The 144,179-nt window shown below is 38.3% G+C and overlaps 1 protein-coding gene across 1 annotated transcript; it reads right to left on the reverse strand.

Annotated features, from left to right (window-relative positions):
* Window positions 1-23,009: 23,009 nt before the first annotated feature.
* On the reverse strand, window positions 23,010-109,200 carry LOC149228205 (NEDD8-conjugating enzyme Ubc12-like). The gene is made up of 6 exons (XM_089378098.1): window positions 109,027-109,200; window positions 68,054-68,167; window positions 39,517-39,625; window positions 39,289-39,367; window positions 39,018-39,134; window positions 23,010-23,457 (listed from the first exon to the last, which is right to left on the reverse strand). The coding sequence occupies exons 2-6, from the start codon at window positions 68,160-68,162 to the stop codon at window positions 23,320-23,322; spliced, it is 552 nt and encodes a 183-aa protein (XP_089234224.1). The 5' UTR covers window positions 68,163-68,167; window positions 109,027-109,200; the 3' UTR covers window positions 23,010-23,319.
* Between the last annotated feature and the right edge of the window lie 34,979 nt (window positions 109,201-144,179).

The following is a 144,179-nucleotide window of genomic DNA, read 5'->3' on the forward strand; positions in this document are numbered from 1 at the left end:
GATTTGAGGACAATCTATGGTGGCTTTGGATCCTTTTTCCTTTTATTTCCCCCATGTAGCTTCCTATCTATGCTCCTGTAGCAGTTAAGGCCCTCTTATAGTAGTCCAAACCCTCCTTTATCACCTCATGTAGCACTTGCAAACACGATCTGTGAAAGCTCGGTGGCACCCTAGGAAGTCTCTGGTAACATCTATCTTGTCCTTCTTTAATTGTTTTCTATAAATGAGTGATTATGCGAATGGATTTGAGCCTTTTACATTTTATTCCTTTTGCGGTAAAGGCTCAGAACACTATGGTGACTTGGCATTTGCACGAGTTTCCTTTTTTGAACCATTGTCCCCACTCCTCATAATAATCATCCCACTCCTCGTAATCATCACCCTGCTTAACTTTACTTTTTCACTTGCACAGTGGTTGAATAAACTATAGTTAACTGACCGAAGGTGGCCAATTTTATTGGCCACCTCCAACCCATTAAAAATTCCATTCTTAATCATTAAACACATTTTTCATTATATGCATGGGGAAGAGGTGAGGGGTGTCATAGTTGAGCCTACCTGATATCGAATTGTTGGAGAAGTCTGCATGTTGCTACTGGACTTAATGTCATGATGAATTTTAAGGTGTTAGTTTCCGTTGCTTACTTCTACACAGGATTTCATAACTTGTTTCTTCTTTTTTTTACTGATAAAATCCCCTTTTTTGTGTGCATACCTCTTTCCCCTACTCATTTTGTTGTTGTTTTGATGGATGGAGAACCTGTCGTCTAATCTCTAGGGATGGTGTGTGCCTTCTCAACTTCAGTAATGTCTTCATGATGCCTCAAGGTGGTTGGATCTTCTATTCTGGGGTTGAGAAGAGAATGGTTCAAAATTTAGTTGTCACTGTGTAATTTGCTATAGGAGGGATCCCCTTCGTATAGAAGTTACTTCATCCCTCCTCAATACCTCATATAGCATTCAATAAATTATAAAAAACATAGGAGGTATAGGTACAATATAAGAATCATCATAGGGTGGTGTATGCGATGAAAAAGTTGAAGACAGTTTTTTTTTTGTTTCTTTTTCATGTATGGCAGACTGGAATTTTTAGGATGAATTCTGGCCAGATGGAGTGGATGAGTGATGGAGGAATTTTGGTGGACCTCTCCCAAAATTTCCTAATGAAAACATGACCTTTTGGCCCTTTTCTCCATCGTATCTGCCTCCTATAGGAATTCAGGTTTCTCTTATAGAAAAACAGGGCCTCCTGTAGCAACTCAGGACAGTCTTGTAGCACTTCAATAAGGAGGAAAAACATGGTCCAATTTCTATCTAAATTATGGAGAAAGGTAGGGAAGTGAATGAAGAGGGGGAAATGCAAATGGATAGCTGGAAGGAATATAAAAATGAATCTGTGGAACCTGCTTTATAGTCATTTCTCTTTTAGATGTATAGAGTCATGCAAAAGGGAGATGTTAGCTAGATTGGTGTGACGACTCCTTCCTTGTATTGTTTTTATTTCTTTTTATCTTTTTCTTTTTAATTTTTCTTTTTAATACATGCAGACTGCCTCTGCGTAGGTTTTTGACTTGCATGCCTGCCCTAGGCGCCTTAGAGGAGGTGTTCACCTGCGGATCTTTTATTTTCTTTTGTTTCTTTTTCCTCGTGGGCTACCTCAAAGAGGTTTTCAACCCTATAGATTGCCTTAGATGCCTCATAGAGGTTTTCATGTAAGCCCTTTATTTTTTCTCTTTTTTTTCTTTTTCTTTTTTCTTTTTCTTTTTAAGACATGCAGACTGCCTCTACATAGGTTTTCAACTTGCATGCCTGCCCTAGGCGCCTTAGAGGAGGTCTTCATTTGGGGATCTTTTATTTTCTTTTGTTTGTTTTTGCTCGTGGGTTTCCTCAGAGAGGTTTTCAACCCTAGAGTTGGCCTTAGATGCCTCATAAAGGTTTTCATATAGGCCCTTTATTTTTTCTCTTTTTTTTAGAAGCTATGTCCATTGAGGGTTGTGAGCCTCCCAATCACATTCAATTATGAAGATCTCAAAACCTATTATGTAAATATTATTTAGCACAAGATTCCCTTGAAAGAGGGAATTAAACCCTACAAACAGAAGCTTAGACAAATAAATCCTCTGCTTCTACCATCAATTGAAAAGGAGGTCAAGAAGTTGCTTGATGCCAAAATAATAGTTCCACTCAGGTATTCTGATTGGGTGGCTAATTTAGTGCCTGTGAGAAAGAAAAATGGAGAAATAAGGTTATGTGTGGATTTCAGAAATCTCAACAGGGCTTCTTTGAAAGATAACTATCCATTGCCTAAAATGGATCATGTGCTGCAAAAGGTAACGAGATCTTTTAGAATGTCAATGCTAGATGGATTTTTTGGTTATAACCTATAAGGAGGATCAAAAGAAAACAACGTTCACAACTCCCTGGGGAACCTTTATGTATTCCAGAATGCCTTTCGGATTGATGAACACATGTGCTACATTTCAAAGGGCTATGGACATTGCTTTTGTCGAAGATAAGTTTGTAATAATATATTTGGAGATATTACTGTTTTCTCAAATTCTGATGAAGAAAATTTGGACCATTTGAAAAAGACTTTTGATAAATGTAGAAGATTTGGACTTTCCTTAAATCCCAAGAAATCCATTTTTGCTCTAGAAGAAGGAAAACTATTGGGGCACATTGTTTCCAGAGATGGAGTGAAGATAGATCCGGCCAGAGTACAAGTTGTGCAAAAAATACCATTGCCTAGGAGTAAAAAGGATATTCAAAAGTTTCTGGGAAAGATAAACTTCCTGAGAAGATTTGTATCCAACTATGCAGAAATTGTAAAAGAAATTACTAATATGCTAAAGAAGGAGAATGAAGTGAATTGGACCAAAGAAGCTAGAGAATCATTTTCCAAGATTAAAGAGGCATTACAGGCAGCTCCAGTCTTAATCAGCCCTGATTACCAAAAGCCTTTCCAAGTTTTTTCATTCGCATCATCAAGTTCAATAGTTGTTGTCTTACTGTAGAAGAATGATGAAGAGAAAGAGCAGCCAATTGCATTCTTCAGTAAGATTCTTAGGGATTCTGAGCTGAAATATAATATTCTTGAGAAACAGGTGTATGCTTTGGTAAAAGCCCTGAAATCTTTTAGAAATTATGCGCTGCAATCACAAATCATTACTTATGTGCCAAATGCTACAGGGAAAGATGTATTACTACAAGGAGATGTAGAAGGCAGAAGAGGAAAATGCATAGCAAAGATCCAAGAATATGATTTGGACATAAAACCCACAAAGTTGGTGAAAGGACAAGGATTGGAAAAAAATGTTGACAGAATCAAACTTCCAGGCATTGGGAATCAACTTGCTGGCACCTGTGGATGAAAAAGCAAGTGAAGAAAGTGAAGGAAAGCAAGATCCAGATATGAAGATCAGGTATAAATTTTTGTGTTTAGAATGGTATAAGCATATAATTCATTATTTGTGCTTTTTTTCCTGCCCCCAATCCTTAGATAGAACAAAGTATAGGGCACTAAAGATCAAGTCACAACCATATGTGATTGTGGAAGGCAGATTGTACTGGAAGGATCCTGCTGGAATTTTATTGCTATGTTTAACAGAGGATAATTTACAAAAACAATCAAAGATTATCATGAGGGGTTATGTGGAGGACATTACAGTTGGAAAGTAACTGCACATAAGATCCTTCAGGCAGTATTTTATTGGCCTACTTTATTTGGTGATACATATAAGTTTGTTACAAGTTGTCAGAAGTGTCAGCTTTTTGCTGAGAAAAAGTGATTAGCCCCTTTACCTTTGATTTCAGTTATAGAGGACCCATTTAGACAATGGGGATTGGACTTTGTTAGAGAAATAAATCCACATTCAAGTAGACAACACAAGTGGGTTCTCACAGCAACCGATTATTTCACCAAATGGGTAGAACCTATGCCTACTAAGAAAGCAAATGATCAGATAGTAATGAAGTTCTTGGAGGAGAATATTTTCAACAGGTTTGGATGCCCCATCAATATTATAACAAACAATGCTCAAGTCTTCAATTCAAGTAAGTTTATTGCTTTTTGTCACAATTATAATGTTACTTTGTCCCATTCAATCTTACCATCCGCAGCGAAATGGATTAGCTGAATCTACTAACAAAACTTTGATGAAGATCCTTAAGAAAACCATTGCAGAAAATCAAAGAGATTGGGATTCTAAGTTAAAGTTTGCTCTGTGGGCTGCTAGAGTAACTATAAGAAGATCTACAGGGAAATCGCCTTTTGAGTTAGTATATGGAACTCGGGCTCTGTTTCTAAGTCAACTTGTGAAGCCGATGATTGCAATGATTCAGGACGTGAAAGAAGAACCAAATGCTTTGATAAGAAGATTGAATAAAGTGATGGAGCTAAACGAGAACAAGGACAAGGTAAGAGACAACTTGATTATGTATCAATCCAAGATGAAAAATATTTTTGACAGAAAAGCCAAGGAAATTGATTTTAAAGTCGCAAAATTAGTATTGAGATGGGATACCAGAAGAGAAGATAAGGGCAAACATGGGAAGTCTGATCCTCTCTAGTATGGCCCTTTTAGAATTGTTGAAGTAAGATCCAATAATACCTTCATTCTTGAGAATCTTAATGGTGAAACTCTACAGCTGACTGTCAATGGGAAATACTTAAAGCATTACTTCTATTCTGAAGAATAAGCATCATTTCATTGTAAATACCGAAGTGAAAAAAGTGTAAAAATGCCATAGAATTTAAATTTGTGTGAAGCAATATATGACTCCATGCCTGAAGTGAAGGCACTAATCTGCGGTTCTTAGTGCTTCTGTGGCAAAAGCACTATCCCCAGGTGGAGCCAGATGTTGTAACATGCATTTTTGTTGCTTGTAGTATTCATTTTTCATTCAAGAACTTGAAAATATTTCAAAAAATAGATAAAAGCAAGAGGAAGAAGTGATAATGGTATATTGGAAATCGCTAAAGGAACAAGTAAGAATAAAAGAATCAGCCCTGGTATAGCCAAGGATCAAACCAAATCATAATATAAATGGTTATATATGTGTGTGTGTGTGTGTGTGTGTTAGTGATGTGATTAAATCGCAATCGCAAATCACGGTGGGAAGTTATAACATAGCACCTCAACCTTGGCCGATTGCGATTCGCGATAGTCGGACCCGAAACACATATATATTATGTTTTAAAACCCCGGAACCACAAAATACTGAAGGAATGGCGCAAAGTCAAAGTGAGTGGACAGATGAAGAATGAACGCACAGGAACCGTTGGATCTTGGAGATCAATAGATGAGGTCGAAGGAAATGAACGATCCAGATTAAATCATGTAGATTGGAATCAAGGAATGAACGGTGGAGATTAACCAAAAGAGCTAGTGGAAAAGAAATCTGAAGGTGCATCGCTGCCGTCGATGGTTGAATATCTACGGTCATCAGGGGCGAACAAGTTCGAGTGTTAACCAAGACGAAGGGCAGATTTAAATTTATAAGCGGGATTTCGAGCGGATGAAAAGTGGTAAACTGTATTTAGAGGAAAGCGCCTGATTCCATTCAATGGTTGACACGTAGCACTAGAGGAGAGAGAAAAACCACTCATTTCGGGTGGGTAACTCTCGTGCAAGTAGCCCACCCGAAATTGATATCAGTCGTCGGATCCTGGGGTTGAAATCTACGGTGGAGAATGGCTAGACCCAAAAATATATGCATTATGTTTTAAATTCTCAGTGCGTCCATTATATCGCATATCGTTAAGTTTTGTATTGATATAACATTTGAAAGGGCCGATTGCGATTTGCGATGCGAAGTCAATGGAGCGTTGAACGGGCGGATCTGACGGATTTATGAAGCAAGATTAATTCTTTTTGAGTTCCGTATTAATCAAAGGTTCGCGTTGATTTCACTATGTAAAGAGGAAAATCAGTGCTAGAGCCAAATCTAAAGAGGAAGGCAATTAGGTATGTTTTCTTTGTATTTTGGCAAATCAAAACACCCGATACATATGTAAGCCCAGGTTTACACAAGTCAAACACATTTCATTACAGCTAAAACTAATTAAACGTCATTAAGGCATATTCAGAGGAACTCGGCAGAGGATTAACAGAGCAAGCCAGCAGTTATCGTCCTCTTCTAAATTCAGTTATTTTCTTGTTATTTCATGTTCTTTGAGGTGTCTTTTACCCTCTATAAAATTCTCTAATAGCTTTTAATTTAGATAGTTATGGAAACAGTTTAGTAGTTTGACAGTTTCAGAGATCAACAACTGTTTCACAAATGTATAAAAAGAGGAAGATTTACAAAGAAGGGGTTCGAATTTTGGAGAACTCGGAGACTAGGCCACTGTATTCCTGATATAACTGTGGATTAATGAAAGAATCAGAAGTTTCCATGAACTGTTGGGTATAATTTTGTAACTTCTCTGTCATGTGTCATCTTATGTTTTCTTCTTTCAAGTATAGTAATGAAGTTGTAGGTCTTTATTTGCTTATGTAGATAAAGTTAAAATTCCTTAAAAGAGCACTCCTATACTTGAAGTTTTCACCTTCCTTTCTAAGTTATAGATAATAGTTTATGTGTAAGGTAGCATATTATCTTTAACTTCTCCAAGGGTCGCAGATAATAGTTTCTGTGTTCAGTAGCATATTGTCTATGATTCAGTTCTCATTTTCATAATTCTTCTAAGTGACGGATAGTAAGTTATGTGTTAAGCAGCATATTATCTTTAACTTCTCCTTCAAACTTTATTCATTCATCATTTATACCTAGAAACAAATGGCATTCTGAGATTTTCTGGTCACATATTTATTAAGAGTTAAAGACCAAGTTTTCCAGGTCCTTCATTTGAGAATACAACAAAAATTAAAGTGACAATTAAGTGAAAACAAACAATAATTGTCAATGTCTTAAGCACAATTTCTCTATAGCCAGGAAATTGGTTTCTTAAGGTACAACATGTGCCATGTTTCGTAATTATCTGGATGGCTTCTCTATCTATTTTGTCTCTGGAGGTTTCGACCTTGTATTTCTCCCATACTAGAGCAAGTTTAGGCTCTAGGGTTTTTATTGCAGTATTTTTGTGTTGACCCCTAGGGTCATTGATGTAACATTGTTTAGTTTCCTTGTTGGGGGAACTGTTTATTTTTGTGCCTTGTGCTTGAATTTCTCTGGCAGTGAGGCATATTTTCCAAATGCATTTGGCATATACAAAATGTAATTTTATTCTTTATTTTGGGTGAATTAAATTACGTCTTTTTCTCCAAAAAAAACTACTTCAATTGTTTTAAAGTATGTTTATGTATCCTCCCTTAATAATCCTAAACATTTGATCATGTGAGGTAATAGGATGAAGTAAGGGAGAGTGTTGGGGTTCACTTATAGGTAAAAGGCATCAATGTTGTGTGTTATATTTATTGAATGAATATGTTTTTCCCTTTTCTTCATGGAAAATAAGTAACCTTGAAACTCTTGAGCAATTCTCCTCAATCCAAGGATGGTAACCAATATAAAGTGGTCAATGCCTAAATCCCAAGCACCTTGGGGCCAAAGAGAGTCAAACCCATCCCTTGCATCATGGGAGATATCTCATGTCTAGCTCAAGATCTCGTGAGCTAACCCTTGGGGCTACAAATATGTTCCTACTATGAGTTTATTTGGTTTCTATTTTATCAATTATTATTCTTGAATCTGAATAAAAGAAACTTAAGTGGTGGCCACTGTAGTCACTACATGTAGCATCTTGCAATAATGATTATCCATAGTTCTTGTATAGGAGTTATTTACAACATACTTGTCTTGCAATAGTTTTATTTATAGAATGCAATGCCAAAAAATTGTACAATTCAAAAATAAGAATGGTGTTGACATAATATACTCCCTAAGAGTTTGAGTATAATATACCAATTCTTAGGAACTAGATTATGTTAGTAATTTTTTGTCTTATTGTTTGGTTATTGATAACTAAAAGTATAAGTATGTTACAAAGAGACACATAGTTTCTCTCCTTAAAATGATCCCATATCTAATGATTATGGATGATTGCCCTTACAAGATATTACTCATAGTGATCCACTATGACAATGACCCCTTCCACTAGCCTAACAATAGGTGCTCCAATTTTATATATTAATCGGGTAAATTTCCTATTGTTGAAATATTTGAAACTCATCTATATGGTTTTGTTATTTTTTAACTTTAATTAGTCAAACATTATTATAACAATATTAAAAAGGCTTAATCACTTATTAATTGACTTCGTTGAAATTTAACTTACTAAACTTTAAACTTAAAAATATTAAAAATTCGAAGATTGAATCCTCAAACCTCACTACAACAAGATTAATAATGTTTGATCCATTCAAAACTTACAATAATAATAACTATTGTACTTGAAAAACTTCATCCCCTAACATCTAGAACTAATTTCATGGGTATCACTTTGAGTTCTTGTGTTAGCAAGCATAGAAATGTGAGACTTTCCTTGTCTTTATCTATAATCTTCTAGCCATAGTAAAGTCACCACGATATAGCTATGTTTATCTAGTCCATGTGAATCTTTGTTGATCCATTTTATAAACCTTTGTTTTTATAATATTTCAAAAGTATTTATAGAGGATTTGGTCTTCCCAAACACACATGTCGGGAGATATTAAAATGAAAGTCACTATTTACTACCCCTTCCACAAGGAAATGAGGACTCCAAATTTCATACATAAATAAGCTCCAGGTCATTGAAAGCTTTCAATCTCAATCTTGAATCTTTTCATTTTTTTCTCAATTGTTCATTGATTAAATATCATTAGAGAAATATTATAAAATTTTGATCACCTAAAATTTGACTTTGTCAAACCTTACCCGATCAAACATTATACATTGGACATTACAAGATAAGAAATATTTAATCACTTAAAAACTAACATTATCAAACCTTAACTATTCAATACCTTCCTATATCAAGATTAATGAATTTTGATCATTTAAAAATTACCAAGATGAATGGTTCTTGAATTCAAAGTTCTCATCTATTGAATACTAAAACTAACATAGTTTGTGTTAATTAGACTTGTGCTAACAAGGGGAACCGCAATGTAGCTTTATAGAGAACATTGTAACTTTAGTTCTACTCTTTCGAGAACATTTGCAAAATAAAGAGAAATGGTTCTAGAGGCATTCGATTTAGGAATTGACATGAAAATGCAAATTACTCATCCTCACCACTATCAATTCTAAGTTACTCATCCTTTATAGTTAAAAATTTGTCTTATCCTCTTATCCTCACCAAAGCAGCTTGTATGTCATATCTCGTCCATGTCTAAAACAATTAGGGTTATTCTTGAAACATTCATGGTTGACAAACCCTAATGATTTCAAATCTTAGAGACAAAATGGTTTATTAGTCAATGTCATATATATGTGCTTCATTATTGAACCATTTTTTTCTAGCTCCCACAGTTCCTACCAATGCTAAAGCTACAAGCACTTGTCAACAACTCCATATTCTTAATGTAAAATCATTTCCATTGGACAACAATTATAATATTTATTAATGCCACATTTGATTTATTATCATTATTAATCAACAATTGATATATCATATTCTTTTAAAGGACACAAAAGATGTGCAACCCATATAACATTGAACACAATTGTTTTATTCTCTCTTTACCATTGATTTAGAATTATATTAGCAAGAAACTTCCAAATGTTTGGAGATTTATACAACTCTTTTTACACTTTGTCAATTTGGTTTAACTTAGGTGGTTGGGAGAAATGTTGGTATCCTCGCCGTAAACTCATGCATGTGATATGTTGAGCTCATAACGAATATTTATTTCCATGGCTTCAAGCCTTGTTGTCTGAGAAATCTTTAAAGAACTGAAACATGCATATTCCTCATCTAGAATGTAAATATATTCCTTGTGAAAAAATAAAAATGAAAATCTCTTTACACTTTGAAAGCAATGATCTGAAATAATTGTGATATAATAATAATGATACAAATGTCTAATGTTTTATCTATTTTATACTAAATTTTTTGTACTAATACGACTAAAATAATGCATTTATGATGATGATGATGATGATGATGGTTAACGTCCACTGAAACCAAATTGGTCTATCGGACCTATAATTTTCTTAGTTTTTAATTATCTGGCTCCTCGTCTTTCTTGGCGAGATTGGTGTTGTGGCTTTCTTTTTTTTCTCTACGATCTTCCAACTTCCTTTATCTTGCATCTCCTTCATCTCTTTTGGTTCTTGTGACATTGGTGTCTTAGCTTCACGATCTATTGTGTTCATCCTTTTGAAGATAGTCAGAGAAGAAGTTTGGTCTAGGAGATCTGCTTTGTTGTTAAATGAAGATTTATTTTGTGCAGTATTCGAATCCTCATAACTGTTGATTTGTTTGGCGGGGCTTTCTCCCTGCTTATCTTGAGAGTTGTTTCTTAGTTTTCTCTAGAGTATTCTTCTTTGATGACAGTGTAGTGTTCTTTTTGTGCTCCTTCCCACCATGTAGATCTGTGGTGGTTTGTTCTAGCAGAATTTTTTTGGGAGGCTTTTGGGCAATTTTTGGCTAGATGGCCTGTCTCAAAGCAAGATCGACATCTGAAGAGGACACTTTCATAATCGAGTTTCTGGTTCCACACATAGTCTTTACTTGTTAGGTTTATTTCAGCTGGGAATCCGGCGCTGAAGTCCATTTCCACACAGATGCATGCATAGGTGGTTCTGGCATATTCCTCTGTTTCAGGGCACCAACAGTAAAATTTCCCAATTGCATTTCCAATGGCTTTTAGCGAGGAGGGATTCTAGAGATGCAATGGCAGGCTTGGAAATCTCACCCAAACTGGTGTTGAGGTTATGATTGTTGTAGAGGGATCGAATGATGGGTTCCATGGCTTCATGAATAGGCCTGCTTTTTCCCAAAACCAAGGGCCGGAATCTAGAATACATTGTCTGCTTTCAGCGTTTTCAAAATCTATTATAAAGAAACCCCTAGCACAGGGGTAGATATTAATTTCATCAGAAATGACAGGCTTCCATACCTCTGAGATCCAATTGTGGAGAGCTATCAGCCGCGGCCAAAAACCATTGAACCGGCAGATTAGGGCACTTTTGGAAAACTTCAAAGCCTCATCGAGTGAGGCCTAGACCACCTGGACAGTGGGAGCTAGGGCTTCACTAATGATATGCGCAGGAGCTTGCCCTCCTGAAGCAGATGAGCCAGCAGCTATTTTCGCGAAGCTGGGAGCCATATTTTACTTGCCCGTAGAACCCAGCCGCAGAGAAATAAGGCAGAAGATAAGATTAGATCTAGATCTAGCCGCAGAAGATTAGATCTAGAACCCAAAATGTGCAAACAAACTTATTCACTCAAAATTTTCAGATGCCAATGACTAACCAGATCTCACCTAAACAGCGAGTGTGGATCAAAATTATTAAAGCTGCGAGTGTGCATGAGAAGACCCTGCAGTAAGATGCGATTTGTTGTTTCTCGTCCCGATCACTGTCTTCATTTTCACCGGAGATCTCCTCGAGCGACCTTCCCTTCGCCTTCGGCACTAGAAATGTGAAGAAAAAGCCCAACGCGCAGCGAGGAGCAGCAGAGTCTTATCAGATAATTCGCGTAAATCGATCTTAGCCTCCGTAATAATATCAATCGCGAGGAGCAGCAAATCCTCATCCGATCATTAGCGTAAATAGATTTTAGCCTCCGTAATAATATCAATCGCGAAGAGCAGCAGATGCAGCGAGGAGCAGCAGAGCCTTATCAGATAATTAGCGTAAATCGATCTTAACCTCCATAATAATGGATTCTCCCAAAGCTTTTATGTCAGATAATTAGCATAATAATCGATCAGATAATTAGCGTAATAATCAATCGCGAGGAGCAGCAGATCCTTATTAGATCCTCGAGCAACCTTCCCTTCGTCTCCGGCACTAGAAATGTGAAGAAAAAGCCCAAGGCGCAACGAGGAGCAGCAGAGTGACTCATAATATAATAATAAATTTAACAATATAAATTTATAATGTTAATCATGTCCATCATAATATCTACATGGGTGACTCATAATATAATAATAATTTACAATATTTATATTTTATAAATGTAAATATGTTAACAAAATAATTTAAAAATAAATAAAGAAAGCACTCTATATCCTAACTAAGAAAATATTAAAAGACATCTTAATTAAAATTAAAACATTATATAATTTGCAAAACCAATAATTTTTAAAAACATGTCGCATAACTGTGACAACCTTAGCCATAAACAACTTGGGAAAAATATTGGTCAATAATTTTTAAAGACATTATATAATTTGCAAAACCAATAATTTTTAAAAACATGTTGCATAACTGTGACAACCTTAGCCATAAACAACTTGGAAAAAATATTGGTGAATTCATAAACCGTTAAAAAATATACCATTAAAAAAAAAACCATATTCATACCATTATTAGTGGCAATCATGAAAAAATAAAAATAATAATATTTAATATTTACATAGCATAGCAATTGCATTTTTAATTTTATATTTATATAATCTTAATTCTCTTCCATATATAATTATTAATTTTTAAAATTGTTTAAATATTCTATTTTTGGAACATATTTTGTTTATATAATTTTAATTTCTTTCTATATATAATTATCTATTTTCAAAATTGTTTAAATATTCTATTTTTAAGATATATTTTTGTTCAAATGTTTGTTCATTTTGAGTGTGATTTGATTTATTTTGATCATATGTGAGTTCAAAGAGTAAAAGAAATAGATTACTACTCCACTTTATTCTTTGTTCTTTACTTTTGATTTTTTATATATTTGAATGTTTTCTTTTTATTATTTGAAATGTATATACATATTTTTATTATAAAATATTTTCATTTTGTTTTAAAAAGTGTATCGTTATACCAGCTTTAAAACCTAAAGAATTCAACAGTCATCAAAATGAAGATAAGTACTCAATAAATTTCTTCACAATATATATTTTATTTTTAAAAAAATTAGAAACACTTCCTATTTTCAAAATTAATATTTTTTTGACAAGGAAGACCATTATTTAAAAAGAATGGTGAAGGGATTCCACAGAGATCCGAACTGAGAGAGCTGAAGATGAACCCTAACAATGTCGCCGCCTCCTCGCTTTCGGCCGTCGTCTGGCCTCGGGACGGCTCTGTCGACGCAGGGGATGAGTGTTTCTTCCACGGGTTTCTGGTTAACTTCACCTCTAATACGCCTGCCTTCGGAGATGTGTGTTTCATCCACAAATTTCTGGTTTCCTGCACCTCTGATACGCTTGCTTTCCATCATATTCTGAAAGCCCCCCTCATTTGTTTAGCCCTCGGCCCTGTAGCTGACAGATCTTGGACCTGTGCAGCCGCTTCTCGCGCCAGCCGACCCCATCAGAATGAAGGTGTAGCGGCTAAGGAAGAACGCGCAGAGTACTCTCTTATCCATCCTCAGGCAGCGGCCCCTGGAAGAATTACTCCGCTCTGGAAGGAAGCCCATTCATATCAGCGCTCTCTCTGTTCCCCCAGAATAGGCATTACCCTGTTATAGATCTGCAAAAATTTTTAAGCTTCCTGGATCTGCCTGGACGGATCACCCGGAAGCTCTCTTGGGCGGAACGCATTGACAGATTCATTAATCTTTGGACCCTCTCCTCTTCTACTCTCATTCCCCTGTGGCAAGTTCAGGAGGAGAAGGCCCTTCAAAGCTCCAGCCTGCTCTCATCTGAGATCTGCAAGGGAAAGCAAAACCTTGATCTTTCTGCCGAGTTCCAGATCCAGATCAGGCTTATCTCCGCAAAACTCTGCTACATTGGGTAAGCTCGTCGAATCTTGTGCAGGACCTCAAGCATGCTCTGGATCTCAAGTTGGGGATACCCTCTGCAGCTCAACGACTTCTCCATGAAGGTAAACAACTTGAGGATCCTCTCCTCTTGTCTTTTTACAATATTAAGAGAAATGCATCCATTACTCTTGCCCTTCGCTTGAGAGGGGGAGCTGTTGGACAGTCATCCTCAGCTAAGACGTTTCATACAAAGATGTTGTCCATGCTCATATGCCTAAGAAAATAGTTCCACCAGCTCAGGCTCCCAAGCCTTTTCTGGTGGACAAACTGGAGGAAACCCCCTCCATTGAAATCATGCATCCATCGTTGGATGAGCAAACCCAAACGTTTGCAAAACAAGCCATTATTTGCAAGTTCAATGGGCTATGGCCGCGCACAGCAGACCTCTACCAATGGATTCACTCTAATTGGACCAACAATTGCAAGGTGTTGTTATGCTCAAAGGGCTTCTTCATTGTAGTGTTTGTTCTAGATGAGGACTACCAGAAAGCCATAACAGCAGGCCCATGGTTCTAGGGTTCAGCAGGTTTATTCCTAACCCCTTGGTTCCCAGATTTCGATCCCTCTACAGCAGTCATCACCAAGCTACCCATTTGGGTCAGACTTCCAAATCTTCCAGCGCACCTATGGCATTTTGCAGTATTCCAAGGGATAGGAAATTCCCTAGGCCACCTTCTAGACACAGACGTCTCCAGAGGGGAAAAAGGAATATATACCTTTGCCAGAATCTGGGCAGAAATCGACATGAGCAAAGGTCTCCCTGACCAGATCAATCTCAAAATCGGAGACTTCCATTGGACTCAGACCCTGGACTATGAGAACACAGCCTTTCGTTGCCATAACTGCCATCACACAGGGCACCTTAAGGGCTCTTGTCCCACGATGCCTGCCCAAAAGAAGAAAGTCAATCCTAAGCAGAAATCCAAAAGCTAGAAGCCTCATGATCCTCCCCCCATGGATGAATTTGATTTCAGCTCGGATGAAGAGGAAGAGGGTGAGGAAGGAATGGAAGCAAAGCAGGCACAGGATCCGCCCTTGACCGATCCTGAGGATTCGTCAGTCCCTCCAACCTCACAGAAAAGGAATCATGAATCCTCCACCTCGGATTCAGACAAGGAGCCCTCCCCGTCAGCTCAGCTCAGTGTGCAAATCATGCCGGTTCAGCAAAGTCCTCTTGACTGGGTCAAAGTTGGTAAAAAGAAAGGAAAAAAGTGTCGTATAACTGATTCTACACATGTTGGGTAGAATCCTCTGTTCTGCTCTGGCTCATCTGTTCTTCTTGTTTCTTCGTGCTCAGCACAACTCTCTTCTCTTTTCCTTTTCAGGGGCCGAGGTGGATAGCCTTTCCTTTCCGGCAGCCTGTGTTCTTGCCTCTCTTGGCTGTATCTTCTTATTGTACCATATTTCCTCTTAATAGAATTAATTTTTACTGAGAAAAAAAAAATTAATATTTTTTATCCTTTAATACGGACTAATATTTTAGTACACTTTCACAACATACTAACTACACTGATAAATATCAAAATTATATATATATATAATTAATTAATTTAATCTAAACTTTATATTAACCAATTTAAACACTACATTCTCTCACACTTCGGACATGTAATTTTTATTTTCTTACCAATACCTCATAAAATAAGGAATTATATTTTCTATTCGGTTGTATTTAACTGATTTCCTTGTATATATTATTATTCTAAATATATATTATATTTAAACTAATAATTAATAATCAATTAAAACTTATTAAAACTTATTTTGGATAGAGATTCGTGTTCATATAATAAAGAATAACAAGTATATACCATGTTCTCTATTATTACATCAAATTCAATCAAGCACATATTTGTTTTCTAATTTGTCTTAAAAAAATATATCTTAAATTTTAATTTGAATTAAAAATATATATTATTATTTTATTATTTTGTAAATTTTAATTTTATATATATATATATATATATTGTTTGTTTGGATAGCTCAATTGGTAATAGTCATGAAAATAAAGTCTCACCAAACTATGTTTTGGATTCAAATCTTGTGTTATCCCTCTTGGGTTCAAATCTTGTGTTATCCCTTGATTTGGGTAAGAAATTGGACATGATGAAGATATAGTCCTACCAAGCTTACAAAATAAAATATCACTATTTTATTATTTTGTGAAAGAATTTGTTTTTATAAATATTTTAAAAATAATAAATGTTAAGTTAAGATTTATTTAAAAATATATATATGAGATATTTTTGTTAAACCATTTTATTTATTTATTTATTATTTTGGTAATTAATAACTTTGACTATATATTTATATATGATTATATTTACTTTATGTATATATATTTTATTTGAAAAAAAAAAAAAAACAAAATTACAATATTTTTTTATCTTTCTATATTGATTAATATTTTACCAAAGATATTTACAGCATATTAACTATATTTATAAATATAAATTGATTATTTATATTTATCATTTTTTTTACTTAGAAGGAAAATACAAAATTTTGGAGTATTCCCCATTTCATGGATAGTAAATCACGTAAATCATGGGCCCTAGTTCCAGATCCTCACCCCGAAGGAATCGAAGAAAGAACTGGTCATCAACAACAAATAGTAATAATATCAATAAACCAACTAGTAATAATATCAAAAAAACTTCACATCTAACTCTAAATTACTTATATTTATCATATTATATACATAATCCTATTTAAAATTTATTAATTTAAATTTAACCTAAATTTTACATTAATTATATTTAAGACAAATTTAAACACTACATTATATTACACTTCTATATATGATGTGTCTTTTATAGTTAATCTCATTTACCTGAATTTTTTAAATACATTAGTATTCCCAATATATGTTATATATAAACCAATAATTAATAGTAAAGTAAAACTAAGTAAACTCATTTTGGATAGAGATTTGTGTGTATAATAAAGAGTGACTATATATATATATATATATATTCTCCACTATAACATAAAAATAGCTAATAAAATGTCATTAATAAGTTAAATTATTTAAATAAAAACTTTAAAATCTAATACATGTAAATTAAACAAAATTGACTTTGAAGCATGTTGCAAGGTCAAAAAAATTGAGCCATAATGACCTAAGTCTTTCTTAAGCATTGTTTTGTAATTTGTAGGTTGTTTGTAGCTTCAATCTTTAAAAGTAAATTTGTCTTTAGGATAGCAATGCTTTAAATTGGGTACTCTTTTTTACCAATGAAAATTGTTTTCAAAAAATGTATAACTGTTGATTTAGGCTACCCTATCCCAAGCATTATGTAACTTCCCTTCTACCTATAAAACCATTGTACATGAAAATCTACTATGTTCAACATTTGATTTAGTTGTGCATTTAAGCTCAACTAGGGGTGGTTGGGTTGTGATTGTAGTCGACCCCCATTCTATGAAGTCTAACCATTGATTTACATGGAGGCTTGTTGCTAGGCTTTCTACTCGTGGATTTTATCATGTTTGGAGTTTGTGTAGGTCTCATGATGTAACAACTATGGTTGCTTTGTTCCTCTTTATCCATCATGATCATCAATTGCATGAATTTTTTTACAAAAATATAGATCAAGTGAATTCTCCCACTATTTATCTAAGGTTTCCTTTATTATGGATATGAAGCAACATCAATCCCAATGATCTCGCTTATTCCAAAGGTTTTGGAACATGTTTGTTTCTAATAAGGTGATGGTTTGACCTACCAGCTCAATGGGTTATGATTTGGGCTCTCAGACCTACACCAACGAAGATTCTAAGCTATGAATTCCCTCTTAAAATAATCAACATATATCCAAAGTACTTCATCATGGAATTGAGTATCATGGAACATAGATTGCAACTTTCAATTTAAACCTTGATTTCGAGGTGTGCAAGTTTACATGACACCCAAATTTCCCATTGCAATATTTGCCATGGAAGTCCTTTCTTTAATGCCTAGTAAGCTAGCATTCCCAATTTGGGGTTACAATTTTAGGGACCTAAGTCATTGGAAGGTGTTAGATATATTTTAGGAAAAAGGTGTTTGGTTTGAAGAGATTGCTTGAAGGTATTTAGCCAACTTTACAAGGTTGGGCATTCAAATGGACCTCGTCAAAAGGCTCCTTGACTAAATTAGGTTTAAGATGGTTGACATAGGGAAGCAAAATTAGAGCACGAACAAGTAGCTTTTAGATGTAAGCCATGTTTTCTCTACAAGGACATAGGTACAATCTTGTCCAAATTGTAATGTTGAACCATCATTGAAATCTCAGAGATCTCATGAGGGTTGAAACATAACTCATATTCCATGTAACCCTACTCGTTCATAGAGTGCAACGGAATTCCACCATTTGATTGAGGTCACAAATCCAATCAAGGAGAATGGGAAAGAAATGTCAATAAACAATGGTTTAAATAGAGAACCTCTCAAGGAAAAGATACTTCAAGAAGAAGTAAAATGCCAAGCAATAAAAGCTCAATTGAAGAAAAGCATGAAGATCGAAATCATAACTTCCAAAGAATATTATACAAGGAAAATTGCCAAATCCAAGCAAAAGTGAGCCACCCCTTCTGAGATGTTGAACTCAATGTCCATAGAGGAACCATCTTTGTTGGGTGAATCAAAGTAGATTTAAGTATGCATTAGGTTTAGGTTCCACCTAAATTAATATTGCACAAGGCAACCTCCATGAAAGGATTATAAGTGTGCACCACAAAAGAGATATTTGAAACTCTAAATCAATATTACAAAGAGGCAATTATACCTTTCTATTGTTAATCCCCCAGGAATTTTCCTAGAGTCTTCACTATTAGCATATCCATTTTAAGAAATCAAATTTATCACATCCCAAGTATTCTTGATATCCAAAGGATTTTCCAAGGATCTCCGCAATTAACAAAGATAATTTTGACACATTAATTTTATTCATGTCCAAGGGAAAAACAAGAAGTATTATAATCATCGAACTAACTCAAGGATGACTTAGATTAAACAAACTTCGGATCACATGAAAATCTTGTAATAGGATTTTGATAATTAAAGAGCATAGATTACCAAATCGGAATGAGATAAAGATTGGGTGAACAACCAAGTTACATTACATCACATGGAAAATGTCTCTTCATTGATTCTCATCATGCAAGTAGCTTAGTTGAATTCCCTTTACATTTAAGAATATTTCATAGAATAGCTCGACTTTCCATAGCTCTACAAGTGGTTTCGAGAAAGATGGAACCTTGAGAAAACATTAGAGAATAAATAAACTTATATTGATTTAGGAACTGTGAATGGGTTATGTTGAAGCAATGCAAGATCTTCAAGAAGAGATTTGGATCATACAATGCCAAGGGAAAATGAAGAGACTCGATAGTGTAGTGTTGCAACTTGCTTGAACAAATTGGAGCCTGCAAATAGTCACATTGAAACAAATAATTCCAAGTGCACTCACTAGGAGCCAAAATGAATTAGGTCGAATATAGGAATAACTAAATAGATAGACATTACATTCGGTTGTAAATTTCTAGATGTTAATACAACTTGCATTTACAACTAGGACAGAGAAGATACTTCAAAGCAAAAAAAAAAAGAAATAAGAGCTAAATTTTGATATCGAGCAAATTTTCCATGTTTCTCTCAAAAATAAAAGTTAACTTTGTTTTTTTGTTTTTTTAAACAATTCACCCAACTTAAGTAGAACCAACCTAAATCCATCTTAACTCTGAATGAAATCTCTTGAGATGCAAACCCTTTTTAGAGTGAAAAGAGATTTGATCCCTTTTGGCGCTTGGTAAATCTAGAGTTAAGGTGGATCTAGTCTTGTTTAATTCCCCCCTTTAAATAGGCTATATTGCATATAAATATCGTGAGTCTACCATGGGTCATTTTTATTATTATATTATTTTTATGGGGTTATTTATATTTTGTTATTTTCACTTATATTTTTATTTTATTTTTTACTGAGTTAAAATGCTTACATTACATTACATTAATCTTTTTATTTAATTTAATTTTTATTTTTATTTAAAGGACATTACATTACATGAAATTATGTTACAAAATCTCTACCATACTGGGTTGGAGAGCACATCGACACAATAAAGTTATTTTACTCCAATAAAATTGCCAAATTTTTCTATAAACAAATATGAAATCTTTAGAAATTTGAGTATTTTACAATAATGTTGTGAAACCTTTTATAGTTATCATTTTTTAAATTTATAAAATTCACCAAAGTTTCTAAACATAACAAGTATGGATTATTCAAATACACACTGCTTTAAAGGAAGATGGAGAGTAAAACTCTAACAAGAATTAAAAGAATGAATCACAACCAATAGTAAAAAGAGAAGTGTCATACCATGTTAATCATAAATACAACTGCAGCTCAAAATCACTCTATCAATGCAAGCACTAATATTTCAATTCCTTAAAAGAATAAATCGCACAAGGAATTTTGTCTCTATATTCATTGTTATATGAAACACATTGGTGCTCAAAATCTGATAATAGAAATATTATTCAAATATAAGTACATTAGATGTGATCATATGAACAAGACTAATAGGGAACATTGCTTGTAAACTATGGCAATTCCAATAGTTGCAAACCACATGGCTAAGGCCCAAAATCACTCAATCAATGCAAGCACTAATATTTCAATTCTTAAAAGAACAAATAGCATAAGGAATTTTGTCTCTATATTCATTGTTATATGAAACACATTGGTGCTCAAAATCTGATAATAGAAATATTATTCAAATATAAGTACATTAGACGTGATCATATGAACAAGTCTAATAGGGAACATAGATTGTAAACTATGGCAATTCCAATAGTTGCAAACCGCATGGCTAAGGTTATGTAATGCAACTGTATATTTCCCCCAAAAATATAGAAATTAAATTAAATTAAATAGCATAGGAGTTCACCTATGGAAAGCACAAAATCATATTAAATCAATATGATATAATCTACACTTTCTTCTCTTCTAAATGGTCGCTTGTGACAATATTCCAAATTTTTCACATTTATTCAACCACAACACACATGACTACTTTCCCATCATATTATTCCTTTTAAAATTGACAGAAATCATTAGAAAATTCTCTTCATACCAACTATCCTCATTTGAATCGTAAGTAGTGAAATTGCCCAAAACTCTATTCCTTTTAAATTTGACAGAAATCATTAGAAAATTCTCTTTATACCAACTATCCTCATTTGAATCGTAAGTAGTGAAATTGCCCAAAATTCTATTTGAGTTGGTCATGCACCTTTATGACGATACTAGAAAGCTCAGTTTCAAAAGTTTCACTTTCATTCAACCACAACATGCATGACTACTTGCAGCAATCATATTCTTCTTTATAAAATTGACACAAGCCATTGGAAAATTTTCTCATTACCAACTACCCAAATTTGGATACTACGTAGCTAAATTAATTTGCAACTCACTTAATTCATGTTGGTTATAATTCATAGTTACATTAATGAAGTGCTTGGTTTCTCAAACTTCCTTACAAAATCAACATATTTATCACTATAAAATCTCCTAGATCATTTGAACATTCTACTAAAGTTCAAAGTTCACAATTTGGCCCCTAATGTGCTACAAAGCACTTTACAGCAGGGTCATTGATTAGTGAAAATTGTCATGGTCATTAAGCCGATCTAAGAGATCACCCCTGCCATGTAGAACAACATCCCACTTAAGTGGATGCTTGATACTTACGTTGATCTTTACCAAACTCTAAACCTAAAATTCCCCCACCTAGATGTTAGTACATGTCCAAAGATTAAACCACTCCGGAAAGAACTGTGGATTCAAACCTAAAATTCTCCCACATAGATGTTGGTACCTGTCCAAAGATTAACCCCCCCTGGAAAGAACTGTGCATTCAAGCAAAAATTATCTTTGAAATTGGTTAGGAGTCAAAACCTATCAAGTCCTTTAATAACAAGACTCCAATCTCTTAAAGGCTTCCTTTGGGACCTGCGTAACAGGTTGAGTATGAAAAACCAAATCTTACACCTCATTGAGAAGGCTGTCCCAAAAACACCTCCTTTCTCCATCAGGGTTTTCAATATCACAAGGAAATCACTTATAATACAACAAAATAAAATGAACTAGATGCAGCTCACCCCGTTACAAAAACAATTCTCTACGAAAAGGAATGGTCCCATAAATATAATAAAACTACAACTGGCTTGGGAATCATTAACTATATATAGAAATGATCATTACCTGGATCAAACCAAATTTACTTTGAAAGTATTCTGGAGAATGATTGATTCCCATGACTGCCCTGCCTCGATCCCCTCAAGATTTCCTACTTCAAAATAATTCTGACAAAGTTAAAAATTATATATATTTTTAACATCACTCACGCAGACAGTTAAAAATTATATATATTTAATATCTCTCATATTAGGCGTTACATTTGAAATGTTTATTGGAATCTAAACTAAATCATCTCCAGATATTATGTATTTTTTCTTTGTCTTCCATTGGAATTTAAATAAGTGCCCTCAGAATAGCTTCGAACATTTCTGTAACTTGGAAATGAAACAAGTAATAAACAAAGGTCTGGACAAAACAAAATTGATGTCTAGTCTTATATTATCAGAGTCCAATAGACAACTAACACCATCATTTCATCGCAATTTAACGGCAGAAAGAAAAATGGACTGAAATGAGAGCACATTCCTGCGACTAAGATAATTATTGTGGCAATTTTAAGGCATCTTTTAATTACTTAAGCTGTCAAACAGGCATTCTACTGACACCAGACGGAATATATTCGTTAAGAGAAAGTTCATTAAAAGGCCTAATTCATGAGTACCACGAACGACAACCTCGTAGTTATACATCAATGAGACCAACAAACATTTGATCCATTTCCACCACTAGATTGTTGTTAGCTGAATAACTATACCCTGCAAGATTTGCATCTTCTGCATTGCATATTTCGAAAGATCACTTTCATTAATTCCAAGAAACAAATCAATTGCGATTCCAAACGAACATTCAACATTCGATCATGTCAAGCGCTAAATGCCTTGGCAGTGTAAAATCTAGACTCTGCAAGAGACCCTTCTGACTCAGTACACATATTAAGACTCATCAAGGGTCCAATTCCATGAAAAGAAATTTAAAACAAATTACATATTCACAAGAACAGCACGAGATTTCTCAGATAGTCATACCACCAACTTGCCCTATCAGCCCAAATTTTAAACTCCAGAATACTAAATTACATAGACAGAAACTTCTCCTGCCAAACCACAATCTTGTCAATGAAAGTAGTTTTCAAGAACAATGAAATTTGCAAATATCTGTTCAATCCAAGTTGTGAAATTAAGAACTGCTCCCAAAAAAGCTTATGATGCAAACCGGGCTGGCATCCTTTTAGAATTACATTATAAAGCTTTATTCAAATATCAAGGAGCGTCAAATACATCTTGAGAAATAGCTAGATCCCACATAACCCCCTGCCATGGCCCTTCTTACATTTGTTTCAAATGCCCTAGGGTTATCTCTCAAGACTGCAGCAGCATCATGGTTCAGAGGATCCTCATGGTTTGGATGCTGCAAACAAAGTCACCAACATGTCAGCAAGCACTGAAGGAAAGAAACACAATTAGAAAATATGGCTAGAAAGTTTGAAACAATCCTCACACCATAATATGAGCATATATTAGTCCAGTTTTGCTTCTCCAGAAAAAAACTAATGCATAAAATTCACAAACGAGATGAGGGCTCCCTCTTAAACTGAACTATTCTTGATAATACATGTTAACTTGCCCATTCTCGTACAATACATGTTAAACAATATCCGTCACTGTCAACTAACCATTATATAAATATTGACACAAAAGACTAGTCATGCTGCATTCAGACTTTCTGGTTCATGTACAAAGCACCCACACACATACGCATGCACTATCTGATATCATCACATTAAAAAGCCATTAAATGTATGCTCCTAAGTTCTCAAGGAACCCTACTTTCATCCACGACTAGAAATTAAGTTCCATGAATACAATAATTGATGTACAAATACTTCTGGTGTTAAATGTAAAGTCACCACTTTTTATGTAGGCATTTGATCATTTAACCTCGGGATTCTACACACGTCACCTATACTCCGTCCCTCCTGCAGGGGAGGTGTGCCCATCCCAGACCTGCTCCTGAAATGTGCTCCAGACAGGAAAGAGTACAAAATGCTTTCAGGGGTGCGCTTCCAAAACAGGCCAATCCTAGGAACATTTTGAAGAGTGCATTACCTACCCTAAATGAAATGTTTCCGAGAGGATCTGAAAATTTATTTAGCATTAAATACTTATAGTGGATGTTGATATTTACCTTGTAACTTATATTTTTACCATTCTAACAACAAAACCTCTATGCATGACTCCACTCTGAAATCTTGCAATGTTATCCTCTTTCCCTCATAACAGATTGACAAAAACTCTCTCATATTTAGAATGAACAACCCCAGTGTTTCCATCCAATTAGAACCTAGAATTGTGTCAATCGTAGAACAATTGACAAAACTTGCATCATTGAATTCGGAACACATTTATAATCATTCATTGATAGATGTAAGTCATGAATTTTAAATTCGCTAAGTTGACATCAATATAATATAATTTTCTCAGTGGGAAATTATTAATGATAATATCATCTCCTTGAACATTATCCTCTTTCCCTCATAAGAAATTGACAAAAAATTCTCTCTCATATTTAGAATGAACAACCCCATTGTTTCCATCCAATATGAACCTAGAGCTATGTCAATATTAGAACAATTGACAGAACTTTCAACATCGAATTGGGAACACATTTATAATCGTTCATTGATAGATATAAGTCGTGAATTTTAAATTCGCGAAGTTGACATCAATATAATATGATTTCTCTTTTTGTTGGTAAATATTAACGATAATATTATTTCCTTGAACAGTTCCTTGGAGTTTTAATGATCTAAAGTTCCAAACTAAAATACCTATATTAAAGAACCTACCTTCCTCTTTTTATTAAAATCGATTTTTGCAAAATATTCCGCACAACTTTAAATTGATACCACCCTTTAAGACTTAAATAATGTCTTCACACTAGATTTACTTCTTCACTTAGACTTTTCACTGTTTCTCTTGATTAAAATTAAGGGATTAATTTTATAACCCTTTAATTGAACCTTGGGAAAGAACATGTCTAATGAATTATACTTCTTATGAGCGTATCTTAAGAATGTAAATGCTTTCACACTTTATATTCTTTAATACTTTTTCCTTTTTCCTTTTCGGATTATTCACTTTTATTTGAATACTTTTAAAACTTATCCTCCACATAAAAAAAATTATATTTCTGTTCTTGTTCCTCCATGCAAAGAGAAAACTTATTCTCCATGTAAAGATATAAGACTTATCCTCCAGGCAAAAAGAGATTTATATTTTATGCAAAAATAAACACATTTATCATAAATGTGGATACTTCTTCACGAGAAATTTAAAACCACTTGGAAATTTTCCTTTTTAATTACCTCCTTTCTTCTCGTGTACATATGAATTTACTTTACTTATGCCAAATTTGACATCTTTGTTGATTTTGTAACTCGAGCAGGTACTTTTGCGAATGTACTAAGTGTCTAGGCGTGCGGAAGTCGCCTAATAGACCCTTAAACCTCAGCAATTATTTTAATTATTAGAGTAATTTCTTTTTGTAAAATAAAGTCATTTAATCTAATAAAATGTAAAGGTTATTTGCATTAGTGAATTAGATGAATCTCAACCATCAATCTCAATTGTCAATCATCTTGGAGATTAGGGTTGTAAATTCAATCATAACTCAAACTTACAAAAGGAAAACTGGGCTAAGGGAGAACACACAGCTAGTGAACACAAAACATTAAGAGAAGGACATCTTAGTGGTTGAGTGGAGAAGGATTTCCAGTCAAGTGTGTTTGGTTCAAAGAAGGTGCATGGGGCAACAAGGAAGATCCAGATCAACCAAGCAGATTGAAAAACACATCTAGGGTTTGATTAACTGAATTAGATTCAGATTATTGTTGTTTGCATTTTCCTCAGTGGGCCATTATCCCAGGATAGGAGCCCTTGTAAGTTCTGAAGTTATTTGAATGAAGCACTGATTTGAAGGGCAGAAATCCTGTGTGCATATGATTTTGAAATTGTGATTTGATTGCTTCTGTTGATTGTTTTGTTTATGTTAAAACTATAGCCATGCTATTATTCAGTAGATATGCATAATCTGCTATGAAGTAATTAATCAAGTGCTAGGGTTAGAAATTAACAATATTTGGTTGACTCGATAATTTTATTTACATGCACTTTATACTTGGAAAATTCCCTTTTACTTTCACATGCACATTTTAAATCATAGTTACATTGGTACCACTCCCAGGCATTGGAGAGCATGTACCCCACACTCTCGCGCTCCTAGAAGCTTGGGAGCTGGTCGGAAACGCTCCATAACTGCCAGGAACTTCAACGGGTACTTTGGAGCTTTTCAAGAGCTTCACTGCAAAAAAATTTGATGTTTCGGTTACCTATTTTGAGCAGGGAAGGTACTGCTTGTTTATTTTCTAAGTGATACCTGTCAGGTCAGGGGGTTGGACTGCATGAGCTCTGTAAATCGATAGAGACGTGGAGATGTAGCAAAGGTTTCAACAAAATATAGATAGTTGCCAATTATTCCTTAGCAGCTTTTGTTGCAAATCTTGAAGTTCAACAATTGCAAATGAAATTCAAATAAGTCTACTCTCTTGAAGCCCATCTTAAAGCTTTAATGATAAGATTCAACGAATTACATTGATGGTCAGAAAGAGAAAGAGAAAGAGTAACGTGTTAGTCAGTTTCATTTTATAAATTTCTAAACTTGAATTGCGAAGTTGAATATAATATAGGCATGAAATCACATAATAATTGAGTAACAACCACCTTTTTTCGTTTTGGGAGTTCTGCATGTTTCTTTGCAGGGAAGGAATTTGATTGGCAAATTGTTGATGGGTTAATATTTTGATTTATTTTGCAGTGTTTCAAAGTTCAATCTGTGAAAATTCCTAGATCTAACAATCTCAGGAATCCTACTGCAACCAACTGAATCTACTTCACCTGGATTGTAAATTACGTTACAAACTTATTTCGGATTTCTTCTTGAAATATTGAAGCAAATTACTGAAGCAGCCTACACCAAATTAAATATGATTCTGAAAAACAGAAACTGAGCAAGGAAAATAGAAACACATAGGACACCGTTATTTTTGGACAAAAGTCCTCGGAAAAACCCAAATTTGAGTACAATATTAGGATGTTCAACTAGCAATCCAATATAGAGAGAATACTGAACAAAAGACAAACTCGAATTTAATGCCGAACAAAATTGGTTAAGTTCGTTTTTGGTTCAAAGAAAATCGTTTTGGTTCGAATTTTTTTGTTGTTTTAAAAAAATTTCCAAATCAATTACGGGCAAGATCATTACCTCACAAAAAAATCCACTGATCAAAGAGTTCCTTAGTGCATTCGTAAAAATGACCAGGTAAAAAGCGGCATTTTCCGTTAATGTTCAGAAATACATACTGTGATGTGTTTATGACGGCGTTGGCTCGATCAAAACCGGTAGTCTGATTCAAACAATTACCATTTTAACAAAAATTAACTGCTCACGATGCACAGTCTAACACGAGGAGAAAATCTTCAGAGTAACAGTCAAAGCGGAGAGACAGAGACGAACAGCGTTGCAAACACCGCCCTTGGATTTACAAAATTCGCCCAAATTCTCTCACGCTTCTCACACTCCCCTACTAGCACAAAGAGATTGGTGGACATTGAACGTATGTACAAGAACGAGAATATGCTGCTCTTTTAAGCGTATATATGTATGGCAGTACGATTGGTAGCAGGTAGGTTGCTCCAATCAAATCGGAGTTGGGAAGCGATGGAACGGTGGATACTACGATTTTGTTTTTGTCCCCGATATCCAAGTGGCGTTTTCATTTGGACAAGTGTAGAATATTCTTTTCACCTGAACACAATATACTTGAAGCTAATAAGCACTGTTTTATTAAAATTTTAAAATATTACGAAGGTTTGTTGAGTTGAGTAATTATTAATTGTTGTTGCTGAATTTAGGCTAATTCATTATTGTCATTTAATGAAAATTAAGCTACTCGAAAGGGAGAGACCTTCACTTTTATCATTTGCTTTTGGATCCGGGGTATAATCTGTTTCTTTGTATTTATGAAAATGAGTTTTTAACGAAGCAAAAGTTGTTTTAAGTTATATTTTAGGATCAATATTGTTATTTTAAGATATTTTACGATCAATATTTTTTAAAAATGTGTTTTTTCGTGTGAAGTCATAAGTTCAAGTCTAAAAAATGGTATAATTGAATGATATTTTAATGTTCATGAGACTAAAATTAGTTTATAAGACTAAAAAAGTGGTTATTTAAAATATAAAGTAAAAATCAGTAACATCTAATTCAACTCCCAAGACATAATCACATCGTGTCATATCACCATAAACATCAACCTTCCCACCACACTTTTGTATACTTTAACAATTAAATCATCAAATGGAGGTGGGTTTCAAGTGCCACAAACAAGATAATCACATACACTAATTTGATATTTGATTTGGCCATAATCTTAATATTTAATTATTATTATTATTATTAATTATATAATAAAAAGTTAAATTGTTAGAGGAAGATGAATTTCTTGATATATATATATACATTTTTTTTTCGAATTTCTATATGTCGAACTTTATCGACATAATTTTAGTTGTCGAACTTTATTCAAATTTCAAGGTCGCCGAACTCGAACTCGAACATGAACCTGGTGACTTAGATCTCAGCCTGTCACTGCGAGAATCAGTGACTAATCCTGCTGAACTGGAGGCTCTGCATCACCCTCTGCGCAAAACTATGTCACTCCCGACAGTCTCTACGTCACCCCTGCTAGGTATTACGCTGCCCCTCTTCCGGCCCTCTGTTGGTTGAGAAAATCGTGGGCCAACGTCAGCCTTCCTCTGGACGTCTTTCTGTCCTCCCTCTACCTCGTACTATCCGGAAGTTCCTCCTTCTGGATTCTCACTGCCCCTTTCTTGAGAACTTCTCACTTCAGAAAATCAATTTTCTTGATCTCTCTTGGTGTGTTTTCCAAATGACCCTCAAGCCCCTTCTTATATCTTGTTGTTGGACAACTAACGGCCTAGACTAACTCCTAATCAAAGGGTCAGATCGTTTTGACTTGATCTTCGTCTTTATCAAGAAGATTCACCCACAATTAGATTAATATCCATTAATATTTTAATTTTCCTAAGTTTAGACTTAGGAACCCCATTAAAAATATTAATTATTTTAATATAATCGTCTCTGGGTGGAATTTCCAAAAACGGTTTCTGAGTTCTTTGGAATGCATGTGCCTAAGCCTCCTTGCAAAATTTGAGGCTTAGAGCACATTCGATGCTACCCCAAATCAACACTCCCTCTTAGCGAGGAATGTGCTCTAGCAATATACTGTTGTTGCATATTGCTCTAACTCTAAAGCATCGTCCTCTACGCTGCTGATGTCTGACACGCTGTCCACCAACTACTACGTTGTTGCTTCTACTGTATTGTTGCCTATGACACTGCCATTGCCAATGCTACATATGTACGACAACTCCCTCTCAAATGTTGCATCTGCTACGCCGCTAACACTGCATTCGTACTGCAACTCAGTTGTTGAGAGAAGCAATTGAAAACACCCAAAACTAAATAAGTATCATGTGGATACACTTCGATGTTAAAAGCCTAAAGGTTGCTCGTCCCACGATGTCTTCTGAAGCCACTGCGCTGTTGAAGTTCTGCATTGTGCCTCCACGCACTGTTGCCTCTCTACTCTACGCTTCTCAAGTTCTGGCGCTACTAACCATTGCATCTATCACTCCAACACTCCATGGCACCAACTGAAAACTCCTCCATCGCGCTACTACTGATCATGGGCTCCCATAGCAAGGGGATGATCCAAGAGGTGGGCTCCTCAAGGATCCTGCCCATCTGTAGCTCTATCGAACTACAGTTCTAAATCAGCCCACCTCCCCTTGGAGGTATCTTGGCTGTCATAGCGAACTCCTCTTGTTCAATCTTAAAGTTTGTAACCTTAGGATCGTGCTTCTCATCCTTGTCCTTTTTCTTCAAAGGACATTGGGATGCATAGCGGCCCATCTCGCCACATCTGAAACACTTCACCTTGGAGACATCCTTCTTTCGTCTCTATTGCCCATGTTATCCCTTCGATGCAAGGGTTGCATTATCCTCCTCCTCCTTGGGCTTCGACCCACTGTTGTTGTTGCTTCCATCAAGTTTTACCTTGACCAAGTCTCTCCTCAACTCCTCTTGCTTTAGAGCTGCCCACATCTCATCCCAATTTGGCAATGCTGCTCTGCCCAGGATACTCTGAACAAAGACTTGCCACTCGTCTGAGACAGATTTGAGGGCTAGTCTCACTAACTCTTAATCCTGAGGTGCATGCCCCGCAACCGACAACTCATCACGAGTCTCTTTCAGCTTCGTGAGGAATGGATCTGCACGTTCTCCATTCTGCGTCTGAGTAGATCTCAGCTTTTGTTCCAAGTACATCTTCCGTTGCTCGGAAGATCCCTAATACAATGTAGCCAAAGCATCCCACATCTCCTTAGCAGTTGCTCTGCTAGCAATGTGGCACACCATGTGATCCTTGACCCCATCCAGGATCATCCTCTTGGCCTTTGCCATCTCAGTCTTTTACTTCTTTAGCAGATCCGCATCCGCAGCTTCAACTACCACACTATTTGCAGAACCTTTTTTTTCTTCTTTTTCTCTTCATTTTTTTTTCTTTTTAAATGGGATATGGCACATTTACTGAGAATGATTCTTTGCCCAATATTTCCTTGAAAGATGGACCCTTGGTCTAGTATTGCAATTAGCAAAATAACTTCTAACAAGTCAACAGAACAACCACTCTTATACCAATTGAAGTGAACCTAGTAGATCACTTCATGAGAACATCATGAATACATAAAGTAATCCATATTAAATAAGAAATTATTTATTAATAGAATATATATCCAAGTCATGATTCACTGAGTACAATAGTCGTGTATAAATACACGCAGCCGATGACAGACCATGTCTTTAAAAAGGGACACAACCTATCATTACTACACATTAAAGATTACATAATAATGGTTTTACAACTATTATTGATCACATAATAATCACAATATTACAACCCTAGTTGTAAGATACCCTAAATATATTATAGTATAAATCAGAAGGTTGTTACACAACTCAGCTAGGATATGAATCTGTCTCAGATCCTCAAAGCCCTGTTTCGTGGTGGAAGTGAATCTAGAAGTTGATGGCTTAATCACAATATTACAACCCTAGTTGTAAGATACCCTAAATATATTATAGTATAAATCAGGGGGTTGTTACACAACTCAACTAGGATACGAATGTTATGCTCTTAACCTGCAAGACGATACAAGAATACCAAATATGCGCAGAAATATACCCAGAGCATAGAACAGTGAGAAATAACAGCAGGTATTTTATTATTCAAAAAGTAATGTTCACTTGCCTCTTCAAGGGGGCAACCTCCAATAGAGCAGAGCTCAATTACAAAATAAGACATGATGCTCCTCGCAGGGAGTCTCTATCCTTTACATATGACTCATACATGCAATACCATGGAGCAATACCATGGTTCTTATTAATACCATCTATCTAATACCATGGCCCATCTGCAACTAACTGTGGTCCCGTCATTAAATGCGGGTTAACCACTTACAATTATTAATATGGGCTTTATTGATTCTTTACTTAACTATAACCATGACTCAATCCTACTACATAAATAAGGGGGTTAGGGTGGTACCCTAACATGCCCTCCCCCTTAAGAATAGCCTTGTCCCCAAGGCTGAAGCTGCGGAAACTGCTGAAGAATAGTGGCTGGTTCCCAGGTTGCATCTTCTGGAGAGGTGTCTTTCCACTTGACGAGGACTTCCTTGATCATGCGGCCACGCAGGTGCCGTTCTCGTGTGTCAAGGACCTGTTCAGGTTGGAGCCAGATTGACCCTTCTTCATCCAATTCAGGTACACTGGTTTGAATTCTGCAATTGTTCCCAATCACTTTCTTGAGGCATGAGACATGGAAAATTGGATGGATTTTTGCAGTGGGTGGCAAAGCTAGCTTGTAGGCCACTTCTCTAATGCGCTTAAGTACTCAATACGGTCTGTAGAATTTTGGAGATAGTTTCTGACAACCCTTGTCTTTGAGTGATGTTTGCTTATATGGTTGCAGCCTCAAAAATACCTGATCCCCTTCTTCAAATTGGCGTTCTGAGTGAGAATGATCTACCTGTTGCTTCATGCGGTTTTGAGCTTGATGAAGATTCTCTCTAAGATGGGTGAGCATGGTTGTGCAGTTCTGTAGGAGTTGATCCACTACTTGTACATTTGAGCACCCCTTGATATAAGAAGTAGGGAAAAGAGGGAGTTGACCATAAACTGCTTCATAGGGAGTCACTTTGGTGGTGGCATGATAGTTGGTGTTATACCACCATTCAACTAGAGTTAACCGCTGTACCCAAAGATGTTGCTTTTCTGAAGTGAAACACCTAAGATAGGTTTCCAGACATTTGTTGACTGCTTCAGTTTGACCATCCGTTTGTGGATGATAGGAAGTACTGAGTTTTAGTTGGGTACCTTGTAGCCTGAAGAGTTCCTGCCAAAAATTACTGGTGAATATCAGGTCACGGTCAGACACAACAGAAGTGGGCATGCCATGCAATTTGAAGATCTGATCCATGAAATATTGAGCGACCAAAGTCAGTGTAAAAGGGTGGGGTAGGGCGCAAAAATGAGCATACTTAGAAAGTCGATCCACAACCACCATGATGACTAACTTGTTTCCTGACTTTGGAAGACCTGTAATGAAATCCATAAAAACCTCCGTCCATATTGATGTCGAGATGGGCAATGGTTGTAGTGTGTCTGGTGCTTTAACTGTCTCCCTTTTGTGGCGCTGACAAACATTGCATTCCACTACAAAAGTAAGAATGTCCTTTTTCATGCCTGTCCAAAAAAAATGATCTTCTAGTGCGAGCATACGTCTTCTGAAAGCCTAAATGTCCTACAGTGGGGGATGAGTGCAACTCCGCCAAAATGCGGCTTTTGAGGGTGGATGTTGGTGATATTACAACTCTGTCTTTGTAGCAAAGAATCTCATCTTGCCACGAGTAGCCCTTGGTGGAATTTGGATCTGCCTGCAATTGAGTAATGAGTTTGGAGAGCCAGGGATGTGAAAACCATTCCCTGCGAGCCTCTTCAATCCATTCTGGAATGGGAAGGGAAATTGCGAGCAGGGTACTTTCTTCCTCAAATTGGCGAGATAATGCATCTGCTACAATATTTTCACGCCCTTTCTTGTAAATGATCTCATAATCATATCCCAGCATTTTGACGAGCCATTTATTTTGTTGTGGTGAGGATAGGCATTGCTCCAAAAAATATTTATGATTGTGATGGTCTGTGCAGATTTGGAAACGTCGCCCCAATAAGTAAGGTCGCCAGGTATCTACTACATGTAAGATGGCCATCGTTTCCTTCTCATAGGTAGATTGTCCCAAATTCTTCCCACTTAGTTGTTGGCTTGTGAAGGCCAAGGGTCGACCTTCCTGCATTAAGACCGCCCCAATACCCGTACCCGAAGCATCACATTCAATGACAAAAGATTTGGTGAAGTCGGGTAGTGCTAAGACTGGAGTGGAACACATGGCATTTTTGAGAGCTGTAAAGGCCTGTTGTGCTTCATCATTCCAGAGGAATGAATTTTTCTTGAGGAGTTGAGTGAGGGGTTTCGCAATGCGACCATAATTGCGGACAAATTTGCGATAGTAGCCCGTGAGACCCAAAAATCCTCTCAGGCTCTTCAAGGTCTTAGGTTGAGGCCAATCCTGCATTGCCTGGATCTTTTTGGGGTCCACCCTGACACCTTCACGCCCCACAATGTGGCCCAAATACTCAACTTCTTCCATGCCAAAAGAACACTTGGACATCTTAACAAATAATTTATGCTTGCAGAGCAGTTGCAAGAGCAGATCTACATGTTGAAGATGTGCAGCCCAAGTGCAACTGTAGATGAGCATGTCATCGAAGAAAACAAGGACAAATTTTCTGAGATATGGTTTGAGGAGGTGGTTCATAAGGCTCTAGAAAGTAGATGGGGCATCACAAAGACCGAATGGCATGACCAAGAACTCATAATGGCCTTCATGAGTTCTGAAAGCAGTGTTTGGAATGTCGACTTCTTTCATGCGAATTTGGTGGTAGCCTGAGCGAAGATCCAGCTTAGTGAAGAATTGAGCCCCATTTAGTTCATCCAACAAATCATCAACAACCGGGATAGGAAATTTATCTTTGACTGTCAACTTATTAAGGGCCCTGAAGTCTGGACACATACGCCATTCCCCATCTTTCTTGAGCACCATGACCACCGGTGATGAATAAGGACTAATGCTGGGACGAATGACTCCTGCTTCCAAAAATTCCTTGATTATTTTTTCTATTTCATTCTTTTGGGCAAACGGATATCTATATGGGCGCACCTTCGGTGGTTGGGCCCCTGGGACCAAAGTGATGCTATGATCATGTTCCCCTCACGAGGGTGGAAGCTCATGAAGGCCAAGATGGTTACTTAAAATCTGTTGCATCTCAGGATGAATCGGAAGAGAATTGGGTTCGACAGCCTGGATGGCATTAAATTGAGCTATAACTCCATGATGGCCCCTTTTTAACAATTTTTCCATCCTATGTGAGCTGATGATAGAGGGAGCTCTTGCCTAGAGTCCGCGGAGGGTATGTGTGGAGTTGTTCTGCTTAAAGCTCATATATAACTCCTGGAAATCCATTGTGATTGGCCCAAGTGTGCGAAGCCATTCAGCACCGAGGACAATGTCGCATCCTCCCATGTGTATGGCAAACATGTGGGTCTTCAACTGATAATCCCCCATTTGAAGTTTGACATTTTCACAGCGACCTTCACATTTCATTGTTCCCCCATCCGCAATTTGGACTTGGAAGTTAGAAACTGCTCGTACAAAACAATGCACTGCTTCCGCAACTCTTTGATGGATAAAATTATGTGTACTTCCACTATCAATCAAGACTACTACTGGGCGGTGCTTAATAAAACCTCTGATTTTGAGAGTTTGAGGTGAAGAAATCCCTGCCAAAGCATGCAGCGAAATAATTGGTTCGTCAGGGACATTGCCCTTCTGGTTGTCCTCTTCGTCCTCCTCAGGTTCCTCAAGTGGTGGGGCTTCCTCCGATGAGCTGTAATCAGTAGCATCAATTTGAAAGAATTTGGGCTCCTTGCATTTATGACCTGGGGAGCATTTTTCATCACAGTAGTAACATAATCCCTGCTTTCTTCTTTCAGCCATTTCTGCAGGTGACACCTTTTGAACCTTAAGTGTTTGAGTAGTGCTATGAGCCTGTGGGGGGCGACCCTTGGCGGTGAAATTTGGGCGATTGGACTGGGTCACTAACGCACGTTCAACTTTACGAGCTACCTTGCAAGCCTCCGACCATGTGGGAGGGTGGTGCAGTCAGACGTGAGCTTGTATGGCCTCTTTAAGACCACTGATAAAACATTCCGTGTAGAACGCATCTTGGAGACCCATAGTGCGGAAAGCTAAGGCTTCAAACGTTGTAATATATTCATCCATTGTGCCAGGCTGTCGGAGCTTAGTGAGACGACCCAAAAAAACATAGTCATGGTCAAAACACTCTATAAGAGCTTTTTTGAAGGTGTCCCAAGTCAAGGGCCTTCCATTGCAATGTTGATGCCATTGCCACCATTGCCATCTTTCATTGTTCAAGTACATGCTCCCCACCATAAGCTGAGTCTCATTATCTAAGATGTAATTCAGATTGAAATACTGCTCCATTTGTGCTACCCATGCTGCCGGGTGAGAACCATCAAATTTATGCATATCCAGCGTCGGTGGTCGCAGACGAGATTGTTGGTGGGTGCCCCAGAGGTGAAGAGAGTGGCTAGACTCACCCTCACTGTGTTCATTGCCAATATACGCCTCCTTGCGAGCTTCCGCCTTGCCCTTAGAGAGTGCATTAGTTATTGTCGTCAACTGATCTTGGAGGTCTTTCAAGGATTGTTCAAGTTTGTTGATCTTCTCATTGGCCATATAGCTTGAGCTCTAGTTTCTACCATGCACCGATCCGATGTACTAGAAATTTGGGACCGCCCGAATTTTTTTGGCACTAACAATTGAATGATACCACCTTTCTCAGCTCGTCGTCCTGATTCTTATGGGCTAGATCACCTATAAGCGCCCCGGGGGGTCTCAGACTGACTTTCTTTTTTCTCTGAACTCCTTGCTTAGGAATACTGCAGTAGCCGAATCCCCAAAATGTCAATGCTGCCAAAAGTCATCCGAAAATCACGCCCCAGTATAGGAACCCACACAACTACTCAGATCTGGATGGCGGCTCTGGTGGATCTGAGAGATCTGAATGGCTCATCGGATAGATCTGAGTGGTGGAACAGATTGCTGCTGCGGATCTAATGGATCTAATAGATCTGAATGGTTGTTCTGTTAAATCTGAGTTGCGAGACTGATTTCTGCTGTTGCTGCAAACCCCACTTGCGAGATCTGATCTGGCAAAGATTATGCGTGATCTAGAGATAGAAAAGGGAACTATGGTCTCGAGGAGTGTCAGGTGCTACAAATCGCAATATACATAAGGGTCTGACAGTAGTACTCGGCCCAATTTTTCAGGGCACTAACCAAGGAGGATCAACCATACCCTTAGCCGTACAACCCGACTACCATATCGTACGGGTGAGTAATCTCTCCGAGTGTTGTTCTCAGTGTACTGTAGCAGCAAGACGGCCGACGTTTTATCTATGGCGAGGTTTCAAGGGAGCTAGGGGGCTTCCGATATACCAGAGGGTACTTGGAAGACAGTCCGTGCGCGGTTCTGTCTAATGCGCTACTACTCGAAGGGGTACCCACAAGGGTTACAAGGGAGTCCAACAAGCGTGACCACCTCTTGTATTTCCTGTGTGCATGCCTCCCTAAATCCGCAGGTTTATGCGCTCAACGACAGATCCCGTGATTTAAAGACGCCGGAACACATCTCTAGCCAAAAAAAAAATTGCTAAAAAATGGAGATCCCACCAGCCCTAGAAAGCGCTCTGATACCACTTGTTATGCTCTTACCCTGCAAGACGATACAAGGATACCAAATATGAGCATAAATATACCCAAAACATAGAACAGTGAGAAATAACAGCAGGTATTTTATTATTCCGAAAGTAATGCTCACTTGCCTCTTCGAGGGGGCAACCTCCAATAGAACAGAGCTCGATTACAAAATAAGACACGATGCTCCTCGCAGGGAGTCTCTATCCTTTATATATGACTCATACATGCAATACCATGGAGCAATACCATGGTTCTTATTAATACCATCTATCTAATACCATGGCCCATTTGCAACTAACTTTGGTCCCGTCATTAAATGCGGGTTAACCACTTACAATTATTAATATGGGCTTTATTGACTCTTTACTTAACTATAACTATGACTCGATCCTACTACATAAATAAGGGGCTTAGGGTGGGACCCTAACAACGAATCTGTCTCAGATCCTCAAAGCCCTGTTTGGTGGTGGAAGTGAATCTGGAAGTTGATGGCTTCCAAGAAGACCAAAATTTTTATGTGGTCATATTTACAAGGTTTTCACTTTCGAAAACATCCAAAAGTTGGGTAGACAGGGTTATGTGGGGTTGAGGAAAACATTTCCTCATTTGCTGATTCACTATTCTTATGCTCAGCAGGTCTGGAAGGAGGCTGAAGATCTCACTGGTGTTGAAAATGTTTGGAATGGTAAACCTATAGATGAATGCTTGAAAAAATGGTTTGAAAAAAATGAATTAAAAGAGTTAAGAGTACTTCCATATATCATTTGCTGGGGGTTCTGGCTAGCAAGTAATTCCAGCATTCTTGAAGCTAAATATAATCCTCCTTTTCACATCATTCCAGCGTTGGAGCTTTAGTGTCAGGCTGTAAGTCTGCAGAGGCCCTACACACGTTAGGCAGGCAGGAGCATTGGAGATTGAGACGACTTTTCCTTGGAGCTCGGAACTTGACAAAATATTTCTGATTTTAGTAGTGCTGGAGGTTTGCTGTTTTATTTCAGCCCCTCACTTCATAAGTTTCAAAGCAGGTTTAGATCCAGGACCTACCAAATTTGCAGAATTTCAAGCTCTAAAACTTTTATTGAAATGTGCAAAAAATTGGAATCTTAAGTCTGCAGGTTTTTAGGCTTTGGTTATAAACCGGATGAAGGGGGCAAGTCATCTGCACAATGTAAATCTCAGGTTGATGGGCAGTTTACTGTTGGATATAGCAGGCTCTTTTGAGCAAATCTCTTTTACTCATGTCTTTGGAAAATTGAACCAGATGCTAATAAGCTGTCCACGGAAGGGAAGCACTTGACTGCATGCCGCATTCCGTACGAAGAATTTATTACTGATGTATCTGTCTTTTCCTTATCAACTTTATGAGTTGGTTTGAATCATATCTTCTTTTCCCTATCAACTTTATGAGTTGGTTTGAATCAGATCTTTCTTCTAGTAATTTTATTGTTTTCTTCTATATGTATAAGCTCTGTATGCTTGCTTGGGAAGAATATGGTATTTTAGGATGGGTATGATCTCTTATTTTTGATACAGTGATGTATAATTTTGGTTTTAGACCATAGTTTTGTTCTGACTGCTACAGGCCTTCGGCAGAACAAAATCTGCAAACTGTCCTTTTTTGGCACCTTAAGCATATAATTTTCGTTCAATATTGAATAAGTATTACAATATTCTTTTGAAAATTAAATATCCAGGTGTATCAAAGGAAGGGAGTAGGATCTATCAACATAAGTTTCTATACTTTGAGCCTTGCAACTCCCAAGACAACTGAATTAAGAATATTAACAATGGAGAGAACCACTCCCTAATGACTTCACTATGTCAGCATTTGTCATTTAATTATCCAAAATCTAAATGTCATAAAATTACCGTGAAAAGATGATTCAGCCCATAGATGATGGTGTTGATGTTCAGAACAGGTTTCCAGTCCTCCCGCAGAATATTGAGGCAAACATTTCCCTCCAAATCAATATTTGGATGATAAACCTGCATCCAAGTTGTACTCCACTTGTAACACAATCAAAAGAAAAATGAATGCCACAAATCGACTCTAATGATTATGAAATCCATCATACAATTTAGAAATATTGGTCTGAGATGAAGAAATTACCAAACCATTCCATAAAATTCAAGGGCATACCTTCGTTTTGCATTTCACCTTTGGTGCCTCATGAGGGTAAATAGGAGATACACTGAATGTGAACGTGAAGGACCCCCCTCTGTTTTATATTCAGGGGCAAAAGACAGGAATAAGTGAATCAACCTAAAGACAATGAAAAGCAACCTCTTTTGCAGATATATATATAGTCACCAGCAAATACAGCTTGAACCTTGAAAGTCTCTGAAATAAATTTAGTTTTATACTTACACATAATAACCTTCATCAGGCCGAATAGTGACTTCAAAGTTCATAAGATCGTCTTTGCCATTTGGAAAAGATATGATTGTAGTCTTGGGCAGGTTCAACTCGCTGATATCTGTTAAATTTTTAATTTCATAGACTGATTATTGTGGTCTATGTCCATTACCCATTGACTCTAAAATCTCGAGATATCATATGCATAGGAACATTTGACACAAAACCTTCCCTTGCTTCAGACAATCCTTATCAACAAACATAAAGAATTATAGTAACCTCACAGCAGTAGCATTCATTGAGGACTCCAGAAACAAAATATTTCTGCAATGTACAATTGATTCTAAAAAAACTCTTCCATCAAAACATGCACACTAAAAAGTGACAATACAAGCTTCCATTTCATGCATCATAACACTCACTATTCCCTGCCGAATAAAGAGATTACTGCCATTCTTCAAGCAATTATAAGTTTGAGAAGTATGGATACAAATTTACTGATAAAATATACTGAATGATCAAATAAGGAGGAGCTTCTAGTTAGGAATAAAGCTGACTGTATTGTGAGGCAAAAACAAAAGTCGAAGCCTGATTCTAAATAATTTTTGCCAACAGCCTTGAAGTTTGAACCAATAGGCATACAATCTACTGTGGGTATTATATAGATCTTAAAATGCTTGCAACACAGAAGGAACTAGCGTTGTAGGTGATAAAAGCTACTGCTGTTTACACAAAAGACCTGACAGAAAGACCAGAGGCACAAGTCTACAACGATAACATATTACTTTAGGTGGATTCCCTGGCATTGTTGGGGATTTGAATGTGAACAACTTTACCTATGATTTATTAGGTATCAGTTAGAAAGGAAGTAGTGGTTGTGTCTGTATATCCTCACGTTGTTTTGGAACTTTTCCTAGATAACTAAAATCCAAGATGTGCTTATAGATTTCATCCCCTTCAAGTATAAGTTCGAACTGCTCGTTCCTCATCTTCACAGAGAAACACAACAGCTACACACTGAGAACGTGAACCTGAAAAATAAGCTAACTGATATTCTGCACCAGTAAGAGAAATTTAAAGAGGAAACTGCAGCAAATCAGCACTCTATACAGAAACAGTTTAAAGAGAATTGTTCCTTGGTTCAAGTGCGGAGGGGAAGAAGGCACCATGGTTTTTAGAGCTTGAGATGCAGGAAAAATTCAAGAAAGAGAGGGTTAGACACTCTAAAGAGTTTACCATCAAGAGCCGTGGCCTCCCTCCTCCTCCCAATCTTCTACAAGCTGGCGTTCTCCCATCTGGTGTGCCAGATTGCTTGGGCTGTGCTAGCTCCCTTAAGTGTATCTCCAGATCCTTCCTGCCAAAACGGTCTATTAATCTTTGTGTGAAGTCAATGTAAGAAGTAATGTTGGAATGTTCCAGGGTGACCAATTGGTGGTACCACCATTCATGGGCTTCTCCTTCAAAATGCAGGGTGGCGAATTTGATAGCCTTAGCTTCCAACATTGGGTTAAGTTGGAAGTATGTGTCTAACTACCCAAGACCTTGTTGAGTACTTGGATGACAGACCTAAAGAGTGGATGGACAGTTTCCCAACCTTGTGTAGTAGGTCATAGTTCTGTTGCGTGCCCTAGTTATGATCCCTGGGCCTATTTCTGTACTTAATGTTATTGAACTCTGTAAAGGTCATGGCTGCTCGAACATCCTCTCCTAGTGACGCATACTCCCAGAAATATTAAAAAAAATATCTGTTCTTTTCTATGGGTCCTTGGTTTACTACTCCCTAACCATCTAGAAACTAGGATAGTAGAGGTCTAGAGTTCCTTCTACTAGTTTCCCCTTGTTAAGTTTAGGTATGTTCTATGCTTAGAGCAATCTATTTCAATTTTCACAGTTAAATCAATATCTCTGCTCTGTTGAACCATGAAGAAAAAGAATTGATCGAGAATGTCTCATACCATTCTCTACTGACCCGAAGTCAATTTCATGAGGAGAGTGCGCCATACCACTCTTACTGACCCAAAGTCAATTCCATTGATCCTAGATCAATATCACAAGAGAGTGTCTGAAACCACTCATACTGATCCAAGATCAATTTCATTGAACCAAGATCAATTTCAATGATCCCAGTCAATGGAGGTCATCCTAGTATAGGGAGTACGGTAGATACAACAATGCGTCCATCGATAGATCATAGTACTACTATGGTCCCTAACCCCCCGAAGTCAATTTCATATGAGGAGAGTGTGTCATACCACTCTTACTGACCCGAAGTCAATTCCATTGATCCCAAATCAATATCACAAGAGAGTGTCTCAAACCACTCATACTGATCCAATATCAATTTCATTGAACCAAGATCAGTTTCAATGATCTTAGATCAATGGAGGTCATCCTAGCATAGGGAGTACGGTAGATACAACGATGCGTCCATCGATAGATCATAGTACTACTATGGTCCCTAACCCCATTTCCCTGTGCATTGATCATATGAGAGGTACTTCCCATGAGTCCCAGACTGCATGGGTAGGACGCCTCGACAGGAGAACTAATCATCCTGTCCACAGGAGAACGAGTCATCCTGTCCCACAGTGACCATGGGAGAACTAATCATCCAAATCCACAATTGCCACGGGAGAACTAATCATCTCGGCCCACAGGAGAACTAATCATCTTGTTCCATAGTCACCACGAGGTATCACAGGGAAAGGTTGAACCTATCACCGTGTACATAGCGCACCACTAGGGGAGGGTGAGTCGTATGTCACTCCAGTAAGTACCCCAAGCCCCTCAGAGCTCCCAGAGCTTAATGCATGCAACATGTAGGACCCTTATACGAAGGTCTCTCAACAACTCCAAGTCGTTCACGAAAGTCATAGATTTGACCTTTCCCGGGGGCTTTGACAAAATGTCTGCAACCTGTACATCAGTCTCAATGCGATGGAGCCTCCTCGCTCATCCACTTACCATATCCCAAATAAGGTAGTATCTAATGTCTATCTGTTGGAGCAATCATCAAATACGGGGTTCCTCAACAATCGAATCCCCCTGGTTGTCACAGAGGATCAAGGTGGTATTCATCATGTGTACAAACAGCTCACTGAAGAGCTTCCACAACCAAGCAGCTTCATACGAGATCATACTCGTGGCTATGTATTCAGTATCGGCGATGCTTCTAGAAACCGACTTCTGCTTCCTACTCATCCATGGTATCGAAGCAGAACCCAAAAGAACCAACACTGAGAAGTGCTCTAGTGATCCTCGACACTACTAGCCCAATCAACATTCGAATAATCATGCAGCTTCATATTTCCGGCGATGTACCTCAATTTATGAGAGATTGTGCCCCAAAGATATCTCAAAAGATTCTTGGCACCAATCCAGTGAGGCTCAACCAAATATGAGCTCACCATGCTAGCTGCAAAACATATATCCGGATGAAAGTTCACCAAGAACATTAATGCAAATGAGTTTATGAAACTCAGAGGCATTTCCCAAATCTGGTCCGGCATCACCATCATATAACTTCTGAAAGTTAAGATCCTCGAGGTAGTCTTGGGCTTGTAGTTTACCATTCCATATCCGGAATCCAACTCCCTCTTACTTCTGCAAGTGAGAGGGTCTGCACCTGTCAGAAATAGGTCATTCTCAAAAGGTGTCAGTATGAGAGGTTTATCATCCACAACCTTCAAACAATGGTTTGGATCGGCTTCACTCTTAGTGAATCTCAGCTTCATCTGGCAGCTATCAATCCTCTCATGTCAAACCCGGGGTGATTTGCTTCAAGCCATAGAGAGCTTTCTTTCACCTGCACACATGAGATTCCCGATCATGAATCTCAAACCTCCTCAAGTTGTTCCAAACCTGTGGACCTGCTATATGAAAGGAATGGTTCCTTGTAAGATTTTCCTTCGGTACATCTCAGACATGTACCTTCATGCTCCGTTTGAATTCAAGCATCTCTGTCATCATCTGACTCACAGACCTTCGGTGCTATGAGTCAATTGACATGGTCCCCAATATGGACTTTCTACAATTTGATACAAATTGCCAACCTTGAACCCATGAGTAAAAGCATCTTTGAAAATTTCATTTTCAAACACGTACCTTTCCATCGATCAATGCCACCCTGCAACCTTTGACTTCCATTGCCGAAATGGACACCATGTTCTTCTTGCGATCAGGCACATAAAAGAGATTCTGTAAATGAATCGAGTTACCCTCATTCAATTGAGAGGTAACACCCTTTCTGGGATAGGTGGCATCGGCTCCAAGTATGATTCCACGAATGTTTCCATCTCTACCAAATTAGAGAGAAAGCACCCTTCTATTTGATGGAGTGCCTTGAAGCACTACAATCAATCAGCCAGATTCTCAAAGAATCTGAAGGAGAGGACCAATACAAGATAACACTTCTTTATCTTATCAGAAACAACATTTGATTCTTCATACCTGGGGTTCCTTGCTTTCTCTGAAGAGTCGGGCGTTTCCTTGATGACATGCACTGTCATTCCTCTGATCAATGAAGATGTCCCTGGAATGATCGTTATCATCATCAAGTGGTGTGTCCCTGCCATTCAGACACTCCTTCACATAATGGCCGAACTTATTTCAACCAAGGCATCTGCCTTTTCTTCCTCCCTTAGATCCAGACTTCCCATAGAAGTGATCTTCAGGTAGGCCATTAGAAACGTCCATTGCGCCATTCTAATAATATTCTCTGCTTAGACTTCACCTTTGGTGAATTAGAAGAGGGATGAGGAATCCATTGATCCTTTTGTCCTTTCCCAATTGCCTTCGGTGATTGCTCTTTCACTCTTGCTTGGGCTTTGTCTTCACCTCAACTCTGATTCCATGTTAAGTTTAGGTATGTTCTATGCTTAAAGCAATTTATTTCAATTTTCACAGTTAGCTCAATATCTTTCCCAGATTAGCAACCACATCAGCATTAAAGTAAACTGCAGATAGAACATAAACATAAATCGCAGAAGACAAGCCAAGACAAGAGGACACAATATGTGGCGCTAGCAAAGGAAAAACCCCAATGTGCAGAAACCCTTGATCACTTGTTCTTATATGTTCTTCAATAGTTCAGCAGAAAGAGAGAGAGATGGTACATTTACAACAGAATTCAACACTTTGACTTGACAAGATAAGAACATAGATCTTCTCTAAGAAGATGTCTCATGAGGTAACTGATATGGACTCATGTGATTCCATCACCCTATCATATTGCTGCACCATGTCCAAAAATCACAGAGCTGCACCATGTTGCATCACTGCTGAGCTGTACCTCATCATGTTGTATCCATCTTGCTGCTCTTCATCATCATGTTGTTGCACCATATCATCATGCTGCACCTCCTTGTGCTGCATCTTCAAACTGTACCTTACTGTGCCCATCATGTTGCATCCCCTTGCGCTGCATCTTGACACACTTTACGCTGCACCTTGATACACTTGTGCTGCACACCCTGATACACATATGCTGCACCTTCATACACTTGTGTTGCACACCCTGATACACATATGCTGCACCATAACTTCTGTCACGCTGCCACACAGTCTTAGTAGCTAGATAGACTATGACCCCATAGTCCTAGGAAACACACAATGCTGATCTGTGTGTTATAGGAGCTAGGTATGGGTAGCAGTTCCTTTATCTAGATTGCTGATAAGAACCTTTTGTGACAGCACATAGGATCTCCTCATCTGAAGAGACCTCTTTCTTTAATTTGATTGGTTTTAAGACAGCAGACAAGATGTGCACCTAAAACACAACAATGTCTCTTTCTTACAGCAGATAGGAGGTGTAGAAGACTGTGTTTGCTGTTGTTCCTTACTGTGACTGGTTAGGGCGCCCATGTGCTACAACAACCCTCAAGCAGTCACCTAAAACATCCCTCAAAAACTGTGCCCTTGTCAAGGGAGGGTCTCCTGCATTTGTGTCACTGTTCTGGGTACTTTTCAGCCCAAGAAGCCTCCACGCTATCCCTATTTTAGTTAGGCAAGGCCTGCAGCCTACCACAGAGATTGTTGTCACCTATTAGCCAACCAAACAGTATCACCCTTACCTTAAAGCTGCCCACAAACAGTCTGCAATTATCCTTACCTAGCTCGGCTTTTTTGTAGCATGCAACAACCCTCCACAGTCACCAAGAGGTTCTAACAGCCCTAAACCACCCACGCTGTCGCTACCTTCTTTGCTGGTTAAGGCAGTGAGTTTACTGCCTCTTTTCCAGCATCTAAGGGTTGTCTCAAACAATGTATAGATTAGGGCATCTAGGGTATGATAAGACTGTGTTTAGGGTCAGCTGTTAGGCCTCCTTCACCACGCTAGATATCCCTTTGAACTGCGGCCAAACCTTCACAAGACCTGCAGCTAGGGCATCCTTCTTTTACAGCGAATAGGGTCTCCTTCTAGACCTGCATTTAGGGCTTCCTCCTCTTAGACTTCTCTTCCACTAAAACCCAAAACAAGTGGAGAGAAATCAAGAGTGAAGTGTGTGTACAAATAACAATCAAGTCACCTCTTTTTATACTAAAATGTTGAGTACATGTACGGTTTATTTGGTTGCTGGCCGACCTTGACGAATTGTCTTATAACACAAATAAATTCATAACTCCATGAATACTTATCGGAATCGAATAATCTTTAGATCAATCCTACACCTCTCAATGAGAGGGACCCAAGAAAAATATCAGCTGCCATAAATAAGATGACCCACATGGAGTTTGGCCCTAGTTGCCAATTTTAACACCCCTATATTGTGCACAGATGTTAAAGGGACCAGGATTATGGTTGTTGCTTCCTTCTGCCAAACTCCTGCTACCTCCATTAGATCCATTAGTAGCATTGTTACCTGCACTATTCAGATTTTCCACAATCTGGGTAAAAAATTGGCCATTTGTTGCTGCCCTTGTGCCATCTGTTGGGCTATTTGCTGATGCCCTCTTGCTAGCTCCCACAAGATATCAAAGTGGTTAATTGCTCATGGTTGGTTAACCTGTCGACTATCATGCAAATGCAATCCTTTCCATTGATACACTCTCCTACTTTTGCTTTGGAATTGGCAAGGGTTGTAGCAATCCTGCAGGAGAAGTATGCTTGGGCTTATTTTGCTAACAAGTCATGGACTCTCTCATGTGCCTCAACACATCAACCTTGAGGCCTTTCTATGAAAACATTTCTCTAATCTGCCTGTAAGTTTTGAGGAACCCTTGGTGCCCTGTTCGCTGCTAGTGATGTGTCATGTGTGCCTTTCAAGATCTTCTCCTTTAGTGTAGATTCAGTGACCAAATATAACCCATCTTTAAAGAAAATGACCTCATCTACTATTTTGTACCTGCCATCCTGGATGAGACCATCCGTTAAGTCACAAGCAAACTTGTTTTTGGAATATTCTATCAGATGTGGGCTTTCCAATCTCATGTGATCTTCATGAGGGAACACGCAGTCAATTTCCTAGAAAGTGCATTAGCCACAATGTTCTTCTTGCCCTTCACATACTCAATATCAAAATCATAGGTCTAAATCTTACTTACCCATTTTTGTTGTCTTTCATTCAAGTCCTTTTGCTCCAAGAAGCATCATATGCTATTGTGATTTGTTTTGACCACAATCCTGCCCCCTACCAAGTACTGTCTGAATTTCGTCAAAGTGTCGTAGATGGAATAGAGTTTCTCTAAGTGCTCGTCTTTCGAAGGCTATCGAGTGTTTATTCTGCAGCAGTACAGCTCCTATCTCCTCACATGAAGTATCAGCAACAAACCAAGCATGAGCTCATCACCACTTTCCGCTTGTTAAATGCCCTCTTAGACTCCTTTGTCCACATGAATGCCCTTTTCTTCGTCGAGTTTGTCAATGGTGCGCCTAATTGAGAGAATCCCTTAACAAACCACCTGTAATAGTTGCAAATCGCAAAGAATCTTCGCAACTAAATGATAAGTTTCCTAGGTGTGGGCCAATCTAGTATGGTCTATATCTTCAAACGATGTACCTGTACCCGTTGCATACTAATCACATGGCTCAAATAAAGGATCTCGATCATCCCAAACTCACACGTTGATGCTTGGCATAAAGTGATTGGTCCATAATACCCAAAATCTCATCCAAATGTCCCAAGTGCTCCTCCCACGTTTTGTTATATATGAGGAGGTCATCAAAGAATACCAATAAGAACTTCCTTAATTGTTTGTTGAAGATGTGGTTCATCATCAATGAGAGGTGTTTGGTGCATTGATCAACACAAATGGCATGACCGAGAATTCAAAATTTCCATAGTGACACTTGAAGGTTGTCTTATGCACATCCAGCTCTTGGACTCAGCTTTGGTGATAACCTAATCAAAGAACAATCTTTGAGAAATACACTACTCCATGCAACTCATCCAACAGCTCATCGACCCTTGGGGATAGGGTACTTGTTTTTTAAGGTCTTCTTGTTCAAGGCTCGGTAGTCAATGCACACCCTCCAAGTACCATCCTTTTTCTTCACGAAAACTACTGACGAGGCGAATGGACTTGAACTAGGTCTAATGTGGCCCATGGATAGAAGTTCTTTGATGCCCTTTTCTATCTCATCCTTGAATTTCTCCAAATGCCTCTAAGGTGTGGTGATCACTGGTTTGGCCCCCTCCTCTAACTCTATGGTGTGCCCAAAACCCCTATCAGGAGGTCTCCGTAGGGGAATCTCTCCAAAAACTTGGTCTTTCTTATTCAACAATAACGGAATATCTTCCTGAGACTATTGGTTTCTATCTGACGTCTTCTGGCTCATAAGTAAACATTTTGTTGCACAAGCTATATCTCCATACCTAAATATAGCCTCCATTCTCTTGGTTGATACAATTCAAGGACTGCCATTGGACATACCTCTCAACACTACCTTACTGCCATTTGAGGCCCTGAATTCCATCTCCATTACCTGGTAGTTCATTGAGAACTTTCCCAACGAGTATAACCATTGTACCCCAATACAACATTGGTGTTTGCAAGATCTACTACATAGAAGTCATCGATGAATGTGTAATTTCCCAATGTCACATTTGAACATGGAATCCTCTGTGTGCATGTCATGTTGTACCCATCAACCACAACAACGCTAAATCCTTCAAACTCTTATGTGGGAATACCTATTTTTGCCACCAAAATTGCATCGATGAAGTTGTGAGTTGCCCCACCATCAACCAAATTTGTGATTTGTTGTCCCTATATGACCCCCCTGATTCTAAAGGTCTAATATCGAGGGACTACAGAAACAGTGGCAATAGTACCATCCTCAATCCCCATACAAGGTCTTTCATCCCTTTTCGCTTCCTCATGGGACTGCCCTCCCTCTGAAATGCTAGGCTCACTACCGATGTTGGGCATTGTATCCTCCTCATCATCAATGTCTAACATCACCTCAATATAGTGAACCTTTCCCTTGCCCAACATTTGTAACCTGGTTCTCGTGGTTCCTGGCAAATGAAGCAAAGTTTCTTCCTTCTCAACTCACTCTAAGTCTCTTCGTCCAACACGTCCTTCCCAGCCCACTCTCTCTGAAATGGCTTTTTATCTTTATTCTTTTATGTGATGAGCAATTTGGATAGAAATTTAGCTTTAGGCATTGCATCTTCCATGTCTTATGTCCTAGTGATGGCATCTTGTAAGATTGTGGGTTTGAAGGCCTTGACCCAACCACGCAATCGTTCAGCTAAACCTTCCATGAAGAGCATCTGGTGTGTCGGTTTGCTTGAGTTGTGCTAGCTCTCTGAAGCGTATCTCCAAACCCTTCCTGTCAAAACAATCTATTAATCTTTGTGTGAAGTCGGCATAAGTATTGTTGGGATGTCCCAGGGTGACCAATCCGCAGTGGTTTCTAGACTCACAACTATAGCTATCACGCCAGCAGACCTTGCTTCTATCCTATGCTACTATTTTGACTTTGATTTATCCCTTAGCACCTCGTTGTCAACCAGTGGCAGCCTCAGATTCCTAAGTGGAACCCTCCTACCTTGAATCTGACCAAATAACCAGTCTCTAGGACAACCTTCGTTGCCCTAGAAAACCAGTGTACAACCTCAAGAAGGCTTTGTTGCCCATAAAAGTAATTCTCTGCCATAAATAGATAAGTCCCAGCCCTTTTGCTGCCTCAAAAAATTATGCTTAGCCAAAATTTGATCCTATAACAAGAGAGATATGAGCATTGGTTAGGTTAGAATCTTTCACCACCGAAACCAATCAAAGAAAAGGGATCTTAAAACCCTCCAAGATCCCCAACTCAAAATCAAAAAGAATAACAATCCATGATGATCATAATGAATCTCCTCTCTCCTTTTTATACTCTTTGGGCTTTTTCCCTACTAATCTCAATTTTGAGTGTCTAACGAGTTTCCCTCCACTTGCCCCAAATTTGATCGTTATTGCAAGTTTCCCTCCATTTTCCCCAAATTAACTATTTTATCTACACCAAATTAACTATTATTATCTAATGTTACCTAAGTAACATTAAATAACAATTTCCCCCTCTTCAAATGACTATAGCCTTCGGGGTTAAATAGGCTACTACATCCTCCCTTGGGCAATTAATTCGAAGAGGACATTACATTCTTACAAGAAAAAACAAGATTTGAGAAGTTTATTATTTGATTATTTATTAAGGAAGCTTATTATCCAATTGGCACCTAGAGTAGATGAAGCCCAAGACATTGCTCTCATTGTTCAAGCAATAAAAAGAGAACCTAAGAAGTGTACGAAGGAAGAGTCATGTTCTTCTACCCATTACAAGAAGTATTGGAGTTGTGACATGTTTTGTGTTGTTTTTCCTCGACACTAACATCTAGGATAGAATCTTAAATCACAGACGCTACCAATCCAAGTATTACAACAAGACTACTTTGCACAACGGAACAATATACAGCAGTAAATCAACACATGCACAAATATGGACAAATTTTTACAACCCAACTTCGTTATATTAACAAATTGATAATACAACAGTCTAGGGCTCCCGTACCAGGGAAAATGGCCTGATACATCCACTGATAGAAAGATATACAACTAGGATTTGGTGACGGTCACTTTGACAACAAATCTACCCTGAACAAGATACACTAACCATTTGGTTGATGTTGCACACTCTCTCAGCTTCTCTCAGTCGTTCCTTGAACACACTTGCTCGGTCTTTTGGCTCCCGATCTGCAGCAACTCCAATCTGCCTCTATTAATGAACCAACTCCATTAGGCCATTGAATTCAGTTAATGGACCAGCTCCATTAGGCCACTGAATTTAGCTTCACATGCTCTCTAGCTGATTGTTCGTCCTTCAACGCATCAACACATCAAGACTCTTATCGATTTATTCACAACTTTGTTTGTGAACAACTCTCAATTGCCCATTGTTTCTCCTCAACTCTTTTGGGACTTTCTTCCCACTAGTGCCTTGTTGTGTTGCTTGATGAAGACACATTGAAGGTCGAAGGGCTTCCCACTATCACTGTCGAATGTCCTTCTCCAACAATGAACTTAGGGCATGGAGGACTACCCAACTTCTGCTATAGATGTCCTTCTCCACAAGGCAAGTCTAGGGTTACAAACTGCTCCAGCGTAATCAAACCTTTGAGCTCTTCTTCTGCCACTTTTAACAATCCCTTAGTCCTTTAAGAGGCTTGTTCCTCAAGGCTTGAATCAAGCCTCTACAATCCACCACAAGTTGTTCTTTAGTCAACTTTGCCACTTCTAGCAGGCCTAAAGTCCTTCTTAGGTTACTACACTTAGGGCCAACTTGGTCCACTCTCACGCTACCCTCCAACAGTGCACAAGAGCCCAACCCAAAACCAACCAAACTTGTCCAACCTGGACACTACATCCACTAACAACAAAAGTAACTTAACACATCAACACATACCTTTTTCTTCTGCTCATGGACTAGTGCACTGTTGTAGCTACTGCTCCCTAGTTAGGGCTTCTAACATCCCTTGTTAAGCCCTCACAGAACACCCCAAATAGCCCTCAACAGTTGTGACTTCCCTTCATTAATTAATTACTCCCATATGCTAGTGCCTAGGGTTGTTTCTAGCCCTCTGTTCAAACCTTCAGCATCCCTTCACACTGAAGCATGAGGCTCGGCATTCCTCCCAACTCCTGTACAGTATTGTGGTTGCCTCTAACAAGGTTTGTCCACACCCAAACACTACAAAAACCAATCCAGAATCCTCCTTGAAGTTGCGGCCTATCTGCTCCAGCACTCAGCCTACCAAAACAATCATAGAAAGATGCCCAACAGCTCATCCCCTCCTTCGTTTGGTCTCCTAAGCTCTGCGACCAACTTCAAATTATGTATTCTATGCTTTGTTGCATTTTGGTTGTGATCTTTAGCCTCCAAGGAATCCTTTATTTATAGGCTTCCTTAGGGTATTGTCTAGCCCTTTCAAGAGGTGCCTTTACAACTAGGGTCGACTTGAACTTTAGCCCAACTTGCCCTCATGAAACCAATAAAAATTATTTTCTCCATTTCTGCAAGGCCTTTTCTAATGCTTCAAATTGCTCCTTGATCCTTTAAGGATGCCTTTTGATCTCCATGTGCCAAGTCATCAATCCTCATCACGATTTCACACCCACAAGCTTGGCAGCAAAGCCCACAGGCTTGGGTTCTTAGCCCACAAGTCACTTTTGTGTGCCAATTCCTCCAAAACCCACAAGCCTAGTGTTTGGAGTACCTCCCAAGCTACAAATCTCAACAAATAGGCTACTACATCCTCCCTTGGGCAATTAATTTGAAGAGGACATTACATTCTTACAAGAAGAAACAAGGTTTGAGAAGTTTATTATATGATTACTTATTAAGGAAACCTATTATCCAATTGGCACCTGGAGTAGATGAAACCCAAGACATTGCTCTCATTGGGAAAGTAATAAGAGGAGGACCTAAGAAGCATAAGAAGGAAGAGTCGTGTTCTTCTACCCATTACAAGAAGAAATGGAGTTGTGACATGTTTTAAGTGTTCCAAAAGGGGTCACTATGTTTTTCAATGTCCTCAAAAGAAACAGGAAAAACACAAGTAGAAGCAAAAGAACATGAAAAGGAGTGCAGAAGCTTCGATCGGAGTGGATGAGTTATCATCTAAGCTTGAAATCGTCTTCTTTATGGTTTCATGCCTTTCCACCCATATCACTTCCAATGTTGGGAAGGATGTGGATAGTGCGGCATCCTGACACAAGACCTTCAGCAAAAAGGCCTTCAGCAAGTTTAAGGAGCAAGATGTAGGCAATTTTGGGTGATGATGCAACCTCTCAAGTCAGTGGAATGGGTTCCACCTTTTTTCTAAACGCCTCCAAGTGATGTTCTTGAACTGCATGTTGTTCTATTTGCATCTTGTTTGATAAAGAAACTTCTTTTTGTTTCGGCTTATCCAAATATTAAGTGTATAGTTGAGTTTTAATAATCAATAATGCACTAGTAGAGATTGTAGCTAAGAATGTGGTCCAATTTTGGCCACTGGGGGGCAAGAAGTAGGCCTTTGCAAGATTCTTGCTAATAAAACAAAGCATGACCCTCTAGTGCATGGCAATGACAAGTTGTGTGTGTTGTAGCACAAGCACTTTAGTCACTTTACACTGTGGAGCACTTCCTCTCTTGCAGAATATGGCGTAAGGATTGATAGCTTCCAAGGTTGAAAACACTGTAGTGTGCAAGTGATGTGCAATCGACGACATGTGTGTATAATGTTTCCTTGGTTGATGATTCCTCTTGCAAAACCTAGAGTTATTTAAGTTTAAAGAGTGCAAAGCCTTGATTAAAAATCAAATATGGGAGAAGATCAAAGTACTTGGATCTTATAATAGAGGAGAGTACACCTCCAAGGACTTTGATGTTTTTTGGAGGAATTCAAGGATCAAGAAACCATTGGCAAAAACTTACAAAATGCAATACAATGATAGTACAAAAAGGAAGAATAGATCCATCATTGAGATTGCTCAGTCCATGACCCAAAACATTGATTTGACCATGTGTCTTTGGGAAAATGTGTATAACATAGCAGTGTAAATCTTAAAATTTAAACAATTGTCCTCGTAATATTTTCAAGGGCAAAATAATGGAGAAAGCATTTACTAGTTAGAAACATGAAGTATAACTTTTCATGTTTTTGGTTGTTCATTTCACATTCATGTTCAAAATGAAAAAAAGATATTAATTTGACCATGTGTCTTTGGGCAAAGGCATGCAACTTAGTGGTCTATATCTTGAACCATTGTCCTCGAAAGATCTTGAAGGAGATAACGCTGCAGAAGGCATTTATAGGTGAGAAACATGAAGTATCGCTTTTTCATGTTTTTGGTCGTTCACTTTACATTCATGTTCAAATTGAGAAAAGACTAATCTTGAACCCTCAAGCATCAAGGGTGTTTCTGTTGGACACAATAAGACATCAAAAGTTTATCGGATCTACATTTCAACACAAATGAAGACTATGGTAAAGCAAGGATATGAAATTTGACAAAGATGGACAATCCTCAAAGTCTCGCAAACCTCCCACAAAGATTATGAGGAAGGCAAAAACATTGTTGTCCCAAAGTTTGATATGAAATTGAGGGAGAAATCAGATTCATATCAACAAGGCGCCAATCAATAAAGAGTCCTCACTACCCTTCAACCAAGAAGCTTAAATGGCTTATAGGATGCACAAGAGAACATGGGCTCTGTAGGTGAACACCCACCTATAAAATTTCCTACTTATTGTTGAATTTTGTAGCTATGTTCGGTCTTCATATAAATACATTTTTATCATTGATGTACTTGTAACATTAAATGTTTATGTAAAGCATGTTCTTCATGCTCAAAAGAAAATTATATTATTCATGTATTTGTCAAAAGAAAAATACAAGGCATGTTCTTCATGACCTTGTCAAAAGAAAAATTTTAATTTTGAATTTTGTTTTTGGCTCCACAAGATGTCCAAGTCGGCCCGGCCCTTAATGACTCCCATTCAGCTTATTGTATCAACTATATATGTGAAGCATTCGACCTCTTCTCTAGCACCATTCAATCTCATCGGCCCTCAATGACACCCATTCAGCCTATTGGATCACTATATATGTGAACATTCGACCTCTTCTCTAGCATCAAGACATAATTTCTTCTAGCCATACAAAGAAGATTAAGAAGCAGGTCGGACATTAAAGGAGCAGGACAAATCTCTGTGAAGAGGCCGTAAATTCCTATGGTATATTCTTTGTGAAAGGGACGAGACTTTTGGGATACATTCTCTGTGAAACGACCACATATTTTATGTGGCATCTCTGTGTGGTCAAGCCCGAACTCCTGTGGAAGATAGGTCGAATTTCAGACCTCTGTTGCAGACCCTTGTTTGAATTGACAAGGGGGCTTTGACTTTTGGACTCTTGTTGGACAGTCTTGCAAGTCAATTTGTTTATTGACTTGACTTTGATGTCTCTCTTGTTGAATTGATTCTCTAAGGAAAAAATTGTTGGGATTTTACTCCAAGTGGGTTTTCCCAGGGTAAACTTTGTGTTGATTTTGTGCTCTCACTGTTCCTTCTATTTTTTATGGTTGAATTTCTGAAGTGTAATTGCTTGATGAAGAAATTGTGAATGCTAAAAGAACACATAATTCATCAGAAGCTAAGTCACAGGACACGTCCCCTAGGGTCCCGTGTCCCGTATTTTACGTATTGGACACGAAAACGGCCCTAATACGTGTCCAATACGATTTTTAACGTGTCATAAAAATCAAATACGTATTCGACGTTTTCCATTCGTGTCATAAATTTTGAATACGCGTATTTTGTACATAGAATACGTTGCCCTAACGTATTTCGATGTTTTGAATACGTATTGAAAAAAAAACATGGTTTATAGCCCCTTCTTAAATCAAGAGAAAATCTATTTAAAGGCTTAAGGTTAGCTCTTCTAGGTATGCACTCAAAATGATTATTTTTTTGTGATCAACATCTAAAATCTCTTTCGGCCCTATGGAAGATTGTCCTATCAGTCGAAGTGACTTGATTTGGTTATCATCTATTTTTGCTAGGATCAAATCTCTCTCGTTGGAGGAGTCTTACTTCAGAGTTTTGTTTGGTGTTTGGGATTCGTTTGGGCAATGGTTTGTTGCAGGAGGAGACCAAATACTATTCATTAAACTCTTCTATGATCTCAGTCCTTATCAAGACATGCTACACGTACAATCTATATGTCTTGTTACGCAATTCTTGGCACTTAATTGAACATACCCGTGGCAATCTTTGCCTAAGGTTTCCTCAGGGGGGTTTGGTCCAATCTCATGAACAACAGTGACCTCCTCAATTCAAATACATGTTTGTATGGCTATTGAAAGGAGGTGAAGACTAAAGGTTTTTGACCGGTCTTTTATTGCTTCAGCACTATTAAAATCTAAGCAGACACTTATCATTTCAGGCATCAAGTTAAGGTCTAGTGCAGCTTATTTTGTAGCATATATCTGAAAGTAATTGTGACATATAGCCATGCGATCACAAGCCTTGAAGCAATTTTTTGCAACCTCATTCTGAACCATTAATTTCTTTCAGACTTGCAATTAGGATCAATTTGGCAACTCCTCTTGGGAATACCGAGCTATGATATTCCTACTTATTTGGTATCTAGTATCTACTCTTTTGTATTTTCCATTGGCATTCTCTCAGGAGTCAGTATCTACTATAGTCTATGATCTATCTATGTACATTGTAAACACTGAACAGTGATACATTTTGATTTTGATGACTTAATGGAAAATCTACATTTTATGGTTTTAATATCTAAGTTCTAAATTTATAATTAGTAGTAAGTACTTACTACTTAGTTTCTTATGTGCTTGTAAGTTGTAAATTTTGATTCTATTTATTTTTTTAAAGTGAACTATGAACTTTGAGAAGTAATTATATTTTAATTTGATTAGATAAGCTGCAACCTGCAATTTAATATGGATAAAAAACTATATTTCGATATATATATATATATATATATATATATATATATATATATATAAATATATATAAATACGTGTCCCCCGTGTCCTGTTTCCAGGTCGCTGCGTTTCGTATTGAATACCTCGTATTTACGTGTCCTCCGTGTCTCGTGTCCTCGTGTCATGTGACTTAGATCAGAAGTAATTATCAGTGTTCAGAAATTTGTGCTAGTCTATATTGCACTTCAATTTTCAACATGGTATTAGAGTTATGGTGGACGAACAGCCTTGAAAAAGAAGTCATCTCTAGAGCTTGATCTGTTATCCTAGTCTGCAAGAATCTAGTCCAAGCCAAAAGAATCTAATTATCTAATAAAGGGTTGAAACCCTAGTTTAAGGTCAAAGTTTCATCTTGTTTATTGCTTAAGGAAAATTGTGATGCATTCTTGCATTTGTGAGAAGGCCAAACTCCTTAAACTTATGTTGAAAAGTTTCAGACCTCAGTCTGAACCGGTATCTGAGCCTCAAATCTGTTACAGAAGTCGAGATATCTCAGTGCCTTAAGAATCTGAATTCCTCAAGAGGGAAAATATGGTTACAAGGGGTCCGAGAATCTTTAGAGCTTATGTCAAAGGGTCGAAAAAAGATTCAGAGCTTACCTCAATATCCTCAGAGGTCCGAAATTTTCTCAAAAGAAAAATGTGGTGTTCTGAATTGAATCATTATATTGTTTGTCATCCATCTCATGCATTTGGAGTGGAAAAAGTGGAGGAATCAACGGGACCGATTTTACCGGCAGGACCCAGCTTGGAGAAATAGGGTCTGAAGCCTTCCAGGAGCGTTTTGAGGCTTCAAATGATGTTTTTTGGTGTTAAAACTTTGTCGCTTTAGTGCAACACCTTTTCATGTTATTCTACACACAGAGACCTTTCCAACGACGCAAGAAACGATCAATCGGAGTCCATATGCAAAAGTAATGCCACTCAAAAGTTGACCACCTTGTTTTCACACCTATAGTTCAGGAGGATTTCACGTCAGCCCCCATTATTCATGGAAAAGAGGCTAGCCACGTGATTATGATGTAAAAGACTCTGGAAGAGTCTATATTGTAACTCTAGTTAAGAGTTGATGTAGTCAAAATGAACCACTAATAGGCTATCGGGTTGTGTTATAACCGAGCCACTAGGAGGAAGAGGCATTCCATTATTTCGAGAGCATTTTGTTCCATAGCTGAGCAAAGATAACGAAGAGAGATAGGAGGTAGAGCACACGGAGAGGATTTGTGCACAGTAGCAGCCCATGGACCACAGGCATTACTTCTTTGTACCCGCAGCCATATTTCCAGACAGAGAAAGAAACCAAAGTGGCCTCACCTTCCAGCTGGGTTTTCTCCCGAAAGAGTTTTTCGAAAAGCATATCTTGTGTCTTGTGTGTGTGTGCTTATTTTTTCGTTCTCTTTTTTCTACATAATTTCCATTCTCATGCATGAACTAATTACAGTTAAATCCACAGATCTTAAAGTTTAATAAACTGTAATAGTGTAGAATTTTTAGAGTTTTAATATAATATTATTAGATCTGTTGTGACGAACTATCCAGTGGAATATCCACGGAAGTTTACAAATCATTTGGATGTAGATGTCAAGAGATAGTCTTCAGAAAACTGATCAAATCTAACAACTGAAGATTTTCTCTTCAAGACTGTGATGAAATTGTGAGGAGGCCGAAAAGCCCTTGTTAATCAAGTTTCCTCAGAACTTAAATCAGATCTGAAAAGCCTAAAAAAATGATCAAGAAAATTCTGAAGGCTAAGTTAATTACTGATTAAAAGATTTCAAATTCGCATGCTGAGTTATTGATGTCATATGCCTCTCTTTGGAAACTTACGACTGAGCTGCTGTCACCTCAAAGAAGGAAGCCAAAAGGAAGTTTGAAAAAAGGTCCTTGCATGAAGATCTTTGAACTCTAGAAAGCACTATACATAAAAGAAGGGTTTGGACTGATATTTCTGGTTGTAGTGTCTTCATAGATCTATTACACTTACTAGATCTGATTGTCTAAGAAGAAGGGCTAATGCTTTTATTGACAAGGTTGAAGTATTGTGGAGTAAGCATAAATTGCCTCCATGCAAGCATACCACAAACAATTAGTTAGTTGTGGGAACACAAGTCTACGATTCAATGCTTGGAACACAATGAATGTATCTATTCTCTTGCCAACATATAAGGAACAAGCATATTTCTGTGGTAATACCAAATCTAAGTAGAAGTACACTTTAGTTTGTTTTCACAGAAGTAAGATTAGTGAAGACACTAAACATTTAATCTCAGAAATGAGCCTCTCTCAAAAACCTTATAATAGCAGTTGTTAAGACTGAAGTATTTCTGCAAGTCATATTATTTGGCTCCTAGCTTGAAAAGGTTTCCATGCATAGCATTCTACGATGTGAGATGTTTGAGAACTAAGTTTGAAGATTGATACCTCCTAGACTCTTTGGAACGTGAAGTATGCATCATGCCATCATCACTGCATCTTTTGTTTGAAGTATTCTTAGATGATCTCTTGTCATCATTAAAGAAGCTCTGAAGACAAAGTATGGATTTAAAGACATGCATTCCTTATGAATGACGATACACTAGTATGCCTTGTTACTCCTTAATCAAAGGACTGTGTCAATATCCTGAAATCATATACATTATATAAAATTATTAAGGACAGTTATGCATAACATCTACTAATGAGTGGTATGGTGTATTCAAGTATGATATGGTCTGAATTCAGTGACCTGTGTATAAAGTGCTGAAGGTGCAAAGTCTAGTATGTCTTGTAGTGCCCTATTGTAAGATGTGAAGCCATCAGACTGTTGATCAAAGCAACAACACTCAGTACTGAATGTTGAAGATGTTGCAAAGGCAGAATGTTGAAGCTACAAAGAATGCAAAGCATCAACAACACTTGTTGCCATGGACCTTGTGTTATTACACATACTGATCATAAGATTATAAGATCGAGTTCCTCTTCAAGGTTGAAGGCTGAAGTCCTCTTAAGAGAAATGAGTCATTTGCAGATCTGGAAGTGTTCCAATCATGAAGGATAAGCTCTTGTGTTGAATAAGTCAAATCTGATGTGTAGCTGATCTGTGAAAATTCATTTATCATTTGGATCTGTCATTTCATAGGAAGATCATTGATCTTGACACATTTTCTTGTTTAATAACAATGATAAATATCATCTCATGCATTCAAGGGTTTTGGCCATTTGAGTATCTAGGGTATGTAAACACTAACAGGCAAAATAGGCTTGGACAAGAAAGGTCTATGGTTTATGGATACTCATGCAACCCTAGAATTGAACCAAGATCAACATTTCCGCAGAAAGAAGAATCCCTAGTTCATGCAAGGAAGGGATCACATCACACTGATGATAAGGATGAGGTTGATTTGCAAGATGAATGCAAGAAGACTAAAGATCAAGAGGGAGCTGACATTTCCTTATAATCCTCAAAAGATAATTACTTGATATCTCTTCCTTTATTATTATTGTTGTTGGTGTTTTTACTATTAGTCTCTTGTCTTTGTTGTAATTGTTCTTCCATGGCCTTTAGTGAAGATTGCAGGTATATAGTAAAAATTGCCAAGGCTGTCAAGCAGATGGAAGAAGTGGAAGAATGAAGCAAAGCAAGAGGACTTTCCCAGAATCATGGTTTGTAATGAGATCAAGCTCAGAGGGAGTAGACAAGATCAGCAAGTTTGAAATATACCTTGATTGTGTCGAAAGGAAGTCAAATGGATCTACAAGATCTAGCATGCAGCATAGAAGCAAGTTTTAAGAAGGTTCTCCCAAAAAGAGAGAGAGGATCATGACAAGACGTTTTCTCCAGTTGTGAGGTACACTTCTATTATCATTGTTTTGAAAAATGCACCAGATTGGTGCAGAGATTGCTTTCCTCAATAAAGTAATTAAGGAGGAAGAAGTGTACATAAAGCTACCTCAGGGCTTTGAGGTACATGAGAAGAAGTCTCATGATTAAAGAAGGCTATCACAAGAAGACACGTTGGGCCTGGCTAATCTTATTTGATATGTCTCTAATAGAACATGAAGGACTCGTGTCAGAGGGAGCAGTTGTGGCAAAAAGATTTGCTTCTGTAACAGAGGAAGCAGTTCTAGAGCCCTGTTTTAGTTTCAGAGTGAATTGACCTTTGAATGGACTGTCATTGTCAGAACAGTTAGCTAATATACTGAAAGACAACAGTGGCAAAGGGAGCAGCCTGAATTACGCAGGATTTGTTTCAGTGTGAAAGGGAACACACTGTAAAGGTGACAGGAGACAGAGAGTGTTGAAGACAGAAAAAATTCACCGAGATATTGCTTTAGTTTGGCCTCCGTTATAATTTCTTGGATGAGCATGAAAGAGTTATCCATCACACTCAGTATTGCAAAGGCAAGTTGTGAAGCAGTATGGCTTCAAAGGCTCTTGCAGGAATGTCTTGATTAGGTGCAAGTTATAACCATGATGACAGGTGGAAGCACACTGGGATCAAGTACCACGTGGTGCAGAAGGGAGCAGTGAAGCTCCAGTATATCTCCACTGATGAGCAGATAGGTAATATTCTTACAGGGCAAAGCTTGTGTACTTCAAGGACAAGCTTGGTCTCGTGGAGAATGCCTCTCTCATCGAGAGGGAGTGTTGATGAGATGACATCATGGACTGATGTTCTCCCTGTGTCATTATGACCTCGGTTGGAGAATGGTCCAACATTCTCCCTATGTCATTATGACCTTGGTTGGAGAATGGTTTGACAGATTAGATAGCAACATAGACAGAAATTCTCCCTGTGTACCTTGGTTGGAGAGTGATCCGACGGACAGACATTCTCCTTGTGTCATTATGACCTTGGTTGGAGAATGGTCTGATGGACAAACATTCTTCCTGTCTCTATGACCTTGGTAGGAGAATGGTTTGGCAGAGGACAGTATTCTTCTATAAGAAGAATAGTCCTAGAGGTCACTCAGATGAGCAGGAGCCTCCCAGCATCATGCTCGAATCTCTTCCTAGAGTGAGCTCATTTGGCATCAGGCCTAGGATGAGGTCTTTCGAGATTCACCTAGAATATGTATGGGCCTAGTCATTTGATGGTGAACCAAGACTATGTATACTAGTTGATGCATGTATATCAGGAGTACCATGACTACAAGTCTGAGGTATCGACCACTTGATTAATGTTGGTGACATTAATATTGATGATGATGCTTATCTTAATCTTTCCTTAGAGAATCTATCAACTTGAGGACATCTTGATAGTCATTATTCAGATAGTCATTATGAATAACTCACTAGCTAAGAGGGAGTGCTGAATTGTGTAGCTATGGTCAGTCTTCATATTAATATATTTTTATCATTGATGTAATTGTAACATTAAATATTTATGTGAAGCATGTTCTTCATGCTCAAAAGAAAACTACATTATTCATGTATTTGTCAAAAGAAAAATGCAAGGCATGTTCTTCATGACCTTGTCAAAAGAAAATTTTAAGTTTTGAATTCTGTTTTTGGCTCCACAAGATGTCCATGTTGGCCCAGCCCTAAATGGCACCCATTCGACCTATTGGATCATTATATATGTGATGCATTCGACCTCTTCTCTAGCACCATTCAATCTCATCATCAAGACATAGCTTCGTCTAACCATATGAAGAAGATTAAGGAGCAGAATGAAGAGATTAAGGAGCAAATCGAAGACATTAAAGGAGCAAGTCGAATTTCTGTGAAGAGGCCATAAATCATGTGGTATACTCTCCTGGAGTGGGAAATGTAACTCCTCATATGCACGTGAGTATCCAAGGCTTTTGGCCAAAGTCCTTTATGGCTCCTTAGGCAAATGTATCAATTTCATATGGTCAAATTCCTTTATGACATAGCCAAGTCCTTCTGGCTTCTCAAGAGAGAATTTGCCCTTTGGACCATTCACCTTTGTGGTCAAAGTAATTCTCGCAACCAAGTCCTTCTGGCTTCTCAAGAGAGAATTTGCCCTTAGACCATTCACCTTTGTGGTCAAAGTCCTTATGACCTAGCCAAGTCCTTCTGGCTTCTCAAGAGAAGACTTGTCCAATCCTATAATTTCCCTAGGTCACTCACATCTGGTCAAAATCCTTTATGACACAACCAAGTCCTTTTGGCTTCTCAAGTGAGTGTAACCTATAAATGCCCCTGTAATTGCCTTGGGCCATTCACTTTTCTAGTCAAAATCCTTTATGACCTAGCCAAGTCCTTCTGGCTTCAAAGGTGAATGTATCCATCTCCTCTAGTCAGAGTCCTTTATGACCCAACCAAAGTCCTTTATGGCTTCAGGAGATGATTTGTCCAATCCTACAAAGCCCTCATCATTCCCTTCCAATGGGGGAGACATTCATCATCATAATTTGCCCATCTGTGGATATGTACTAGAGCTCTACTACTCTCTACACCATGAAGTGACTCGGCCATGTCCTTCGAGTTGCTTCCTCTATCATGTAAGCAAGTCCTGCTTTTATAGCTCCCTCTATCACCTAAGCAAGTCCTTTTGCTATTACTACTCCCTAGGAACTGGAAGCTCTTTCAGTCATCTAGCACAATCCTAGATGTACTAACAATTTGTACAATCCTCCCTTTAGAACATTAATCACTCTTAATGAATCTACGGTCGAGCTCACAAATCTAACCATTGGTGACAGGAGCAAAAATCTTCTTGTAGTCCATTCCCTCTTTCTAGGTGAACCCTCTTGTCACAAACTTCTTGATGTTGCAAACAGCTGCATGAATCATTGCATTGGTAGTCACCACAATGTACCCATTTCTACCTCCATTCAAGAGGCCATGGAAGAAAAATCATAACCAAGCAAAATACAAGGACAAGAGGTTGACCAACAAAAATCAAAAATAATAATATTGATCAAGGGAGAAAAACATGAAGTACTTATCTCTTGATTAAGAAGGGAACTGCTGAGGGTTGTAGGGAATTGTCAACTCCCTCTTGATCCCTGCCTCCTTGCAAAAAATAATGAAGTCCATCTACAATCTCGTCAAGCTTGGATTCCTTATCTCTTTCTAAGGTGAATGCCAGTCCTTGACTTCAACATCTATTGCTAATGCATGATGCTTTCCTTTCTTACATGATCATTTTCCCATGGAAGGTGTTCCACATATTAAACCTTGACTTTCTATAGATAAATTGCAGGAAGAGGTTTTTAATGTTGTTGTAATCTTCCAACTTGTTATTCATATCATCCCACATAACCTGGAATCATATCTGGATGTACCCTTTGTTGTAGAATCTGCCAACAAAGAAATACAACCAACACCTTTTCTCCCTTTGACAACTTTGAATGAAGCAGCATCCATTTGTCAAAACCAATAACTGTACGCCTCTTTGGTAATGACAATGCTGACAACTTCCCTGTTGCAGAGGTTGGAGTAGGTGTAATACAAGTAGCCACTCCATTGCTACTTTCGGGCATCACTAGAGGTAATTTGGAAAAACTAGACGATTTTGTTGGTGAAAATTGAGGTGCTAAAGACCCCTCATTGAGAATTCCAGACTCGCGATGTTCACAACACATATCACAATGAAGAGTATCATCAAGCGACAGTGCATTTTATGCAAAATCACATAGTGTGAACTGCGAAATCTCCACAAGGGCTCCAGCGATTATCATCTTCATAATCTTCCAATGAACCCTTATGCCCATACAAAGCCAGAAATTCATCTAGAGTCCTGCCATGGACTTGCTCTCTTTCAAATGATAAAGATTTACCCAAATTCAACAATGCCTTGCAGCTTATCTCCCTTTGAGGAGTCAACCAACACATTGTCCTTTTTGGTTGTTCCACCAAAATTATGGGTATGCTCAATCCTACCATAAATATTAAGGCACACTAGAAGGACAGGATCAACATTCTCTTATTGTGCCATCATTTTCATTGCCTACGTCATCAGCTTCATTGTCAATTTCACAAAATTGATCATCATTCATGCTACTTTCATAGCATAACTCTATGTGATGTTTGCCAACTCTTCCAAATAATGGGACTTGTTATATCACTCTTTTGAATTAATTTTGCTATTGCACAATACCAAACAAACAAAACAAGTACAGACTCCAGCTCACACGGATATGACCGCCATCCATATGTCTCAGGGTGACATAAATTTGATGGTTCCACCTTTTCTACGTTCTATGTGACTAATAATTTCACTTTGTCAATGGATCCACCACCATGTCCAAGGTGTATACTATTACTGTCAATGGTTCCACAATGTAATCCTTCGTCAATTTTTCCACAGCGTCCACCGTGTATATCTCTTCATGATTTATCACAACAGTCCAGTGTACATGGGTATTCTATTGATGTATCTGTGGCATTCATTGACGTGGACAAACTACCTAGTTTGATGAGCACGATACCAATACAAAGCCAATGCAAGCATCCCACTTTCACTTCAGTTCATTTTTCATGCCAATCAAATGTGTTAGCTGCTTTGACCACGTATCACAGTAAGTCAATCCATCAATCACCGAATGATTATCATAATTACGTGTCTACGTGGCTTAGGTCACGGCTTAGCAATAGCGAGAGATTGATGTGAGAATCTTCAGTGCATAGTTTGTCCATATGCGTAACATGATGGGCTACTGGAGTTTCCTCCAATAACACCAACAAGTGCAATCCATCTCTAGACCATAATTACATCAACAAAGAGGCTTTAGATGGCCTCTAGAATCCAAAAAAAATCATACTACAACAAATACCTAGATATCATCATAATCATTGCATATATTGGGATCCTCGATATCAATATCACCCTCTAAGCATTAAAATAATATAGAAAAAGCTTTACATGTCATGACAGAGGAGTTCAACAATAGGTGCCACCAACATCGAGGTACATAGAGGGCTTGGTGCTTTTCATTAAATGTTAATTCCTTACCCTCATACATGGCAAACTCCAATGGAAACATTGTGATCCCCCCAATCTTGAAATCTTGAAAACTGCTTAACTTTGCTAGATTTTGGGAAGGATCTAAAATTATACTTTCTCTATATGAAACCCAATGAGGTTGGAACCACTCTCAAACATCTTGAAACAATTAATGGTAATGTTAAAAATTTACTAGGGTCATGACAGAGGAATTCAACAATAGGTGCCACCAACATCGAGGTACATAGAGGGCTTGGTGCTTTTCACTAAATGTTAATTCCATTCCCTCATACATGATAGACTCCAATGGAAACATTGTGATCCCCCCAATCCTGAAATCTTGAAAACTGCTTAACATTGCTAGATTTTGGGAAGGATCTAAAATTCTACTTTCTCTATATGAAACCCAATGAGGTTAGAACCACTCTCAAACATCTTGAAACAATTAATGGTCATGTTAAAAATTTAAGGAGGAAAATGAAAGATAAAGGAGAATGTCACTTTTACCTCAAGAATTTAACATTATCATTAATTAAATAGAATTTGTAGGGACTTATGGTTGAATTAGGCCACCCACTCATAAATTAAAATTATAGCTGAAAAAATTGGGTCCCAAGGTTCCTTAGTCACATTGTACGAAATCAGCCTTTTCCAGTCTGTGGCACCCGTTTGGATCGGTTTTTGCTAGAAAACGATCAGACTGGATGATTCAGTCCAGTTTGGTCCGGTTCTTATAACACTGCTTTTACTTATCTATAATATTTATATGTAATATTATGGGTTAATTTATAATTAAATAAGATATTTTACTATATTTTAGATTTTACGTAAGATATAGTATATGTGATAACACATTATATATAATATAATCTCATGGTTTAGGTTCTTCATTTTTATATTATATTAATTTTGTTTGTTTAAATAATTTTTAATATATATTATTGTCACTCCCAAGTCCCAACTTGCTGCTTTCTGGAAAGTTGGGCTAAACTTCTACCAACATCTTATACTCATATCCCAGTTCCCAATGCTCCCACTGGAATCTCATGCAACATAGGTTCGCACATGTGGGCATGTGTTCACTTGACATTGGCGCATGCAGGGTGCACTGCTAGAGTTAATTACTTTGAGAAGCGTGCTAGACACTAGTTATCATGAAACCACTTACCCTTAGTACATGTAAGGCACTCTAGTTGGGGAAGATTCCCTGGAAGGGTGGACTCTCTTATGTGAGGATATGATTTTGTCATGTGGAGCACTCCATTCTAGAGGCTACCTCTATAACTTCCCCTCTTCTCTTACTCTGAGGTAAGGAAGGGAAAATTACCTTATACAGTACTAGTTAGCAAGGAAGAGGTGATGCTAGTGATAGTGCTTTGCTTTATAAGCTTGTGAGACACTAGTTGGTTTTGCATTGTAAGTTGGGGAAAAACTGATATAGGTTTTTGTAATCTTTTTTTCTGTTATAAGAGAAAGATCTGTGATTGCTGGTACAGATTTAGTACATTGATCTGATTATTCCAGATCTTATTTATCTTCTCTTTCCTGTTGGGATGGTGGTGCATTGATCTCATTTCAGTCCCCATTGACATACTCTTGTGGTCAACCACTGGACATTACTAAAATTATCTTATCTTATAGATTTATTATCTATCCCCAGTTGCGCTGATTACAAATTTAGCATACTCATTTTATTCTTTAGATCTATCATCAGTTCATTGTTAGAATGATCTAACTTCTTGATATGCGGTGTCTACACTACTGAATTTTCTGTACAGCATTTTGGTTTATGCAGACCTGAAACTTTAATAGATCTGATTTCTTCATAGATCTATTGTCTATTTTCTGTTGCGCTGAGTGCAGATTTTCCATACTCATTTGAATTTTTAGATCCATCAGCTGTTCACTGTTGGAATGATCTAAACTCTTGATATGTGGTGTTTACACTCTTGAATTTTCTGTACAGCATTTTGGTTTATGCAGATCTGGAATATCTATAGGTGTTTCAAAAGTTTTCAGATTAAGCCGTAGTGTTTAAGTTCCACGAGTGCAGATACACTGCCATGAGATGAAATTTTAGCAATAGCTACATGGTCAATAGTGAAAACTTAAAAGCCTACAATTTACTTGCTACTCTACTCCCCACCACCAACTCATTGTTTACATAATGTGTGCATATAGTTTTACTCTTAGCAGACTCGCCATGAAGGCTTTATAGCTTTATAGTTGTCACTCCCCCAACTATCAAAATTTGATACATGCTCAATTGCTTGAATGAATAGTAAAGTTCTAGACGGAGTACTTAAACAAACCACTAGCACTGTCGGTACAGAATCTTCAAAAAGTCATGAAATAACATGAGCAAATGAACAGAGAAAAAAATAGTGGACAAAATGAAACTAAGTCTAAGGTTCACAAATGACGTTAACATTCAATAGTGTGGGTGGTGGCTTCTCAAGCCACCCCCCAGGGATCCCCATGTGCTAGAAATCACCCCTCATGGATGGGTTCACCAGTGTAAGCAGGCTGTATTGAGGTTCTTCGGCCCTTGTTGGCTGTTTGCCCCACATAGGTTGGGGCAAGCAACTCTTCCATTCTAGCATGTCAAAGCAACATTATCAATAAATTAAAATAAATAAAAACAGAAAAGATGTTTTAAGAACACTGCCAACCTTTGTGCAACCGCAGTTCACCAGCACTTTGCTTCTTTACCGGAGCTCGTCCGTTGGCACTTGCAGCAGCCTCCCTCTGCTTCTCCTTTACTTTAAATAGTTTAATCATTATACCTGCAGAAATTTTTCAATCAAACAAACAACCATTACACCAAACCTAATAAGATTTCACGTACGATAAGTTTACATATTGATACATCAAAATGTCTAAGAAAGAGGAGAAAACTACTGAAACACCTTATGAAAACAACCTTGGAGTAATAGTATTGAGTGTTGACTCGGCAAACAACCCTGGAGATCTTATTGAAATGAAAAAGATAATCATGTTTATCAATTTAGTATTGCAAGGAAGCTATTACATGAGACAAATGATTTCAAAAGAACCTAACACTTACAAATAGACCTCTCAAGTTCATGAACTGGTGGAAATGTGCTGCTTGCACAGCTGCAACATTGATCAAGCATAGCTTTGGCTCCAGAATCTACTTTATTAGCAGAAAGCAAAGCATAAACTATAACGTAGGTAAAGTTGGGCATGGCTAATGCTCTCAATAGAGTGAACACATTTTATGGTGCATGTTCTTATGGCCTTTATGTTAGGAGAAAAGATTATGTAGGTTTCGGTTTGCATTGAGAAATCTTGGTCTGCAGTCCTGATTCCTAACAATGGCAGGCCCTCAGATTTCTTCAGGTTTCCAAGGAAGTAAAGCAAGATTGCCCAGTTTCCCCTAATGTTTATATTTGATAGGAATTGAAAGTTTCAGCTAGGTAGGATGAGAGTCCTACATAACAGTCAAGACAGATTTTTAAAGCATACTCAATCTGCAGATGATACCCTTTTACGAGGGACCTCTAATTATGGCTAGAATAATTAACAAAATTTTGCACATTTACATGTAACTTTCAGGAGATCAGGTGAGCAACAAGTCTTTAATTTGTCCGTAACTGTAACTAAAGAATGCATTAAAGAATGTGTGATATTTTTAACTTCCCAAGAGGAGTTTGATCTCATAAATATCTTAGCTTGCCAATGTCCCTCGAAGGAACCCAAGCTTTATCCTGAAAAACAATTGTAGACAAACTCAACAAAAAAGTATCTGCTTAGGCAACTATGTTTTAAACTAGGCCGGTCTGACTCAGACTTGGCCTGGTTGACCAAGCCATACCCTTTCCCAGACCGACTAGGTCAATTGTCCAGTTCGGTGGCCGGTCCATGACCGAACTGGCCGAGTTGTTCACCGACTCAGCCATTTCGGTAATGGACTGGCTGAGCCCGAATTAAACCGATCGGCCTCAGCGGCGGGAAAAAAATACAGGCTGGGCGGACTTGAAATCAATTTTTTTTGTTTAAACTATTTCCCAACCCCTCTACCCCTCTCCCACGCCTATAAAGATGATCCAACCCCCTCATATTTCCTCACAGCTATCTCATTGCATTTGTTTGAGCATTGTGAAGAGTTTGTGACCCGTTGGAGTTGGTTTTTGGAACAGCATTGAGGAGGTCTGACTCTGATTCAGAGTCTGAGCCAGATGATGTTGCCTTGTCCCGCAGTAGTGATCACTAGATAGTATTGTGTATTAGTGACTTGTAGTCCTGCAGTTGTATCGTTTTGTCGTAGAGGCCATTTAGAGCCTTCTTTTTTATGTGTTTTTGTTCTGATCTCTATATATTACATGTATTGGACAGTGCACTGGGTGCCATTTTGATATAATAGATCTATTCATAAGCATACTTTCATCATATGTTGTCTTCTCTCTATCATTCTAATGCTTTGAGTTTGGAAACATGAACGAAAATTTTGAAATATATGTTTTTCCATAAATAAATAAAAATGTACTTTTTAGAAAGACCGAGTCGATACTGAGTCGGAGTTGACCCTTTGGCCGGTTCCGAGTCCGGGTCCGAGTTTTGAAAATATGTTAGGCAATAAAGTGGCTAAACCCTACAAATATACTCATCCTAGTTAAGTCTGCCACGACTTCTATTTGCATTTTTTACTCTGATGGACTTTTAGCTCCATGCACTGTTATAACAATAAATGGTGTTCGGAAAATTCTCAGGCACTTTATTTGGAAAAGGGACACGACTGAAGTGAAAAGGTTTCCACAGTGAAATGGATATTGTTTGTCTCCCTAAAAAGGTTGACTTAGCATTAAGAAACTGCAGGTATTTTCAAAAGCCTTAGCAGCCAAATTAGTCTGGAGTCATAGGACCAGGGACACAGGAACAGGACCCCTGGGGTAATGCATCTGCACACAACTCAAGTCATATCTGCACCCTAACTCTATTTTATGCAGATGTAAACATGCCCACTTACGTAAACATATTGAAGGGAGTATCAGTGAAACAGAAACACACCCAAAGAAGTATAGAAAATAAAGAAAAATAAGAAAAAATGCAAAAAAGTAGGAAAACAAAGGGAAGGGTCAGAGCCATGATATTGCACAGCATCCACTTAGTGCATGGGAAACCATGTAACTCCTTTTGTATTTTCTTGTAACATGTAACAATCATATATCTAGATCAAAACCCTAGGACCTTAAAAACCTAAAACATTAAGGTTATAAACTAAAGGCATTTGTATGTAGGTGTAATATCCCCAATTTTGATTTTCCGCATTAGAGACAATTTTTGGAAAAGGTGGTAATTCCAGCATTGGGAATTAGGAGGAAAAAGGAGAATTGCAGCTCTAGTGGAATGTGGGGCCCATAAGAGAGAATTTTGGCCCAAGAAGAAAACTCGCACTCTTGGAGGGGAGAGAAAAAAAGAGGTGGTGTGAATTAAGGGAGAGAAAGAGTGGGAACCACCAAGGGAGAGAAAGAGTGGGAACCACCAAGGGAGAGAAGGAGGCCAGCAATTATAAGTAAGGAGAAGAAGCATTCATTTTCATCTTTTGTCAACTTACTTCTGAACACAAGTTCTCTTGAGTTGTTTAGCCAAGACAACCAGTGCTGTTTAGCACAAGGAATTCCCAAGCAGGAATTCCACCTCTACCTTCGGTGAACTTCGAGTGTCACCCTAGGAGAGTAAGAGGGAGTTTGTTCCAGGTGTTTGAGGAGCTAATTTGCAAATCATTCACCAGCCTAGGCTTGTTTTTCCTAAGGTGCAAAACAGGAATTCGTGGGCTGGGAGGAGCTAGCAGGAAGTGGAGATTGGGCTGGAGATTTTGCAGGAATTTATCCATTGGAAGGGCAAGTCTCCTCTTGGTATTTTGTATGGCTGAGAGTGTTGTATTTTGGAGGGCCGAATTGTCTAAAATTTGGGACTGCGCAGGGGTCACTGGACATCCACTCTGCAGCCATAGAGAGCAGGGAAATTTCGTGGGAGTTGGGCAAGGAAAGATAAGGAGATTGGAGGAGTGGTTGCAGGGGTTGAAGGAAGTCTCAGAGGAATTAATTTAGCTTCCTACAGCAGGATTCTTTCTGCATGGCGTTTTCCAGCCTCTTGGAGCCACACACACTTTTTGGGTGTCACCAAGGCATGTTGGATTCAGCTCAAACCCTTTCTGGTTTTTTGTGGGTTTGGTGAGAGGAGCCCGAGATTAATTTCGCAGAATTTTTTGGGCAATATTTCTAGCCGAAATCAAGGCTCCAGTCAGCAGCCAGTAGTAGAAATCACTGGAGGAGGCTGCAGTTCACTTCTGGACCATTTCCACCACTTAGTTCCATGAGATATTTTTGGGTTTTGTTGGAGCTGGTGTGGAGAGCCTACATTTAACTTGCAAAATTCTTAGAGTAGATTTGAGGGTCGAAATCTTAGTGCACCTACAGCAGCAATGGCAGTAATTTTCCAGGTCAGCACAGAGGTTTTTGGTGAAATCATGCCAGCACTTGGACATCACAATTCCAACCTGGGGTTAGCCTAGCTTGTAGCAAGCCCAGGTTCCTCTTTCCATAATCATTTGTACTCCATTTTGCTCAGAAATAAATAAAATGGCTCAGAGTTTTGGTGCACTTCCTCTTGTCTTTGATTTCCTGTGTATGTGTTGAATTTCCTAGTTGTTATAGTGCTTGATTTTTTTAGGTTGTTGATTTATGCTTATAGGCAAGTAATTGATTTTTTGTGTAACCTCCCAAACCTGCAACTTCAAGTGGTAAAGCCCTAAAACACAAAGGGCAATTTTAAGGGAACTAAGAGAGGCTCTCCACTGTCACCACAGTGGCTCCCTCTCTCACTTTAGGTTGTGGTTCTGCTCCAGTGCAAGGGAGGTTTTCCTAGAAAAATGTATAATATACTTTAGGATTGAGATGACAGTGGAATTATCGCAATAATATCGCCAAAACCAACCTCAGAAATAATATTAGTAATTATCATGATAAGTTGCCCTCTTGAAACTATCGCAATAATTTCAATTTATCGTGATAATTTAGATAATTATCACGATAACTTCGAACTTATTGCGATAACTTCGAAATTATCACCTTTCTTTTTCAAAGTGGTTCCAACCTCATTGGATTTCATATGGAGAAAGTAGAATTTTTTATCCCACACAAAATCCAGAAGAATTAACAGTTTTTAGGATTTCATGATTGGCAAGGTTCGACATTTTTACTGGATTTCGTGATGTACAAGGGTATGGAACTAACATTTAATCAAGTTCAACAAGCCCTCTATGTACATCAATGTTGGTGGCATTGACTGTTGAGCTCCTCCTTCATGAACCTAGTAAAATGTACACTTCAATCAAGCAAAATATTGATTAGAATGTTAAGCTTTTTCTATCTTATTTTAATGCTTAGAGGGTGATCTTGATGAGCAGCATCCCAATATAGGCAGCAATTTTGATGTTACGTAGCTATCTGTTGTAGCAGGATTTTCTTTGGATTTCGGAGGCCATTTATGGATCTATTTTGATTCGAAGACGTAGTGCACTTAGTGATATTTTGGTTATATGCACCCTTGATATATACATGAGAAGTTTTGCACATTTGTGTATAATAATTTGGATTCATACAAACGCACATGAATTATATGTTCTTTTCAAAATTTGAATATTTTATGTATTTTTTGGTCAAACAATCTTTTGGTTCAGTTCTGATAACATTGCTAAGGATGTTGTGACCATTTTCCATCAAGCAAACAAAGGGGAATCCATTGTTTTCATTGCCTTGATTCATCTCATGAGATACATTTATTTTTGTTTTGATATGATTTTGTATCATTCTAGCTAAGGATGTTGTGACCATTTTCCATCAAGCAAACAAAGGGGAATCCATTGTTTTCATTGCCTTGATTCATCTCATGAGATAAATTTATTTTTGTTTTGATATGATTTTGTATCATTCTATTAGATCTTATGGCTCGGGACAAATATCATATTTCAATATTGATATTTGATGTATCACTTAACATCTTATATATATTATATATTGATTTTATTTTCATATTTATGTAGCAATGTGTTTGTTTGATGTTGATATTGTGTTAGAAGTTTAAAAAATGAATGAAAAAAAAAATAAAAGTATATATATATAGTATTTTTTAAAGTTTCCCAGCAATTTCCGATATTTTCCCCATATTGCCAATGATTTAAATTTTGGACCCCCGGTTATAAATTGTTGATAGCGATAAATGTAACTTTGATATGGAGTCAAAGAATACAAGCAAAGAGGGTCTAAATTTATGTCCAAGACGTAGACAAGCCATATATTGATGTGCCATGACTAGTCAAAAATGGATTTTAGGTCATACGAAAATGAGGGAGAGCCCTAATAGTAGATATGCCATCACAACCAATGTGTTTAAAGCCAATAAATAATGTGAAACTCAAATAGTGAAAGAAAATCCATAACATGAGACTATAAGGAAAAGGGTCCCAATAAGACAGGCTTTCAAAAGAATGAACAGCCAAGCAATGTTCACATCTTCGATAACAGTCTCATAGGATTCAGTGAGAAATTAACACGTGCAAACATCCAATCTGCTACTACAGCAGACAGCTTGCCTAATATTCCAGATTACATCAAATGGCAAAGGAAGGTCAGGAGCATCACATTTAGCCCCTTTTCATATGCAAAGACTTGTCTTCAACAGAGATTATTTCCAGCAGCAAGATACAATAACTAATTGAGCATAATACCCAAATCATCCAAGAATGAAGAGGTGATTTATGAAAACCTCATATATGCTTGCTTGCCACTAGACTTCCTCCTACAATGATATCCAACTAGTGTCTAAGGGGTTTTTTTCCTATCAAGCTGACCATACCAACTAGTGGAGAGAGTAAATCCTTATATGAATTTGAGCTCAATCTCCCATAAAATAGAGGAATATTAAGTAGATTCTACATCCACAAATCTCTCTAAAATAAAACCATAAAATATTTCCAGATCCATACTTTTCTACAAAAAGAAAACGATAGAATATTGCATCAAAGGGCTCTCCAAGACAAAAAAAAATCCAACACAGACCAACAATGATGAAGGAGATGCCACATGTCTCTCTCTCAAGCAAAAAGCCTCATTGAATGAAGCAATTTTGACAAGGCACATAAACACTTCAAGTCACATGTCCTTTTCTCCTTTGGCACACCCTTCAAAGATGGCCTCAAAACACATAAAGCTCAATGTTCCACCAAGGTTCCGGGACGAGGGGGCGAGGGAGCGCAGGGGCGCGGGAGCGGCCTATGCAAAAGCTCCCTACCATTTTTTAGGAAACGTGGGGGAGCATCAGGGTCTTAAAAATTTATAAATATAAAATATAATTTATTAATTGAGTCCACTATGACAATTTGGTTTGAATTGAAAAGCTGCAAAGCATGATCATTGATATGAATTCCTGGAGCAAGAAAGCAATGAATTTGAAAATTTACACAATCCTTCTTAGAAGAAAACTTAAACAAAGAGAGAACTGTCCTTCTTACTTCTTAGAAGAAAACTTAAACATAGAGAGAACTCAGAACTATAGTGGATATATATAATGATTTTGAGAAACTGGACTTCTAAGTTCTTGACATATTAGTTAGGCAGGCAGTAGATTTTCAACTGATAATATTAATATATGAATAGCCTATTTGGCAATGCTTCCATAGAACTAGCCCATAGGTCTGATATACCTTCACAATTCTGTTTTAGATACTGCTAACCTAGAGAAAAAGTCTAAAAGAAATCATTTTTGGAACTTGGACTAAACGGAACCTGGATGCTTTTTCCACAGGTAAATACCATAAGCCTAATATAGTAATAGGCTGACTGTCTATTGTTTATTCAGTTCCCAGGTAACCATTGCGACAGCCATAACCTTGTGCCATAGATTTTTCCATCGGCAATCTCATGCAAAAAATGATAGACACGTAAGTGGAAGTTGCTTTCTTCTTTTCATTCTGTTAGACTGCTTAGTTAGTTTCCATTTTACAGATCCTGCTGGTTTCTTTCTTTGAGCGAATGTATATTTTGAACCCTTTAAGTTCTCATGGGATCAAAATTAGATGTTAGGGCAGAATTTTGAGAAATCATATAGGAAAGTAGTTGGGTGGCTGGTGGAATATTAACATTCTGTATTTTAATCAGGTCTTATTATATCAACAATATTATATTTCAGTCAGGTCTGATCAACACAACGCATGGTAGTCAAGGAGGCAGTCTTTTAAGTTTTTACAAGTCAGATTTTTCACCCATACTTGTGGTTAATTGGTTCCTGGAAACAAAATAGTCAGATCCACTTATCAGAACATGTGACAGTAGGCTCTTTTCCTAAACCTACTATCACCATGAACGGGGAGAGCCCATATTGAACCAATTCAAGGTCTTGGTTTTCCTAGCTTGCACTTTCAACAAATTGTATTAATTCACTGACTTTTTTTAGGTAATTTACCTTTTGTATACAATTCCTAATACAATCAATAATGATACAGGCACTGTTTATTAAAATCCGAACAGTGAAATCCAACGCTGTGAGTGGAGCACTCAGCGAACTTGCAACGGCTGTGAGTGTGTTGTTCATGGTTCAGGGTGCTGTTTTTATGACATGAAACAACGATTTTCCAAAACCCTAAACGTTAATTAACTCTTAATTAAAGATTAAGTTCAGCGTTTAGTTAATTAAAATGGTTTTTAATGCATTAAAGGTGTGCCACGTCCCCCCTCGTCCCCCCACGTCCCCTCTCGCCCCCCCTCGTCCCCCCACGCTCCCCCACGTCCCCCTTTCGGAAACACCCCCTCAGGGAAGGGAAACGTTTCCCTGGCACGTCCCCCTGAGTTTCCTCCATTTTGGGAGCGTGGGGAAACGTCCCCTACCTGTCCCCAAGTCCCTGGAGCGTGGGGGAGCGAGGAAACTAGACCCGTAGGGGGGGGGGGCGAGTCCCCTTGGAACACTGATAAAGCTTAGCCCTGTGTGCAGGGCGCTTTCCACCATTTGCATTCATTAATATTACTCTTCCCCAATAACCAAAACACTCCAGCAACAAGGGTGTGGCATTCCTCAAAAAATTGGTCAAAATGAAACAAGGGTCTGAAGGTGGCATATCTACAACCACCGTAACTCCCTAAATATTTGTCAAGATTTTTATATATAATAATATGACCACAATTTTGAAATCCCGTAGCTATTTTGCATCTATTAGCATTGATCTAAAAACAACCCTCACACTCCATCACAAGATATATGCTCATGAGCTAGGATGACCCTATTGAATGGTGTTGTCATTGATACCAATGTTAGTCTTTGAATGCTCTTAATATACATCTATGGGTTGCATTGATTGGAAGCTCCAACAGACAAGATGTCCTGAAAGGATGAGAAGCTCCTACGGTGTGGTCATGATGCCCCGCTTTTGATGAAGGATTTGGATGAGAAGATCAATGAAATTGCAAGCGAGACCATCATCAGTTGACAGTTCTTGTCATGTTGTTTCCATCGATAGGTGGCACGCCAAGTGGTTCCTTTCGGGTGAGGAGATATGCTAAATTTAAAGTGTGCCTTCACTCAGGCAAGTTAAATGATTAATATGTGAGGTTGGTTATTGAAAACCCCATTGGGTGTAGACAAACTTCATATTGATATGTGATTGGTTATTTTTAAATAAAATTAAAAGTTAAAACCTTGCTCGAGGCCATGATCCACACATGTTTATATGATTGCATGGTTACAAAATGGTTATTTCTCCAAATTTCTAGATTGTACCACGTCGACTCCATACCCTTCGATGTTGAGCTTTGTAGCTCGGAAGGTACTTCTAGTCTTGTGCCTTGACTAGAAGGACCTTGATTTGCCTCGTTAGGAGCTTGCATTCGACATGCAAAGTGTGCACGAGAATTGCACACATGTTGATGTGTTGTGCATGTAAGACAAGCTAATTTTATGACTTGTAGTTCAGTTAAAGTAGAAAAAAGCTAATGATAGGATAGTTAACTGAAGTAATGTCACTTATCTTCAATTAACTTGACGAGTTAATTTTGGCCGTCAATCTTAGCCTAGGAAAGTTATAAATTGAGCCTAATGTGAGGTGCTAAGGCATATAGCATTAGCACAAAATTGAGAGGATTCTCAGTGAGCATGTGTTGGGTTCAAGAAAATGCAGTGAAGCTAGTGATCAATATTGTATTTTCTCAGTTGGGCCATTATCCCTTGTAGGGGAGCCCAAGTAAGTTTGGCGATTAATTTATTCATTTATGTGTGTGTAATTCAAATTGAGTAATTTTTGCTTCCGCTATATTTTTTATGAGTTAGGAATCTGGTCATGCATTTGTTCCGCTTATTAATTGTTCGGAATCGAATACTAGGTGTTGGGTTCTGAAAGACGAACATGGTACCAGAGCCAAAACTGTGAATTAATCTTGGAATTACAGGTTAGTGTTTGTATCAGATCGTTGAAGCTAATTCGCAAAGATCATAAGAACAAAATTTTGTTTTGAAAGGGCGGCAAGGGTTTTTAAAAAGGGCCGAGTGGAATTTTTTTTACAGGCAACCTTTTTTCATGAAAAGAAAAAAAAAGGTGCATAGAAAAAAAGGGATTTTAAAAATAATAATAATAATAATAAATCAATTTGGTGGTCGACCAATTATGCCAACCAACAGTAGGTGCAGCCGCCGCTAGGCAACCAGCAGCCAGCCTCCGAGGCAGCAGGTCGGCCAACATAGCCACAACCACAATACACTGTGTAGAGGAAACCCGTCGGGCCGAGAAAACAAACAAAAAAAAATCAATTGCCCGCGAGCAGGGAGACAAGGACCGATGGCAGCAAAGTTTGGTCGCACACGCTAGAACAAAGAACGGAAGTCAGGCCGACATCTTACAATGAGACGAACAACATGATAGCAGTGAACTGGCATTCGTGAAGGAAAGCGATCAAAACAACCACCAGTAAACAAAGTGCAAATAAAAAGAGCAGACCACAACAAATTAAAGGGATCCAACGACAGATCGAGGAAAACAGACCAACAACAGGCGGAGACAGCAAATCGACACGTGCAAAGAGCGTCAAGCAAGAGAAAGCAAGTCGAGTAGGGCCGACTGTTGTGATAACATAGTCACCACAACTCACAGCACGCAAGGGGGTCAAGAGTAGCTGTAGGTGGCACAGATTGTTAAAGACGCAAAAGAGACCAAGGGTTGAGCATAAGGGAGACGCGACAGTGATAAATTGTAGACTACTGTCAAAGTTGAATCAATATATATATATATATATATATATATATATATATATATATATATATATATATATATATATTTCGTTGCTAGACTATTGAAGTGTCAAGGAAGCATCAGCAATTCCCAAGTAGGGATCAAGAAGGCTCTGAGCAGCCTCAATGTTAGCAGGCAGTAGTTCCGAACAACGAGCAGCAGGCTTGGCAGCATGCAAACTTCAAAATGTGAGAAAATCCATTGTTGGTCAGTTTGATAAGAGATGGCTACTAGACTACATTACAAGGATAGGTTGGACGGGGCAAGAAATTTTTGCCTGTGGAAGCAACACCTTGTTCTGCTATTTGAGGAGTAGTTGTGGGACATCATGGAGAAGGGTTTCCCAATTCCTATAGATCCTACTCAGTTGGTTGTGTTTAATAAGATAAACGTTAAGGCCAAGAGAATAATCCTAGACTCCATCAGAGACCATGTTATACCTCATGTGACAGGGAATAAGTATGACTATGAGATGTGGGCATCATTAACCAAGATGTCCCAAAGTATAAACCAAAACAGGAATATGGTATTGAAGGAGAAATTGAGAAATGCCAAGATGTCTGAAACTGACACAGTTGCGTCATACCTAACCAGGATCACTCTGATTAGAGATGATTTCGCAAGAGTGTGGGAAACTATTGATAGTGGAGAGTTGGTCAGATCAACCTTGAGTGGATTTCCTCCGAAGTGGGATACCTTTGTTGATGGGATATGTCACACGGGAAAATTTGCCCAATCGGGATAGATTGTGGAATGACTTCGTACAAGAGTAGACAAGGAGATGTTCCAAAACTACAAGCCAATATGATGGAAAGGATGATGAGGAGAATTTTTCTCTTGTTAGAAAGGGCAAAGGTAAAGTAAAGGGAAGTGGGGGATCTGTTTCCATGAAGGACATGAGCAAAGTGAAGTGATTTGCATGTCACAAGACTAGTCACTATGCGAGCCAGTGTCCACACAAGAAGAAGAAGAAGAAGAAGAAGAAAGAGGATTAGGTGGTTGAATCAGCATCAACTAAGATTGATGACTTTATGGAGAAATTCGAGAAGGAATTTTCTCTAGTTGCTTGTGTTTCTGACAGTAGTATTGTTGTGTATGAGGACAGTGGGTTATGGCTAGTGGACAATAGAGCATCCAGTCACATGACAGGGATGAGGTCAGTGTTCCGCAGTATTTCAGAGACAAACTCAGACTGCATTGCGAGTTGTGGAGCTAGCACCACACATGCAATGAAGGGGGTTGGATCTGTCAGATTCCAACTAGAGTCAGGAGTATTTCTGGAGGTGACAAGGATGTTGTTTGTTCTAGGTTTGATGTTACACGTGCTCTCAGTGTTAGCCTTGCAGGATGCTAGATATAGAGTTTTGTTCAGGATGGACAGGTGCTTCTATATTCAGAGGGAGTGACCTTGGATGCAATTGTAGTGCTTGGCATCAGACAGGGGCAGTCATACAAGTTGTTGGGACAACTTGTGGGTATATCCAAGGGGATCTTGGATACACAATCAGTGTCAATTGCTAAGAGGGAGCAAGTGGGGAGGAAGAGTGATTCTTCAAGTATTGCCAGGAGCCTCAACTAGTATGATATGACATACATGGATGCTCAAGAGAAGAATCCTCAGAGCATGGTTGGGTGTGACAAGTTCTCAGCTCAGATTTCAGGGCAGGTCAAAAGACAGGCTTCAGAATCAGAGGGAGGAACTACAAATAATGAGATCGGCTTGGAGACAAATTCAGGTGGAGGAGGTTCTTCCAAAAGTACCTCCCTCACTAAGAAGGAGTGTTGAGCTTTGTAGCTCAAAAGGTACTTCTAGTCTTGTGGCTTGACTAGAAGGACCTTGATTTGCCTTGTTAGGAGCTTACATTCAACATGCAAAGTGTGCAAGAGAATTGCACGCATGTTGATGTGTTGCAACTTGCGAGTGTAAGGTAAGCTAAATTTATGACGTGTACTTGAGTTAAAGTAGAGAAAGCTAGAGATGGGATAGTAAACTAAAGTAATATCACTTGTCTTCAGTTAACTTGACGAGCTAATTTTGGTCGTCAATCTCAGCCTAGGAAAGTTATAAATTGAGCCTAATGTCAGGTGCTAAGGCATATAACATTAGCACAAGATTGAGAGAGAATTCTCCATGAGCATGTGCTAGTTCCGAGAGAATGTAGTGAGGTTGGTGATTAGTATTGTATTTTCTTGGTTGGGCCATTATCCCCAGTACAGGAGCCCAAGTAAGTTTTGTGATTAATTTATTAATGGGAACTGTTGATTAGGCAAAAATTTGTTTATGTGTGAGATTCAGATCGAGTAATTTTTGCTTCCGCTATATTTTTTGAGTTAGAAATCTCGTTGTGTATTTGTTTCACTTATCGATTGCTAAGAACTGCAGGTGTTGGGTTCTGAAAGACTAACACGGATCATCCATAAATCAATCAATCAACCTGTGTGTGTGAAAAAAATATGTGATGAAAAGCGATGTTGAAGCTCTAAAATATAAGGTTGATCTGGCATGAGCATGAGGTTTATGATCAATTTTTTTGTGTTTCTTATGTTCTGGCCCAGGGTATTTTTCGATCACGAAAGGAGCGGTGATGATTGGATTAACATAATTGTCACAATTGATTTTATTCTGGCACAGATGTCTTCGTGTTTCTAGTGTGATTGACCTCATGGTGGTACAAGTGTACAACTTATGTGATGGTATTAAAGTGAAGTCACCTATGCCTGTAGCTCAATGCCTGCAATGTCGAAGTCTGAAGTCTCAATCCACATTTATTGTATTCGCCTCTTTTGGAAATTGCACTAACTAATCCGAGCTAAGTCTCTGAGTTCGTACCAAAAGTATGTTTGACAAAAACTAGTTATGTTGACCCTAACATGCTGGCACTTGTGACTTGGCAAATGTCTGAAGTTTAACGGGCGGGTATGTTTTTGATAATTCATACAGTAGCGGAAACTAAGCATGGTGCAATGAATAAATGTTCCACCACATTGTTACAGCTTCGAATTTCATTACCAACGAACCTTTTGTGTGAAAGTTAATTATTAAAGAGATAAGCACCAACAAGACTTTGTAGTGTGAATTGTATGGAAAGTACACAAGTCGTCATCCAAATCGCAATGAGTTGATCTAGAAAAGTACCAACAGGGATGCATTACATTGGACATTGAATCCATGTGGTTAGCAATGTAGACTGTCTTATTGGAAACTTCACTACCCTAAAAGTTGAGCCACGTAAACATTATGAGAACTATTCAATGTATGACTTGGATAGTTAACTCCTGACAGCCACAATCTCAAACATTGACAGAGTTGTATGCCACCAAAGTCCAAATCACCAATATTGCAATCAATCTTTCGAACAAGAGCTTAGCGCTTCGCTCCGCCTTTTTCTTCCCACTCTCGCATGCAAGATTTAACTTATTTATTGTTAAATTACTATCGTCCAATGGAACATTAGGGCAACTGGTGCAATTGGCAAAGAGTGTGTTTGTTGGACAAAGTTGCTTGTTTTTTTTCCAGAGGTCTTATGATAAGTATGGTGGATGTTTTTGCTGAACAGGCTGAGTATGGATGACCAAAGTATACTTGTAATGTGTTGATTGAGCTTGACAGTTCGATTTGTTTAGACAAAGCTTATTCCTCAGACTTTTGATCAATATTATTGTCATTGTTGTAACCAGGATCATGTATCATTGAGTGTAGTGATTGCTTGATTTTGTTCATGATATATGTTGAGTACAAGTCTTGCATATGCTAATATTGCAGAGGACTGAGGGAGTGTTAGTAGACTATAAGTTTATGTGTATGTTGCCATTAGTCTCTTATATGGTTGAGAAGTTGTCAGTGAGAATTTGTATGCTATTGTCATTGCCACGTATTTGTATTACTACTAATGCCATTTGAAGTACAAAGTGGGTTGTATAGCAAAGAATTGAGATAAGTGTTGCTTGGTTGTCCTCATATGTATGAGCCTTATTTGAGTTGGTATGTTGCAAAAAGATAAGCGTTGCCAGTATACTGAATTGCAATTGAGAACAAAGAGTGTTGAATTGTATTGTTGCCATTGCCATTGTCACATGCTTTTGCTAGGGTTTGACAATGTCATTATTAAGCAGTTGTTTGGTGAGCAAAGATTGTATTATCTGATATTGGTATTTGTATGATTGTTTATGAGCCTAGATTTGACATTGTTAGTTGTATCCAGTTGTTAAGGAGATGTCAATTATGTATAATGCTTGAGCAGAGCTGTTGAGACAAGGTTTTGGCGAAGTTATTTATGTAGGGTTTTCCAATGAGAGTATGTTGCTACTGCTAAGATGCTAAGCTAGGGTTTGATCCTCTGATCAAGGAAAGTTGGTATTGATGTTAATGATTTTGTGTGTATTGTAGATTGATAGAATTGGCAAATTGTTGTTGATATTCCTATGTTTATATCTAGCACAGGTGGATCCAATTTGAAAATGAAATGAAATTGTGGTCCGTTGTGGTGGTTTGTTGAGTAGGGTGCCATGGTGGTGCAAGGCAAAGATTGAAGTCCCCTTTAGGTTGGATCTTAAGTACACTTCATGGTGGCAGGGTGGTGCAAAGCAGAGACGGAACTCCCCTTCAAGTTGGAACCTGAGAACACTTCAAGGTGGCAGGGTGGTGCTTAGGCAAGTTAGAACTTGCAGGGTGTTGGAGCATCCTTTCAGTTGGAGCTAATAAAACCAGGGCGTCAAAGCGTCCTTCCAGTTGGAGCTGGTAAACCAGGGTGTTGCAGAATACTTTCAGTTGGAGCTGATAAATCAAGGGGTTGGAGCCTCCTTCCTGTTGTTGTTGGAGAATCTTGGAAGTTGGAGCTTCCTATTGATGTAATTTTTGAAAGACCTATATTAAAAGCGTTCGGTGGATTTTTTCCCAAAAAGGTGTTTCCACCTAAAAATCTCGTGTATTGTATTTGATGTTGTGCATTGTTGAATGGTGTTGTTGATGTATCTGATGTTAATATTATTTAATACTCTGAAGATTAAAAATTAACTAATTGAAGTGAAATATTGATTCACCCCCTATCGGTATTTCTCACAGACCCTCCAATAAAGCTATCAAACTCCTTCAAAATTGAATCTTGTAGATAAGTATGCAAGCAACGGTCCATTAGTTATTATAACAACTCCTCAAAAGAGGGCAATGTCAGCGTGTATGCTAATAAAAAGTGGGACACTTCTCAAATCATGCAAACCAATCCCACTATATAGATACAAGTGTAAAGAGGGTAATGGTTGTTAAAACAATCCCTTAGAACAAGCATGCTCTCAAAGAATGTGCATGAAAGCTCAATCTATGCATTATGACCATTTCAAACTCCTCATCAATTGTGCCAAGAGCATAGATCCATGTGCAAAGCCACTGGAATTCCTCAAACAATGCATCATGGATATGAGTGCATGGGACCCTTTTGGTTGTTATAACAACCTCCAAGGGTGGGATGACCTCAAAAAATGTGCTAACAACCAATCCTCATTAATCCAAAAGGCCAAAAAAGTGGACCAACTTAGGAGAATGTGCATCCAAGGGTAGCGTGACTTCCGAAAATAAGCATAAAATAGTTAGAACCTGTGTGGAGCGCACAAACTCTTTAATTAACAGAAACATGAATAGATATATTTATTAATTATTGAATGATGGCTACAAGTGTGGGAGGCCCCTGGCTTAAATACTGCCTTGGATGCCTCTTGATGGCATGCCCTTTGCCTAATTAACTAATAATTACAGACTTAATTTTTACATAACATTGCCCCCCTCTTGAAAAGATGCTTTTTCCTCAAAGCATACGTAACGATGGGTTGTGTTGATGAAATGCTTCTGTCTCCCAAGAAGCTTCTTCTTCTGGTAAGTCCTTCCACTTCATCAGGTATTCTTTGATTACTCGCGATCGCAACTTTTTTCCCTGATGGAGATAATACCTTCTGGTTCTAGAATGACCCTTCCTTGTCATCTAAAGTCGGAAGTGTTGATTGTGTTGATTGATGTTCGCCAAGTACCTTTTTAAGGCAGGATACATCGAAAATGTTGTGTATCAGGAAGGCTTACACTGTATGCTACTTGGCTAATCTTTTTGTTGATCTGGTACGGTCCATAAAACCTTGGTGCTAATTTGTTTTTTCCATTTTTTTTTTAAGGACAACTGCTTGTAAGGCTGAAGTTTAACAAATACCCATTCTCCAACTTCAAATTATCTCTCTGTTATGTTTCGGTCAGTTTGCTGCTTCATACGATTTCTTGCATTATTTAGATTTTCTTTTAGGGTTTGGAAGACTTTTTGGGTTTCTTCTAATTAGTCTTTAACAGCTGAAAGTTTAGTCTCAATGATAGCAAGAGGTCCTTCCATTTTGGAAGTTCGTAACCGTACAAAGCTTGAAATGGAGTCATTTTTGCTGACGTGTGGTAAGTAGAATTGTACCACCATTCAGCGAGATGTAACCACTGAGCCCACTTATTTTGTTTGTCTGTGGCATAACAACGTAGGTAGATTTCTAAACATTTATTGACAACCTCTGTTTGGCCATTTGTAGCCCACTTATTTTGTTTGCTTGTGGCATAACAACGTAGGTAGATTTCTAAACATTTATTGACAACCTCTATTTGGCCATTTGTTTGAGGATTATAGGTTGAACTCATGTTGAGGTAGGTTCCTATATGTTTGAAAAATTCCTTCCAAAAATTACCCTTGAATTTGGCATCTCTATCGCTCACAATGACCTTGGGAAATCCATGTAATTTGTAAACATTTTTTCAAAATATCTTAGCGATTTGTTTTGTTGAGTCTGATTGTCTCATTCCAATAAAGTGAGCATACTTGGTGACTCTGACTACTACAAGAATTTTATCCTTACCTTCGGACACAAGTAAACCTTCGATAAAGTCCATTGATATTTCTTCCCATTTCTGATTCAAGATATTTAAAGGATGAAGTAGCCCAGGTGTCATAATATTTTCATTTTATTCCTATGGCATTTGTCGCATTCTATTACATATTTTTTAATATCATTATTCATTCCCCTCCAAAAGAATTACTAACGTGCATTAAAGTAGGTTTTAAAGAATCCTACATGTCCGACCAACAGTGAATCATGCGACTCTTTGAGAATCTTGGCTTTAAATTTGGAGTTTGAATTCAGATAAATTCTTCCCTTGTACCATAGAATATCGTTTTTCCATTCAAATTTTGAATTTTGAGGAAGGTTACAAGTGTGGGAGGCCCCTGGCTTAAATACTATCTTGGGTGCCTCTTGGTGAATGGGAGATCATGCCCTTTGCCTAATTAACTAATAATTACAAACTTAATTTTTACATAACAATGTGCCACAATGTGAAACCAAGCGCTCAAACCATCACATCATCTCCAAAACCATCAGTGACGAGGAAAGTGTTCTAGGAATACGCGCAAAAGCGATACGCCCCTCAAGAGATGAACTTCCCCATCTGAGATCGAAAGGAGCATTCCACTAGAAAACATCTCATCCATCCAAGTAACCATAATCAATCTCAAAGTGCACAAAGGCCAACACCAATGCCAACATGATAAAACAAACCAATGCACCAAGTCCATGAGCAACCAAATCACACAAGGAACCATAATACTAAGGGAGAACCCTTTGTTTATGGGTTTCCTTCTCCATGCAATGTACTAGGGGCAATGTTTTAAAAACCGGCCAGTCTGAACCGGTAACCAGTCAAACCAGCCGATTAGCTAGCCCACCAGGTAAAACCGGCAAAAAAACCTAGTTTGACCCTCCATTTCGCCAAAAAAAGTGGACAAATCGGTCTTAACCGACCAGTTTAAGACGGAACTGGCCAGTTCTGTCCTAAACTGATCAGTTAGGACCGGTTTGTCCACTTTTTTGGCGAAATGGAGGGTCAAACTGGATTTTTCTGCCTATTTTACCCGATGGGCCGGACGGTTTATTGCCTGGGCAACTATACACCCCACATAATGCATTTTTGTGAGTTTTGAAGTTGTTGAGGGAAATTTGGGGTTGTTTTGCTCCACAAATAGTCCCTCCGAGAAAAACATGCCTACCCTCTCATTTTCCTGACACATCTCAACCCTAACAATGTTGGCAATTATTGGTAATGTTAAATTCTTAAAGTAAAAGTGACATTTCCTTTAATTTTCATTTTCATCCTTTTACTTAAATTTTTAACGTTATCATGAAATGAATCAGGATGTTTGAGAGTGGTTTCGACCTCATTGGATTTCATATGGAGAAACTAGAACTTTAGATTTCACTCAAAATTCAATAGACTTAACGATTTTCAGCATTTCATGGTTTGGGGGTTTCCAATGTTTCCATTTGATTCTATCATGCGTGAGGGTATGAGACTGGCATTTGATCAAGAGCATGAAGCCCTTTAAGAACCTTGACCGTGGTGGAATTGATTGTTGAACTTTGTTGATGTTGGTGGTATTGATTGTTGAACTCCTCTACCATGGCCTTAACAAGAATGCACCCTTCAGTCAAAGGAAAACAATTGGTTAGACATGCTAATCTTTTTCATTGGTTCGACATGTTAAACCTTTTCAATTTCTATCATGTTATAAGGTTGAGCAATCCTCGTCTTGATGATGTTTATGTATTTCTAGTAGTGTTGAATCAATGATGAGTTTCATGGGTGACCACGTTGATCAGTGGTTTGTAGTTTTGATGTCTTTTTTTGCTATTACTACTAAAGTTGTAGAGGAGTTTTAGGAGTCCTCAAACTCGGAGCCATATTGTTTATGTGGCTCATGTTGATGATCTCTTGTCTAGTAGTGGTGATGAGTTTGATCATGATGAGGAGTGATCATGTGATCACTAATATGTAGACTTGTAGTAGTTCAGTGACCCCATAGCTTAGAGTGTTGTTTTCAGACTCTAGAGGCCATTTAGAGCCTCATTGATTATGTATTTTGCTGCAGATATGTATTGCACTCGATGCCATTTTGATATATTCACCTTTACATGGTATATGGATGAGAAAACCTTGCATATTTTGTTTCTATTGCCTTGGAATCATGGTTTTAAATCTTAAAAATGGATTTTTCATTAAAAAATAGTTATTTAATGTATTTTTTTTAAACCAATTCATTTAGCCCTGACCAGTCCTTGTTCGAAACCCGGTTCATTAGGTGGACCGGTCTAGTCACTAGTTCCGGTTTTTAAAACATTGACTAGGGGTCAATCAAATGTATAATCATGTACGCAAGACCCTCATCAAGGCTAGCACTCCATCAAGATTAAACATTCAAGTCTCCAACACATGAAATGATGATACCACCAATGTGATAATCCATAAACCACTATGCATCAAAGCACCAACCAAAACCAAAATCCTTGTGACCTATTTGAGCAAGGTCTTGAAACTAGGACAATCCTCATACAATATGAAGAGTAACAACTGGCTCCAAATGGGAACATCCATTCTACATAAGATTGTATGAAAACCTTCGACCTTCGGCACACTTGCTATATCTTGTTACAAGAAGGAAAGAAAAAATGTGGTGGGATAAGTCAAGATTGTCACCTCGTAGCCTCACATCACACAACTCACAACGCCTTTGTTCAAAAAATTCCAAGAATTGGCTTTACAAATAAAAGCATAAGCCAAAATGCAAAAGGGACATCTAATGAAACCTAATTCTTATGAAACAAGTTAATTCATTGTAGCTTACTCTGACATATAAAGATGCATATTCCATGTAAAGTCAAATAGCCAATGCAGCCATTGAATGAGCTCAAACAAACAAGTAAACATCAAAAATCAAGAACATGTGTTGGAATCTCCATCACCATTTGGCTAGAAATGGAAAAGGGCTCCTACAAATGACAAAGAACATCAAAATCATGCCAAGGTTGGCATATAGAGCTGATGTAATAGTCGTCTTTGAAATAAACATAGGGCAGCCTTACATCAAACCATGAAACATCATCCTCATTACCCTCAAGAAATAACGGTTTAGGATGCTCCAACACAAATATGCAACAACCTTCTTTGATGCCCTCTAACAAACATGTAGATGAAGTATAGATCAAAAACTCAGATCTGGAAAAAATGTTCAGTTTATAATTTAGTGCTTGCTTCCCTCGTTTTAATTGCTGGACTATTCATTGGAAAACGTGGCTGGAAATCCATCACATAATTATTTTGCATATACCTTCAATACGCTTCGTTGTATAAGAGAGACAAAATCTACGATTTTGGCCCTACAAACCTCAATATCAGTAGCATAGATAGGATCTTTATAAAGATAATAGCAGTCTATATCCCATCTATGCACATCAATCTAAATAGATTTCAATATTTTCATGCTCTTGATTGTCCTCTTCTTTCTCACATGAGGAGATGAGCACATCTGAAAAATATTCATCTTCAAAGGGCTTCATTACAAGATCTGCCCTCTCCAAATCATCAATGGATACTTCATTGAATTCAGAAATTTAATAGGGAAAATGGCTTACCAAGTCCTTGTTTTCAAGAAAAGATGAAATAGATGATTTGGTGCCTTCATTACCAATATCTTCCTCATGTGGGGCTGCAATAGAATCTTCAATGACCTTATCATATTTATATTCATATGGATCTGAATTATCATGCCAAAGTGGTTCACGGGATGAAGAACAAGACGGGTCATCTTGATTTAATTTGTTCCCAAGCTCCTCATGCTCTAGCACACAATATCTTCCTTTGATGTACTCAAACAAGGAGATCAACCTCTCTTTTCCAGCCAAAATTTCAGCCAAGAGAGCATCTAAGGGGGTTCTCTCACGATCAAGCAATTAGGAGTTGGATCATTCTTTCTTTATCTTGGCAAGCTTCCACTAGGTCTTCAATAGTCTCTTCTTCTTCATACCTAGGATCCCATCGCTTGCGAAATGCTTCAATGAGACCTACAAATGATGATATTTTCTCTTTCCACAAATCTCTAAACTAATCCAATACATCAACATCAAGAGAAGCTACAAAAAACCTCAATATGCCATCCTGATGGACAACTTCAAGATATGACATAAGTTTCATGAAAGATGTGACATGTAATGTGGTTGAATTGATGTGTCCATGAAAACTTATACCATGCTCATCCAAATCCACATGATCAAACTCATTCTGATATCTTGATACAATAGAGGAATACCAATATTCATCTAAGGCTAGTTGCATATTTCTTTACTTTAATCCAACATAAGCCTCACACCATATTTCAAAATTGTGGAGTCGCCAAGTGAAGTTTTAAACATGCTTTCAAGTATGCTAGATGTTCTCACCTATATAAGAAGTGAAATCTCCAATCTTCAAGGAAGAGGAGACTTCCAGAAAATTTAACACAGTGATTTACCCTAGAAACACCAACGGGGAAAACCAGCAAACAAGTGATTATTTTATTTCAGCCCATTGAGAAAATAAATTTGGTAATTATTACAACAATTTATGAACTTGTATGTTAGGATATTTCGACACATAGGAAATAGTTAAGTATAACTTCTAGTGTAGAGTTAGGTAATGTGTGTTTCTTTACTATGTACTTTTGTACCTTACAATCCGACGGTCACGATATGTAGTGATCCAATGGTTCATTTTCTCCTCGGTATTACCAACACTTGATCCGTGGCTTAACAACTGATTGGTCCATGATCTCTATTTAAAGAGCATGGAAGGTCATTTGTAGTGTAACCGTTAATGAGAGAAGCTTATGTAAATTTTCATTCTTTTATTAATAAATTGTCTGAAGTGGTCGTGTTGGCTCAGGCCGTGGATTGTTTCCCTCTTTGAAGGTTTTAACCACATCAACAATACTAGTGTATTGATCTGTGATCTGTTTGTGAGCGGTGTCCTTTGGTGTTCTGTCTGAGGAACTTACCCTGTAAATTCCTACATGGTATCAGAGCAATTTGAGGGCCGCATCCGTTGGTGATCCAATTCTGAAGCCAGTAGAACTACATCTGACTGTCGTTTCCTAGATCTATTGTTTCTGACTGCTTTTGGGCCGAGAGGATTACTCTATTGTGTTATGAGCATTTGTTCCAGTGAGGAACCCCTTTCGTTTCACGCGAAAAGGTTTCTGGTAGCCCTAGCTACGTCATTTTTAAGATCTGGAGGTATACAGTGTTTATTTGCAGTTTCTAGTTATTTTCTCTCTTTATATTTCGGTTTATTTAGCTCTTTATTTTTTTTATTACCAGATCTATAACTTTCATTTCTGTGTATGCTCTTTGCCCCGCAACTCTGTGCGATCTGGGCAAATCAGAAACATAAAGGAAGGATTTTTCTCATGCATATGCTCTTTTCCGCCACGCCTTAGTGTGATCTCGGAAAATCATAAACATTGAGGAAAATATTTAGTTTCCGACTAAAGTTAACTTCAAGCTGTAAGGTTTGTTTTTTTTGTATGTCCGTGTTGGGTTTTGTGTTTTTTGTTTTGTAGGGAAAAAAGAGCTTTCTCAAGTAAGCACGCAGCCCAAAGCTTCAATGACTAACAAAAAAAAACCCCTTCCTCTTTTCCAAAAATTACTAACCTTTTAATCTAGCTCACTTGGTCCAAAGCTACTTTATGAGAATAGAGGTCTTGAGTTCAAGTCCTTCTTGGTCCAAAGCTACTTTATTAGATTAAGTTTGGAAAGGGGGTGGATTTTTTTTAATATAACATTATCATTCATTTCCGCACATTCCCGCACTTCGTCGGCATCTTCAACAACTTTTCTTCAAAAAGCCATAACTTCTTCATCCAGAAGCTGTTTTCAAAACCATTTTTTTTAATCAGCCTATTTTTTCGAGATCTTTCCATTGGAACACTTATTTTCAGCATATACAGCTTCAGTTTCTATTAAAATGGAAAGTCCATGCCAAGTTATTCTTGACAGCACCAACTACTTCCAATGGTGGTCCTACATTGTGGATTTACTTGAAAGTAAAGGTCTTTACCGAATAGCCTCAGGCCAAGAAACCAAACCGAAAGATCAAGATAAGGCAGCCAAATGGGAAAATAGGCAAGATCAAGCACGTGGGTTGATAGGGATGTCTATTTATCTAGACCTTAGATTCCATATCGCAAAACTTGATACTCCTGATGAAGCAATGAAACAGATCACTAAAGTTTTCAGAATTAAAAATGAACTTAGAGCCCATCAACTCGAAAATGAGTTGCTTACATTGGACCCCAATAATTTTTCTTCCATTGAAGATTTTCTGTCCAAGTTCAAGACCCTTAGACTTCTCTTGGAAGGTGTTAAGGTTAAAAAATAAGATGGTAACCTTATCTATTCCATTCTTACTAAGTTGGGACCAGCCTACTCTATGTTTGTTTCCACCTTCCATTCTACAAGAGAAGCCTTCATTTCTCAAGGACAAGACTACAAGTCCCCTTCCTTTGATTCCTTTTGTGATTCTTTAATAAGAGAACAAGAAAAACTCTTACACCTTGGTCTTCTTAATCTTGGAAACTCTTCTAAGAAAGCCTTAGCCGCCCAACAGCAACCAAATTCAAAGAATCCTAAGAAGCTGTATCCTAAAAGGAATGGTCCTAAACCAAACAAGGGTCCTAAGCAATTTCAGCCTCAAAATGACAAATCATTTCAACAAAATGATAAGGCAAATAAAAACAAAGGGAAGAAGACTGATCGACATTGCCACTTTTGTAATCAAGATGGCCACTTAGAATCCAAATGCTTTAAGAAGATGGAAGCCTTGGAAGCAGCAATGAAGAAGCATAACATCCATTTGGAGCACTCTTCAACTTCAACTTCATCTTCAGGAATAGCACTTTCTGCATGTGGTTGTCAAACATCTCGGTCTGGATATGCACTAAATGTATCTTCTTCTTCAAATTCTGATGAGTGGCTCATTGATTTTGGAGCTTCTTATCACATGGCCAAAAACAAAGCCATGTTTTCATCTTTAAATGATTGTAAAACCAAAAATATATATGTTGGTGATGATAGATCTCTTAGTGTTGTAGGGACTGGAACTGTTCATATAGACAATGGTCAATTTAATGATGTATTATGTGTTCCAACCTTATCCTGCAACCTTCTATCTGTATATCAGATAACTCATTCAAGTGAGGGTAAAATCGTTGAATTTGCACCTCACGATGTTGTAATTAAGGACCTAAGAGATCCTAGACAGATTTTAGCTACTGGCATTGTTGATGATTCTACAAGGTTGTATAAGTTTAACAACTTTGGGTCATCAAATATTCCCTCTGTATTTGTTGCTCATAATCATAAAGTGAGCAAACTTTGGCATGAGCGATTTGGTCACTTAAACTATCGCTCCCTTCAGAATCTATGTAAATAAAATATGGTGGCAAGTCTTCCAATGGTATCTTGCAGAGATGGTGTTTGTTGCGGATGTGTACTCAAAAAACATCATCGGGATAGTTTTGAAAAACATGCCTCTTGGAAGACCTCAGCCCCTTTACAGCTTGTGCATAGTGATTTATGTGGTCCACTTCCAGTTGTTTCATTCTCTGGCTACAAGTATTTCTTAACTTTCATTGATGATTTCTCCAGATGCACTTGGATATACTTCTTAAAACTCAAGAGTGAAGTATTTAACATGTTCTTGGCCTTTAAGGCCTTTGTTGAAAAACAATCTGGACATCAAATTCTTAAGCTAAGCTCTGATAATGGCGGAGAATATGTTAACAACAAATTCATCAACTTTTGCACTGAGAATGGAATTCAAATGCAACATACAGTTCCATATACTCCACAACAAAATGGTGTAGCTGAAAGGAAGAATCGCACCTTAAAGGAAATGGCTAATTGTATGCTTCAATCTAAAGGAATTAGTCTTAATTTTTGGGCAGAAGCAATTAACTGTGCAAATTACATAATAAATCGCACTCCTACTAAGGTTTTAAAGAATATCACTCCAAAAGAAGCATGGAGCTCAATTAAACCAGATGCAAGTCACTTTCGTGTTTTTGGAAGTGAAGCATAGGCCCATATTCCAGATGAGAAACATAAAGCTTTAGAACCTAAGAGTGAAAAATGTATTTTTGTTGGATATTCTGAAAATGTCAAAGGATATAGACTTATTCCACTTAAGTCCAAAAATGTTATCATTAGAAGAGATGTAAAGTTTGCTGAAAATATATCGACCTACGAGCCTAGTTCGACGGATGTGCCACCTCTCTCTATCTCTTCTACTTTTGAAAATATTTCTTCTTCAGATGATGAAAGCGAGGATGACAATCCTCCCCCACCTTCTCAGGATCCTTCTTCAACTCCTCAACTTCCAAAATGGGTCCATGCTACTCGGGATGCAGCAGGTGCTCTTGCCAGTGATCCTACAGATCAGCGACGTACACGTTCCCAGTTCGATAGAGCCTCTTCTTTACTGACCCAAACTTCAGCAAATTATGATCCTGACACCTCTGCAGAAGCTTCAGGCCATCCAAATTGGGACGCAACTATGAATGAAGAATATCGTTCATTATTGGCAAATGATACATGGGATCTTGTTCCTCTACCAAAGGGACGAAAACTTGTTAGATGCAAATGGGTTTACAGAACCAAGTATGGACCAGATGGAAAAGTTGATAAACATAAAGCTCGTCTTGTTGCTAAGGGTTTTTCACAAGTTGAAGGCATTGACTATACTGAAACCTTCTCCCCTGTTGCCAAAATGAACTCTATCCACCTTGTTCTTTCCCTTGCTGCCTCTTTCAAATGGGAAGTCCATCAGATGGATGTTAAATCTGCCTTCTTGCATGGGGACTTGCATGAAGAAATCTATATGGAACAACCTACTGGTTTTATACAAACAAACTCCAGCCTTGTATGTCGGCTTAAGAAATCCCTTTATGGTCTCAAGCAAACTCCTCGAGCTTGGTATGCCAAAATGAATTGCTTTCTTTTAGAATCTGGCTTTTCTAGGTGTCATTCTGACAATAATATCTACTGTCTACACCAAGAAAGTGGGCAAGTCCCTTATCATTCTTGTTCTTTATGTTGATGATCTTATCCTCACTGGTAGTGATCCCAACCTTATCAACCATGTGAAGTCCAACGTTAAAAAAAGTTTGAAATGACATACTTAAGACAATTGCATTATTTTCTTGGTCTTCAAGTCTTGCAATCCAAGGAAGGTATTTCCCTTTCCCAATCCAAGTATGCATGTGATCTTCTACGCCATTTTCACATGGAAGATTGTAAGCCAGCCCCTTCTCCCTTTTAGTCTGGAGCCAAACTTTCAGTCACTTGTACTTCCCCTGAAGTTGATGCTACCTTATACCCTCAACTTGTAGGAAAACTTTTGTATCTAACCCATACTCGTCCTGACCTTTCCTTGTTATTGGCCTTATTGCTCGGTTTATGCAAAACCCCCATGAAAGTCATTGGAAAGAAACTAAAAGAATACTTCATTATGTTCGAGGTACAGTCCAATTTGGGATTCATTACAGTGCAGAAGCATCTCCTCTATTGGTTGGTTTCACTGATTCTGATTAGGCTGGTGACCCTGATGATCGAAAGTCTACTGCAGGTTACGTGCTCACTCTTGGTTCAGGACCTATTACATGGGCTTGCAAGAAACAAAGTGCCATTTCTCTTTCTTCAGCAGAAGCAGAGTATCGTGGTGTCGTAGAAGCTAGTAAGGAAGCCCTGTGGCTTCGTCAAATCCTGTCAGAGTTTGGCTTTTAGCAGCAGCATCCGACTACACTTTGGTGTGATAATCAAAGTGCCATTCAACTATGCAAAGATCCAGTCCAACATCAGCGCAGCAAACACATTGAACTTCACATGCACTTCATCGGAAAGCTCATTCACGACCATGTTCTTGAAGTGCAATATTGTTCAACAGATGATCAAGTTGCAGACATCTTTACAAAGGCTCTCACAAAGGCAAAGTTTACTAAACTTCGATTTATGGTTAGAGTTCAGGAAGTTGTCACTAAGGGGGGATAGGCTCTAGTGCCTCCTTCCTTCTCCTATTGTGTCATATTTGTACATCCTTCAATGCTATCCCAAGTTGTTCTTAAGGGGGGATGTTAGGATATTCCAACACATAGGAAATAGTTAAATATAACTTGGTCTAGTGTAGAGTTAGGTAGAGTGGGTTTCTTTACTATGTACTTTTGTAACTTACAATCCAACGGTCACGATATGTAGTGATCTGACGGTTCATTCTCTCCTCAGTATTACCGACACTTTATCCGTGGCTTAACACCCGATTGGTCCATGATCTCTATTTAAAGAGCATGGAGGGTCATTTGTAGTGTAACCATTCATGAGAGAAGCTTATGTAAATTTTCATTCTTTTATTAATAAATTCCCTGAAGTGGTCGTGTTGGCTCAAGTCGTGGACTGTTTCCCTCTTTGAGGGTTTTAACCACATCAACAATACTGGTGTATTGATCTGTGATATGTTTGTGAACGGTGTCCTTTGGTGTTCTGTCTGAGGAACTTACCCTGTAAATTCCTACACTGTACTTAGCCCAAAAATCTTAAAAACACAAGAATCTACCTCAAACCATGTGCCAAAACAACTTTGCACAGCAAAGGCTTGTATGGCTTATTCGTATAGTTGTACAAAATTCGCATTGTATGATACAACAAGTTCTTGTTGCCTTGTTGCCTGAAAACTACTTCTCTGCTACCTAGAACTTCGTGCCCAAAGTTTATGTATGGGATGCCTTGAAATCTATGCCCAAAGTTTGTGTACAGGTTGCCTTGAAATGTGTGCCCAAAATCTGCGTGTGGGCTACCTTGAATGTGTGCCCTAGCTCACCCTCCTTGCTACCCCTGTAATTTTCTCCTAATGCAATATTTTTCCCTCTTCCTCTTCAACGCAAACCCTCACTTGTTCATGCAATGTGTCCCTTCCTCTCCTTAGATTTGCTTTTAGAACTTTCCAATGACCAAAACCTTATCTCCAAAGTGATTGACCGCTAAGATCTAATCTTGAACACTTGAAATCAACGGTTGTGACTTAATCTCTCATTGACACAACTTAAGTAACCTTTTAATCATTATAAAGTAAAAGTCACATTAACTTTATAAAATAAAGTTAATATCTAGAAAGTACCTTTTCGAACACTTCCACATGCTAGACACAAAGCCAATGTCGAAGTACTTGTCTGAGCTACAACTTTCACCACTACCTCTTAGCAAGGAAGGTACTTCAAGAAGAAACTCCTCCACCTAGATCTATCTCCAATCCCACCAAGTCATCCGTTGTTGTAGCTACTCTCTCTAAACTGGATGATTTCTTAGCTCATACCAACTGGTTCTGACAGTTCTGGAAGAGGCCTCCTACCCATCTTCCAAATTAGAAAATTGAGTCCTCAATCTCAACCCAATCTTTAGATCCTCCTACTCATTCTTTGTCACTAACATCAATCCTTCATCCATGATCCCCTTGGATCTACCTATAGGCTAGCCCTACAAGCTATACAACTTATCCTTCTTGACACCAAGCCTTATTGTTGTGCCTTGGGTAGCTTGCTCTGAACATATGAATACTTGTACTTTCTGGAACACATCATATCCTTCGTCCTCTAGAGTTGCGACTAAGAGCAAGTTCATCTTCAACTCTGGGACATATATCACCTCTGCTAACCCCAGAGATCCTTCTGATTCTAGTTGGAATAACGTTGTTCCAACCTTTTTCACTGCATGTATGGTACCCATAGCAACTTTCACGTGCATGTTTGAATTTGTCTCTGAAACACTAAGGAACGCTTCCTCATTCTTGTCATATAGCAAGATGCTCCACTATCCACAAACCATGCATCACTATCCACAAATGAGGCACTTCTAGCACTAGTGTCAATAAGACAAACAACCACCAATGAGAACTACTCCTCGAATTTTGTTACAAACTCATCAATCTTTGTTGATGTTGCAACCAATGCTTTACCTTTGTCTTTCTTTTTGTTTGGACACTGGTTCACATAATGCCCTGGTTGGTGACACGCAAAGGTGAAAGGGCAACGTTCTCCTCATCCCCTTCACCTTTTACTTGGCTGCCATGTAGAGCCTCCTCACAAGTCTCCTCCTGGGCGAGGTCATCCCACTGCTTTATGAACCCATTCAAAGCTATCCTTACCAGTTATGAGTTTGACACTGCCTCCCGCACTGCAACAAGCTCATCTCGTACTTGAGATATCTGGGTGAGAGAAGAAGAAACCATCTCAATTTTGGACATCTTGGTGCTCTTGAGTTTCTCTCTCGGCACCATTTTCCAGTTCTAGTTGTCACTTTGGTACAGTTTGGTCAATGCCTCCCACATTTCTCTAGTGATTTTCTTCCCAGAGACATGAGGAACAATGTGATCCTTCACTTTGTCCAGGATAATCCTCCTGGCTTTCACGTCCTCCTTCTAATGGACAGCCAAAAGTGTCGCAACAGTAGGAGTTTGAGTTTGATCTACAAACTCCCATATCTCATTCTCCTCTAACAACAACACAATTCTCTCCTTGAGTCCTTCCAGATACTATAGTTAGATGACCCATCTAAACGATCTTTAAGCTTGAGACTGGTAGCCATCTCTGGCCAACTAATCAAACCCTGCCAAAAACAACTTTTCTTTGAGGAAGGAAAAAACCATTCTCACAATAGTCCACACCTGTAAACCCTTGTGTCAAAAAACTTGGTTTCCCTTTCAGAGATGAAGCTCTGATACCATGTTATTTTTTTCCCAAACCCATATATACTATTCCAATAAAAATTTATACCCAGATTTTAAACTCGGAAACTAAAATATTTTCCAGATGTGATTTTATGAACAGCAATACACTGAGTTCACTAACTTTAAAATGCAACAGAAATAGAAACTATTTACAAAAACACTTTATACAACGATTTACCCTGGAAACCCCAGTGTGGAAAACCAGCAAACAAGTGATTCTTTTATTTCAGCTCATTGAGAAAATAAATCTGGAAATTATTACAGCAATTTATGGGCCTGTACTTGGCCCAAAAATCTAAGAAATTCATCCACAGAAATATGCCTTGAGCTGTGTGCCAAAATAGCTCTACATAACACAATTTTCGAGCCATATACAGCCTATTCGTATAACTGTATCGATTGTACAGAATCTGTGCGATACAATACAGCAAATTGTTGTTGTCCCGCTGCCTAAGAACTACTTCTCTGCTGCCTGGAACTTCATGCCAAAAAATTGTGTATGGGCTACCTTGGAATGCATGCCCTAGCTGGCCCTCCTTGTTGCCCCTGTAATTTTCTTTTGCTGCAATCTTTTACCATCTTCCTCTTCAACTCAAACCCTCACTTGTTCATGCAATGTGTGTCTCTTCCTCTCCTTAGATTTGCTTTTATAACTTTCCAATGACTAAAACCCTATCTCCAAAGTGATTGACAGTCAAGATCTAATCTTCATCACTTGAAATCAATGGTTATGACTTAATCTCTCATTGACATAACTTAAGTCACCTTTTAATCATTATAAAGTAAAAGTCACTTTAACTTTATAAAATAAAGTTAATATCTAGAGAGTACCTTTGGAGAATTCCACGTGCTAGACACAAAGCCAACGTAGAAGTACTTGTCTGAGCTACAACTTTCAACAATGCCATGGTAGAGGAGTATAACTCTAGCCTAAATAATGATGTCAATATCTAGAGAGTACCTTTGGAAACTTCCACATGCTAGACACAAAGCCAACATAGAACTTAGAAGTACATGTCTGAGCTACAACTTTCAACAATGCCATGGTAGAGTATAACTCTACCCTAAATAATGATTTCTATGAGATAGTATTGAGAGTCGAGACCCATAGGAAAGCCAATGATTAATTCCAAGTGGTTATACAAGGTGAAGCATGTAGAGGAAGCAATGTTGAGAAGTATAAGACAAGGTTTGTCGAAAGAGAATACTCCCAAAAAGAGAGTGGAATATGCGAATACTTTTGTTCCGATTGCTAGGTATACTTCCATCAAAACCATTATGTCTATAGCATCAATATTTGGTTGACCTTTACATAAGATGGATGTTAGGACAGCCTTCCTTAATGCTTTGATTAAATAAAAAGCTTGCATTAATTGATCTAGAGGTTTTGAGGTGAATAGGCAGGATACCTATGCGTGCAAGTTGAAGAAGGCTTTTTATTGGTTGAAGTAGGCACCATACACTTAGTACTCATGCTTAAGAGTAACTATGAGTTTGGGCTTCACTAAGGTTAATGGGCTACACTTGTATTGTCTATTTGATGAATTTGATCTACTTATCTTGATGTTGTTTATGTATAACCCAATCCCAACAAGTACAAAAAATCACATAGCATGTACAACAAAAACTTGGCAAATGAAGTTGACATGAAGGACATCGGCTTGATATATTATTTTCTAGGTTTAGAGGTTTGGCAAGGTTGAAAGGAAGTTTTCCTTGGATAGATATGCAATAGAGATTCTTAAGAGGTTTCAAATGATGGATTGAAAACCTCTAGTCACCCCCATGGTTTCAAATCTAAAGTTATATATTGACATCATATGACCTAGATTCAAATTTGGTAAATCATTCTATATATAAGTTGATTAATTTTCTTATGTATCTAGTGAATATTAGGTTTGATATATGTTTTGCAGTGAACAAGTTGAGCTAATTCAGTGTCGAGCGCTAACAGATCATTGGAATGTTGCAAGACACGTGCCAAGATACTTAAAGAGCACAATTCACTATGGTGTGAGTTATGATAGAGATAGTGGTTTTTTGTTGCATGGTTTCACTAATTCTAATTAGGCAAGTGATGCAACTGATAAAAGGAGCACCTCATGGTGTTGTTGCAATTTGGGTTTTAGAAGTAATATCCCGGTTCAGCAAAGAAATAGTGTTCAATTGTACTCAATGCAATAGAAGCACAATACATGCATGAAACACTACTAGTTGTGAGGTTATCTAGCTTTGCAAAAATGTTAGCAAATTTGACCAATCTGATGTTGGATCCAACAATTGTTTATTTTGATAATTAGAGTGCATCAATCTCTCTAGGAATCCATTATTTCATGATCATTCCAAGCACATTGAGATCCAACACCATTGCATTATAAAAGGAGTTCAAAGGAGTAATTTTCCTAGAATATGTTTATCCATATTCACAAGTTTCTAGTATTTTGATGAAGCCCTTGGCTAAGTGGAAGTTTGAAATACCAAAGGACAAATGGGGCTCGATGGAGAACACCTTCCTTGCAAAAGCAAGCATGATATATTTCACCTAGGTTGGTCAAAAATGGGTTATCTAAAGTGATGGCACGTTCTAGCAAAAGGCGCAACAAATTAGAAAGATTGCATAACAATAAAGGAAGAGTGAAGGTGCACAACAATGATCTATTGCAGCATGGGTGCTTTCAACTTAAGTCACTTTCAAAAGTAACTACCATCCAAAATTAGCATTTCCAAATTAAATGGTTTTGCTTTTCTATTTCAATTTAGTCAACAATATTAGAAGTTGTAAGATTTAAATAAGGAAGGCATCGATGTCAAGAATAGGGTGAAGGCACATTAGATGTCAGCTACATACATTGCATGTCAGTTATCACACGCATTGCATGTAGGTTGGGTGCTCCCACCTAGTAACCTAAGATAGGTTAAGTTGCATTGAAAACCATAGGCCTTCTCCACAGAAGAAGGTAGGCTTCCCATTTTGTTAAAATTGGCAACTAAGGCCAAACTCCACCATGGATAACTCATGATGTAGATGATATTTTCAGTGTTCCACGGGGATGCGTCCCCGAGGGTCGGGTGCGTGCACCCCATGCACCCATGACTGGGGGGTTGTTTGGGGAAACATTTCCCCACGTCCCCCTTTTGGGGAGACGTGGGGAGACATAGGGGGGATGTTTCCCAATTGTGGGGGAGGCGACTCCCTAAAAGGAGGATGCCTAGCCGTCCCCCCTCAAAATGAAGACACTTGGGCATCCCCCCTCAAAATGGGCTATGTGTCCCCCCTTAAATTTGCTTGTAAACAATGATTTATGACAAGGGAAACCTAGTATTTGACCATATTGTCCTACTAATGCTATGCATTTCATGGTAATGTTAAATTCTTAAACTTAAATTTTTAACATTACCATGAAATGACTCAGGATGTTTGAGAGTGGTTCCAACCTCATTGGATTTCATATGGAGAAAGTACAATTTTAGATCTCACTCAAAATCCAGCAGACTTGACAGTTTTTCAAGAATTCAGGATTCGATGGATTGCAATGTTTCCATTGCATTTTGTCATATACAAGGGTATGGAATTAATATTTAATCAAGAGAAACAAGCCCTCTGTGTACTTTAGAGTGACTTTTGGACTCATCACTCCATTATTTTTGAGTTATTTATATCAATTTACTATTCTAGTCTTCAGATTTCAGTATCTATTATAGTCTATTTTGCTTAGTACTAATTAGATTCTAGAATGATGAATGATGAATTTTAATTTAAATCAATTTAGAATCTAGAATGATGAATGATGAATTTACTTTTTAAATCAATGTAGATTATAGAATGGTGAATAATGAATGATGAATATGGATCAAAGTATTTCATTATTGAATCTCTTGTTCTATGGATGAATCATGTATGTATTAGTAAGGATGATGAGTATGGATCAATGTATTTCATTATTTAATTCAATTATGTATGTATCATTGTATTTATGCTTTCACTATTGAATATGAATTTGAAATATATATATATATATACACTGACATCCCCCCGTCCCCCATAAATTTCTCTAAAATTTGAGGGTACTCCCAAACATCCCCATTATGTGTCTCCCCGCACCCACGTCTCCCCGTCCCAGAGTCTTGGTGGAACATTGGATATTTTTATTGGATTCCTCTTTCCAAGAGGTGCAAGATTGATCTAAAGATCATCTCATTTAGACAAGTAGAAATGTATTTATGAATTTATTTCTTCTATGGACAAAATGTCAAGGTCGGCCAGAAGTCTAATGTAGGCTCATGAAGCCCAACAAACGTGTCTCTTCACCCTCAACATTGTGTGTAAATAGAAGAGGCATTTTCCTCATTTGGTCACACCTCAACACACCTTTCTCTCTCTTCTTCTCATTGGTTCATACAACAAATAGGAGAATCTTCTTCTCTAGGCGTTGACTTGGGTTGACTGAAATTGCAGGCTGAAAAATTTAGAATTTGTTTTGGGCAAATTACAGGGACGTTGACCAACGTTGATCGAGGGTCAAACTCACTCCTTTGACTGTGTCTTTTAGGCAAGAAATCCGTTTTCATTAGGCCGCATCTCCTAGCATAAAAATTGATGAATTTGCAGTTGTTTGACCAACATTGACCGCAGGGCCGTTCACTGTTGCGTTGACTAGATTTGACCAAGAACTTTAGGATTGTTTGGGTTGATTCAAACTGTCTTTGGAGGTCGAGTTGACTGGGTTTGACCGAGCTTATTTGGAGGAAACTTTATGTTGGTTTGACCAACGTTGACTTTATGGTTAGGGCATCCTATTGACTACAGTTTGACTGGATTGTTTTACAGTGATTGGGCAAGTAAATTTTGCATATTGTACTCTCTCTCTCTGCTGAACTTTTGAAGAATAATAAGAATATTTGATCAAAGGGTTTTCCCCACATTAGGGTTTTTCCCTGGCATCCGCCAAATATTGTGTCCTCTTGTCTTGGCTTGTATTCTACTTATTGTTTATGTTCTATCTGCATTTACTATCTATGTTAATGTGATTGCTAATCTGGAATTTGATATTGGCCTTATAAGAAAAATTGAAGTAAATTGCTCTAAAGCATAGCATAGAACATACCATTGTTATCTAAAATTAACACATTTGTTATTAATTTCAGTTTTTACAGTGAGTGTGTGCATTCTTTTTGTTTCCTTGGTTATCACAAAAAAATGAGTCAAGTTTTTGAGTATTTTTTGAGAGTTGTAATTCTTATTAATGTTTTATTAGTGCATTTCAATTACCTTATTTGTTTTCAAATCTAGTATATGTAAGTAGTTTTGTGAGTTACTTAGAGTTTTCGACTTTCTAGGGTTAATGGTTCATGATGAAATTTTAACACCCTTGTCCTTGCAAAAATACACCATCATTAAAACATCCATTGCCAATAATTGTAACATCGTTGATAGCTTGGATTTCATGCCTTGTGGGCCCTCTTTGTCTTGTAGTTGTTATCCATGTTATGTCTACAATATTATCTCATTGCAAAGGCATATCACTATGTTGGGATTTGTTCCACAATAATACTCCCTCTTCTCCAACTTCTAAAGGCATATTGAGGCCAAACTAACAAGCTTTTATGTTCAATGTGTAGGTCATGGAGGGTCTACAAGAAGCAAATAAAGAATCATGAGCAACTTCTGCCAGTAAGAAGCAAACAAAGGAGTGTGATAATCTTATAAACAGCACTAAAGTAAGGATATAAACATTAATAGGTTTTACCAACAACTCAAAAACAAGACGTTCACCACCTAAGGAGTAATTAATGCCCCAATTTCCATCTGCTATGTTAAAAGGATCCAATCCAAATCATGCCCCCAAGAACATAAACACTGAGTTCCTTTGACAAACTAAAAAACCTAAATATGAAATGTTTATCAAGCAATGATCTAGCAACAAGTTTGAGCACTTGTTAGGAAGATGGCCCTTGTTCACATCCACATGGGCAAGCTTTAATTAAAACTGCATTTGAGACTAGGGGAAAGTCCCAACAAACATTGATGGCACACAAGTGTGAAGAAAAATTAAGTGACTAATCGCGGTCTAAGACTAAGCCTAAATGTTCATTTTTTTTTTTAAAAACCAAAAAAAAGACCAAAACATTAGCAAATTTTTAACATGAAATTAACATAAGAGGGTTTGACTTAAGGATTTGTACTAACAAAGGTGTATGTAATGTCATATTGTGGGACAACAACATAACCACACATTACAAATTCCTCCACCAACTATAGATTGCAGTGTGTCAAATTTTCAAACAATTGAATGGTTTTTGCCACTTCTTCATATGAGAAGCAACAAGAACAAGAATTTGATGTAATGTGAAAAAGAATTATTGAGACTAGAAACTATCAAATTTCAACTACATGCAGCTGCAAAATACCATGGTGGAACTGAAGCAATTAAAAAAAAATCAAAAAAATAGGTTAGCTCCAGTGGTTAAGTGCTTTGAGCTTCATGCAAGAGGTTTCAAGGCCAATTTCATAGTCTACCAACCTTTGTTACATGCCTCACTCAATCCCCCTATCAAGTCAAGTGTTATAATCAACGTCAACGAATTTATGTTGGGTAACATCCATAAATGCATTGAAGGGACTAGGGGTTTCAACATTAAATTTTCCATTGGGGCAAGAGGACCCTCATCCATTCTCAATGCAACTCATGGCAAGATACTGAAAGTCCAAACCACTTAGAATCTGGGAATGGAAACCCCAAAGTGAGTGAGTTGAAATTCACCACCAATTAAATTTGAAGGTTAACTATTTGAAACCCACAACCCACTAAACAAACCTCGCTTGTCCAATGAATCCTTTCTAAGTGAGAGGAGAAGAGAGAAAACAAGAATGCCTGAGTCTACCTAGCCTACCTAATTGTAGCTTTTATTCACAAACAAGGCATTTCTTGTCTTCAATTGCAAGATCATGTACATCATCGTCCACAAATGCCTTCTTCTTAGACCCCTCACCTTTAGTTTTCCAAAAATCATATAGATTAGAATAGCTCCATTTAAAACATGTATTAATGAGGATAGTGATTATCAAATAGGGGGTCATAGTTGCACCTACAGCATGACCATTATTGAATTTGCATTAAGATGACCTTGTCATATGTTTGTCTATTCGCATTGTCTTGGGTCAAAGCTCAACATGCCCACGTGAAACTCTGTAATATGGAACTTTGATTGTTGACCCACATTCACTTTGTAAACATCACATAGCATTCAACAATATTTATAGTCTTCCATATATATATTTAAATTGGTAGCAAGTGTCCCAACCCAATCCACCATACTAATTTATCAACAGACACTAGAATAGTATTGTAGCATGATCACAACAAACTCGTACTATACACACAAATCAAGTGACCTACGAGCCACTATGCATTTATAGCTTTGTGCCAATCCCAAACACACGCTCTGGTCTTGAACTCATGACCTCTTAAAGTCTTTCCACAAACTAGAGGAAGTCAATTTACTTACTGCACTACAAACCTAAGCTCACCTTCCATGTATGTGTGTGCACATGCACAGACTTGAGCCTATCTTCCATGTGCGCACGTCCACACACACACGTGTATGTATACTTGTGTATATATATATATATGAGAATATGTTCAATTTATAAATTTGAAAGTTTACACCCTATCTTCTTTAGCTTAACAAGTTAACGTGAATTTATTTGTTGATGATCTAGCAAGGTCCTCCAAATCCACCATTATCTTTGACATCAATGTTGATGTTTCTTTTAACCTTCTAATTTTGCACCCACTTTTAAAAATGTGTAGTTTATTCACACCTTAATTTTCATGTGATTCTTTCATTTTCTCAATTTTTGCCATGATGATGAGTGGATGGTTCACTCAAAAAGAATAGCCATAAAAGTCTACATGCAATTAAAACTAGAAGCACTAATAATGATTATGATTGCTTGGAAAAGACTCCATTCTAAAAGATGTGTTGCCTTTTTATCTTGTTGTTTTTAAGATTATGTTTTCATGTTGACTCCTCTTTTTCAGTTGTTTAGCTTTTTTTAGCTTATGCTTTACCTTTTAATGTTTAGCTTATAAGAGTTGATCTAGCACTCCTACAATTTGTCAGCGCTAATTTTACTTTTTGAGTCTCAATATTATGTCATCTTATCTAAAGGCCACACGAAATGTTTTGTGACATAATTCTTCCAAATTAAGAGAAATTTTTGGGGGAGCCCATTATCCAACAATTTCTTTCAATTTTTTATTGTTTGGTATTTGTATCACTACATGTTCCTTCACGCTACAAGTGTGCAAAGCTTATAGCTCCTTCGAGTAGTCTCTAGCGAGGACTCATACCCTTCTAACAATGGAAAGTAGAAAATATTATGAATATGCATACTAATTATTATGATAATGCATAATTAGGTCAACTAGAAAAAACCAACGATGCTCCATAGAACGAAAGGCTCTTAGCATCTAGAAATTTTGCCAAAATATTTCTTCCCAATACCAAAAATCTAGTATTTGCACTATTTCTGCAATATTTACCCTTTGTGCGTAGAAGCTTCGAAGACATTCAAAAAGATGCACAATGAATATTTTTCCATGGCTCATCAACTCATCAAACATTCTCAATTTACATTGCTGTGAGGATTTGTCAAGTAAACACACTTTATACAGTAAAGAGTTTTCCCTACAACTAATCAGGCAATTTAGATTTCATCTACACTGCTCCCTATCATGGTAGAAATAAACCATCATTAAAGCATTACATGTTAACCACTGCAACTCTCTGAAAAAGGGAAGGCCGATAGACAAACGCTTCAATACTACATTCTAGAATACTACTGTGCGCATATGCCTGTCATGGTACAGGGTTTGCCTTCTCTCATGCATAGAAATTGTGAGTCCAAAATATAAAACACTCTTGGCATCTATAAATTCTGCCATAACATTTCTTACAAGTACCAAAGTCTAGCAATTGCACTATTTCTGCAACATTTGGCCTTTGGGCATAGCAAGCTTAAAGACATTCAATAAGGTGCACGATGAACATCTTTTCTTGGTATATCAACTAATCAAACATTCTCAGTTCACATCGCTCACATGTTGTTCCAATTTGTCAAGTAAATACACTTTATATGGTTAAAACTTAAAAGCTTTGCCTACAGCTAATCAGGCAATTGATATTTCCTCTCCACTGCCCCCTTTCCTAGGGGAAATACACCATTATTCAAACATTCCATGCCAAGCACTGCAACTCTCTGAAAAAGAGAAGGCTGATTAATAAAAGCTTCAATACTACATGCTAAAAATATCACAGTGAGTGTATGCATGTCTTGGTCAAAGGTTTGCCTCCTCTTGTGCATAGAGATTGTGAGTCAAAGATAGCCAATAAGGCAATACTTACATAAAAGTTTCACCAATCTGAAAGCTGGCTTTGAGCTGCAAGTCCCCAGGTTGACATGACAGCATCCTTCCTCACTCCAGACTAATATCATCAGTGGTTTTGCCCTTTGGATTGCAGTTGTTATCTATGTGATGTCTGCAATATTATCTTGCTGCAGCGTCGTATCCCTATGTCAGGATTCCATCCACGTTTAATCTCCTGTTCTTATTCTCCGCCTCCTAAAGTTATATTGAGGCCAGACTAATGGGTTTTTATGTTTAACAGGTAAGAACAGAGGTATCCTTGCAGTTGATCTTGAGAATTGTGTGGACCACGGAGAGACTGTGAGAAATAAAGAAAGGAGTGGCAGCTTGTAAACAGAACTATAGTGGCATCTAAAGCTTAAACGTCTTACCAGCAGCTCAAAAGCAAGTTTCTCACCATTTAAGGAGTAATTAATGCCCCAATTTCCATCTACTGTACCCGAAGGATCCAATCCAGACAACTCTCCCACAGAACAGAAAAAAAAAACAAATTACTTCGACAGACTAATAAACGTGAATATGAAGCGTTCATCAACCTGTGATCTAGCAGCAAGTCAGAGCGATTGTTGAGAATAAAACCCACGTTCAAATCCACGCAAGTAAGCTGCGGTAAAAACTGCATCTGAGACTGTGTGAAAGTCCCAGCGACCTTGACAGCCCCGGGGTACAGATAAAGATTTAGTGAGCGGCTCTGATCAAAGTCTAAAGATGAAGACCAAATGTCCATGTTTTAAAACAGAACCTAGAAAGACCAGAATATGACGTAAGCAAGGCTTTAACCTGAAATGACCAGGAGAGGGTTTGGTTTGAGGGTCAACCATAACAAAGGCGTCACTAATACAAGTGCTATTGCAACGCACCCCCGCACTGCATATTCCCGCGACCATCTACTGACAGGACTGTGCCAGGTTTTCAAAATTTTGGATGGTTTTCGCCCCTTTCTTCGTATAAAAGCCGACAGAAATAAGAACTTGATATAACATAATAATAAAAAAGGATCACTAAGACACACAGGATCAAAATTCAAGCGGACGCCTACGCGAAATAACATGATAAGGTGGAATAACCTGAGCAGAAAAACAAATCTAACTCCCCTAACGTAGCAGAAGATTTCCATCAAAATCAAAATGGATTTATTAACCCTGGGCATCCGTCGAGGTCCCGTATGACGGGCAAAGGGATCAAGTCGCCAACCTATCGTTTCCATTCTTGTTACAATCCATGGCAATATATTAAAATTTCAAAGTAATCGAAGTCAGGCAACGAGAATACCTGAGTAAGCGGAGCTGAAATTCAGCACCAATCAAATTTGAAGGCCAGCGATTCTAAACCCGACGATCCAGAAAACAGAACTCTGTCGCCCAATAAATCCTTTCGCGAGGAGAGGAGAAGAGAGGAAAGAAGAATCCTTAGCTGCCTGGTGTTCCTCTCGCACCTTTTATTAACTTTAACAAATGTTTTTGTTGTCTTTAATGCTACGGTCACGTACGTCATCATCCACAAGCGCCCTCGTCCTCCCGGCCCTCACCTTTTATATGCCCAAAAACATGTAGGTTAGAATAGCTTCCTTTAAAAATATATTTGTGAGGACACTGATTGTCCACCGGGGTCAAGTTTCATCCATGTACATCTATGGCATCTTGTAATTTGTTGGTGATTTTAACATATCAAGATTGTGTTATATAGTGGTGTTTTTTTTAATATTTTAAGTTAAATCAGTTGTGGACAGAGCCGTTATTGGTTGTTATCCGCAAATGTAGGTTGACTCATCATTGTTATTCAAAGAAAACCACACCCCATGGAATTATCCATTAGTGGTTCGTAAGGGGGCAAGTTTTCACTACTGCCTTTGAGTCTTGGGCCTTTAACCTATTTCTTTATGTCTGAGGAAGGCGAGCTCTTAGCCAAGCAGAAGCACTTTTAGGGCATACTCCAAGCCTTTAATCATTGATATTTTATGTTGTGTTTTAATAATATTTATCAATTACATGTACATTTGTTTTATATGAATTTTTTTACTAAATATATCTAAAAGACAATCAATATTATTAAGAGAAATGTGAAGTTGTATATAAGACATATGTGAATTGGCAATTAAAGTTCTATTTCATAACTTTGGATGGGGTGCTTGAAGAGCAAGGAGGGGGGTAGGTTGTCACTGCCTTACCAGGCCACATGCTAGTGGGACTTGGTAGCATGCACCCTTAATTGTTTAACATGCGACATGTAGAGCATACAGGCCAACGTTTCAATCCACATAGTAAATCTTCTTCGCGTCTTCAGTGTGAGAGGGATGGCATAGCGTACTAAACAATCTAAAAAAGATATTGAAGCTAGTACCAGGGCACCAAGCAAACTTGTCAAACTGCTTCATCTCATCAATTCTACATTCAATGGGCATCAAGTGGCGAGTGTTAGTTCTCATATCTCAATCCTAGGAATGAATTTTTCATCATTGCTCTCAGTTCAAAGATTGGTCATAGTGCATTAACATTGGGATGGGGTTCCTTTAACTCTCTAAGGTCAGCCATTTCTTATTTATTATTATGCAATGGATGAAGCTCAGTCCTCTCCAGTGCTTAGTTTGGTTCTTAAATCAAGTTTTGAGCATTCTGGTTCCACTTTTGGGGGCTATGAAGGAAAAGCAACCAGGGCCATGTTGTTTCCCTTGCCATCTATGTGATTCAAGGTCACTCCATATTTTTCATGAATTTTCAAGTTGTTAGGTTGGGTTCATGGACGAAATTGTTTTTCCTTACGAAGTCTTACAATTAATCCATGACCCCCCAAGCAAGTTACCTATAGGTGGTTTTAGCAATAGGCAACACAAGTTTGATCACAATTCATACTCCTTTTTGTGCATCTCTAAAGATCTTATTGTTGCATTTCTTATGTTGTTTGCCCTCCCAACAAATTTTGTGGTGGATTGGCTCTTCTCCATGAACAACATTCCCACAGTCCCCATGTAAACAACAACTTGAAACGAAAACTCTAGTTCCCTCCTATGGAAGGGACCTAGATCTTCACGGCCCCACTCGATGTTTAAGCATCCCTTTTGTGGTCAGTTTCAGGGCAAGGTGGTGTTCTACTTACCCTTGGGCCTAGACTACTCCTTTGGAACTCACCATGACATGACAAAGAGCTCGAGTGCACCACAAAGCGACTTACTATTGAGAAAGGGGACACACTCAAGCTCAAGTGAGAGATGAAAGCTTAGCTGCTAGGTACATAGAGCTCACTCCCCAACCGATTCAAGAAGAATCACTTAGGTAGAGAGGGAACTTGCTGACGAGAGATGCACCCTCACGGATATTGAAGTGTTGGTGAAATTAGCAAATTGGGTTCTAGATGTAACCCATACTAGAGGTCGTTATGATCATTACATGTATATGGTGGACATCTATTGGCAACTAAAGTTCCTCCTTAGCATAATTATGGTGGATTGAAATGAAATCAAGGAGGACATTCTTCTAACTCTATATCTAATGTAACGACACATGATACAATGGATCGAAGGTTGGGTAATCTCAAGAAGCACAAGGGCAACACTAACTAATCCATGTTGCTCCCCATACGACAACAAGGAGCCCATTCCAATTTAAGCCACAAATTTAGATAAATTAGTCTAAATGTCTTTAAGTTTCTTTGTTCTCAACTCTGTTGTGTTCAATTATGTAATTTTCTATTTAAAAATGGACAAGGAGGCCCAACAATTACTCATAGCGTTTTGGTTTTAGGAACTCATGTTAGTACCATATCTTTTGCAATTTTACAATAGTTGGAGTTTTGTATTTGGTTTGTTCTCCTTGGTGGTAGACCAAAATAGGCTCCAGAAGATTAGATTGTAATCCTCTAATTCAAGGAAATGGAAAAATATTTACTTCACAAAAAAAAGTTATATACCATAAACTTTTAAGCGCACATATATGTATGCATAAATTGGTGATGGGTATTCAAACACAATGCCCCAATACAGAGTACTCTATTGACATTACCTAAAATAACATTACAACATGCTCATATAAAACTTATATCACTCACACAATTTGAACAACCTCTGCACGATTAGGCAATTATAGCTTCAATGCTAGTTCAAGAGACATGTTTTGATCTTGAACTTGCATCCTCCCAGAGTCTTGTCACAAACTAGAGGAAGTTAGCTTTATGAACTATGTTGTAGGCCTAAGCCCACATTCCATGTGTATATATGTGAGAAGTCCATTTTATAAATTTGGAAGTTTTCACCTTATCTTCTTCACTACAATAAGTCAATACAAATGTATACTAATTTACCAATCTATCTTAACCTTGGATTTATTAAGTGTTGAAAAGGATTAAATTCCTCAAGGTGCAAACTCTTTTAACAATGTTTTTTTTTGTAATGTTTGCGCCTCATAATATAATAAATAAGCACTCGTGGGTAATTATGGATTTCATAAGTTAGATGAAAAATTTTAATAAGGACATGGTGGTGGAACTTCAACCATCATATCGATTTTTATAATTTGATAAAATAATCATGGTTTGCCAATGTTATTAAGCAATGCTTGGAGAATAAAAGTTGGTAAAAATATATTGATTGTGAGGGTTGGTTTGTGATAACATATCATTCTTAATATATCATGATCCTTATGTTAATGGGGGCAACCACAGGCAAGTGGTGTCGCCTACCAACATAATGGTTGATTGGTTGTAGGGTGAGTATGCTTTCTTGTTCAACCTTCTACTCCTATGTGGGATATGTTGTGTGGGCATGTGAGTGTGAAACAACAACCGAGTGTGCTTGTCTCATGTCATCTTGGAACTACCTCTACCACTAAAACATCTTCTCTTCTTTTTATGTGTTATCCATGATTGTTGTAGGGGTTGGTCCATGATAGCATATAAGTCCCAACATACTATGATCCATATCTTAGTGGGGGGAAACCACGAGGGAGTGCTTTTTTCAACTAGCATAATAGTCAACTGGCTGTTGAGTGAGAATGCTTCCTTCCTCGACCTTCTCCTCCTCTTTGTGGGATGTTTTGCATAGATGTATGTGTGTGTGTCTGAGGAAGGATAAACTTACTTCAAACCTAATCCATCCCCGCCCCTAAGATAGAATTGATTGCAAGCCCAATCTCAATGGAATACACTTATCTTGTAGCATCTTGGGAATACATGTACATCTATAAAATCCCACTTTTATTACATTTTTTCAACCTATATATATATATATATATATATATATATATAACGAATTACATTTACAATTTATTTTAAATCAAAATCTTTTACAACATTTATCAACGATTATTAATCCAACAATTAACATTCATCGTCTTTATCAATAATTTTCTAAAAATATAACTAATTTTATGATTTGTAAATTTATACCAATCATTCTTTATAAATAATTTTAAATAATGTATAGATAATAACATTTTTGAATCTTCATAAGTATTCATATAATTTTGTATATTTTATATTATTATTATTATTATTGAAATATTAATGTATTTTTTAATATTATAATATAAATTGAGCTTAGTTTGGGTGGTTAAAAGAAAATTTATTATTTTCAATTCCTACATGTGAAATATTGAATTCATAATGAGTATTTTTTTAATGGTTTCAAACCTTGTATTTGAGTATTATATATATATATATATATATATATATATTTATATAAAAAAATAAAAATAAAAATTCTCATGGAAAAATATATTTTATTGCTACAAAAGATACAAAATTATTAGATATTTAAATTAAGATAGTTATTAATCTTAGCCTTAAGGGTTGGCTTAATAGGTCAAGTTCTCATTGTTAAAGTGCCTTGTTGATGGGAGGTCACGGGGTCAATTTTGCTCGATGCTATTGGGGTTAGGCTTTGTTAATGAGCTGGCGGGATGTGATCCCTTCGGGTGAATATGTCTGGATAGTTTCTATGGAAGTAGCGGTCACTATAGTTTTCATGGAAGTAGCGGTCACTGATCTCCGGTGTTTGTGAACCATACATTAAAAAATAATAATTGTTTTTTTTTTACAAAAACAAATAGTGGGTATATTAGATACTTGGTCTTAATGCCAAAAAAACTTATTACAAAAGGAGAGCCTAATTCCACGAGTACCGCACAACCTTGCAAGGTCGTGTCATTTATGCTTAGTTCACATTTCTTTTTAGCTGCTACTATGTGGTCAATTTCAGAGATTTTCCCAAGTTTGTGGATACATACATACTGATTTAACAATAAGCAGTAAAACATGACAGCTCTCTAAATTAAGGAATTGGTTCCCATTTTTCCTGTCCGCCTCTGAGCAAAGCTCCAGCCGTAAGAAGGGCTGCTTTGTTGGCTTCAATGTCCACCTCCTTATTATTAGCTCTCAACACGTGATAGAAATTCAATTTCTGGAATGAGTCTCCTAGATCTGTTATTCTGAAGATCAACCTTGCAAGCCTTAGATCCGTTGGCTGAGAATGCAAAACCATAGTGTTAATGATAACCTGGGAATCCCCAATTACATTGGCCTCCCTGATGTTCAACACTTTCAAAAGCTTGAGTCCTTGGAAAAGAGCCAAAGCCTCAGCTTGAATGCTAGAAGCAATGCCCAAACCCCAGGCGAAACTGTGGATCCTTATGCCATCTGGATTCAAAATGACACCTCCAGCGCCAGCTCTACTAGGGTTGCCCTTTGCAGCCCCATCAAAAAATAGAGAATATCTCCGATGATTTGTAATCCATCCATGGAACTCTTCTGTTGTAGCCCTTATTTGCCAATCTTTGAGGAGGGAGATACTGTTTGCAATTTTTTGGAACTGAAGATCAAGAGAAGAGCCCCAATTTATATCTTGTTGGCTTAGGCTTTGGTCATCTTTATGCTCTCTCAGGCATTCTTTTAACTGGCATTTAATCTTAACTACCACAAGCTTGGCATCTTGTTCGTAGTTTCTGAAAATCCTTTTATTTCGCTCAAGCCAAACCTGCCAACAGATTATTTTAGGGAGAATAGACCAAGCAGCTCTGATAATTTTGTTTTTTGGAGGGGGACCAGGGTACCTTTGCAACCATTTAGCAAAAAGATCAGGAATGGAGGAGGGCAAGGCGAAGCTGGAACTCAAAGTTCCCAGCAGATCGGTCCATATATGCATTGTGAAAGTGCATTCAAGCATCAGGTGAGTTACGCTTTCCTAGTTTTCCTTACAAAGGCTGCACCTTGAAGGGCCATGGAAACCTCGCTTCTGAAGATTATCATCCGTCAATATTTTGGAGTGGCATAGCAGCCAGTTGAAAAAGTCGATTTTTGGCAGGGAGGGATAATGCCATATCCCTTTCCACGGCTCTGGGTTCGTGGCCACATGAGGGCGCTCACACAGCTTGGCGTAGCCATGAGCTATGGTGTATCCACCAGCCTGCGCACCCCATCCTCTTGAGTCACGCTTTCGAGCCAGCGTTGGAGCCAAGCCATGGAGCTTGGATAAAAGGATCTTGTGCTCCATAAACAACTCTGGGGGCGTTTGTAGATTCCAGCCAGCCCAGCATGAATCCTGCCAAATGGAAATGTCCCACAGGGAATGCATTCCAGCATCGTTTATCCATCTGCGCAACGCTTGAAGTGAGCGACAATCTCCCAACGGCTCATTGTTCATTATCCTGTCTATCCAGAGGTTGATCCTTTTTCCATTTCCAGGAACCCAGTAGGCATGATCATTGATGAGAGGGCAGGCTTTGGAATAGAGCTTCAGAAAGGGCGTATTAGGGTGCACGAGAGGATGATCTAGGCAGCGGGAGCGCTGGCCTTTGAAGTGCTTTTTCCAAAGAGCTAATTGCGCCCAGCCAGGGTTAGGCGCAATAATTCTCCAGATTAATTTAGCTCCCATTGCAATATTGTGATTGCCAAGATTTTTGAAGTTCAGGCCTCCTTCCAACAATGGCTTGGAGATGGATTCCCAGTTGACTAGCGAAATCTTTTTCTCATTCTGCTTGCCCCCCTTCCAAAAAAAATTCGAATGATCTCCTCCATTTTCCTGAGAATACCAATGGGAGCAAGAAGGACAGAAAATTGAAATAAGGGAAGGCTATTAAGAACAGATTTGATGAGAACAGTCTTACCAGCAATGTTAAGCCAGGAAAAGCCCCAGGCAAGCAACTTGTTCTTGAATTTCTCCAATTGGGGGAGCCAATCTCTATTTAGGCTCTTTTGAGGAAAACAGGGAGGCCCAAGTACTTGAAGGAAGTCCAATTTGAGGAGGCAGCGAACCCAAAGGTTCTGGAAATGGAGATGAGCAAGCTGGGAGTGGTGTTCCAGCAATAGATATGACATTTTCCATTGTTTAGACTGCTTCCCGAGACCATACAGAACTCGTCCAGTACTCCTTTAAATCTGGAGGCCATGAGCACAGAGGCAGCTCCCAATAACAAGGTGTCATCTGCAAAGAGGGCATGATTTATGTTTTTAACACCTCTTGCTATGCAGAGCCCAGCGATTTCCTGATCCATCATTTTTTTGTCTAAATAAAAACTGAGGACTGAAGCTTGAAGAACAAAAAGAAGAGGTGAGAGAGGGCACCCCTACCTGAGCCCTCTCGTGGCTTTGAAAAATCAGCAGCTCTCCCATTTACTAACGGGGCAATCCAAGGCTTCGAAATGCAAGCCTGAACCCAATTTATAAATTTCGCACCAAATCCAAGCTTATGTAAGACTTTCAGCAGAAAACTGTCTAATTCGATCGAACGCATTTGCTAAATCAAGTTTGACAACCATACCTTTTTCATTGCGACTCAGACTTGAGTGGATTACCTCTTGAACCAGAATGAAATTGTCCATGATCTGTCTACCTTGAATGAAGCCTCCTTGGCTTTCCGGAATGATTTTAGGGAGGATGAGCTTCAATCTATTAGTGATTACTTTGGTAATCAATTTGTAACCAATATTACAAAGCGATATCGGGCGAAACCTGTTGAAGGAGTTGGCTCCTTTCTCTTTGGGGATGAGAGCAAGAAAAGTGAAGTTCGTGCTACCTCTGATTTTCTGGCAAACTTGGGACGTTAGAACCATTTTGTAAAAATCTTTTTCCACAATCGACCAACAAATTTGGAGGAATCCAGCTGAGAAACCATCCGGCCCAAGGGCTTTTCCTGGGTCCATGGCAAAGAGGGCATCCTTGACTTCGTTCTTGGTGACTTTAGCTTCAAGGAGATGATTCATTTCAGCAGTAATCAAGGAGGGAACCACGTCCATCATATCAGAGTTTTGATCCAGATTTATATCTTCACTATACACGCTTTTAAAGTGAAGGAAGGCTGTTTTTTTGATGTTTGCATGATCCTTGTGAATGGTAGTGCCATCTTTGATTTCAGAAATGGAGTTGGTACATTTTCTTACCTGAGCTTGTTTGTGAAAGAAGGCAGAGTTCCTGTCCCCTGCTTTAAGCCAAAGACTACGTGACTTAAGCCTCCAGTATTCTTCCTCAGCTAGACAAGCCTTATGATAGTTTTGTTGGAGCTGGGCTTCTTTATCTAGAATCTCTTTTGTTATGACAGCTTTTTCAACCTGAAGATGATGAATTTCCAGTGTGCAATGAATTTTTTTCCTTTCGTTGGCTAGATTGGGCAGGGATATGGCCCAGCTTTTCAAAGCCCTTTTCACTCTTCTGAGCTTCTCCTCCCAGATGAAAAAGGGGGAGCCTTTGACCGGCTGCAACCAAATGCCCTTAACTAGTTGCATGAAGTCAGGTTCCTTAGCCCAAAGTGGGCTAAATCTGAAGGGAATAGGTCCAAGATCAAGCTGAGACATGAGTTCCAGCTTGATGGGTTTATGATCAGAAGTGTTGCATGGGAGAATATGGACTCTAGCCTCTAATCCAAGTAGAAGAAAAGAGCTTTGAAGAAAGAATCTGTCCAACCTGGCAGCGATGTGACCAGGGCCAATTCTTTTATTAGTCCAAGTGTACTTGCCAGAGATTGGCTTGATGTCCAGCAGGTCCCAGTCCTGCATAAGGTCCTCTGCCCATTCCCTTGCCGGATCGCGAACAATGTTGCCTCCTCTCTTGTCTGCTGACAGGAGAGTGAGATTCAGATCTCTGACAATGATGATATTCTCGAGATTAACGAGGTCTGCTTGGTTTCTTATGGAGTCCTAGCAGGCCTTTTTTCCCCAGCGTTCACAGGGACATACACATTGAAGAGACTGAAAATATGATTTGAATCTAAATGCTGCAATTTTAAGAACATCCAGTGAGAGTTGAAGGTCACAGAAATGACTGAGAATTTGTTAGCGTTCCAGAGGGTGCCCACCCCACCGGAAGCCCCTCGGGCTGAGATTGCTTTCGCCTCACATTTATTCCAGAGTTTCTTACTTACCTGAAGGAAGGTGGAGTCCTCCAGTTTGGTCTCCTGGATGAGAAGTATGTCCGAAGCTTCTATCCTGATTAAAATTCTGATGGCTTCTTCTTTGATTCTGCTCCCCATACCTCTACAGTTCTAGGAGACAATCTTCATCATTTGTATTTCTGGTTGGCTCCCTTGGAGCCTTGGGGCTGGTTTCTTGCCATCTTTGGTTTTGTCGCTAATAGCTTCTCAAGAGTTGGCTAGCTGCCTTGGAGCTTATCTTTGAAAGTTTCCTGCTCTCTTTTTTCTTGATCTGTTTTGCAGCCTCTTGTGGATCCCTTATCGAGGCTTGGGATTCTCCTATTTTGCCTTCTTCCTCCAAGCCTTCAAATTCTTGCTCAACTTCCTCGACTTCTACAATGTTTCCTTTGGAGCTCTCAGCAAGTCTTGCCCCCTTGGGAGAAGAGGGGGTACCTTTTGTGAAGGGGGTTGATTTTTGGAGGTTTGCTTCTTGTGTTTCCTCTATTTGCGAGCTTAGCGGGGTGAATTTATTTTCTTGCTCCATTTTGGAAGGGGGTTGCTGAGGAGGGGCCTACTAAGGGCCTCTTCTGATTGGACCAACATGCTTTTGGGTTTTCTTGGCACGCTTGACCTGATTCTAGCCTTCTTCTTTACCCTTATCTGGTTCAGCATTGGTTGGGCATCCTCTGGCGAAGTGGCCATAGACATGGCATTTTCGGCATTTGAAGGGCAACTGCTCATAATCTAGCTTCTGCAAATGAGTCCAGCTTCCTACTTTGATTTTGATGGCTTCTGGAAGTCCCACCTCTAGGTCTACTTCTACGCAAATTCGGGCACAGTCATATTGATCTTTGTTGTTTGCCCGATCTATGAATTTCCCAAGGGCGTTGCCGATGTGCTTCAACGAGTCCCAGTTCCAACAATGCACTGGGAGGTTTGGAAGCCTGACCCACACCGGAACAGCCGTAGGAACGTTGACTGCAGGGTTGAAATCCGGTGTCCATTTGTTGAGATAGAGGCCCTGGGGGCCCATGAAATAGGGGCCATTCTGGAAGATCAGGTCCTTGTCTTCCTTAGAGGTGAATTCGAAGAGGAAAAACCCTCGACCTAAGAAATAAGAAGTGACGCTATTCTTGATCAAAGGAGCCCAGTTCTTGTTGACCCAGTTCTCAGTGGACTTAGGAGAAGGCCATAGTCCGGTGAACTGGCCAACGAGGGCCCGCTCAGCCAAGGACAGGGTGACTTGGATCGGAGTCTCTGGCGGCAGGGAGATTTCAGGAATATCCTCGAGCCTCTTGACGAATTTGGCTGCTTCACTCTTTTTCTTTTGCGGCAAACCGACCAAGAGCCGAGAGAAGGCTTCGACAGAAGAAGGCGGGGGGGGGGGGAGGGGCCTGCTTGGGGCGAGCCCGGGTCCTCCATGAGCGTGAACTTCAAGCTCCTCCCAGCAGCAGGCGAGCCACACAGAAACGCAAGCTCTCAACTAAAGAACGCAGGAAAACTCAGCAAGACAGAGGGCCCAGGGCCGCGGGGCCGCAGGGCAGGGGGACCTAGGGTGCAGAACAGAGGCGCTGAAGCGCAGGCAGAAGACTAGGTCTTCATGGGCGCTCCATCGATCCAAATCAGTTGTGCGCATCTAAAAAAATAAATTGTTAATGTCATAATAAGTATAAAATTATTATAATATTTAATTGAGGTCGTTGTTAATAGTATAATAAGTATAAAATATTGCAATATTTAGTTGAGGTAGTTGTTAATATTATTAGATATACGATTAAAGTTCATGTAAAATATTTGTCTTACCATAAAGAAGATTATAAAATATTGTTATAATTTAATATTATTTCGTTTTTTATATATAAAATGAATATTAACACATACATTATAAATTAAGATTTATATTACCTCATAAAAAACATAATATCATGATATATTACTAATAGTCTATATAGCAATCATAGTTCAATGTGAACAATTTCGATCTACCTTGTGGAAACTAGATAATTTTAACCACTTACAATATAAGAAAACTATCCAAAATATAAATATATTTCTCAAAACATATCAATTTGCTAACATACTACTTAACAAAAAAGTTATGATCAAAATTATAAACATTAAAAATCAGAAAAATAATAAACACAAAGTCTTTGACACTAAATCCTAAAAATACTCAAAATTTTATATTACACTTAAAATAAATTTCTATATAAACAATCCTAACTTACAATCTTTCCCTGCAAAATTGTTGATTCCACTAAACATGTGTGATGTCATTTGATGCAACAAAAATATTGTATCTTTCTTTATGCTTATCTTTTAAAACCCTGCCAAAAATTTTTATTCTTCTACAAGTATAAAGAAATAACTCTTAAATTTTGTCGTAAATTGTAAATATATTTTCATTACTGAACTTTGTTGTTATTTACTTTGTAACCTTTTCCATTCTTACATTATTGTCGCAGGCACATGCGATGTTGAACTAAAAGTTGATGTGCACGGTTTTCTCTAATACAAATAGAGAGAAATAAAATGTAAATACGACTTTTGTCCTTTTTTCTACCATTACAAAAGTTTTGTCCTTTTATTAAATAATATTTTATCAAATATTTAGTAGATATTAATTATTTTAATGAAAAGTTTGAGTTAGAATAATGTTGAATTTGATATATTGTTTTTTTCTAAGGAAAAAGTCGTAATTTTATTAGTGAAAACAAAATTACATGTTGCATTTTTTAAGAACTAAGCATCATCAAGTCTATGACTTATGATAAATAGATGTATGCAAAATCTTTTTTTCCACCTTGCACCATTCCCCTTAAGATGGTGTATTAGACACAAGTGCAAGTTGATTGCCAGGTTCAGTTCTTGCATTGTCCTAGTTTGAATTTGAGTTGTTTGTTGAATGGGTACATTTATACCCACTAGTTTCCATAGCTTCTGGAATATTTGATGTTTGTACCTAGTTGTCCTGCATTTCATTGAGGTCTTGAGGGATTTCCCCTTGGTTTTCTGGTCCCTGTGATGTCTAGTTGTTCTCGGTTTGTATAGATTCCTCCTCTACTTCGTCTTCCTCCTCGTCCTAGTGGGGTGGAGGGAAATTCCATCCTTTGGGTTGTTTCCTATTCTTCTTATTTCTGTAGGTGTCTTTCTTGCCTTCAGGGCACATATTTTGTAGATGCCATGTTTGTTTGCAGATTCTACATTTGAAGGTTGTGTTCTCATAGTCTAGTGTCTAATTCCAATTCATTTGCTTATGAATCAGTTGAATGCGGTCCGTAATCCTTTGTTGAGATCTACTTCCATGAATTTGATATATTGTTGTCATAGTGGCAGTATGGATTCTGAATATGGAAAAATAAGGGGAAGATAAAATTAGTAGCTTCACATTATTGATTTATATATGAAATTATTTTTGGAAAAAGTGTTGTTAAATAGAAATAATGTTAAAGATGAAATTTAGTTTGTGATGAAAGATTTGAGTTGTAGATTGGGGAATATAGAGGTATTACTCGGCCTCTCAGTAAATCTAAAAAGTTTGTATCAAGAAAAAATCTGTATGAAGAAAGCAAGGAGTCAATCATGGTATTTCTTGTATATTCTACACTCTCTTTATGACTTTTGGTTTCGCAGAAGTTTAATTTTATATTTAATCTTTCAGTCTAGGTCATTAGGCTTAAGGCCATACATTTTTGGACAAGACTATTTGTATATTTTAATTTATACCTTACTTTCAAAATTCTATTAACTAAAGTATCAAGGCATTATCGCTAGTCTAGTTTCCCATTGATAGATTACGACATACCTAGACTATTAGCATGTAGACTTTTCTTTAATGATCAATAAAATTTTAACTTCATATTAAAAATTATATAATAATATTAACAATAAAAAAAATTGAATTTAATTTTGTATAGTCGTTTAAAATAATTAAAAATATATATATTTTATTTTAAATTTAATAAGAATAATTTTATATTAATAAAATTCTAAAGATTAATTATTAATATTATAAAATCAAATTGTAATAGGTTTGTTAATTAGGTATAAATTTGGTGATTGGGAGGAGTGGTTATTATCTTTCCCAACTTAAATTAATTGCCATAAATAACATATTGAACTCTTAACAAGTATATTGTTCCTTTGTTAATTAAAGGCTTTCTATTAACATATAACAGTTACACATAGTCTATTGTGAGTCTAACCCCTTGTGTGCCATTGGCCTGCCAATACGGAAACAAGACCATTAGCAATACAAGAAGGTTGTTTTCTAAAAAACATATTGTTGCTACAAGCATCACAAATCCTCAGAAGATTTACAATGTTTTGGCTTAGAAACCACAAAGATTATCAGTGTCACTAAACAAAGATAAGTAGTTGTAGTCAGTTGATACAACCTATTACAGTAGACATACAAAACAAAAATCTCCATGTAGAGACTAGGAGGAGGTGTAAACATCTACATCAATTAGCATTGGTTCACCTAGATTATCTGGAGTAGTAAGAATGCTTCAATCATAGCCAAACATTTTCCTATAGCTTTCAAATCCTTTCGAAACCTATTCATCATCATAAGGATTTAGTCTTTAGCGTCATTTTGATTAAGTAGCACCCTGCCCAAGATAATTTTTAATTGCCAAAATGGTTTCATGGTATGCATGTAATGATTTGGACATACATAAGCATGGCCAATATTTGGCTCTCAGTTAGCAACCATTGTTACAACCTCTAAATCAAAGTGGAAAATCTGCTCAGTAATAATATCTTCCTTAGCTTCCCAAAGTTCTTGTTGAATTTTTAGTGGAGGCCACATGTGGAAAAGATGAGTTCGGGATTCAGCTTAAGCTTGTGCCTGTGACCTCCCCTGGGAACTACAACCCCCAACCCCCCTTTGAGACAGATCCTTCTGCATGAGCATGGTTACTTACCAACTGAGAGAAACAAAAAGTGCAAAACATATGAAGGCAAAAAGTTGAACGATTTATTTGGGCTAGAAAACCCCCAAACCTTCCACCACGAGTAGTTAATGATGGAAAATTGATGAACTATGTCACCATATGAGACCACCTCGATATCTTCAGGAGTTGAGGTGAAGTAAGTAGACCCACAAGACCACCACTTCCAAACACCCCTCACCTTTTGAGACCAAGGAAAATCACTGGGGCAGACACTCCCTAAATAATTCCCTTGTGAAACAAGGCTAAGAAGTCAATAATGCTTCCACTCCCAACCACTAGTCACCAAATGAAACAGAGCAAACCCCCCTTCCTAAAAATTCGTTGTTCCGTAAGATTGAAGTGCTTTATTAGTTTTTGCATTCCAAATGAAGTTCTAGTTGGGAAAGAGTCACAAAACCAACAAGAGTTCCTCTTTCCATCATAAACCCCCAGATAAAACAAAACCAAAATTACTTGAAAAGTGTTGTTGGTCTATGCTTGCACAACCAATAATTTTTTGACATAGTAAGTGAGAGGAGAAAATCTAATAAGAAGGTAATACTTAAGAGCATGGATGTAAGTCAAGGGGCCTAGTCCCTCACTTGGGCCACTCTTAAGCAAAGTCTGATGCTACCAGCAAGGCCACTTACAGATGTAAAGGCCAACTACCAAAATAGTTGATGGGAAGAGTGGAGAGTTCCCAAGATTCAACATTAGTGGATGGAAGGTGCTAATCTCTAGCATCACCACCATCATGAAACAAAATGAAACACCTTCATGAAACTTCCCAACTCTTGTTACTCACCTTTCAGATCTCCTATTGCACGTGGGAGAGGCTCAATCCACTTCAATATCCATCAATTCAGGATGACAGGCATACCTACAATTATTACATGTTTCATGCATTATTGAGGGTGGTAGGCACATCTCCATTGGCTAAGTTGATAGTGGAAACACCACGTGCACCCCCGCTATCCTCCCTAATCATCCCATGAAGGGTTTATCAATTATATATATTTTTTTAAACAGAAACGGGTATGAGTCTTTCATTAACTAATTGGCAAAATGCCATAGATTCGGTTACAATTGTTGAGACTGGTTTCTTGAATTGTCTCCAACCAGCTGAACATGGCACACTCATTTATGAATCTCATTTTTTTACAATTTTTTTCTTGATCTTTTCCAGCTGATTTCCCAAGCTTATGTATACAAACGAACTACTTCAGCAAAAGGCCATAGAACATAGCGATTTTTAAGGGATTGGGTCCCATGAGACTTCACTGTCTCTGAGAATGGTTCCAGCATCTAACTGGGCTGCCTTATTTGCTTCTGCATCTGCTTCTTTATTGTTGTTTCTCAGGACATGGAAAAATTCCAGCTTCAGGGATTTGATCATACCTTTAATTCTTGAGATTGTCCTAGCCAGCCGAAGATCTACCAGATTTGTTTTGGTCAACATAGCATTGATAATGACTTGTGAATCTCCCAATACAATTGCTTCTGTGTGTCCCAGGGCCTTAAGCGTTTTGATCCCTTGGAACAGCGCCATGACTTCAACTTGGATACTCGTGGTGTGGCCTAGACCCCATGCAAATCTGTGAGTGGAAGAATCTTTTAGGTTTATAATTATGCCTCCAACTCTAGCTCTTCCTGGATTCCCCTTAGCTGCCCCATCAAAGAACAGAGAGGGAAGGCCTTGATTGGATAACCAAGCTTGAAACTCTGTCCCGTCTTTCCTTATTTGCCAGTATTTAAGGCATCTGAGAGGTGTCATTGACTTTTGGAAGCTAAGATTGAGAGCTGCTCCGAACTCTCTGTCATCTTGGCTTAGATTTGTATCATCCTTTTTATCACTCAGCCATTCATTTAACTGCCCCTTAACTGTATTTGCTACTACCTTGTAGTTCTGATCCTTACCTCTGAAGATCCTTCTGTTTCTCTCCAACCAGGTATGCCAACTGATAAATTTGGGCAGGGCAGTCCAAGCAAGTTTGACAATCTTGTTTTTTGGACCTGGGCCTGGGAATCTTGCCAACCACCCTTCGAACAAATTTGGGACAACAAGGGGAAGGATGAGCTCCACGATCCGAGGAGCTCCTGCCAGACTTTGATTGTGAATTTTCAATTCAGAGAAACATGACCAGTAGTTTCAGAATTTTCTTTGCATAGGACGCATCTTGATGGGCCATGGAAGCCCCTTTTCTGTAGACTATCTTCTGTTAATATTTTTTGGTGGCATAGCAGCCAACAGAAGAAGTCAATCTTTGAAATAGTGGGGAAATTCCAAATGCTGTTCCAAGGCGCCGGATTGGTTGGAACGTGGGGTCTCTCCCTGATTTTGATGTAGCCCTGCGAAACCGAATAACCAAATTGTTTTTCTCCCCATCCTCTCGTATCCTTATTTTTTGCATGCATAGGGGCCGCTCCATGGACTAGCTGAAGCAGTGTCGCATATTCTGGCATCCACACAGCTGGGACATCCGATTTCCAACCTACCCAACTATCACCATGCCAGATCGAAATATCCCATAGCGTTTTAATGTTGGCCTCGTCCATCCACATTTTCAGCTCTCTGCTTAGGCTCGAATTCGATAGAGGAGGCCTGTTCATGATGTTATCCTCCCATATTTTGATGTGTTTACCGTTCCCGAGAATCCAATAGGCGTTCTATCTTAAAAGAGGTCCGACTTTGGAGATTAGGTTGTTGAGAGGGGTTCTAAAGTGCTCTTTTTGTCGTTCCAAACAGTTGAGTCTCTGGCCTTTGAAGTATTTCTTCCACAACACCAACTAAACCCAACCAGGCTTTGGCGCTATAATTTTCCAGATTAGTTTGGCTCCCATTGCCAAATTTTGAGTGTTTAGATCCTTAAAATTTAGTCCTCCTTCTTGTAACGGCCTTGAGACTGTTTCCCAGTTTACTAAAGAGAGCCTTTTCTCATTATTCTTTCCTCCTTTCCAAAGGAATTTTCTGATTAGCTCCTCTATGCTTTTTATGATGCCCATTGGTGCCAAAAGAACAGAAAATTGAAAGAGAGGCAAGCTGCTCAACACTGATTTAATTAGCACTGATTTCCCGGCCAAGTTAAGCCATGTTGACCCCCAGGCCTGCATTTTGGCTTTGATTTTTTCAATTTGAGGGAGCCAGTCCTTGCTTGTAGCTCTCTTGTGAAAGACAGGTAGCCCGAGGTATTTGAAGGAATTCCAAGATGCTGAAGCAGCAAATCCCAGGCATCTGGCTATGTCACTAGCAACAACTGCCGAGACGTTCCAGCAATAAGTATGACACTTACCCCTGTTTAATTCACTGCCTGAGGCTTGGCAGTGGTCTTCCAGAACTTCCTTGAATTTCCTTGCCATCCGTTGAGAAGCAGCCCCTAGGAGCAGTGTATCATCTGCAAAGAGGGCATGATTGATACTTTTTGTCCCTCTTGCTATGCATAACCCAGCTATCTCTTGGTCTTGTTGTTTCTCGTTTAAGTGGAAGCTAAGGGCAGAGGCTTGCAGCACGAAGAGAAGAGGTGACAGGGGGCACCCCTGCCTCAACCCTCTAGATGCTTTAAAGAAATCAGCAGCCCTGCCATTCACTAGAGGGGAAATCCAGGGTTCGGAGATACAAGCTTTGATCCATTTAATGAAATTTTGTCCAAAACCCAGTTTGCACATAACATCAAACAGAAATTTATGTCTTACATGATCAAATGCATTAGCTAGATCGAGTTTAATAACCATACTTTGTTCTTTGCGGCGCTAACTCGAGTGGATCGCTTCTTGGACCAAGATAAAATTGTCTACCAACTGCCTGCCTTGAATAAAGCCTCCTTGATTCTCCGGGATGACTTTTGGGAGAATTTTCTTCAATCTGTTAGTTATAACTTTAGTGATCACTTTGTATCCAACATTGCATAGGGATATTGGACGAAATCTATTGAAGGTGTTAGCGCCTTTTTCTTTGGGAATAAGGGTGAGGAAGGTTGAGTTTGTACAGCCCCCAATTTTCTTGAATTCTTGGGATTTATTTATCATTTTCATAAAATCCTTCTCCACTATCTGCTAGCATACTTGAAGAAACCTGGGTGTGAATCCATCAGGGCCTGGAGCTTTGTTGGGTTCCATAGCAAACAACGCTTCTTTGACTTCCATTGTCGAAATTTTATCTTCTAGCATCTGGTTCATCTTTGCGGTGATGAGCTTGGGGACATTGTCTAACAGATTGCCGTTTTGGATGATCTCCTCGACTTCAGAATACATTTTTTCAAAGTGTTTTGATGCAGCCTTCTTGATGCTGACGAAGTCTTTTAAGGTGTTCTCCTCATTTTTAATTTCTGAAATACTGTTACAACATTTTCTAGCTTGGGCCTGCTTGTGAAAACAGGAGGAATTACGGTCTCCAGCCTTGAGCCATAGACTCCTTGACTTGAGCCTCCAAAATTCCTCTTCTACCAGGCATGCCCTATGGAATTTTTTCTGCAGCTCATATTCCTTGTCTAGCTCTTCTTTGGTGATGTCGACAACTTCCAGATGAAGGTGCTGAATTTCCAGCTCTTTTTGATTTTTTTTTCCTGTCCACTACAGGGTTAGGTAAGGTTTTTATCCAGCCCTTTAGCATCTTTTTTACTCTACGCAGCTTTTCTTCCCAAACAACGGATGGAGATCCCTTGACCGGTTCCATCCAGCATTCTCTAATCTTTTGCATGAAATTTGCCTCTTTGGTCCATAGGGAACTAAACCTGAACAGTATAGGCCCTAGATCCTTAGAAGGAATCAGTTCTAGACAGATGGGCTTATGATTCGAGACACTGCTTTGGAGAATGTGCATTTTAGCCTCCAGCCCCAAGAGAAGGAAGGAGCTTTAGACCAGAAAATGATCCAGTCGCGCTGCTATGTATCCCGGCCCCACTCTCTTGTTTGACCAGTTGAACGTGCCCGTGGCTAGTTTTATGTCTAGCAAATCCCATTCTTGCATGAGATCTTCGGCCCATTCTCTTGCCGGATCCCTGACTATGTTGCCTCCTCTTTTTTCTGAAGCTCGGAGTGTGAGATTTAGATCTCCGGCAATGATAATATTTCCCAAATTTTCTAGATCTGCTAGGTTTTTGATGGAATCCCAACAGTTCTTTTTCTCACCTGCATTGTTAGGAGCATACACATTGAAAATACAAATAATCTCCTTTGTTTCTAGATGCTGTAATTTTAAAAAGATCCAATGGGTATTTAGGGATTCAGAGATTAGTAAAAACTTGTTTGAGTTCCAGAGCGTCCCAAGTCCTCCCGACGCTCCCCGGGCCAACACTGCATGCGCTCCATTCTTTTTCCACCATTTTTTGCTTGCTTGGAGGAAGGTTGATTCCTCCAACTTGGTCTCCTGGATGAGGAGGATATCTGGGGATTCCAATCTTATTAAGCTACTCATTGCTTCTTCCTTTGCTGAGGTACCCATCCCCCTACAATTCCAGGAGACAAACTTCATTATTTATTTCTGCCTTGGTGGGCTCCCTTAGAGCCCTGTGATTGAATCCTAGTCACCTTCGGGGTTTTTGAAAGGAGCTTCTCTAGCGTTGGCTGGCTACCCTGGAGTTTGTCCTTGTAAGTTTCTTGTTCTCTTTTTTCTTTTGCCGTCTTGCGCCCTCGTGTAGATCTTCTGGGAGAGGATTGGGATTCCCCAATTTCCCCTTCTTCCTCTGAATCTTCGGACTCTTGGGTTTCCCCTTCTTCTTCAGAGGCCTTCTCCTCTGGTATACTTTTGATGGAGGGGGAAGCTTTTGAGGTAGAGATCTCCTTTGGCACTTCTGTTCCCTGTGTGATCATGACTTCAGATCCAAGGATTTCAAATTTGTTACCTTGGTTTTCCTTGGCTGATTTTTGAGCAATACCCTCTTGCGTGTTCTTGGCACTACCATTTGTGTTTTTCCTGTGAAAGGTTTTGGATCTCTTTGCCTGGTTCCATCCCTCTTCCTTTCCTTTTTCTTCCCCCCCTTTGGACGAGCAGTCCCTTGCGAAATTCCCATAGACGTGGCACTTCTGGCATTTGAATGGCAGCTGTTTATAATCCAGTTTCTGTACATGAGTCCAGGGACCAACCACTATTTTGACGGCTTCTGGTAGTCCCACCTCCAGATCTATCTCTACACAGATTCTGGCGCAGTCGTATTGATCCTTGTTGTTGGCCTTGTCTATGAATTTTCCCAGGGTATTGCCAATGTGTTTCAACGAATCCCAGTTCCAGCAATGAACTGGTAGGTTGGGAAGCCTTACCCAAACCGGGATTGCTGTTGGCACGTCCACCGCTGGATCGAAGTCGGGAGTCCATTTATTTAAGTACAGCCCTTGGGGGCCCATGAAGTAGGGGCCATTCCTGAAAATTAGGTATTTGTCTTCTTTTGCAGAGAATTCAAACAAGAAGTAGCCTCTCCCGAGGAAGTAAGAGGTTACCTTGTTTTGGATCAGAGGTGCCCAGTTCCTGGTAACCCAATTCTCGGTCGTCTTCGGGGAAGGCCAGAGTCCTGTAAACTGTCCTACCAATGCCTGATCTGCCAGGGAGAGAGCTATTTGGATCGGCCCTTCTGGTGGGAGGGCGATCTCCAGGATATCTTCCAACCTTTTCACAAATTTCGCTGCTTCCGAGCATTTCTTCTTGGGCAGAGAGGCTAGGAGGGCTTTGAAGGCTTCCGCTGCAGAAGGGGGAGGAGGAGAAGGCTCCTCCATGGAGAAAAAACACCAGCCATGGTGGCCGCGGCCTGGAGCAGGTCTCTCGGCGGATCCCTGCAGGCGCAAAAACGAAACCTTTGTGAGATCCCACGCAGGTTCCAGGCAGGTCTACTCGGGGGCACCTACGCAGTCTAAAGGCGCGAGGGGAGCGGCTGCGCACGCAGTCTCGGCTCCCGCGGGTTGCGGGCTTCTCAGGTTGCAGAGCTCGGGGATTCAGGGTTTCGATCAATTCGTATCAATTATATTGTTAAATGGCCTTAAGCCTTAAATTGACAAAATGCTATGATAGTAACCTTGAGTTTTTGTATAATTTAATTTACCCTAAATTCCATACACCTCAAAAGATTTGATGACAATTTCAGAAATAAGATAAATGTTTGTTATTGTAATTTTAATGCATTATGTATTTATGTTTTTGTAATCTCCATATGTACATGTACTTATTTTTTATATCATATTTTTTTCTAACAGTAAGTGGTGAATCGATAACTTTGAAGGACTAATCTAGGCAAGACCCACGATCAAATCACACCATCTACCACTCTTCACCTCAATTTCAAGATATTCAAGGATTCCTGCCCTTTCAGACTTATAAGATTTTTTCTCAAAACGAATGTTCAACTTGTACATTTTTTTGCCACAGGGGCTAACATGTCTCCAGAGAATAGAACCCTAGTGGAGGGGGAATTAAAGCCACTAGCTCCCACTCAATATATATATATATATATATATATATATATATAAGTTCGACACTGATGAGGCTACAACATGGTCATGTCTAAGAATAACACCCGAATAGGGCGAGGAATTGAACCGATGACTTAAGATCTAGGAGTGTCTTAATGACGAACTTGATCACTATCTATCCAAGACCCCATGGACAACTTCATATCATATTTTGAACACATGAAAAATGTGATTTTATTTATATAACAAAGTAGCAATCACAGATTATTTTAGGAACAAGTATACTTTCAAATAAAGTTGTATCCATAAATTTTGTTTTATTATGTTGTTGAGGACAAAGATGACAAATATAATTAACGTCCATTAAAACCAAATTTGAAAATTGGAAGAAATACATAAATGGTATTAATTTTATTTAGCATCAAATTTAATTTATAATCTACTCGATGGGGTCGTAATCCTGGAGGGAATGTTTTTTTGTTTGTGTTGAATGACGTGCACACTCACCACCTGTCCAACTCCAATCATGGAGTGGAATTGCATTGAATCTTGCACTTAGGTGTATCAACTCACGTCTTCTCACTACAAATGCATGGGGGCAGGTGCAGGGTGACAAAGGTACGTAATGGAGTTTGGTGGAGGTGAGATCATATCCTCACCTTTTCCCTTTTGGTTTTCTCTAGTTGTGAGTTTCAGCATGCTTTGGAGGTTTTGCCGAGTACTTTGGTGATGTCATTGTCAATTTGGGAGTTAAATATAGAGTAGTGCCCTAGTTCGTGATTTCTTTCACGCTCATGTCAAAATTGGGTCAATGTTCTTCATTCTCTTTATGCACACTTCGTAGAGCGAACCTGTGTTTGAATTGGTTGTCATCCTTTTGAATTCAGCCCTCCAGGATTACAATTTTGCAGGTATTTCGTATCCCTGCCTAGTATTGGTTAGTGATTGTTGGTATCTTTGGAATTTCTTAGTTTTCTTTTAGTGTGTGGTTTTCCCCTTTCCATCTGCTAATTCCAATTAAAATTTGGGCGTTATGGTTTCATCCTTGCTCTAAGTTTTTGCCATTCACTCCTTTGAGGAATTGTGTCTTTGTTACTTTACTCGGGGTTGTTTGATATCTTTTTCCTATTACGATCATTATGTTTGAGGCTGTGTTGGTATCACATTTGGGGGGCGCTTCAAAGAATAGTCTTTGCCTAAGGAATCTTACTATGGTGTCTGGTGCGAGGAGTTTTCAAAGGTATCTACCTTTCTTCTATTACAATTCTCTAGCCCTATTTCTATTTGAGCATAAGGTGTGGCATTTGGGGGATGATTGCATTGTGCTCAATTCGGGTGCTCATAGGTCTGTGGTAAGTCTTGTTGTGTGTCATGTCGATTGTGGTTTTTTATGTGGTTCATGTCCCTGTTTTGTTGTTCAAGTCACCATGCCTCCATGCCAACGTATGACTGGTCATCATGGTGGAGGTAGTTCTTCTGGGGTTTATCCGTGTTGGTTGGTTGCATGGGAATCGATTTCTTTGATTATGTTCCTCTAGAATTCGGTCGGGAAATTAGACAGATGGAATCGAAATAGTTTGGAGATCGTCCTTGCTTTTCTTATTCAGAAGTGGGAGGCGAAGGTATCCATTAGCTTCTAGTCTCAGGTAATTTCAGGAAATGAAGACTGCACTTTTTGCATTCTCTCTCTATTCATCAGTTAATGGATACCCTCCTTTGTATGATATTATGAGATTGACAAGTTGATAACTACGATATTTTTGTTGGTTAAGAGGATGTAAAATTCTTTCTCGGCAATATATGTTTTTTCTTGGATGACATTGATTCATGTTTACATTGTGTGGAAAATTATATTGTCTCAGACTCAGACTTTAGAAGGCTCAATGATCCTCCCACAAATTCTTCGAGTCCTCCTCTTGACAACACTCTTGACTTCACAGTTATTTCCTCTGATTTTTTCTCGGGTCTTCATTTGTTTTGGCTCTTGGTGTTTTTCCCTCATGAACCCTAGTTGGTATCTAGGTACGATGACACACTCTTTGTTGCAGTGGATGGCCCTGGGCATAATCCAACCTCCTGTCAAATCTCTTCAGCTTGGGGTCATTTCTTTTGGGCTCCATCAAGCCTCCGGTTTGGTTCCTTGGTTTGTGATATCTTATGGTCGCTAATGGTTCTTGTTTGGCATGAATGAATAGATGGTATATTGTGGTAGATAGAAGGCCTTGTTTTACAGGGACAACACTATGTAACTATCTGTCTTGGTCCATTTGTGGGATGGCAAAGGACCTGTTTTTGTAGGATTGACGTAGTGTACTTGTTGGCATTTGTTCATTTTTTGCATGGCGATGCTGGAAATTATGGTCTTTTTGTGCGTAGCTACTATTGTAATCTTAGAATATGTTCAGTGTTGGTTTCAATTGTATGACATGGAACAAATATTTTCACGTAACTTGGTTTTCGTATCTCAGTTTTGTAGCCTTCATCTCTTATGGATGGCTATGATATTCATGTTTGTCGTAATGATATGGACCCTACCAAATTTAGCTATATAAATTCCATGCAAACTCTTTTTATTAATGAAAATCCTTCGCATTTACTAAAAAAATAATTGATTTAAAGAATTTCAATAAATATAAAAGATTACTTAAACTTTTTTAAAATGTTATTTAAATACTCAAAAATAGTGAGAAAAGGATTCAATAAAATTATAACTTTGATAACTTAGAAAGTTAAGAAAGTGGATACTTACTCTTATTAATCTCAATCATAAGTGAGATCACTTTTTTCATATATTTTTTATATTTTTAATTATGTTTAGATATATTTGAACTTAATTTTAATATATATATTTTTAATTTAAAATTATTTAAAGTATTTTTTTAGTATTAATATTATATTATGTTTACACGAAGTAAAGTATTTATTTATGAGTAGTAGATATTTTCTATTAAGCGTATGCCATTATTTTGAAAAATAACTTTATTTCTTTTCAACCAAATGCCCCATGTAAAAAATATAAGGAGAATTTTAAAAGAGGAGAAAGTAAATTCTAGAGTTGCTTGTCTAGAGTAGGTTAAGTCCCTGAAATTGAAAAAGACAAGAATTATAAGGGAGTTGATGCTATTTGAAGGAAATGTATGGGGTTTCTTTGATGGTGCTTGTCAAAGGGAGAATTGTGGGGCTAGTGTTGTCATTCTATTCCCTCAGAATGTGGTTCTAAAATGTAAACTAGGCATTGGAAATGGTACAAACTTTGTTGCTGAGTTGATTGCTTTGTGGTGTGCTTTGAGGTTAGCTTTGTGGAAGTAGGTGAAGGTTTTTAAACTGATTGGTGATTCCAAAATAATAGTGGATTGGTTCAATGGAAGGTGGATCTTAGAATCCTTCAGTTGGAATCATGGAAAAGGAAGATCCAACAATTACAACAACAGTTTGATGATCTTCAAATCCTTCACTATTATAGGGAGCATAATGTTCTAGCAGATCTACTCTCAAAGGAAGCTTTACTTTTGGATGTTGGCATTTGTACTTGTTGAGAATTCCACAATGGTGTTTTATTGTAAACATTTTCCTTTAATCTATTCAATCTTTTTTTTGAGTGACAAGTTAGTCTTTCTTCTTTATGTATTCCCAAAGCATATTTTGGATGTTAAGATAAAATTTATGTTAATAAATCAAGTGAGATGCTATACAACCAAGAGATTGTACTTTTTTATTTTTATTTTAGAAATGTCAAAAGTATGTATTTCTTTTTGAAAAAAAAGTAGTAGATGTTTTGTTAAGGTACATTGTGGTGAAAAGATCACTGATTCAAAATTTTATAGGCATAAATTCGACCATCAATATGACTTAGTGTAATTTAGGTCACCCATCATCCCATATAATTTCAACAACCAATTCAAAATTTTATAAGCATAAATTCAACTATGAACACTACTTAGTGTAACCCATACCCTACCATCTCCAAATATTTTTAGCGGCTTATAAAATTATTATTTAATCTCCCTTCTTTATAAATAAACTCAACATATATATACCTTATTAATAAAATTTAGTTACTTGTAAATATTACTAACCAATTATATTGTTATTAATTTTATACTCGGTGAGTTTGATGATGTTGTTTTTTCTCTATATATGTATAACTAATATTATGTGCATACTATTATTCATGTTTATTAAAGTATATTTTTTAAATATTAAAAAATTTATTTAGTTTTATTAAAACAGGTTAAAGATTAAAATATAGAAACATATTGAAAATTAAAATATTAAAGATTATAGTTTGAGTGAATTTATCAATGAAAAAACATGCCGCTTTTTTTTTTAAAGGTTTACAGGCTATAAAGTCAAATGTTTGGTTTGGAATAATTGGAATAATGTAGGATTTATATAAAAATTAAATAAAGAGGTAGAATATGCTTACTAAAATATTTATATGAAAATTAAATAAAATATTTAAAATAATAAATAAAAATTATTATTTTTTATTTTTTATTAAGAATTGAGATATTTAATTTTATATAATTTATATTTATTTTAAATTGGGATTATTAAGTGCATGGGTTTTAGATAGATGTTGATTGGGTGTTTAGTTCAAGTATTTTTGATGTGAAGTCAACAATTTAATTCCCTAGGTGATATATTGGATATGATGAAGATATAGTTATGGTAATTTTACAAAAAAAATTGAAATTATTAAAATAAAGATATCAAACTTTTTGATATAGAATTTATTGTTGAATTGAGGCTTCTGTGATCTATCACATTTATTAAGAAGAGTTTCGGCGTAAATCACATGAAGAAAACCTTTGTCGACGCGTTTCGAACCAACTAGTGTGGTCCATCGTCAAGACAAGTTGAGGAGTCAGATCATGGCTGCCAATATATAGGGAGAGCAAATCATCCAAATGGCTAGGTTGACTAGGTTGACCATCAACGACTATCTAAAACGGCTAGATTAAAAATAATATTAAAATATTAATAAGTCAAAGGTAATAGAATAATTAACTAATTGTAATATATAAGTTATTATATTATATTTTATTAATATATTTTTCATAGGTTAATAAATTAATTTAATTAAGTTTTTTATATTATGTTATACTATTTTATTTTATTTATATATTAAATTACCTAATTCTAATTTATTTAATCAATAGAATCATTAGGGAGGAGTAAAGGGGGATTTGTATGTTAGAAATAAATTTACTTATTTATTTATTTATATCTATGTTTTTTCCGAAGGGATAAGTAAAGGGTTTTTGATAAATTATGAATTAATGGAATAAATTATTTATGAGTATTGGTTAAAATTGTTTTTTATTTTTATTTTTATTATATGGTAAAGGTAGAAACTTAGTAACAAATAGGATTAATAATATTAATAAAAAATTTGATAAGGAAATAGTAATAAAAATTAGAACGAGCTTCAATTTCTTAATACAAGAGGGACAAGAACAGGACAATAAGTAAAAAACTTAACTAAAAGGAGAAACCCTAGGAGGAAGGACAAGACAGCTCTAAGGAGAAGGAACCGGGAAACTATGAGGAAACCTTATCAAGACTAAGAAGAAAGGGCAGGGATCCAACAACGACTGATCTTCCAGCCATCATATCTATTGAGATTGTTAGGCCTTTTTTCAATTTCAATCGCTTCCCTGAATTTACGGTGATGGAACTGCGCAACCTTGGTAATAACCTTGGCCTCCTCAATACAAACATGATGCTTGGTCTTCTCTGCATGCTCTGCTAACGCTGAAGACTTGGTTCTCCCATGTCTTAGGTCGGTTATATGTTCATTTATCCTTTGATGGATGGAGCGCCTAGTTTCCCCGATATAGGGGGTCCCACAAGAACAATGGATCAAGTAGACACCCTTCATGTCCTTAGGGTCAATGGGATTTTTCACGTCAGGGAAACTAGGTGCTCCATCCATCAAAGGATAAATGAACATGCAGCTGACCTAAGACATGGGAGAACCAAGTCTTCATCGTTAGTAGAGCATGCGGAGAAGACCAAACATCATGTTTGTATTGAGGAGGCCAAGGTTATTACCAAGGTTGTGCAGTTCCATCACTGTAAATTTAGGGAAGCGATTGAAATTGAAAAAAGGCCTAACAATCTCAATAGAGATGATGGCTGGAAGATCAGTTGTCGCTGGATCCCTGCCCTTTCTTCTTAGTATTGACAAGGTTTCCTCATAGTTTCTCGGTTCCTTCTCCTTAGAGCTGTCTTGTCCTTCCTCCTAGGATTTCTCCTTTTAGTTAAGTTTTTTACTTATTGTCCTGTTCTTGTCCCTCTTGTATTAAGAAATTGAAGCTCGTTCTAATTTTTATTACTCTTTCTTTATCACAAAATTTATTAATATTATTAATCCTATTTGTTACTAAGTTTCTACCTTTACCATATAATTAAAATAAAAATAAAAAACAATTTTAACCAATACTCATAAATAATTTATTCCATTAATTCATAATTTATCAAAAACCCTTTACTTATCCCTTGGGAAAAAAAAATAGATATAAATAAATAAATAAGTAAATTTATTTCTAATATACAAATCCCCCTTTACTCCTCCCTAGCGATTCTATTGATTAAATAAATTAGAATTAGGTAATTTAATATATAAATAAAATAAAATAGTATAACATTCTATAAAAAACCCCTTTACTTTTCCCTAGTGGTTATATGATTAAATAAATTACAAATGAATTAAATTAATGTGTTAACCTATGAAAAATATATTAATAAAATAAAATATAATAACTTATATATTACAATTAGTTAATTATTCTATTACCTTTGACTTATTAATATTTTAATATTATTTTTAATCTAGCTGTTTTAGATAGCTGTTGATGGTCAACCTAGTCAACCTAACCGTTTGGATGATCTGCTCTTCCTATATATTGGCAGCCATGATCTGACTCCTCAACTTGTCCTCACGATGAGCCACACTAGTTGGTTCGAAAAGCGTCGACAAAAGTTTTCTTCATGTGATTCACCCCGAAACTCTTCTTAATAAAACAGAATTTATTTATTTAATTAATTTTATATTAAGAAATTTGTGTTTTCAGATTATTTTAAATTAAGAATAAATTCAGATTATTTTATTTTTTTATATACTATAATATATATACAAAAAATTACTTTACATAGTGAAACGTCTTACTTTTTAGCTTTGAGGGTTAGTTCAATTTGTTGAATCCAGTTGTTAAAGCACATTTGCTATTGAGAGGTCAAAGATTCAATTCTCTAGATACTATTCCAGATTAAGCTTTGTGATTAAGCTGTCAGGAAGTGATCCCTTCCAGCAAGAGCAGGGATGGAATTTGAGGGGCAAATTGCCCAGAGTGATTTGCTGTCAAATACAGCTTGAAATTTTATAAAACCTTCAAAATTCTTCATTAAAATTGTAAAAACTAGGCAGGGAGGTGTGAAAACCATTAATTTTTTTTTTTTTTTAACTGAAACGGGTGTATCTTTATTTGAATTGGAAGAAATTTGGACTTACGCCAATGTTGCCATCATTACATTGCATCTAATTCTATTCCATAATGCATGCTGCAGAGTCCTCATGGATTACATAGGTGGATAGAACTTTCCCCGTTTATGAGGATTTGGCCTTTCCCAAGTGTACAGCCCTTATTTGCCAACAGATCAGCTTCGCTATTCAGATTTCTGAGTATGTGGAAGCATTTGTAGGATTCAAAATCGAGTAGGACTTCTTTCAGTCTGCTCAGAGTTTTGTTAAGGCTTACATTGATGAACAAGTTCTCCGAATTTAACTTTTTGATTATGAGCTCGGAGTCTCCGAAAACTTGTATTTCTTTGTCCCCTCTGTCTCTAGCAATTTGGCAGGCTTTAAGAAGGCTTAGTATCTCGGCTTGATTGTTAGATTTCTGCCCAATGCCCCAGGAGAAGATGTCCCTTTTGACTCTAGCCGGGTCATAGATGATCCCACCTGCCCCAGCAGCCCCGGGATTGCCTTTGGAGGCGCCATCAAAGAAGATCTTGGATATTTTTTGTTTTTTCCACCATTCTTGAAAGTTCTCGTCAGTTTCTCTTATTCTCCAGATTGGGTTCATTGATTGAGGGGCAGAAAGCAACCTCCGGGGGTGGGGGGAGAGAGAATTCAACCACCTTTCTTCTTCGGGAAGCAGCAATGGGTCTGCAGAAAAGTACTGCTGTTGGGCAGCTTCCAAGAGGAGGGATTTCGCTTTTGCAGCTACAGCTAGAGGAGTTTGTTCTTTTCCGTTGAAGATCAGGTCGTTCCGGGCCAGCCAGGTCTGCCAGCAAGTGAATTTGGGGATGGCAATCTAGATTTTTCTCCAAAAAGATTTGCTGGGGATTTTGTGGGGATAGCAATGATTCCAGGCGTCGAAGAGATCGGCTGCAGAGTTGTACGAGGGAACAGTGATTTGGAACTCATAAAGGATAAGATGCCACACCTCTTTGACAAACTTGCAGTCCATGAAGAGGTGCTTAGCTGTTTCTTCACTGTTTCTGCACAACTCGCATCTGTGAGGCCTAACAATGCCTCTTTTCATCAGATTGTCTATGGTTAGCAGTTTATTATGAGCTAGGGTCCAAAAAAAGAAGTTGACTTTTGGTAGAGCGAGGGGTTCCCATACTTTCTTCCAGAATTCCGGGTTTCTGCTGCTGTTCTTTGTGGGTTGGAGAGCGTTGTAGGCTGCCGCTGATGAATAAGTCCCGGAGCGCCCCCAACCCCATCTGTCCTTCGACCATCTGCTCACTGGAGCTGCTTCCTCGAGCAACTCATCGAGTGCTGTCTTCTGGTGGTTTAGGCGGCCGAGGATACCATGGAAATCCCAACCGCTCCATGCGCCACGACTGTCCCACTTGGAGAGATCGTAAACACTGTTGATTCCAGCGCGCTCCAACCATTGTCTTATTTCGTCGATTTCCTCGTTTTCTGAAAGAGGGGCGCTGTCCATAATACGATCATGCCACAGTTTTGTATGTTTACCGTTGTCAGGGATTTTATAAACTCTGTCTTTGAAGAAATTCAAACTTTTATTACAGAGTTTCCATACCTGGGAGGCGTTGATTGTTTGGGAAGCTTGAAGATTTCGAAGCGGTACCTTATGGGCATACTTTGCTTTTAGAGTTTCGCTGACTAGGTGCTTTGGATTCTCATATAAATTACAGAGTATTTTCCCACCCAACGCCAGATTGACCATGGCTGGATCCCTGATTTGCAGACCTCCTTCTGCAAAAGGGCGTTTCACCTGTTCCCATTTCACAAGATGCATTTTATGGGTGTTCCCTTTCCCTCCTTGCCAGAGGAAGTCACGAATCAGTTTGGAGATGTGGTCTGTCACTTGCTTTGGTGCTAGTAGGAAGGCAGCTTGGTAAATTGGTAATGCTGAGAGAACAGACTTGATCAAGATGACCTTACCTCCAGAAGTGAGCCAATACCCTCCCCAGCTTGTGATCTTTGTCTTGATTTTGCTGATGACTTCAGACCACAGAGCTCTCTTGTTGCAGCCATTAATGATAGGGAGTCCAAGGTATTTTATCGTCTCCCATTGGGCTTGGCTATTGAAACCTAGGAGAGCAGAGATATTTGTGAGCTCCTGTTGATCGATATTCCATCCATAGAATTCACTTTTCCTCTCATTTATGGAGGCTCTGGTGGCCCTGCAATAACTTTTTAGGACTTCATCAAAAGCTTTGGCAATTCTAGGAGAAGCTCCTCCGAGTAGGAGAGAGTCGTCTGCAAAAAGAGCATGATTCTGGGCAGGAGAGTGAATGGAAGGTTTAAGGCCTGGAAGAGAGCCTGCCTCTTTTTCTGCTGAGAGTGTCCGCCATCAAAATGTAAAGGAAGGGAGAGAGGGGGCATCCCTGCCTAAGACCTCTCTGGGCATGGAAAAAGGAGGTGGGGCGGCCATTGACGAGGGGGGCAATCCAAGGGGAGTCAGGGCAGGCTTTTATAAGAGCAACAAAGTGAGGGGAGAAACCAAAGGCGAGGAGAGCTTTGTAAAGGAATGCCCGGTTGACTCGGTCAAATGCGTTGGCCATGTCAAGTTTGATCAACATCCCTTTTTCTTTTCGTTTCTGGCTTGAATGAATGATCTCTTGAACTTGAATGACATTGTCCAGGATGTGCCTGCCTTCAATGAAACCGCCTTGATTGCTGGAGATAAGCCTGTTTAGGAGAGGCTTGATCCTGTTTGCAAGGATTTTGTAAGAGGCGTTGCACAACGATATTGGCCTGAATCTGGCAAAGGTTTCAGGATTTGAATCTTTTGGAATGAGGGCCAGGTATGTGGAGTTGGTTCCTCCCCCTACCTTGGCTTTATTCCTGAATCCTTTGATCATCTTTAGGAGATCTATTTTAATAATGTCCCAGCACATTTTGTAGAAATGGATGGTAAAACCATCGAGCCCAGGAGCCTTATCTGAGTCCATAGACCAGATCACTTTTATGACTTCTTCTTCCGTAAAGGGTCTGTTGAGTTCGAAGTTGTCTTCAGATCTGACCAGAGGGGGAATATTGGAAAGGAAGTCCGCCATGTCCTCCTCATTACCTTGGATTCCAGCAGTGAAAAGTTGAATATAGTGATTTATAGTTGCCTCTTTGATCTGACTGAACCCTTTGCAGGTCTGCCCTTCTGCTGTTGTTATTTCAGAGATGTGATTTCTGCAGAGTCTTGCCCGATATTGGCGATGGAAGAAGGTGGTGTTCCTATCACCCGCCTTCAACCAAAGACTTCTAGATTTGATTCTCCACTATTCCTCCTCTAACCGAAAGGATTGAAAGGTCAAACGTTGGATTTTGACTTCTTTATCCAGCAGTGCTGGAGTGACATCTCTGTTTTCCATATCTGTTTGCAGCTCCTCAAGGGTTTGCACAATTTCTTTTCGAAGACTAGTTGGATTTGGAGCAGGTTTTTTGATCCACTCCTTCAGAGCGTGCTTTGTGGCTTTGAGTTTTTGCTCCCACACATAACTGGGGGACCCTGAGAAGGATTTGCTCCAAGCTACTTTTACTGTGTCAAAAAAACATTCTCTTTCTGTCCATAGATGGCTGAAGCGAAAAGGGATGGGGCCCAAATCTTCTTCGTCTTCTATAGAGAGCTGGATGGGCTTATGATCTGAAGTGAGTTTGGGAAGGATTTTGGTGGTAATGATCTTCTTAGTTGTCATCAGAGCACCCTGGACCAAGAAACGATCCAGTCGAGCAGAGATATGTTCCCCTCCCACCCTGTTATTGGTCCAAGTGAAGAGCCCTTTCGTTGGAATGAAATCGGTGAGGTCCCAATCCTGAATGAGTCCTTCGACCATAGGAAGGAAGGGATCTCTGCTGTGAGTGCCTCCCCTTTTTTCCTTATATTTTAAAACGATATTTAAGTCCCCGGCCAAAATGATATTTTTGGGGGAGTCTTGCTCAAGGAAGGCTATGAGGGAGGTCCAGCAATCTCTTTTTTCTGAGTATAAAACAGGGACATAAAGATTGAAAAGGGAGAAGGATAACTTACTTGGATTGTGCATTAACTCCGTGAAAATCCAGTGTTGAGTTTCATGAGAATTTTTCAGCTGGAAGAGATCCTCTGACCAGAGAGTTGCGAGGCCTCCGGAAGAGCTTCTTTTGCTGACTGCTTTTCCTACATTTTTCTTCCATTTCTTTTGACTGATATCCAAGAGGGCTTTCCCCTCTATCTTTGTCTCTTGGAGCAAGAGGATGTCTGAGGGCTCCATATTGAGAAGATCTTTAATCGCTTCAGCTTTCGAGGGATTGCCCAGTCCTCTGCAGTTCCAAGAGATGAGACGCATTATTTACCTGGGAAGTGGAGGGAGCCTCCCTTAAGAGGCCTGGTCGTTGTGTTTCTTCCGATAGACATCTCAATAGTAGGCTGGCTTCCTTGAGTTTTTAGCCTTTCGGCCTCCTCTTCCCTTTCTTCTCTGCGAGATTTCCTGCCAACTTTTTTGATGGGTTGCTCGAAGGTCTCATCCTCCGATGACCATGAACTGTCAATAGGCTTTTTCCTTGTGACGTCTGCATATGAGGGGTTTGAAGGGCTTCCTTGGGTGGCCTCAGGAAGTGTCTTTTCCCCTCCATCTTGAATATTGGTGGGAGATCCAGGCTGTTCCAGGGTTTCCTAATTTGTTGTAGCTGCCGTTTTCTGACTGTTTTCTTTGCCATTTGGATTTTTGCCTTGGATGTGATTGGAACTGCTTGGAGCCTCTTTCAGGGGGCCTTTCCCGGTACCCCTCCTATTGGGTTTTTGGATTAGAGTCCACTGCTCTCCGTTTTGGTTCTCTGGAAGATCTTCTGCCTTTTTCTTGCACTGTTTGGAAAAATGCCCGTAGCCATGGCAGTGTCTGCTTTTGAATGGGATCTGTTCGTAGTCCAGCTCTTGGACATGGGTCCATCCTGCGACTGTGAGATTGATGGCTTCCAGTAAGCCCTCCTCTAGGTCTACTTCGACACAAATGCGGACACAGGAGTATTGATCTTTCCTTGGGGCTTGGTCGATATAATTGCCTAAGGCGTTGCCTATGATCTGGAGGGACTTAGGATTCCAGCAATGGAGAGGAAGATGGGGGAGGCGTACCCAGACTGGAACGGCCGTAGGAACGTCCTGAGCTGGATCAAAATCAGGCGACCATTTATTGAGGTATAGACCTTGCGGCCCCATGAAGTAAGGGCCAATCCTGAAGATCAAGTTTCTGTCCTCTGCACTTTCGAAGACAAAGATGAAGAAACCTTTGCCAACGAAATAGCTTTTAACTCCCTCTTTGATAAGCGGCTCCCAGTTCCTTTGAGTCCACTCCTCCACCGATTTGGGAGAGGGCCAGAGGCCCGTGAACTGGCCAATGAGGCCGCGCTCAGCCAAGTTTAGAGCAGCTTTACAGGTTTCTTCCTGGGGGAGGGCGACAGAGGGGATGGTGTCCATCTTCTTCACAAATTTCTGCTGGCTCACAGAGGGAGGGCGCTTATTGCATTGTGCGATCATTTCTTTGAAGGCAGAAACCTCCGGGGGGGGGGGGGAGGCAAATCCGAGCCCCCAGAGGGCTCCATGGCTGCGCGCAGCAGCAGCAGATCAGAGACAGGGCGCGGCGGCCCAAGGGGCGTGCGAAAGCTCGGAAGCCCTAGCTCTGTTACTCGCAGAGTTCTTCACGAGCAGAGCTCTCGAAAACCATTAAATTTAACAAGTGAATCTATTTTGAAATTCTAATTGTAGCTACCAATAAATTTTATGAATATTGTAATCATCAATCTTACATGTCCGTGAACAAAAAAACCTTCTTAATATATTTATATATTTTAAATATATTAATAACCAAAAATAATATTTACTCAAAACTATAAGTTAAAAATATAATATAAATTATATTTTTAAAATGAATAGGATTTATTATAATTCCATTATCCTATATATTTCCGAAAAAGTTAAAACGCATCAAAAAATACAATTTAAAAAGGTGGGAGAAAAGTCAAAAAAGCTAACCACAGATTAGAAAATACTTGTGATAGGTATGCTGAGTCATGAATTGAGATGTGAACGAATTGTATTCCATGTGTAATATAATACTCAAGAATCTATCCAATGCATTGGTTGGTTGGCTTTTGAGAAAAAGGTGTAAAGATTCCCAACAGAGCATTGGTTGGTTGGACTTAAAAAAGGAGGACAAAAAAGAGTTTGCAAAAAGAGAAGGAATCTAGTTAACCTATGGGTTTGCAATTTAAATTAACATTGAAATTGTGTAGTTATATGGTTAGAGGAGTAGTGTGTAGT

The sequence above is a fragment of the Pinus tabuliformis genome, chromosome J (genome assembly GCF_031772625.1).
Source record: "Pinus tabuliformis cultivar Carrire ecotype Pingquan chromosome J, CPIR1, whole genome shotgun sequence".
NCBI lineage: Eukaryota > Viridiplantae > Streptophyta > Pinopsida > Pinales > Pinaceae > Pinus > Pinus tabuliformis.

Excerpts from the sequence above, each read along its gene's own strand:
- LOC149228205 (XM_089378098.1), bottom strand. The coding sequence starts at position 68,162 with ATGATTAAACTATTTAAAGTAAAGGAGAAGCAGAGGGAGGCTGCTGCA. Across the intron at positions 39,368-39,516 it reads CCTGATGAAGGTTATTATGT|AGGGGGGTCCTTCACGTTCA; the intron begins GTAAGTATAAAA and ends AATATAAAACAG. Across the intron at positions 39,135-39,288 it reads AGGTGAAATGCAAAACGAAG|GTTTATCATCCAAATATTGA; the intron begins GTATGCCCTTGA and ends ACTTGGATGCAG.